Source organism: Polyodon spathula, chromosome 2, assembly GCF_017654505.1.
Source record: "Polyodon spathula isolate WHYD16114869_AA chromosome 2, ASM1765450v1, whole genome shotgun sequence".
NCBI lineage: Eukaryota > Metazoa > Chordata > Actinopteri > Acipenseriformes > Polyodontidae > Polyodon > Polyodon spathula.
The window spans coordinates 85,823,662-85,967,840 of NC_054535.1; the positions used below are offsets into that span (position 1 = coordinate 85,823,662).

Here is a 144,179-nt window from a genome sequence, read left to right on the forward strand (position 1 = left end):
TCACTTCTAAATGGGGGGAACCAAAACAAAAAAAAAAAAAAACCCTGTGTGTAATAATGTTAAGAATTCTTATCTTCCGAGCAGTAATGGAACAAGCAATGAATGTGGTTCTATAATATACAAATTCTGTAATAACAGAATATCTTTGAATGGACTGTCTCTAACAATATCTTTGCTTTCTAGTAACTATCTGTCTAGAACAGGCAGTACCATGGGGATGTGAAGCTAGCACCCTCATGCCTCTAGTGGCCTGGCGGGGCTATGCAGGAAAAAAAAAGCTTCAGATAAAGCTCAACATTCAGTAGACACATCAATTTGTGGGGATTTGGTACCAAAGTTAGAAATGAGGTATTGTACCGGTTAAATCGGCACAGTTGGAAGGTGTGAGTTAACTGATACATTCTAAAAAGGGAATCGTAAAAAGTCAATTTGTATAAGAATTAGCAAGCCTATACTTCTGGTTACGTTTTATGTTATATTATCCTTACCTTTTCATTCTGGGATTCTTCCATATATTATTGTGAATATGAATTACTGTAAACTTAATAAAGCTTTGATTAGTCAATCGTGAAAAGTCGTTTAATTGTGGTGACATTTAAACAGCTGAATATTTCAATCCAAATTGTCAATGTATTTATCTGTTTTACCTGTATCCACTTTTATCTGTTGGAGGATGATGACGCTTTCCAGCCCGCTGGCCGTCATGACAAACAGTTTTATATCCAGAACTGGAGAGAAAGAAGCACAGGCTAAGAAGGCTGAATTCATCCGGGAGACAGAAAAACTGAAAAAACAGTATGTCCATTCGTACAATGTACAGGTCCGGTGGGCAGAGCAATATAGCTGGGTCTATCAATGGCTGGTTAATAAATACATAATTCTACATAATCTTTCCTTTTATTTTTACACACTACTGTACTTCGGATGAGACGTAAAACCGAGGCAGCAGGTGTTGATGCATAGTTTGCGCCCTCATCTCTAAGTCGCTTTGGATAAAAGTGTCTTCTAAGTGACAAATTAAATACTGCAATCTGCAGCATGCTAAACATATACGACTAAGGTCCTGCTTAAGAGGCACACATACATTCCATTAAATGTTTAATGCAGAATGAACTTCTGATGCTTTCCAAACTAATTCAGTACAACGTTTTTTTAAATTGATCAATTGATTTCATTGTCATTTAACCTTTGTTTTAATTACAGGATTGCAAAACTTGAAAAAGACCAAAATGCATATATTTATGTCAAAAAGAAAGATGTCAGAAATGAGTTTGGAACACTGGAAGACTTGGAACTCAAACTGGCAAATAATAGAAACATAGAAAGTAAGTTTAATACTTTAAATGTAGGATGTTGGTGCTAAGAAACAGATTAGCCATAAATAAATCTAGCTGTGATAGCTTTTGGAACTCCAGGATGAAGTCTAGCCTTACAACATGTTCATTAACCCTGTAACCCATATGTGTGTGTGTATTTGTTTGTGTGTGTTTTCTTTAAGAGGCTAAGCTTCAACAGCAACTTGCTAAAATCCATAACAGTGTGAAGAGATTCCAAAGACAGCTGAAGGATGTAAAGCCGACCCCAGAGTGTACGTATATATTATAGTGGTGAAGTGCATGGCTTATGAAAGTGTGGTTTAAGTTTTAATAGCATTGTATGCTGGAAAAAGGATAATGTTTGTGTTAAGTATTTTAAAAGATGAGGAAGAAAAAAAATGAATAGTTTTATTTTAATAATTTGGCTATGTTTAATTGAACATAACTATTGTTTTATAGTTGTGGAAAAGCTCAAGGAAATAATGGAGGAAGTTGAAAATGCCATAAATGTTTTCAAAGAAGAGCAACGACAAAGGTAAGTTACTAAATAAATAATAATACTGTACATGATGAAGAACGACAGGTAGTAATTAATAAATAAATTAATACATATTTTACAATAACTTCTTGTGTGGGAGAACAATTCATGTTTCATTCTGTATAAAAATTGACCAGTGATTTTTTTTATTATTTTTTTTTTTTTATTATTATGAGTCATGGAATGAAAAATAATATTGATGCGTACATATTTTATTTGCATGTAATATTTATCCACTGTACCTAGACGCCACATCCTGCAGAACTTTGCTATTTTTCAGTCTGGTCATACTTTGATCAATCCAAAAGTAGTTTATTTTTAATAACTTGTATGATCAACTGTCTCTTTTCAGTTATGAGGAGCTCATGAAAGAGGAGAAGAATTCCTCTCAGGAAATCATTGCTCTAGAAAAGAAGTTTGAGACGTGGGCCTTGGCTGTATCAGCTGCTCCAAAAAACTGCCCGTCTCTCCTAGTTAAGGTCCCATTAGACAAAACCATTGAGGATGATCTACCAGCTGAAGTAGTGGAGTATGAGAAGTTTTTGCAGGAAACTGGAGGGCGACAGGGAGGCTGGGATGATTACGATCATCAGAACTTTTTAAAAGTTTGGACCAAGCTCAATGGCAAGCCTGGGTATATGAAAGAGGCCTTGCTGTATCTGCCTGGAAGAACCCAGGAAGACATTCAGCTCCATGAGAATTGGTATCAAGAGTTTCTGTTTCTTGACGAAAGCAAAAAGGAGGTGGGGACACACACTTTAATCGAGACATTCTTTTATATTTGAATCTGAATATAGATTTCAGTCTTGCATATTAGCATGCAGTGGATGTCTGTTGTTGTGAAAGAGCTATCATACTAACGTACTTGTTCTAGTTACTGTAGTGTTTGTTGAACTTTTCATATATTGTTAGTTCATAAAGCTTCATGAGCTGTACATTATTTATAAATGACTGCAGTGATTTTGATATACTGTACAGTCAGATTTATTTATTTATTTTTTTTAATGATGGGACTGATCACAGTTAACTGTTTGGAGGTTTTGGTCTATTTACAATAACCTTGATCACCATCACCACCACCATGGTCATGAAGAATCTGTCTTAAGAAAAAGATATGTCATTACTCATTCAGCAAAGGTGTGTGAGAAAAAAAAATCATCAAATAGTAAGGAGTGAAACTAATCGAAACATCTACTATTTTATTTGTCACTGTAATTGATGTCTGTTGAGGTCTTTCGTATTAATCTGTTTTTGTGAAAAGGTTCTTTTGAGGCAATACATTTACATCAAAGCTATTTAAAAATATCTTCTAGGCTATTCAGAAATGGAAAGCTAAGAAGCAACTGGAAAAAGAAGAACTCCTGAAGCAGAAAGATAAATCAGAGGAAGAGCTGAGGCAAGAGCAGCTGGCCCATGCAGAGGCACAGCGTCAGAAAATGGAGCAGGAAAGAAAAGTCAGACAGACAAGACTCCATGCTTGGAAGAAGTAGAAGGAGGAGGAGCGCACGATGGAAGAGAAGCAGCATCTCAGAGAAGAGGCAGAGAAAAGGAGGAAGGCAAAGGAGGAACAGAAGCGGCAGCTGGAGGTCAAGCTAGAGGTGGAGACTTATGCCCGGCAGAAGAAGGAGCAGGAGGAGTTTCTTCGGATTGAAAAAGAGATGCAAGAGCGGGCTGAGCAGGATGAAAAGAGGAGTCAGGCTGCTAGAGGAATCACCAAGTTTCAAGAAAGAGTAAGCCTTAGCAGTGTTGCTATTACCACAACGAATAAGGGGATGTTGCATACATATTAAAAATATTGAATCTGGTCTAACCTGTAGCCACATTTGGCACAGCTGTCAAATGTAGAAACAACAGTAAAATATACTTATTTGCAAAGCCTCCAATTTTGAAAATGTGATTATTAACGGTGTCCGTTAGTTTTAGTGATTATTTATTTATTTATTTTTTTAAAAGGGTCTTTGTGCAATATTGGAAATCTAGTAATCTTTATGTAGTGGAGTACACTGGATAGAAGTTCATTATTTCAGTTTCAAGTGAAGGCTACAATTTAAAATGTTTCCTTTTTTTTTATTTATTTTTTTCCCAGGATTTGCACAAATTAGAGTCCAAGCTGTTGGAGAAACGAGCAAAAGAGGAGGAAGCTGCTGAGCGTGAGGACAGACTGGCCAAGTTGAAGGAGAAGGTAATGACATAAAATAACAACTGTATAACAGACAGTAAAGTAATTGACAGACCTGAAGAACCAGTACCCAGCCTAAATGAAATATCCATGCAAACCAGACGCCAACAGGACTCCTAACTTCAGTTTTGAAAAGTGAATGGAGGTGGTGAGCCTGTTATATGTCTGGTTTAACTGAAATGCACATATTGTGAAACTCCACCACTATGACATTTGTATTTAAAAGCAAGTTGTTTACAAAGGATTTAAAGTTTAACTGAATCAATAGAACTTCTTGGACTTCTTGCTAATGTTGCATCTGTTGTAAATTCATGACTTGACATTTTATTTCCTGAATGAAACATGTGGGTTATATTTGTAAGTGTCTGTATTTGATATACTTTTTATTAATCAAGACACTCCAAAATACTTTTTATATCTCTAAACTATTTACTTAGGTTGAAGTTCACATAAGCAGAGACCCATCTAGACTATGGAGACCTACAAAAGGCTGGGAAGAACACACCAAACAGATTGGACCAACTGGTGGAGGACCATTGTTACATATACCACAAAGGTAAAAAAAAATAAAAAAAAATAAATAAAAAGGGAACTGATAATAGAGCAAAATATAGATTTAATGTTATTTTTTTGACTAATATATTGCCTCTTTTTTTACAGAGCTGTGCCAAGCTGGAGACAAGGCTTATAGTCAGGGTTCCTGTCACAATGAAATAAACATCCAGATCTTCAAAATAAACTGGTACCATACTATAGAAATGTATTAGTCCAAAGGATTTCAAGGCTGAGCACATCAAACGTTTTATGGAAATGGAATTCTATAGGTTTGGAATTATGTAACGTGTAAATTGTTTTATAAAGAACCTGATTCTGAAATCAAATGTGAAAATTCATAACACCATAACAAACCAGTGTACACAGATACAGAGGGTTCTCAACTCATACAAACTGCACAGTACCTGAAAGGTTAAAGATATTTGTGCAAAATCAATAGTTTATTGGATCATAAATGCAAATGCAGTCTGAAACTTCTATTCAAGGGTAAGAGTGTATGATTACATTTTGGTGAAGATTGGTGACTATCAATGAAAACTGGTCATTTTACATTCATAATCCATTACCTGCCAGGTTGAGTTTTTTAGATCTCTAACTAAATGGAGATGTAGAGGTGGGTAGACAAATTTATTCTATGTTTCTATCAGAAACATTCCAGCTCCGAAATCCACAAATACAGTTGATATTATTAAATATATGTGTGCTAGGTTGTATCTTACGGTTCGTTCAACTATTACATTTTAAAGTAGCTTTCATTTAAAACGGAAGTATTGGTGTGCAATGAGCAATATTTTACAATGGTCAAATCACATTACAAACAGATGAATGCACTTTTGAGTTGTAAATTATTTTTATTAATTTTTTTTTATTTTGCACCATGTCATATTTAATCTTGTAAATACTGAAACTGTAAAACAAACTGCTCAGTGTTGTCTTTATGTGTGTGGTTTGTTTTATTATTTACTCCTAGGGATTCGCACACTGTTGTTGATGGTTGTTTGTTTATTTATTTATTTATTTAATTTATTAGCCGGTGCCCTTATCCAGGGCGACTTAGTTGTTACAAAATATCACATAGAATGTCACATTACAGATAAGAGCAATTAAAGTACAGTAAAATCAGTAGAAAATAAGATCAATTTCAAATATGAGCAAAATAAAGAATACAGTCAGTTACATTTAAGAGCGAGTTTGACTAAGAGCAGTTAAACTTTGTACAAATATTTGCTTATATGAGTAAAGTCCATTAAGAGCACATATTAAGTACAATAGAGAACAATGATTTCAAGTAAGCAATTACAAAAACAGTGAATACAGACACCTATACGAATAAGAAAATAGTTATAATTAAGAGCAGTAGTAGAATACGGCAAGGTACGGGGTGGGCTTAACAGTCAAGTACGGCGAATGCTGAACCAGTTCATGTACGACTACGTCATGACCATGACAAGTAGGGTGCCCATATAGTCCAGTATAGTAGAGAGGTTTATAGATTATGTCTTCAAGATGTACTCTCCCAGAGTTCTACATCAGTAGGGTGGCAAACGACATCACCGTCAGAGGTACAGTCTAAGCTCATTCCCATTAAGTTGATTTCCCTCCCCCCCCCCCCCAAACAAACACCAGCATTTATATTTGTTTGTGGTCGTAAATATATGTATTTTAAAAAAAATAATACAATATGACATTTTGGGACGTTAACATTAAAAAAAAAAATCTACAAATACAAACCTTTTGCAAGCAGGTAAAATGTGTAACTAATAATTATTAAATATATTAGAAATGAGAGTGAAGTTTTGCATTTAAACCTATTAATAAAGATATTGACCCAAGATTACCATTTATGTATTGTATTATGATGATGATGGTGATGATGAGTTCAAAAATAAGTTTTGTTCTTTAAGTAATTGCTTAACTCCAGTGGAAGTGTCTGCCTTAGAATTATTGTGACAGTTCTGATTGTTCCCCCAAATACTCACTACCTTGGTTACTGTACACAAACAAAGTTCATGGAACAAGACAGACGTTCATACAGCACCTGCACATGCTGAAATCAGGACTACAGACAGTCTAATCCTGTGATATTAGTGCATTTGTAATACACCAATAATGCAATGTCAATATCAAGATTGTAGTTTGAGAAGATTCTTTGTAACACAGGGGTCCCATCAGACTGCGAACTAGAGACACCTTCATCAGCTTTTGAATCAGTATTTCATACTTGCCAACATTTGGTTACTGTTCGGGGGGGGGGGGGGGGGGGGGTCGTCATATGCATCATACACATAGGAGAATGCATAGGCAAAAAACACCCATTATCATATAATAGTATCCCCCAACTCAACACCACACGACCATCATGGTAGTAAAAATAGACATGATGAAGCGTTCTTAGCTTTGTATAAGTTAGTGATTAGCAGATGTGTCAGCCACACGAAGAGCACAGTGTGGTTTTCACTAACTGTGCTGTGCAGAATATATTATTTGTTTTTCTATAGGTAAATATCGGGACGTTCTTCCCATGCATCGGGACGCGGAACATTTTTTAGGAAATCGGGACTGTCTCGACCATATAGGGACTGTTGGCATGTATGGTATTTTGGATAGAAGACATAAACAACGGACATTTCAATATTATATAACAATCATTTTAACATATGGGGAGCCTTAAGTCTAAAACATAAACAAAATATGTTGAAATTGTTTTACCATGTTCCAGCTCCTAGACTGGTCTATGACACTGCACTATTGTTGTACATAAAACAAACAGTCAATATAATATTTTAGCTCTCCGGAAGTGACGTTTTCGGAAGTTGAAAGGAGATTGATTTTTGACAAAAAGATGGCTGAAGAAGAGAATCCAGTAGAAGAATTTGAAGAAATCCACTTTCTGAAAGACCGGCATGTTGTTTTTTTTCAGAGGTGTTTGCAAATCTTACCGGAGAGATACTCTTCGCTGGAAACCAGCAGGTAGGGGAAACAGCTGTGTACCTGCACATGAATGCAATGTCAGGGCTGGCGGTACTGTGACAGTAGCTTTCTTCTGTCTCAACTCTTCAGCGGTGAATGACACGAGTGAATAGATATTTATCTGATTGTGTTAACATTTAAAATAATACTTATGTGTTTTGTTGTACGGGAAAATAAGTCGGATTAACATTTCGTAACCTTATAGAAATAGAACAAAACAGCATTTATCGGTAACGAATGTTGAGGTGAGTGTTTTGAAAAATAATAAATAGTTTTAAAAAAATGCAGTTTGTGTTAATTATTCTATAAACGGTATTAAAAACGACTTAATATTTAGTATCAAAGGTACAGTAGGTGGGCATACACTGACCAAAGAAAACTTACTGAGAACGTGCTTGCAGAGTATAAATATTTATTTTGCCTTCACTGAAATGTCGCTGGAGTATAGAGGAATTCATACAGGAAGCAGTTACAGCAGCATTACTACTTTCACAGAAGACCTGGAACTGTGGTGATCACACTGTAGAACTTTCGTTTATTTTGAACACTAATGCTGTATAAATATAACGTTGTCCTTACTTTCAACTGGATAAGTTTCACATTGCACAGGTCAGAATTCATGCAGCGAACAATGGACCAGAGACTAAATGCACAGCGAACTGATGAGGATGACTGCAGTATGGTCGTTTCAATGTTCAAACATGTACCTTGCTTAAATGTTATAATACCAGTTTAATTAGTGATTCTTCGCATCTGTTTTTAGCTGTTTAATGCCCCATTGTGTGTTGGGTTGCTGTTTCTGCATATATCATTACCAAGCTTACAAACTAACGATATTTTTCAGCTGCTAGGATGACTTCTGTGGGTGAAAAATGTGGAGAATAGAGGGTTGTTTCAGATTGTAGTGTTAAATCCATTTGTACAATAGTATGTGTACAAAGCCACTGTTGTAGCAAGTAATCTATTAATAAAGTAAGTATAGAATTTTAGATGTTTTCCAGGAGGTCCCCGGTTCAAATCCCAGCTCAGCCACTGACTCATTGTGGTACCCTGAGCAAGTCTCTTAACCTCCTTGTGCGCCGTCTTTGGGGTGAGACATTGTTGTAAGTGACTCTGCAACTGATGCATAGTTCACCCTAGTCTCGTATCTTGTATAGCACTTTGTGATGGTGGTCCACTATGAAAGGCGCTATATAAAAATAAAGATTATTATTATTATTATTATTATTATTATTATTATTATTACACTATGTAACATTTTTTTTTTTTTTTTTTGTTTTGTTCGTGGGTAGTAAGTGTAATTTCCTAATTGCTTATGCCTCAAAAGTATAGAAAATGACTATTATTCCCCACAAACTTTGCTTTTGTGACCAGGACAGTGATATTTCAAAATATCACTATTTCCAGTGGGAAAACGGGCAAATGTGTGTCTTTTCGTTCACATGAAGTCAGAAAAAAACAACATATGAATCCAAATTAACATGTATTTATACTAAAGTAATACAAAAATGATTACAAAAGATTTAGAAGTGAGTAGTTTTTCGAGATTTACATTTATACTGTATTTACTTTCTTCTATGCATTGTTTTACAGGCTAACCATTGTGTTCTTTGCACTTTCTGGCCTGGACGTGTTGAATACCTTGGATGTGGTGGATAAGCCAAGCCTAATAGAATATGTCTATTCATTACAAGTCCTTCCCACAGAAGATAGTACGTTTATTTTTACTTTATTATTATTAATTCTTTAGAAAGGATTTCTGTTTCTTAATCAAATCATGTGCATTGAGTTATCCTAGACAACACACTGCCATTCACAAAGAACATTAAAGTGAATTTTAATAATGCAGAGAATTACAATTACCTTTTAAAAAAACAGGTATAACATTGTTATGCAGAATACACTCTCAACATCAACCTTTGTATATTTGATTATGTATTTTAGGTTTTCCATAGGCACGCCCAGATTAGTTTTTGCAGTATAGTGTGGTTATAAGCCATACCATGTTTTAACATGCTAAAAACAGATTCAAACACTATAGCGTGTTGTAGTCAGTCTGTACAGTTGGTTATCTACCCTAATTTAATGTTGGTCATTAAAACATTTTAATGACCAAAAAAAAAATTGTTCACAAGAAGGCTATCCTTTGAATCAGATAATTCGTATTAAAGTGAACAATTTTATGATCTGATCTTAGTGATCCAGATTTCTTTATTACCCAACTGAGCTGTACTGGTTATGAGGTCAGAGAGCGACTTGTAAAACCCCCAGAGCCATCTATTTCACTACGTCTACATTTTCAAAGTATGTGGTACTTTTAAAGGTATTTAATTTTAATGAAGTGCCTCCAGGTCACCGTTTTGGTGAATAAGAAACAAAAGTGCTGTGTTATGGAATAACAGGGGAATCACTATGTATGAGAAATGTAACTGCTATCAAGCAGCTCATTGATATCTTTGACCTTCACTGTGAATCCCTTCTACATAAGAAGGGAGCACATCCTGCCAAAGCATCATTTTCATGAAACAGCTGCAGTTACTGCCCACTGCTGCCTTTCACCGATCGCTCCATTCTGAATTGACTGCCAGCATTTGTTGTTATTCCAGATGAATGTAATAGGAGTGTCACAGTGTTAAGATTAAGGTTGAATAGGTAGGTAGGTAGGTAGATTTTTTAAATATTTTTCTGCACAACAAAATATAAGTTAAACAGTTTTTGGAAACTCCCAGAATCATAATGTTGTATTTTTTTTATTGCGCTTTATATAACGTTGAGGCACAAAATAATCATTTATTACATGCATTTTTTAACAGTATTTTGTGGGTTTTGATTCTGTTTACTGTGTATGTATCCTCTGATTCTCACTTACAACCTATAAATATTGTGACTGTGTACATTTAGATGCTTTCCATATGACCATTTTTCAGGGTTAAAATTGACCATGATTCATGCCATAGTTCAACCAGTTTTTCAAAGAATGCATTTGTAGCTGTAAATTAAATGTATATACTACTACACTTGCTCATACACTAATTTATAACAAGGAAATACTCTATACAGGATTAAACAGGATTAAACAGATTCGTATTTAGCAACAAATGCAAAGGCATTTTTTCCAGAGGTAATAAGACAGTTTAACAGTTAAAAATACCAGTGATTGCATCGAATAATAATTAATATACCATTCAAATGTTTTTATTTTTGAGAAAATATGCCCTTGCTCATTGCTAAATAAGGCCCGTAGTGTCAGAGCATGCGCCACAAAAATGTGAGTTATATATCTGTGCCATTAGATGGCAGTAGGAGATTGCAAATTATGTTGCATTAGAAATGAGAAACTCACATTTGTATTGCAAAAGATGTATGCTCTTAAGATTATACAATCCTTTTTAAATTACCCAGGTCTGTCCAACTCGGGTAACCTATAGGGATATACCTCTGGAGTACACTGTTTAAGAAGAAAGTGGTTGATGAAAGAAAAATGGCAAAACATAAAAACAGTAAAGAGTAATACAGAAGAAAGCAGAAGACAACCAGATGCGTAATCAAAAACATGAATACATATGGAGTTCAATGCTGTGTTATACTTCATGCAGTCCTACTGACTTGCAGTGCTACCTGGTAGATACTCAGTAATCCAAAGTCTTCTGGCTGCACACACATTGATCTAATAATCAAGTGTTTTGATGGTGTATTTAATATGATTTAGTAAACTGTATAGGGTGACAGTTAATTGTATTGGATAATCGAGAGGCTGATGTTCTTGTCTGGGAGAGAAGGAGGGGATGGAGGGGTTCTACTTTGTTTGAAATGTGCTGGCATTGCTGATATGGATAATAACTTTTTGTTCTGACTGTTCCTTTAGAGTCCAATCTAGGACGCTGTGGATTCAGAGGGTCTTCACATCTGGGAATTCCATACAATCCATCTAAGGTGAGGAACACATTGCTTGTCAGCCCTGATCAGCCTATTCCTTTATTACTGTATAATCTTCGGATGAGGGCTCCCGAGTGGTGCAGCCAGTAAAGGTGCTCCGCGTGGCATGCAGGATGTGTCCTATAGCCTGGTGATTGCAGCTTCGAATCCAGGCTATGTCATTGCTGACCGTGACCGGAGGTTCCCAGGGGCAGCGCACAATTGGCAGAGCACCACCTGGGTATGGAGGGCTTAGGTTGGCAGGGCAATCCACGGTTCACTGCGCACCAGCGAACCCTGCGGCTGATAGGGCGCCTGGGGGTCTGCAGTGGAGCCATTCAGATCTGTGTTGTCCTCTGGCACTATAGGTCTGGTGGCTTCGCTGTGGATCCGCATTGCAAAAAATGACGGCTTGGCAGGAACACGTCTCGGAGGACGCGTGTTTCAGCCTTCGTTTCCCGAGTTGCAGTGGTGATTAGTAATAACACAATTGCCGATTCCAAATTGGGGAGAAAACTGGGGTGAAAATCATTGGCAACAACTAAATTTTAAAAAGACAAAAAAATAAAAAAATAAATCTTCGGATGAGACTTAAAACTTACGTCCTATTGTAAGTGATAAAAAAGTCTGTTAAATGACAAAATAATAATACAAATAATAATAATATTCTTACCGTTACGTGAGGACTACCCCCAGGGTCACAGTGTAGCCAATCCCCCACATGACAACACAGTACCCTGTACTGGGCTTCCGGGTCCTGAAAAGCAGATTTGTGGGACGGAAAAATAAATGACAATCTTGCAAAGCAGAGATTATGTATTTTGTGTAGAGAAACAACAACAACTTTCCAATTGGGTTTACACTCATCCTTCTAGATGTAAATTATAAACACAAGCCATTTTATTTAAACATGCAGCAAATGCTCATTTTATGTGGATATATTCAGATGTATAATGACAAATGCAAATTCAGTTGTAATGGAACTAGGTAACTCTTAATCTAAATCATTGTGATCTACTTTTCAGTAGAATGGTGGCTCATATTTTATATTTGCAGTTGTGGCAGGATGTGTGTTAATTTAAGATCACATTTTTATTTACATTTGCTGTTTTTATGCTAAAATGAAATCCCTTTTTTCATTTCAAATCTCAAAATGAATTGGGCTACACATTTCCTGTTGGAATTAATTGCCCTTTATGGAAATTGTTAGACACCCTTCCACTGAAGTCATACATGTTCTTTATTAATGTTGTCTCTGTTTCAGAGTCCTGGAGTGAATCACCCCTATGACAGCGGCCATATTGCAATGACCTATACAGGTCTTGCTTGCCTAATTATCTTGGGAGATGATCTGAGTCGAGTGAATAAAGAAGCATGTTTGGCAGGACTAAAAGCACTCCAGCTGGAGGATGGCAGGTAGAGTGTACAGAACCTTGTGGGTTTCAGCCTGCTAATGCACAGGGGGGTGTGGGGGGTACAGGTCGATTTGTTATTGTTCTTAATCAGGCTTCCAATTGTTGAACAACAGCTGCTTCACAATAAAGCATAACCTTTCTCCGATACGTCCTCTGAAAACGCACCAAGCCTACACACTAACGTAAAGCTCTGTAGCCTCTTACATAAATAGTCAAATGCAGTTCATTGTTCGAGGTTGATATACACAGATGAATACACTCCTAAAAATGTGTCCAAGCAATGCATTTATTAAACATGCAGCCAATTACACAACTAACAGAGCTTATTATAGGAACACGAGTGGGTATACTTAATCTCTGTTTGTAGAAAGTCAATGTATCTGATTCGTAGAGCAGCGTTTGTTCTCCTTCGCGATGTCAGGGCTAACCAGCAAGAAAAGTTTTCTTGAGGCTTCGATTCCTTATTTCAGCATAATCTGTTTTATAGGTATTTACGTACTGGAGCTTATTTACGTACTGGAGCGCTAGGTTAAAGCCATTCTGCCTTTTTATTCTCTTTGTACAAAGGCAGAATTCAAACTTCCCGCTGGTTGTTCTCATTGGCTAGGTGTGGGATCAAGGTCTCCACCCCGTTTCTGCCTTAAAATGGTAATTTCTACAATGTGGACATTTAAAGGTCTGTGACCCTTGCTAAAGTTTCCTAGTTTGATCAAAAACTATTTTTTATTTCCCCTGGAAGAAATTACCGTTCTTTTGGTGCTAAACACTTCAAGATATTTTTGGTTATACAGAAGTTCCTGTTTTTATTCTGGGGCCAGTTGGTTAATCTAGTATTAGTTTAAAAAAATAAGCGTGAGAACCATTGATGCTTCTAATGATTTTAAACTGAGGTGAAGCGAAGGGTGAACATTAAAAATAAATTCTTTATACTCTTCATTATGTGTACTGTACAACTGTACCATGCCCTCTCCACAATATGTACCCCTCCTTTGTAGCCTGGTTCAACTCATCTTCCAGTCAGTCGGGAGCCTGACTGTCTGGCCTCCCGCTCTGAAGCAAATGCCCCCCTTTGATCATTTGGCAATCAGACAGCATTGTTTTCAGTCAGGGTGTTGTAAGATATTGATCAACAGTGCTTTACTTTAATCAATAGATAAAGGTGGTTCTGTCTGTGCCTGTTAAAGCAATTGGATATTTAAGTTAATTCTTTAAATAAAACCTATATGATCTACAGGGGTCTTGTAAAGCTTGTCTCTAAAGCTTTATATGTTTGGTAGAAAATCTCTGGTTATCTGCCTCCACATTCATACTATATGTGTTTCGGTGCCACATCATTTTAACTTCTGGCCATATCCGTGATACAGACAGATGCTTTGGGTTTCTACAGCAGTTATAGAACTGTATTCTTTGATTCTTTCAATAACGTTTCCTTACCGTTGATTAAAATTAACCACTGTACTTGCCACATAATTTTAGCCTCAGGACATGAGACAGATATTTTACTTCATGTTTACCAGCCATTTGATCCGATATGCCCTTCCCTTTACATTGTGTCCTGTGTGGTGTTTTGTTTTTGTTCACAGAAACTCTCATGTCTTTTTTTTAATTTATTTTTTTTTATCCTAGTACGAGGTTAAGAAAACTTTCAACCAGACCAAACAGGCATACGGAAGTGTTTTTCAGTACATTTTAATCAGTGTAATAATGACTTTGCTTGTCTTTTAGTTTCTACGCTGTCCCAGAAGGAAGTGAGAATGACATGCGGTTTGTCTACTGTGCTGCCTGTATATGCTACATGCTCAATGACTGGTCAGGCATGGATATCAAGAAAGCAGTAGATTACATCAGGAGAAGTATGGTAATGATGTGGTATTCTTATTTTTGCTTGTTTAAAAATACAGACCCTGGCACCTTTTATACGGATAGTTATTTTGGGTAAACTATAGAGGCTCAATTTTGGTTAATGTAACGGTTTGAATGACGATGTTTACTTTGTGTGTTTGATAGTTGATTATATTTTTCCCATTTGCATCAGTTTATACACAAAGTACAACAAATTTGAAACCAAAAAGTCATGCTTTGTGTGAGGCGAAGGCTGTTGTACATTCATTATAAAATTGTCTTCCTATTTTATAATGTTGAATTGGGAATACTATAAAGAAACCTATACTTTTAATGATTTATATTTTCTAGCCACTGAATGGTGACAGTAGATATTAGAAAGAACTAACAAACAGCAAAAAGGCCATTAGGCCCAATAAGCCTGCCCGTTTAGTTTTTTTCTTATCTCCTCTTTCCTGCTTTCTCTTCAACCCTCTATCCATTCTGTCGCTGTTCTGGATTGTAAATATAATACCTACAGTGTTGCAAAACATACATGGATGAATGGAGTTGGGCCATAGGAAATGGAGTATTATCATTAACACTTGGTACCCATAGTAAATATAAAAATAAATCACGTTGTCTCGTGTGCAGTCTTACATGGGTTAAAGAACAAAGCAAAGATAACAGCAGATTGAGATGTTTTCATTTGTTAAATTTGACGTATCCCCTCATCTTTCATGAAATCATATAGTATCTGCGCAAAAGGGACCATAAACAGCAGATCCTTATTTTTTATTGGTGACATATAGGCCCCTAGTTCTGATTGTAAAAAACTTAACTGCAATGAACATACATGTACATGCTTTTTCATTCTGTGCATGTTCTGTTTTCCATGTTTTAGCTGCATTTATTTTTTAACTTGTGGCACTCTGTTTAAAAAAAAAAAAAACAGCCAATTGATAACCATCGTAATTTATTTAAAGTCCTGCAATTTGAACAGCTTCAAAAAGAAGAATGGATTTCCTTCAAATTATGTTCAATGTGGTAGTCTTAACATCAATGTTTGTGTCAAATGCAAAATGCGTCTCTATTTGCTGTGCTTTGGTGCAGGGGTCAGTAAGTTGGGGCATATGCTTTCAATATGGGGGATACTTTTGTTTTTGTTCTTAAAAAAACACATTGACTGTATCTTAAGTATGTATTTTGTGTTCATGAAAACCTTAGCTTTGCTTATAAACAAACACAAGCAGCTGCAGAGGAGTGGCTGTGGTAATTTGTAGGGCAGCGACAGATCTCCTGTGGGGGTTGTCCTATTTCAGTTGTATTTCTTCACTGTTTCACCTTTCAAGGATATGTCTAGAATTAAATGTGTCCCTTTTGCAGTAACACTTACTTGCTCCTCATTTTGTTCAAGCACCAGTAAAACAAAGCATATAGGTGTCATTTTAAATGGCTAGTTGTATATATTTTTTCTTTTTACTTTTATTTTGTCTGTATTCTTCATTTATTCTTGGTTACAGTGGTCCTTTAAAAATCCAATACTGAAAATTGGTGTTGGTAGTGATATTTAAAATGCATTATTTAATATAAACCATACTAAATTAAGTAAGCACTTGACTTTCTGTTGCTACAAAATGGTCTATTAAGATCTGATATTGGGTCGGGGGAGGGGGAGATAACTTTTTAAAAATTGTTTTACATTGTAGGTCTAGAAAGGATCTATAGGTAAATTACAAGTAAACAATGCGTGTGTGTAAGTAGATAGTAAAATCATTTATGAATGGATGTTTCATGTTTAATATACAGGCTAAGAAACCTTTATAGTGACCTTCAATTCTTAATCTCAGATGTAAGAAGTTTCATTGTTTAAAAAGGATTGTGGAATTCATTCAGTAGAGTTTACATGTTTTGTTCTGATACTTTTTGGGAAGGGGGAATGTGTGATTGTGTGGAAAGAGTAACAAGGTTATAATCTCTCAATTTATTCTTGGCTGTCTATAAATAGGCTTCACTGATTTAATTGGCAGTGGAGTAAGGTCTCGTAGTGTTAATGCTGTTACGTGTTCATTTTTAGACTTGTCCCTGCTGCAGAGTTGATCAAAGCCAGATTCGTCCTGCCCATGCTATTTTACACACACACACGTGTATAAGTGATTTGTGAAAATGGTTTAGTTTTAGGGGTCCTATTTAACTTTTTTTTTTTCTTTTTTTCTGGATTCTCATTAATTAGTAGTACTTCATGTAGCCTACAGTAAAGGTACATTGTTTTAATATGTAATTGTTTTTCTTGTGCTCATTTAAATTTACTTTTTTCTTTCAAAGTTCTTGCCCAATATCTGCATCTGTTTAATTAATTCAAACTAGTGTGTGTTTTAAGTTAGTTTGTTTAAATGCTGTTTTCTTTTTTCACCTTTCTTACTATTTTATGTTCACAATCATTCTGACCAGTTCTGAGGTGCTCCAATATTTATTCCTTTTCAGTTATTCCTGATTACAAATGAAATCGCATGACACAGTTCAACTGTGATGAATGATTATCATCATGCATCATATTTAGTATTAATATTTATAGAAACAAAAAGCTCTGTGTGTGTGTGTATATAAAATTTCTTTTTTAAATCATAATTGCTATAGACAGGCAAGGCCAAGTATGCCGGCTAATGTAGTTTGTAATTCAATTGTGCTCCTCAGTAGGGGGAGGGAGTACATTGTCTGCACCAGAATTGCTGTTATTGTGAGAGGTAATTTGAAGGATTGTCTAGATAAAGAGTACTTTTGTACAAAGCCCAAAACAGGTTGTTCTGTGCAGTAAGACTCCCAGCTGTTTCTGTTGAAAACTTCTTAACAAAGATTATCTGGCCATCAGAAAATAGAAAATTGTCCTTAGAAGTCAGGGACACTAGGTTTTTAAAATGGACAAGAATATATTTTAAAACGTATTCTTAGCTTTTCACTTACTGTATAATCCCCATCATATTCAAAATTGTCGAGCTGATTATCAGGTAAAATCTGAGTTCATTATCAGTTTCAATGTCTTTACTTCCAGTAGCAATATTCAATTTTGAATTAGTGGAATGTAATTTTTAGTAGGTTAGGTAACGATGAATAACATTCTCTAAACGTGTGCAATACCTTTATTTGCAGCATTACTTTCAAATGATGTTTCGGAATTGCAGAGAATGGATTGCTTTTAATGTGTATGATTTTGTAATAAGTTAATTTACACACATCCTGAGAACTGTTTGCACTGTAGTGACTAACAGGCTAACTACGGATAAGAGAAAACAGCAAGCTTAAAATAAATACTTTTATTTGTTTAATCAGGCTCCACATCATAGTATATCTGCTTTTTGGTGGTTCCTCAAATTACAACCACCAAGCATTCTGCTGTCGAGCTATGGTCCCATGCAGTAAATTGTAATCTGTTTTCAGTAATTACAAAATAACTCCAGGACTTTATTCATTCAGGTTTGTATAAGTTATGTTTTGTAAACTGCATGCAAGCTGATATCTGACAGAACAGAACACCATTCTATATGAGAGTAAACTCTCAATGGGACATCAGACTTCTTCCACTTGGAGGTAGCTTCACTGTCGTTTCAAAACCTTCTGGACCAGGTAGACCAGGGTAATCATGACCTGTAGTACCTGAATACCTTCCATGGATATTGCTTTTATAGGCATAGGGAAAATAGCTTGCTTAGTATGACCGGGCAGGGCAGGTTCATGGACACTAATAATTCTTAACACCTCGAAAATGTAATATCAAAGAATCTGAGCTCACTTTGTGGATCTGAAACCCACACACTAAAATGGGCATTGAATAAATAACATTTGAAAAATTAACTTTTTATTTTTGTGGGTGGGTGGGGATGGGTTTGCTTGTGCTATTGTTTTTGTCTGTCCTTACAAACATGCAAATCTTTTTTTCATGTATTTGTCTGTTTTAATAGATTTTCATTTATATAACAAACTGTACTATATAATTTTCACAATAGTCTAATTATAGTAATTTATTTCCTTTAAGTCCTATGACAATGGTGTTTCACAAGGAGCAGGATTGGAATCACATGGTAAGTAGCAAGCTATGAAAGCCTACTTTAATGGGATTTACTTTACAGTTGAATATACCTGATTTGTTTAAACAGTTTAAAGTTTGCTTTAGTATGGTCATGTGACTGCATTGGTTTAAGCAGCTGTTGGCTGTCTTACATGGTGCCACTTCATTTTTTAACCCTGCTTTATGTGTATAGTTGACTAGTGTGCAGCCCATAGAGTGAGAGCATTTTTCTGTAAAGGGCTTTTAGTAATTATCACTGTACTGAATTTTAAATAATGTTTGGACAGGCTTATTTCAATACACAAAATATATAATTTAACAGTTTCTCTCTACTTTTAATATGCTGTTCCGCACAAGTGTTAAAAAAGCATGTAAGATTATGCTTGGGACAGATTAAGTGCATCATTGCTTAAAATAATCTGTCTGGACATGTCGCAAGATTTGTAATTAGTTATGTGCTCACTTAAAAATCTGGGTAAGCCTTTTTAAGGGCTTATCTTGTTATACCAGGTAATTACTACTGTTAGAGTAAGAACCAATGTGTTAAATTGCTGTTTTCTGGTGTCCTGCAGACCTATATACAGGTCTGGGAAAGATGACTCCACTCAACACTGCACACCCCTCAAGTAGACTAGGAAAGATGACTCCATTTTTAAAACCATAGTCTCACTCCTCAAATCCTGGACCACCAGTTATGTCTCGATCACCTCATTTTGAATTCTAGCTCGTAAGACACTCAAAATTCCTTGCTGACTTAGATACATACAGAATGTATACATATTTTTACATGTTAGGATTGATTCAGATCTGCCTATTTGAAGTACTCGTTAAATTATACACTTGCATATACAGTATGAATCCTAACAGGTTTTGTATAATGTTACACTTTATTTGTCTATATCCTCTTGCAACAGATCAGTAAACTAATCTTATTTACTAATACATACAGTACCAGTCAAAAGTTTGAGTACACCTGCTTGAAACCAGGTTTTTCATGATTATCTATGCTTTTAACTGTATAAACTTGTCTATAAACACTTAGTATTTAATTATAAGATACGTGTACTTACATAAGCTGATAATCATAAGTGAATTGCATTCAAAAATTTAATTGTTAAATGAAAATGTAAATCTTGTCAATTTCAATGAAGTGGTCACCCAAAGCAAAGGGGATTTCAGTCTGAAGCCCAAGTCAGTTAAAAGTCTGAAATGTGTATAACACGGTGTTAGAACACTGGCCTAAGTATAAAAGTGTCTTTGTTAGATGTTCTCTGAGTTAACTAGCATGTTACCTAATTAACCTTTTGTCATGATTACTATAAATATAGGTAGCATAGGCACAAGTTTGTCATTCCTGAATGTAAGGGAGCAGAAAATGATAAAATACGCTCAGTTAAGCAAAGAAATGAAGGTCAATCTTTAAGACTAATCATAAGAACAAAGCAAGTGTCTGTAACTGCTGTGGCCAAGACCATCAAACGATTTGAAGAAACTGGCACTCATGAGGACCGAACAAGGTCAGGCAGGCCAAGGGTGACCTCAGAATCAGAGAACAAGTTCATTCGAGTCACAAGTCTGCGAAACCGGCAATTAACTGTCCCTGAAATACAAGCTCAGCTAAATGCTACTAGAAGTACAGATGTTACAACAACAACTGTTCAGAGGAGATTGCGTGAAGTTGGCCTAACTGGAAGAATTGCTGCAAAGAAATCATTGTTAAGAGTGCAGAATAAGAGGAAGAGACTTGCCTGGGCCAAAACACAGAAGCTGGACGTTTGAGGAGTGGAAGTCGGTCTTATGGACCGATGACTCAAAAGTTGAAATATTTGGGTCCAACCGCCGAGTATTTGTAAGACGCAGAGAGGGTGAGTGCATGAGTTCTGCATGTGTGGTTCCCACTGTCAAGCATGGAGGAGGCATTGTCAAGGCATGGTCTGGGGTTGCTTTGCTGGTGACAGAGGTGGTGATCTTTACCAAGTCCATGGCAAGCTCAACAAGCATGGCTATCATAGCACACTTCAGAGGCATGCCATTCCATCAGGATTACGGCTAGTTGGGCAATCCTTCATTCTTCAGCAAGATAACGACCCGAAACACACCTCAAAGTTGTGCAAGAACTATCTGGCGAAGAAGTGAAGGACAACTCAATCTAATGATCTGGCCTGCCCAGTCTCCAGACTTCAATCCCATAGAACTTGTATGGGACGAACTGGACAGAAGAGTCAAAGCAAAGCTACCCACAAGTGCCCTACATCTCTGGGAATTGCTGCAGAAGAGCTGGGAAGACATGTCGGGTGATTTCCTGCTGAAACTTGTTTACTGAATGCCTTGTGTTTGTGAGGCTATTATTAAGGCAAAGGGTGGCTATTTAGAGGAATCCAAGATTTAGAGACAATTTTCTTGAACATTGCTTTGATATTCCTAATGTTTTGTATATTGTAACATGTGTTTTCATTTTCAAGTATTTACAGAAACGTATACAACGTAAAACATTGTCAATTATGGAAAAAAAAAAAAAAAAAAAAAGTTTCCAGCAAGTGTACTCAAACTTTTGACTGGTACTGTATATTATATGTTCAAGTGTATTACGTTTTCTGTATAAGAAACTGCAAAGTCTTTCTGCAAAGTTTTATTCGGAGTTTAGTTCTTCCACTTTACACCCAGTCAGTTTTACAGTTTTTATAGAGAATTTATATAGAGTTACCATCCCAATTCCACGAAGACCACTCCCATTTCACAAGAAGATTTAAAACAATATTGATAATAACATGATACTCTTTGGACTTGCCAACTCTTTATGTTGACTGTGTGTGTTTGGCTTTGGGCGATGGTCTGCATTAGGGAACTATTGGCTGCTTCAACAGCATTTGACCAAATCTTGGTAGTCTCTGTGATCTAAAGCTTTGAAATGTACAGTTGTTCATTAAACTTGTTTAATACAATTTAAGTTCAAGTACCTAGCCTGTTCTTGATGTACATAAAACTACCAGTCTGTTTAATTTATTTAGGTGGATCTACATTCTGTGCCATTGCTACCATCTGTCTCATGGGTAAACTTGAGGAGATCTTCACAGAGAAAGAACTGAACAGGATAAGAAGGTGGTGCATTATGAGGCAGCAAAATGGTTTTCATGGGCGGCCCAACAAACCTGTGGATACATGTTACTCCTTCTGGGTTGGAGCTACCCTTGAGGTAAATCACCAAGAAAGCCTCCACCTTCATATCAAAGCTATAAAAACTGTGATCTTTTAAGGTGTAGCTAATTATTGCTCAGTGTTGTGTCTGGTAAAGTGGCACAAACTTGCCTTTCATTATTAGGTTATTATTATTATAAAGGAGTACTAATCAATGCACTAAAATAAATTACCATGCTTCTAGTTCGCTTCAATAACATGGTTACTGGTACCCTTTTATTGTGCTGAGAATATTTTGATTCTGTTTTTTTTGCCTGGTATCTTTGCTGTATACATGGTCAAATAGCAGCTGTATCATTGGTGTCAATTTGAACGACAACAAACACAGTGATTCGTATTTCTGTATATCCTAACCTGAAGGCAACACCATGGATTTTAAAACTGTAGTTTTCATTCTTTAAATCCTGGATCACCTAATTTAGAATTTTGACTCTAAATTTCTTTCTACCTTTAAATGCCCAATGTATACTAGATTTTACATGATAGAATCCATTCTGTTCTGCCTATGTCAAATACTAATTTTACATTTTGATTATACAGTACACAGGTAGAGCCTGACAGATTTGGCGTGCTGATACACATTTGTTTATCTTAGTCATTTGTACATATCCTCTTACACATTTTCTTACCAGTTACTTTACTAAATGTACATACAGTGAAAGCTGAATTAACTGATCACAAAAGGAAAGGTAACATTCACAAAAGGTAACATTTTCACATCCAGTAAATTACAAAACCACTTGTTTACCACTACTGATAATGAGATGTAGTGTAATCAATACTGTAGAAAGACCAAGAGGATAAATATTTCAGGGACTTGACAGACTAGCATGACAAGAGTTGCTTATTGTGTGGGTTAATTTGATCCTTTTTATGATAACGCTTTATTTTGAAGAGAACTGACTAGCAATAATTATTTCTCTAATAAAGTGATTTTATAAAAATGGCAGTTTCAAAGATAAAAAGGTAACATTTTTAAAACTGGTAGAACAAAAAGTACTGTGATATATTCAGGGATTACTTACTCCATTCGTTAACTGACTGTAAATTTAGCTTTTGTAACTAGTCAAAGTTATAGTTTAAAAGCCAGTCATACCTAACTTTTGTGACAATTTGTATTGTACCGTATGGATATTTAACAACAGAAAATGTTGTAACAAATTCTGAACTACTTGTTTTTCAGCTCTTAGAAGTTTTCCAGTACACTAATTTTCAAAAGAACCGGAACTACATCTTGTCAACTCAGGATCGGCTTGTTGGTGGATTTGCAAAATGGCCTGACAGCCATCCAGGTAAAATAATATTATGGTGCAGACAACAACAAAAACTAATTGAGGAAGTTTTCCATTTTCAAAGTGTCAACTGAAGCCACAGAGTAATGAATACTTTGCTGGAGTCAAATAGTTTGCCATTATAAAGTGAGAGGAACTGGTTCTTATTGCATTAACTGTATACTATTAGGGTAGTAGTAAATTAGCTTGAAACTAAGTTCAGTCTTAAGAATCGAACAAACATTTTGACAAATCAACCCGCACCAGAGTACTGCTTTCCTTTTAATTTATTCATATTGTTAGTAAAGTATAGGTGTTCGCCAGAATTAATTTTAAACCTCTGAAAACATTTACCAATGTTCTACCATAATATATAAATGGATTTTTATGTGACCTTTGTACAATATATTATACATGTATATTGGCCTTTTCAGTGGAACTCCAAGGAATTTTGAGGTTCCAAAAGTAATATGAAATTAAAAATGAAGTTCTCCATTCATGTTATGTTTGATTCATGGTGTAGGTCAGAATTCACTCAAAATGTAAAATGTCTTTTCTATTTCTATTTTATGGACACCATACTGGCAAAGTATGTCTCGGTGCACAAGATCTGCACAGTATAATATATCTGCATGCATATATATATATATATATATATATATATATATATATATATATATAATATGTATGTGTACAGCTATGGTCACAAGTTTTGTATCGCCTAGAATATTAGGATTTAGACATCATTTCGAGCTCAAATACTAGGTGTCCAGTTCTGGTTGCCTGTTTATGATTGTCTGGTAACTTTTAGCTGTGCATTAATTACAAAGATTGTGCACCTAAGTGAATGCTTTCTAATTTGAGCTCCTGTCTCTTTCAGATGCGCTGCATGCATATTTTGGGATCTGTGCTCTGTCTCTGATTGGCGAGTACAACCTGCGTAAAGTGCACCCTGCTTTGAATGTAAGCAGAAGGGCTTTTGAACATCTTCAGCACCTGCATCAGACATGGAGAGCACAGAACAGTAACCCCCATACAGAATCCTTGCCCATCTGCACATGACACTTCGATGGACTAATGAGAATGAAAAAATGAAAATAAGAAATGTATTAGAGCAACAGTTTAAAAAGCCATGTGTAACCAAGTGTGCAGTTCACTAGCATTTGACTTTATGTACCAAATCAATTATTGTGAATAATATCAGTGTTACAAGGGTTAGTGGGTGTTATGTTCATAATTGCTTGTGATTGAAATTAAGGAGTGAACATTACAAATAACATGTGTGCAACGTCTTTTATAGATTTAATGAAAGTGTACTGTAGGTAAAAGTGGCCTTTTGGTGACCTGGCAAACTTATACGATTCATGGTATGGGTCTTTCATGATTTAAAGTTTTTATGACCCAGGAAGATATATTTTTTCAGGGTTCTTGACCTACATATTTTTTTTGTAAATGTTTCTGGCAGTTTAATTTTGAGTTAGTTTTCAGACTTTCTGCCTTCACACATTTCTTAAAGCTTTTTAGTTGTTTAAACGTTTATGTCAGAAATACTTTGCCAAACATTTTTCTTTTTTGCAAACCAAAATAGGCTTAAAAACCTGATCGTGTGATCTGAAAAAAAAGAAAAACAATCTCAGTCTTGGAAGTTTGTCCCAGAGTCATACCTTATTTATTTTTGTAAGCAAGTTGAGGTCACACAGCATAATAAGCTGATTATGACTTCAATCACTGATACAATATTTCACTGAGGCACTTATACTGGCTGTTTTTGATTCCAGCTCTTCCTAAAATAACCTATGATAACAATATAAATGATATATTTAATGTTGTATGTGCCTCAGCCAAAAATAATGACATGCATCTATCCAAAGTAAATCATAAAGGGTCAGTCTGTATTGCTGCTGTTAGGCATTTAAACTTTAAACTCAGGCTTTATCAGCTTTGACATCTTTTATAGTCAGTACAGAGTTCTATTGTATTATTCTCACAATAAAGTTTCATTACAGGCAGTGTCCAGTGAACTATCAGTACCACTGAAAGAATATCAATGATATGATTGTTTTCACATTTCTATTTTACTTAATGGTTATCAACTATTTGATCTAATATGACATATCCCCTTGTCCACAAAAAACTCCCAATTGAATTTGTGAATTTCAGGAACTTTTTAATATATTTAAATATTACAACCAAGATCCCATGTCTCATGGGAAAAAAAGGAAAAAAGTCAAAATGGGCTACAAAAAAGGAAATGTGAGGTCAGATGGTGTTCCCATAGCAGCAGGCATAATCTTAATGGAATACAAGATTCAAGGCACGGGTCAGAAGTAAATGAACCAATCCATGCACAAGAATGTGTGTACCACGTGAGGCTTAAAGTGGTTCAAATGTGTTTAAAGTGCAAAATATGCTCTAAATCCCACCTTTTGTACTTCAATTTAAATCCTAGCCCAATGGACTTTGAGAATTCCTTCATGTTGGATCTTGTTATTTCAATAAGCTGCAGGACCTGTACATACTCTGCTTTTATAAATTTTATCGCTTCCATGTTTCTAATAAAGCTTGTGTGGCCTTACATTTCTGACTGCCTTGTTGGAATGACCTGAAGATGTGTCTATGGCTTCATAATGGTGGGGGAGCGAGAATCATCATTTATGAGTGCACATTGGTGTGATTTGTCATGTTCGACAAGCCTCATTCTAGTTGTTATACTTCACAAATGTAACTACTAAGAAATTCTGCTATATCTCCATATTGCACTATTTGTTTTGGGAACAAACAATTGGTTCACCCATATTTGAACTGTTGTATTTGTTCTATTTTTAATACAATTAATTACACTACACAAATTAAAATAAATAAAAATATAAGCTAACTGAATTTTAGATAATTGATTCATATACCCCTTTAAGGCTAATATTAGGACGTTGCTGTATTCTTGGGTTAGCATATACTGTAGATTCTACATCTTTTATAGGCTATTGACAGAACCTCTGTCTAATCTATGTCTTCTTAGTCAGTAGGAAGAAAAAAAATCACTTAGCTAAGCTATGAGGGAGTATGTAATTAATAATCAATATGTTTCCAGTTAACAGAAATTAGAAAGCTAGTCAGCCCTCACAGAAGCTTTAGTTAAGAGAGTATGTAAATTGTTGGTAATGCAGAAATGTATACGACTTAATTCACAAATCTGAAACTATGTAGAATAATATCTACTGCCAATAGTGTTTAGAAGCACCACATTTTAAAAACTAAAAAAAATTTATTTCACATGTTGCTCACAAAAGCACTCCAAAGGGGCACGAATAATTCAGTGTTCCTGTAGTATTGCTGGAAACTTCTGAGAGGCTGGGAAGTAAGTTGACAATAGAAAATTAAAAAACAGCACACTCGAAGGCTTAATGAGGGTTAAGTTGAAACAATAGCCTGCCACATGTTCACTGATTGTACAGATTAACATACACACCGCACAGTAAAACAAACAGACAATGAAGAAATTATTTTCTTAAAATCACGGCATGCTAAATATAAACTGTCAGGGCTTTTTGCCTGTTCTAGCTGTGCTATCTAAAATAATTCTGTTTAATTTTATAGCAGCATTTCATTACAATTGTGTGTGAGTCATATGTAAAATATGGCAACTTCTGCCAAGTTATTTGCAAAATTGCTGGAAATGTGAAACTTAAATTTTGCATTGACATGCATGATACAAACTACTTTTAGCAAATACTTTAAACATGGCATAACTAAGCTGAGTTTCTGGTGTAAATATTTAGGGGTATTGATGAATTAAGCAAAATATTGATTTCAGTCAGTTTGCCTCTGCAACTCTATATAACAGCCCTCTCGCCTACATTGATCCAGGTCTAGTCCCCCATGCTGGACAGAGAGCCTTGCCAGGTAGTTCCCTTTCCAGTTAGAACACCACTAAAAATACATGCTAGCCTGTTTTTTTTTTAAACTGGAAGGAGACGGTCCTGCACAAAGATCACTGGGTGACTCTTAGAATCTGTAGACAAACTTGTACATGTTTACATGCACAACAAACCAGTCATCTTCTAACTTTTGTGAATCTGATAAGAAATGCAGACCAGTTTACATGCCAAACAATTTGGGAATCAATTCCTCCAACAGGCAGCTTGAATCTGATAAGATAAATATAATCACACAGAAAAGTGAATTAAGGAGAGAGTTACTCTATAGCTGCAGAGAGATGTTTCCATGTTCATTAATCATATTGGAAAGCAAACTAAGAGTAGAGAAATCGATTTAAAAATCGATTTAAGAGTCATATTTGAAAAAGCTTTGAGGAAAACTAACTTGGTTTATCCCTTTTATGAAAATGTTTGTCTCAATTTTTAATGATTTTACACCATATATATATATATATATATATATATATATATATATATATATAGTGCCTATAGCAAGTCTACACCCCCTTGAACTAAATGCCACTCAAGGACATTTACCTTTTTGTTCCTTAGCCACTCCAGTGTAGCTTTGGTTGTGTGCTTTGGGTCGTTGTCATGCTGAAATGTGAACTTCCGTCCCAGTTTCAGCTTTCTTGCAGAAGGCAGCAGGTTTTCCTCAAGGACTTCTCTGTAATTTGCTCCATTAATTTTCCCTTCTATCCCGACAAGTGCCCCAGTCCCTGTCGTTGAGAAACATCCCCATAACATGACGCTGTCAACACCATGCTTCACAGTAGGGATGGTGTTCTTTGGGTGATGCGCTGTGATGGGTTTGCGCCAAACATAACGGTTTGCATTTAGGTCAAAAAGTTCAATTTTAGTTTTGTCAGACCACAAAACTTTTTGCCACATGGCTACACAATCTCCTGAGTGTTTTTTTGCATACTTCAAACGGGATTCAAGGTGGGCTTACTTGAGTAATGGTTTCCTTCTTGCCACCCTACCATACAGGCCAGATTTGTGGAGTGCTTGGGATATTGTTGTAAAACCCTGTAGCTCTTGCAAAGTTGCCATTGGCCTCTTGGTAGCCTCTCTGATCAGTCTCCTTCTTGCTCGGTCATCCAGTTTGGAGGGATGGCCTGATCTTAGCAGGGTCTTGGAGATGCCATACACCTTCCACTTCTTAATAATCGTCTTGACCGTTCTCCAAGGGATATTCAAGGCCTTTGATATTTTTTTATACCCATCCCCTGATATGTGCCTTTCAACAACTTTGTCCCAGAGTTCTTTTGAAAGCTCCTTGGTGCTCATGGTTGAGTCTTTGCTTTGAAATGCACTACCCAGCAGAGGGAACCTACAGGAACTGCTAAATTTAGCAATTTAACACAGGTGGAGGCCACTTAACTTGGTGTGATTTTGAAGGTGATTGGTTACACCTGAGTGAATTTAGTATTGCTATTACAAGAGAGGTGGACACGTATCCAACCAAGCTATTTCAGTTTTTATTTTTAATTCATTTTCTACAAATTTCTAGACTATTTTTTTCATTTGGAAGTTGGCTGTTAGGATGTGTAGATAAATGAAAAAAAAAAACTATTTTAATGCATTTTAATTCCAGACTAAAGGCAACAAAGGTTGAAAAAAGGGGTGTAAACTTTCTACAGGCATATATATATATATATATATATATATATATATATATTAAACTGGAGTTCCCTCCTAAAAAAGAAAAGAAACATCAATAAAGAAAAATAGATCTGATGATGCTGCAGGAGTCTGGTGTAAATATTTTATAGCACCGACTTGCAGTTAAATAGTAATGTTATACCACTGGTGTGTTGTGCCTTATTATGTTACAGTACATCAAGGCACACAATTCTGAAAAGACAAAAGGGTATATGCATACTGGTTAAAATGTGAGTTACAAAATCTTTTTAAAAAGCTGTCTACTTGTTAAATACTTTTACTTGTACGGATCTATTTTACTTCTGTATGCAAGAAGTGTAACTGAGTTTTAATGAGCAAACTGCAAACATGCTGAGCAGTGTTTATTAACATAGCCACTGTGAGATCTTTAAACCCATTATCCAGAAATAAAGGTAAATTATTTTAAATCATGGACATATGCGTGTGTTTCCAACAGTGCTCTTCCCTTCCACTTTACAACCTGTTGGAGAACATCTTACACCCCTTAATTAAAATGTACCATCTGCTGTCCTGGTGTATATATAGTCCAGAGCCTTGAGTCAAGTCTGTGTAGGTGCTAAACCCTTGGGTTCACTCTACCATCAGGGTAAGATATTCTGATTTCGAAATAAATAATTTAAAATGACATTGTGAAAAACTGGAAATTAAAAAAAAAAAAAAAACTAGAAACTTAAAATGATTCACAACACAAATTGCTTAGTATGTAATATTAAGCATGAGCTTCTTAAACATTCTTAATAATGTTGCAATAGATGCAAAGTTCACTGGGTCGTGTTAAAACATTGCGCAGTAATGTTTTTATTGCTCAATGTGGATTTGACGCATGTTACAAGAATGCACAAGTTTACTATTCCCAACAGAACATTTTATTGAAACGTGTTCTAGGGTAGAATTGGTTGTATGTATTCTTGTAATATAAATTCATCCATCGTTCCCGGTTTAGCACGAGATAATGCGTCCCGTATAGTAAGTGCACCTCCTATACGATTTTTTTTTTTTTTTTTTTTTTTTGGGGGGGGGGGGGGGGTCGACGACCCAGCAACGTCCGTGTAAACCGATTGTCAAACTGACCAATACATCTTACATTTGACCAAATGTCTTCCTTCAATTAGGTGTGTAAGGATGATTATCAATTTAATAGTTTTAATAGTTCAAATTGCTAGTCTATAGGTTTAGTAGCATCATCTTTAAATTACGTAACATAGCGTCACTTGAGGTGAGACAAAGCGTTATTTTTGTATATTAATACGTTTCCATGTTTTTAATGTCAGTTGCTGAGTTTGGTTTAATTTACCTTGAAAGGTAATCCACACAATTACCACGGGCTCCTCCATGTTGCTGCTTTCTTGGATCCCACTTGATTAGATTGGACAGCCTGAAATCCACGCCCCTTTTGGTTGTAGAGGTTCTTGAGCAAAATGATTCCTTTTCTAACAAAATGCTCGCGTCATGACAGCATAGCACAGTTTACCGTTATTTCATCTTATCATGCATAGCGGGAGGAGAATAATGGACTTTCATGCTCTTTAAGCGCATGAGTCCCTCGCTGCCAGTAGCACATAGGCGGACAGAGATAGTTAGTGCTGAATATAGACAACACAGCAGACAGTATTTATACATTTTTACATTGCCTATTGTATAACCTTTTTTTATTCTTCAAAATGTCCGAGTCAGATGAAATGAGTGAGCTTGGGTCTATTATTGAAAGGATAACAAAAGACGGGGTAAGTGGAACTGTAAGAATTGTGTAGCTACAGATAAATCAGCAATTACTTAATCAGAACGCAGTATCTAATTCAATTGTCTTCTGATTCATAGTCATAGGTTGACTACAAGTGTGTTTTTCTTGCTCAGGTTTGTAACAGTAAATGCAGCTGGTTTTACATGTAAAGCTCGTAATTCTGCATCCCTCACCATCGCTATGAAATATATTTTACACCAGATCAACGTTTTCATTAGACAAACATGGTAGCAATCAAAATTCTCGAGGTAAGGCATATTCTACCTGTTGGATAATGTAATAGCCAGCTAAGCTACCACACGTGCATTTTTGGAGCAATTTATAGTTTCATGGTTCATTACAACAGGCAGTTAAATTCTGAAACACCAGAAGATGTGCCGCCCATGCACTGCATGCTGCAGTAGGGTAGTTCACATGATAATTAATTAACCCTTTCATGCACAAATTATCTTTATATGGAAAAAAAAAAAAAACCTCTTGTATTATACTTCCAATGGGGTTGATATATTAAAATAAATAAATAAAATAAAAATTATATAGCGTGGTTAATTAATTATTCATGTCCTCATTTGAGGACACTGCGCAATTAAGGTTATACAAATACTTACATTCTATGCACAAAACACATACACAATCAGTATTTTAGTAACATCTAATTACATAAACTATTTACATAAATGACAGTGTGGCTGAGTAATTAAAAACTGAACTACAGACCACAGGGTTATGGGGTCAGATGCCAGGTACGGATACTACTGCCGCTATAGCCATGAGCAAGGAGGTACTTTACCCTAAAAATCGCTCTAATAAAATATAGCCAACTGTATTAACAGGAACCAGAATCTATGCATAAAAGATAATTAATTCACTGCTGCTGCTGCTGTACTCTTGAAAAAGGTACTTGACCCACAATTGCTCTCGTTTATTTCTGAAAATGCCCCATACATGTTGGGCAGAAGGGAACTGCATTTCCCACATCAGAAACTGATCTCTTTTTCTGCATGCAGAGTCATAACATTTGATCTTTGTCGTTTCTGGCCAGTGAGTGCCAACTTCATAGCAACTGTCCTGGCTGGTGCTCTTCTCTTTTTTGGGGGTGGTGTTGTTTTCAGAGAGGCGACCTCTTGTTCGCTTCTCTACATTGCCCATGTTGATCAAAGAATGCAGAATTGAAGCCTTGAAGTGAAGCAGGTCAAGTGGTTTGGTTGCAGCATTCGACTTGTGGATGACCCACAGGGGAGGGAAAGGCGTGCTCCGATAGGGCATAAAACACGACCTGGATTTCACTAAACCAGGGGTGTCAAACTTGTTTCGTTTGGCTGGCCTGATCCGATACCCTGGCGCTTGGTGCGGGCCGGGTGACAAATACAAACACGAACCCAAAAAATGTGCTTGAGCAACACAAACTGCCATGTTGCTCTGATTGCTGTCAATCGCCGACCACGTGGGTGAGACAGCAGTGCGTCAGCTGGTTTGAGTAGACGAAACCAGTGATACCAGAACAAGGTTCTGTGGTGACAAGTATCATTGTGTCTTTATCCGTGATGAAGATAAAGGTGGAACAAGAGTGCTGTGTGTTTCAAGGGAAATGGGGAATTTCGTAATTCTTTGAGGGCATGAATGGAAAACCAATGTGCTTTATTCGTAAGCAACATGTGTCTGTTGTGAAATAATACAACATTAAAAGAGACTATGAAGCAAACCGTGGCAAGAAATATGATATATATATATATATATATATATATATATATATATATATATATATATATATATATATATATATATACAGGAACGGTATGTGAAGATAAATACTCTGAATTAGCACAGTCATTGAAAAAGCAGCAACTGATGTTTACTAATGCTTGTAGCATAAGTGATGCTGCTGTTAAGGCAAGCCTGATTGCTCACAAAATAGCTGTTTCTTCAAAACCATTTTCTGATGGAGAGTATTTGAAGAAATGCTGCTGAAATAGTGTCTTGAGAAGCAGTAATATTTCTCTGTCATGAATATCAACAAATCAAAATGTCATTTGATCCAGATGTTGATGCGTTGGTTCAAGCAAAGGTTCGGTATCAGGAGCAGCAGCAGTCACTAATGTTCTTTGCCTTTATCTTTTTACTGAGTGCTGAATAAAAAAATGATCACTATCTATTTATATTTATATATATATTTTTTTTTTTTGTGCTGCGACGAACATGAATTTTCATGTTTGGATATTCCTTCAAGATTTAGATATTTGTTCGGATATTCGTTTTAAAAACGTTATCAAAGCCATTATATGTAGCACTGTATTAAAGTTGAAAAATATTCCATTATTAAGACGGGCCTTACTTTGCTCTCGTGAATTAACTACAAAACAAAGAATGCAATACAGTAGTTAAATCATGTGTCTATTTCAAGTAAAAACACTATTAAATAATAATAATAATAATAATAATAATAATAATAATAATAATAATAATAATAATCACTGCCCTTGTGTCTTGGCAATAAACAAAGTGGTCATAGACGCGTTTTTATAAAGTAAAAACATTGGTTTTTAACTTGAATAAACACTTAAAATAAAACACACGTTAAAAAGACGGCATTGTAGAATATAAACTATATTTACTGGCTATTTTTAGAATTACTAGGATTGCATCGTGAAAGAAAATTAAAACGTTTATTAATATACGAGTTTTGCAAGTATGACGTGTATCATAGTATTGCAGACAGAAACGGACCCCGATTGCAGCGGCGGTAAGAATCCAAGTGTGCAATTATCTTCCAAAATAGAAAGCTATTTTATTTAGCAAATAGAGTGAACAGCAACGCTCGGGCTGATTTCAGCTGACAGAGCGCACCAGAAGAAAGCCCCCCACTGCTCCCCAAATCTCACACAGATCATTTTTTTTTGCCTTTGAATACATGTGAAAAAACGTTAGTTCTTTTATGTTTGTCCCAGCACTTTTTTTTTTTTTTTTTACCTGTATTTTAGTGAATAAAAAAATAATATTCCGGGGCCAGAAGACATCGCTCCGGGGGCCGTATGTTTGACACCTCTGCACTAAACACAATATTTCCTAATACATCTCAAGGTGATTTACAAAACGATAAATATTTAAAATATATGTCGTTACCATATTTCCCTGACATTTTAACACCTATTTACATTTTTCGTGTGTAAAATAATTACGAAGGAGACCACTGAAACAAACGCTGCCAGGCTTCATATATTTATACCCACTATGGCGCAATGTTCGCAAACCAGAACACATGAATACGTTTGTTACTCGTATTAAAATTGAACAAAAGACAAATAAAACTTTTAACACACTCTATAATACTTACTATGGTTGAGAAAACATACTCAACTTTTCTGTGTCGTATGGAAAGCTGTTTGATTTATGACACAATAACATCATCACAAGCTTACGTACAAAACAATGGCAACTGACTAGCTGATACCCGTCCTGGAAATCAATGTGGCATGTTAAACACAAGGGGCAGAAAACCGCTTTCTGAGGTTGTTGAGGAAGCATTAAGAACAAGAACAGCAGAAAAGATGCATTTGTGAACAAATTAAAACACGATTTTGTATCGGTCCTCAAATGAGGACATTGTGCACGAAAGGGTTAAATAATTATGTTATTCCACAGGCGTGTTCTCTCCTGTAGCCTACAATAAGTTGATAGCAAATACGCACAATTATACATCCATATAACAAGCAGAATGCAAATTAAAAACCATACCCATTGCAGAATGTGTCAACTTCTCAATTTGCACAGACAGGGAATGATTTTGTACAGAATCACCGATTAAGCATCGTATAACAAACTAGAAGAAATGCATTTACAAAGATAAGCCTATTAGTCCTGCAGTATTGGACAGGAACGTTCACAAATGGTTTGGGAAAAAAAGACGTGCCAATTGAAGCTGGGAGATTTATAAAGGAGAGAAGAAAGTGAAGCAATAGAGTTGTGCTGAAGCCACGTGCAGGCGAGCGTGTTGATGTAAAAAAAAAAAAAAAAAATATATATATATATATATATATATATATATATATATATATATATATATATATATATATATATATATATAATATAAGAAAAATGCACACCTGCTGTTGAATCAGGGAAGTGTTTATTTATTTTATGTGAAGAAACCAATAACTGTAGTCCTGGGTTTAGCCATAGCCAGCAGTGTGAGGATCCTCATTGTCTTGCCAATGTGCCTTCAACCTTCCACACCCTGCAGGGACTGCACTCTCATCAGATGGCCTGTCATTGTTAGGTAATACAAGTTGCTTTCCTTTAAATGAGTTGAGACCCCATGTGATCTGGTTCACATTGGCCCTTGTACACAATTGTGTTTGTTTATGAATTCTCTCCAGGATAGTTAATGACTGTGATTAAGCCTCAGAGAGGTACCAAGGTCTTTGGTGCTGTCTTACAAGGATATGGTGTTGTTTCATTTAGCTGACAGTACATTAACTATTAATCAACTTTAGGGACATTAGGGAGTGCAGCCCCTTAATTTCTTTCAAGGTTTATAATATCTTTTGAATATCCTGGAACGGAAACACATCGGTGATTTAGAGGTGAAAGGCTCCAGATCCTATTGCTGCTGCACTGCTCCTCCCTGTTGCGTTTCAGGGGGGGGGTCTACGTTAATCAGTCACCCCCAGCCTGTACTGAGGCCAAGGAAACAAACATCACTAACAGTGCTTGTCCTGAGAGCCTGCAGACTTTGGAAGGATTTTAGCATTGCACTGTAATGGGACTCAAAAGCTTGATTCTGTTTGAAGAAAACAGCTTGTGGAGTGTGACAAAAGGATGCATCTTAGTACCACATGTTTTGTGGTTTTAAGTGATGAATTGCCATTTGTAAGGTTACATTATGTCCCTTAGCTACATATCATTTGAATGTGCTCACAGGCAATTCTTGCAGTCAGTGAAGTTTGGATGAACATTTTGTTGTTTGGCCATAGATCAGCATTTGGCAACTAAAAAATAGAAACATTGATATCATTCACCTTACAGGCATTTTTAACCATGTCTATCTATCTATCTATCTATCTATCTATCTATCTATCTATCTATCTATCTATCTATCTATCTATATATCTATATATATATATATATATATATATATATATATATATATATATATGATATGCTATATAGATATATAGATATATATCTAATATATATAATATATATATATAATATATAGATTACTTATTAATTTGAATAAGGTCACACCCACTTTTGTTCTTGGCTCATAGAAGTGTTTTGTTGAAACATGTACAACATATAAGACATTGTTTGGTGCAACACTTCCAGACATGTCGCTATTTTAAAACGTTTTGCCTACTTATCTAGCAGGAACAGTGATGTATTCAGGATTAATAACATATTTAGCAAGCAGTGGGTGTGAGTGGAGGAAAACGGGCAATAAATGTTCTGCTCCCAAGTACCACAAACCAACAGGGATGGCTGAGTCCCTGTAAGTATATTATTCTACACAGTCCCTCTGCTTTGTCCAGAAGAACTTTCTAAAATAGGAAAATAGGAATGGCTCAAATAAGACACTTTGAACAGCTGAAAAACATACACATTATTACAGTTCTTCAATTACACTACTATTGGGTTCTTAAGCTAATGGCATGGAATCATTTAGTGAGTATATTTCATGGGGTTGGGCCATAGTATCAATAAGAATGTTTATGTAAGTTTGGTTTTCATCAGATGAGTGTGTCTGACATGACAGGGGCCTCCTGTAAGAGGTTGCATTTGATCTGTATCCAAGTAAAATGCGACTTCAAAGGTTTACTTAGAAGGTGACAAGATCATACTCCACCTGTGCCAGTCAGACTGAAAGCAACATCCATAAGCAAGAGGATTCTTGATGGTCAGGATATTAACTAAATAAAAGAGATTATGGCTTGAAATGAGCAAGGAGTAAAACCAGTCAAGCTTGCAAAGTGCTGGTCCTTTATAATCCGTATTGCAGCCATAATGTACAATTACGTTGTTGCATTGAGATGTCATTTTATTCCACTCAGCAACATGGTGAATTGTCTTCATTGTTAAATACAACCACAAATTGGATGAACATTCTATAGCTAAAAGTGCTGAATATGGATGGATGTGTAGACACCTCGATTTTTATATGTCTGTGTATCATTTCTCAAAATCTAACCCTGCACTGTTTTTTAACTTGTTCCAGTAAACCCTATAATCCTAAATACACACCCTTTTTATTGCTCTTATTGATATGAATGGATGGATGTTAATGAGCAGGGATTCAACCATGGTATGAATGTGTTACTTTATGTGAAGACCTCTCTATGAAAACATGTAAAAGTGTAGGATTATATATTAATCAGTGTTATACAGAGATAAAGTTCAGTCTGGAAAATACCATTTTATAAATTGTATACCTGTAAGAAAAAGAAGAAAAAAAAAAACACATTTTGGCATTGTGATAGGGTCCACATGAAGACCAAATTCACTGTCTCCATCCTCTCCCATTAGCATGCTATTAAGACTATCATCCGATAAGAAAGTAAACCCAGGGCAGAGATTTTTTAATGGGAAGATTATTTTAAAATTCTTGACCAATATAGGGAAGGTACTATTTTTGCATCACTACAATACCTCCTGTCATATGTAATTGATGCTTACAAAGGCTACTTCCTGCAATCCTATAATAAAACAAATTGTAATATCCAGCTATACTCAGGGCTGGATTCATTTTAATAGGGGGCCCGGGGCTGTTATCGTTTTGGGGGCCCCTCTGCATATTCATTTGCTTCCCTTTACTGTTTTACTACCACCACACTCGATTAACATTAATGTCAAATTATTCAGTCTGAGCTGATCCATATTTTACCTGATTCGATGTTTGCATTCGCGCCAGTTTTGAAAATGAGCATTGGCCACAGTGTTAGTCACTGGCAGTTTCAATAATATTTATGTATCTAGTTAGATTACTGTAGCCTGCCTCATTTTTTCAGTCTACCAGGCGTTAAATGCATATGGCCAGAAGTTTCGCATCACCCTATATAATTAACTCATTTTGCTTCATAAAGAATGATGTTACGTTACACATTGAATTACGCTTTGTAGTTTTCCATATACTTAAAGAAAAAATGACAAAACCGGAAAATACTGTACTAGTACTATTATGTGTGTACGAACTACAGAACACAGTTGTGTAGAACGAAGTAAACACACACATCACAATGGTGGGGTACATTTACACGTTCTACCCTGCATAGCAAACGAATTATCTCTGCTGGGGCACATTTTCTGCTATTTTTAACACCATACTTTAAATAGTAAGAGGACAAGTTCAATACTGTTGGACAGCTCCCAGGTCACATGCCATTTTGACGAAATCATGACGCAGTCAATTAAAAAATTAGAAGCACCGGTTGTCTCATGATTTTCAGAAAGCTGGAACAATCAACATGCTGGTGTGGGAACCCCCTTTCTTGATTACTTAGTGCTGGAGAGAGAGAGTGGCTGTTTCTATGGAGATTCCTAGGCGTGTCTCCACCCAGTCTCCCCGCTGTATCTGCTGCAACTGCCTGTCTCTTTAAACAGTCAGTCTTCAGTGCTGAATCACGTCTGTTCGCTTACTTCAGCCTTGGGTCTTCATCGATTATTTATTTCATTCGAGTTCTTTCTGCTGGTGGAAGGGTGAATCCAGTCCTGTATTTGTTTGCGTTGTGAAACTTTATATGGTTTCGCCTTATTATCTACAATGTCGGTTGTATCTGTACAAACTAGCCAGTCATCGGTAAGTTACGATTATTTTTATAGTCCTAAATTGACTTAGTAGGATTGTATTGTTTATTTTAAAAGCAGTATTGCAGTGAACCGCAGGAGTGGTTCAAACAGTAATATAGTATGGCAGGCTAATATGCACTGAATGTATTTGTTTTGTTTGTTTTTTTTTAACGCTGCTTTGCAAAAATAAAAATTCTAAACATTTTAAACAAAGGTATTCTTAAAAAGTTTCTGTTGACAAAAACGTTTACCTGGTTACGTATTAAAAATCAGGCAAAATAAAAATAACATGTTCATAGATCTAGTTTCATTTTGTATAGCCAAATCTGAATTTGTTCTTAATTCTGTATGGGGCGACCTTTAGTCTTCATAACGCGGTACTCCATTTCAACAAACTGTGAGTCTCAATACATACACAGACAATTATATAATGTATTTGTAGTGAAACCATTATAATGGTAAAAGCCAACTATTTGTTTTCTTTTAAAGTCGTTGTTTCTGAAGCATTGTTACTATTTGGAGAAGAGAGTTTATAAAATGATCAACAGAACCAGAAAAGAACCCCACATTGCTAAAAAGAACGTATAGTGCGAACAAGAGGATCTCTTTATTTATTTAAAGTTTATTCATTTTGTAATCCAAATAGCCAGACTTTTGCAACTTGTTATAAAGGTGTTGTGTATTAGATATTTTATATACAACAAAAATAAATAAATAATGGTTGTCCAGGATAGAATTTATGGGCAATTCAGTAAGAGAACTTGCTGTCAAACATTTATGTAAAACAACTCAAATGTATTTTCAATATTAAGTACAGTAATACTAAGTTCAAAACAACATGACAATAAAACCAATAACAATACACTTCTTCATTGACCTAAACCAAAATTTAATTTTTTAGACCTAGAGTAAAAAAAAAAAAAAAAAGAAAAAAGATAGAATTGTACATTACTGTATATAAAAGGCAAGTAGACTGTGTGCCTGTATAATCACCTGGCAATGTAACCTGTAACATTGTACACTGTGCATGCTCTCCTTCTGTTTAGGATCCCATTAAGAACATTGAGAGGGAGCTGATCTGTCCAGGCTGTAAGGAGCTCTTCACGCATCCTTTGATTTTGCCCTGTCAGCACAGTGTCTGTCACAAGTGTGTCAAAGAGGCGCTCCTTCTGACCCATGAGGACTCCTTTACAGATGCTGGCTCAGAGTGCTCCAATTCGGGCAGCCCTCGCTCGCGCCTTTCATCTTCCAGCATTGACAGACTTGACCGTCTTAGCAGATCAGGTGAGTGCCAGGTCTGTGTTCTTGTTAGAATACAGTGTTGTAAAAAAAATATAAAAAAATGTAATGCAATCAAAAATCATTATTTTGAACAGTATGTAAATGCCTACCAGCCTTTTTCCATTTGCAGTGTAGTTCTTTTAATACAGCTGCATATTTTACAAGCTACACAGTCTCTAAGCCTTTTTCATGTGGATTATGTCCACTCCAATTTTAGCCATTATTATTATTATTATTATTATTATTTAATAATAATAATAATAATAATAATAATAATAATAATAATAATAATAAACTAGTTTCCACCCATGTGTATTCTAAAATAAAATGGACATGTCTGTAGGTTGTTCGTTTACCCTTAAAACCTGTTCAATGTTAAATTAAGTTTGCTGTAACTGTATGGCCTATTGCATAATCACAAAAATGAAACTAAAACAGATTTACACTTCCCGAAAAAAAAAAAAAAGTCTTGAGCATACAGTTTATTCCATTTCATGAGATCCTGAACACATTCATATATATGTAGATTTTTCACTGTATGTGTCTTGGTACAGCTACAGAACAGTGTGGCACTGTGATACTGAGCCTTGGGTCTGCCATCACCCAGCTAACCACAGCTGCTACAGAGAAAGCCAACTACACAAGGACAACCTGAATACACTCATTCTTCACAATTCAACTGTTAATAAGCCTGCCACTTATTCACTGGGACCAAAATGTTTCTAAGTGGCAGAGACTGTGTTTGTTTTTCCCGTTTAATATATGTTATTAACAATACAGGAACATGGGTTCTACCAAGTACAGTAGATTGGATGTGAATACCTTATACCAAAAATGAATTTAAAGTGCAGAACAAAGCCTTGGAGTAACACATATCTAGATAGTACAGTTCTAAAGGTGGTCAAGGTGTGTATCAGGATGTTGAGAAGCCAGGTGCAGAAGTTACAACAGGTAATTATGCTGATATCTGTAAATCATTTATTGCTTGCAGTGAACAGCTTTCAGAGTAGGCATAAAAAGGCAGTCCAGTCACTGTGTTTATTTCCTTGATACTTTTACATTGATAAAGAAACTAGTAAACATAATATTTTACAAGACATGGAAATAGATGCAAATGTATCTGTTATATAATAAAGTCAAAACCTTTTGTCAAACAATAAAGTACGTGTGCATATGACCCGAAAGGGAAGTTGTTTAAATCCCAGTTATTTGCCAGTAAAACAACCCACGTGTTTATTTTGAGACACGGTGAAAGGCTACAAATATAATAGAATGGTTATATCTTTTCACCTATGTTTGCAAACTGTTTTGTGTTCAGTACGATATAACTTTTGTTCTGATAACAAATGTCATTGATTTGAAGTTTTAGGACCTACTGAACAACCCAACAGTCTGGCTTGCATTTTCTTTTATATTATAAACTGATCTTTATAATGACAAAGAAGACATGAACACTGTTAAGACTTTGTTTTTAAGCTTACTAAACTCTTACCATTGTAGTGTATCACAGAGACTGAGTGGAATGCAGCATGCAGTTCACCACTAACACCCTTCCTGTTTCAGATCAATGAGCACAAATGTGTCTGTTTAAAAATCACAAATGTAATCGCATGTCAGTTCATTTCAATGTGAAATGTTTGCTTTCATCTTTCTTTGCTAAGTTTTATCACAGGGGGATGGGGACTCTTGTATCAGTGTGAACTGTGCTGACAGATCTGCTTGCATCTTACTCCAACTTTCTGTCCATTGATTGCAGCCTCACTGAGAAGGTCATTTGGAAGGAGAGGTAGAATTGGGTTCCATTTATTTAGTAGCTATAGTGAGTACAGTGTTTTAAATTCCTGTAAACACCCACATGATATACTGTGTAGATCTGTCTTCACCCAACTGACACAGTAGTTTATCTCATAAAACTAACAGTGGTCAAGTATTTGAACCAAGGTGTGAACCATTAACTCCTTTTTGTGAGGAATCTGTGTTCACATTTACAGGCTTTCACTCCTTTAATGGAAGGCAAGTCTTAAATATATTATTTATTAAACCTTGTATCTACTGTAGTTTATGCTAATGTAGTACAGTATTGTTTGCCTTCCACCTGACTAATAATTTCAATGGAAATTAAGCTAATAAATCATTTTTAATAAATCTTAATTTGAATGCAGTGTTGGTCAGTGTGCTTGTCTCAGATATTATGGGAATGGTATATATTTTATAACCTGGATGTTTTCAGTGTGTCCTGGGAAATATACAGTAAATCCACTTGTGATTTCAGGAAGTCATGGGGCTAGTTCCTCATATAAAGTTGCTGGTTAATCTAAATAAATACAGGTTTCCCATGAAGTCTATTTCACAGCTAAGAATTAGATTTGAGTGGTAGTAAAGAGCACTGCATTCAAGTAAAATTAATCAGCTTTAGGTCCGTGAACATGCACATAAACCATGTGTGCTAAAATAACCAAAGCCCATTCAATTTTAGATTGGGGTGGGCATTTATAACTTTCTGGAACATAAGGCTGTCAACTTTTGCCTTTTTGTTATGTTTCTAAGAAAATTCACCAATTGTAGGATGCAAACTGCAATTTCAAGTAGAGAATGGGGTCTACCAAAGCAACTGACAAACCTGTTGTTGAATGAAGATTGCCTTGACATAATTAGATTTGTCTTAAAATAGTGTTAGTGCAAAGGCCGGCACATTTTCTGAGAGGAAATAATAATTGCAATGGTATAGAACTAAGAGGAAACAGTTTATGTGCAGGAGGAACAGTTACATTATTGTTCTGAGAGTCATTTACTAGTTTTATACAATTCAACTTATTTTATTCCTTAATTTTGTTTAAAATAGGGCCCTATGTTTCTAGCGTTATAATATTATAGAAATAATCATTCACAACTACACTGGTTTAAAGTTATCTCAGTGGTTTGATTTGTGCAAAATAAATACCTTGAGGCTTAAGATGTTCTGTAGTTCTGTAATTACTCACTGTCTAATGGCTTAATTATCACGATAGGTGTAAAGGTTTTTGCAAATGCTTTTTTACTCAGAGGCTGAAGGTAGGCAGCACCAATCCTAGAACATTGTTTCAAGGAGATTAGAAAAGGCGTTAAAAATGAATATACATACCGTATGTCTTAAAATGCCCCAACCTTCTCAAAACCTTCCTTACTGTTTTAGTACTGTTTTATGTACTGCCTTTCAGGTAAGCAGGATGCCAAATATTCATTACTTCTACTGGTCTACATAGGGACTGCTGCCATGCGTTTTCATGTTTGTGTACCTGATTTGAACTCTTTCTTTGCACTACAAAGCACCACTGAATGTAGATGCACCAGAAAGCCCTAGCACAGTGTGATGCAAGCAGTAGCAGCCAATTTCCTTCGCTGCATACCCAAGAGACTAAGTACACTCTATTGTTTGTTCTCCTGTTAATTACATATGACATTATTTCAGCTTGACCACTACAGAGTCATTATCCATGGCACACATAAGTTCACATGCGCACTTGCTTGAATTGCTGTGTTTGTGTTCACAGCATGTTTGCGTTGTGATATTGTGCAGTGCTAGTTTGCTGTTTTCTGCTTTCGTGCTTGGTTAGACCTCCATTTATGTGATTGTTTTGTGCTGCTCTGTCCTGTTTGCTCAACCTTTGTGCTTTCAATGCCATTTACCGACAACATGTATCCTGTATTTCTTTTATTTGGGATTGTTTTTACTTTTGAACTGTGTGTGGAGTCTGCATTTTCTCATTCGATATTTACAGAAACTTTGAGTTTATGTTTGTTACAGTGAACTGGACAGTTGCAATGGGAGGGTTAAGTACAGCTCAAGGCCTCTATCTTTTCGCGATGGAGAACTAGAGCTGTTGGTTGGCTGTAAAATGGCAGAATCAGTGATTTATCAGTATTTTGATAAGACGTGATATTGGGTATATGATGCATCAGATCATATTCATCTCTGATGACTACCACACCGGGAAAAATACCAGATCACTCTTGCACATCTTTAAGGAACATATTTACCGGTTATGAGAGAACCAAAAGCTTACATGCATGAATGAGAAAGCTTGATTGTGCAGAACAGTGTGAAGGGAGTTATTTTCAAGCTGGATTTTCACCAAGTATTTAGGGTGTGGCCACACCCTCTATTTAGTTATAATATTAATTTGGTTTAATACAGAGTTGAGGAGAAAGTAAATACCACAGTATAGCTCATGTGCATGGTGGTCCCTAGGAGATGAGGGCTGTCAGTGTTCTATATATAGATTAAGACTTAAGCATGTGCTGTTCGCCTAAGCATTATGTTGTTTGAGCTGTGTTTCTGCTTGCGTTTGAAATACTAAATGCAAGTTACAAGTTTTGCAAGAAGCATATAATCTGATTGTTTAGAAACAGAATGCGTTTAATGCGTGAAATATAAAGTGGTGTTATTTTATTATAAATCCTGAACTGTCACTAAATACATATTTAGATTTGCATGTTTGCTTGCTCATAGTAAAATGTGCATTTCAGTCATATTTTATTTTCTAACAGGTAGTTTGGTATGGCATGTGTTTTAGTGATAGACTTAAAAAATATCTTTTAAATACCACAGGATTAATAGTGTGGTTAAAAATACAAAAAAAACACAAACCTAAAAGTCGTAAAAATACAAAAAAAAGATGAATTTTAAACCTGAAAATAAGTATTATGGAATTAGATTTGTAATAAAAAGATGATTCCCTAGTGTTACTTAACATACAGTACATGTTAACGTCAAGTCAAACTTTACCTTGTTTTGTTTATATGGGGGTAGGTATAGTTATATCACTGGAAACAGTGCCTCTTTTAAGTCTTTACTATAGTTATAAATTTATCTATTTCCCTTTTAATTGGCATTCCAAGCAAAGTGGGAAGATGAAACTTGGAAATTCATAATGGTAGTATTCTGGGAGACTTTTGGAAATAAGCAGAATGGCAACACCTCCCATGAAGTCCAGATCACTGTGACTACCTGAAACACTATTTTTCACTCATGTGAAAGAGATTGCAAGCTGAGGTGGCTGGGAATGAGGTTTCTCTTGGTTTGTACCACACATTTTCTGTGCTTTGATTGTTCTTTTGCTGTTGTGCTAAATTAGGATCAAGTACCCCTACTGGAAAGAAGCGCAACTCCCTGATTCCCCGGGTTACCAACTTCCCCTGCCCAGGATGCCAGCATGATATTGATCTAGGGGAGCGTGGGATCAGCGGACTGTTCCGAAACTTCACTTTGGAGAACATTGTGGAGAGGTACAGGCAAGCAGCTAGGGCAGCTGTGGCGATCATGTGCAACCTTTGCAAGCCTCCTCCTGTCGAAGCCACCAAAAGCTGTATGGACTGCAAGGCCAGCTACTGCAACGAGTGTTTCAAGACGCACCATCCCTGGGGGACCCCAAAAGCCCAGCATGAGTATGTGGGACCAACCACCAACTTTAGACCAAAGGTATGGAGTTCAGCTTTGGTATTCACTGCAGAGGAATGCCGTGCATGTACTGCTCATGATTACTGTAGGTGACACATGGTTAGTGTGTGGAAGTGGATTACTTGCACATGGTCAGTGTGTGGAAGTGGGTTACTTGCACATGGTCAGTGTGTGGAAGTGGGTTACTTGCACCAGTATTGATACCAAAAGTACTGACACAAAAGAACTGCAGGTATGCAGTATGGGAAGTTGATAGGAACATTTTTTGAAGTGGAGAGACATTTGTCTCAGAAAGCCTTATCTGCAAGGACTGTGTCCAACACTAAACACAAACTATTTATGTTAAAAAGCTATTATGTAGTAGCCATAGAAACGTACTCCCCCTCCCCAGAAAGGGTCTTATTAAACAGTGAGTTGAATAGTTTTTTTTGTTTTTTTTTTAAAGAAGTTTCCTAAAAGTACTCTTAATAGAGTTGATGTGTTATGGCTTCAAAGAACTGCTAGAATAATAATATAAAAAACAGGAGTCACAGAGTGTGCTATACATGTACTGCCACAAAATACACAATATAGGACAAACAATGGTTTCAGTTTTGTTTTGAGGGTATTTATCTTTAATGGTTAAAACCTTATTCAGATACCCAAGGAGGTGTTCAGTGACAAGCTAACAAAAATCAGGACTGGGTCTGAACTTGTCCCTGTAGCACATTAAGATCCTTGGCAAACAAAGTGAATTAAACCTTTAGTCAGCGGATCAGATAAGCTGTGTACCTGCTGTTTTTACGCATTAAAAAAATAAGAAATACACACAATTTAAATTTAATGTGTAAAAATACACATACCAATTTTGCTGCACAGCTTGTCTGCCTTCGCTCCCGCCTCCCATAAAAATTCCACTAACAACTACATCTCTCAGAATACAATGTCTTCAGTTAATAGGAAACTATACACAAGAAAAAACAACCCAGAATACATTATCCAATCTCTGGCTAGCCCAATTGTATTTGCAGCCAATCACAGTAAGAATAAAAAAAATTTGAAGCATAAAAATCCCAGTCCAGCTACAAATCCAGCTGGAACCTGTCAGAGGCAACCACTAAAAAAAAGGGCCTAGAATATTAGACAGTGTTTCATAAATTATGCATTTCCTTATTTTATTTATCTGCATGGCTTTATAGTCAAAGTTTAACATGTTCGCTGACTGTAATGAATATTAAAATATAAGTAACATACTTAATTTGTAGAGTCTGTGTGATACCGTGAAAAAAATGTGTTGAGCCGATAAAAGAACCCTCTAGAACACACACGTGGTTATACAGTTGTTCAAAGTAACATTGCAGTTAAAATGGAAGGCTCTTTTTTAATGCTTACCCTATGACCATTAAAGATTGGACAGTATTTATCAAGAACACTCATGACTATAAGGTAATGTTTCATTTTACCACCTAAAATACGTTTTACCCTCTCAGTGTTAAAATTAGAGGGTCAGTTACTCACAGACCCAAAACCCAAAACCTTATCTGGACTGTCAGCACTGCCTCTAGCCCTTTAACACAAAACCATGCAAAAAAAAAATTACATTGATGCATTTATTGGCATGATAATAGAATTAGGGGAACGTTGTCAGAGGCTGTTTGCTTTTGTGGAAAAAGTTATGTGCTTTCATTAGTGACTTTTAGTGTAATAAAATACCCTTCCATTATGTAGCTATGGGATATCAGTCCCAAGATACCAGATGTCGCCATCTGTTTATTGCCCAGAGCAGACATCCGTAACAAGTTTGCATATGATTTTTCATCACATTTTTTTTTTTTTTTTTTTTTTTTTTTTTGTGCTTAGTGGCTTGCTTTCTCAAATGTCTTTTCTAAAATCTCTTGTCTACAAATGATTTATTTAAAACTAAATTTCCCAGACACGTACATACAGTATTTTTCCTAAAGAAATCGTGGTATGTATACAACAATGACGAGAGTATTTAAAATCATAGTAATTGCATTTTAAAATTCTTAATATTGAACAAATCTCTTTTTGCATTTACATATTTAAACAGTATAAACAAATAAGATATGTATCATGTTTCCATGTGTATACTTTTCAGATTGTATAATGAAGTAAAATTCAATACCTAACATGAGAAGGCATTTAAAACAAGTGATCATATTAGATTATTATATAGAAGATTATTGGGATGATGAATGGCTGTTAGGTTCTCCCCTCATCCCAATACTACATGCATTTGGTGCAACTCTATATATAGCCTGTGTGCAACTGTATATATAGCCTGTGTGCAACTGTATATATAGCCTGTGTGGAGCAGATGCAGACAGATTGTTGTGCTGCACAGAGCTTCAGATAATGGGTTTACTGCCTCTGGTAATGTCATACAAGACTCTGAAAGTCTACCCAAAGTAACACTGGGTTAATTGTATATCTACAATTGTGTGTATGAAGACATTTTTGCAGAAATAGAGAACTACTTTTTATATGGTGACTTCTTCCAAACAACAACACTTTGGGGAAATAGGAAACTGTTAAGTATACGTTTAAATAGTCAGACTAGATGAAACAAAATGAAGCCTTGCCGTCTTTCCAGTTTTCCACCAGAGAAAACTGTCCAAAAAAGGCTGAGGTTAACTTGTTTGGTCTTTCAATTTGTTTAAAAAAAAAAAAAAAAAAGAAAAAAAAGACTTTGACACTTTTCAGGAACACATGTGAGAAACTTTTGAATAAAATTTTCACAAAAAAATGAAGGTTTCGTATTCTGTTCAAGCCTTGACAACTAATTTGCAGGGTGTATCTTCACACTTTAGATTTGTACATTATTTATCGAAGGTTATTAAAGTATCAACATCTGAGAAGATGTCATTACTTACATACTATATATATATATATATATGTATGTCACTTTCACATTTACATATATACAGTTTTTTGTTTATTTTGGCCATTCAGTAATGCAGTAAAGGAAGAAAATACTAAAACATCCCTATATCAAACAATATTTTACTCTCCACTATGTTTTAATCAACTCCTCGGGAATGTCGCCTTTAAATGTTCTAACAGCTGCAGTGTTCCTGACGGGAGTCGCTCATCCGCACCATTCCACTGCAATCTCTTCTGGATACTCAGTTTGGTTCTTTACAAATGCATCAGGAAATAACCTGTTTACTTCACATTTTGAAAGAGATTGCATACCTAATGTAAATTGATTATAAACATGTGTATAAAATGACTTTATGAAATGACATGTATATGAAATGATTTTTACAAACTAAAAACGAGCTTGGACAAAACACAGTTAAGAGTGTGTGTCTAGGTTTTGAGCAGCCGTCTCCCATGAGAGTGTGTAGATGTTAATAATATCTGTTCAGGGCTGTCAGTTCTGAGGCAATGCTTGAAAATCAGAAGCTTCTGATCAGTTTTAGCTGGGGGGTTAATCTTGTCTATAGCACCTATCTATGCCTGATTTCATCGTGCCTGCTTGTAACTTGTTACTGTAACACTTTTAAGCCATGTACTCCCTTCAGACCTGGCTGAGCCAGTGGTCTGTCTCAAGAACCAAATAGAAATGAAAAAAACAGTTTGAAGAAGTAAAGCCTTGCAAAATATCTAATTTGACCAACAGGAATTTGGCACCAGGATGTGTGTGTGTGTGCAGCATAATCGTAGTAATTAAAAGGGACAGCCTGTTGTTGATGGCCGGTCTGGCTTGGCATCTAATACCCTATTCTGTTTTTATACAAGAGACCCGTTTTTGTTTAATTGTGACTGTGCAGTGTGCAGCAACGGATCTAGCCAAACCCCAAGATAATTATTTATATTGACTTGACAGTCTCCTGTGTAGGCTTGTCAGCTGCAGTAATTATTTTTATCACGTTGAGGGCCAAAATCGTTGCATTTTGTTATGCTACTTTTAAATATAAAATTGAGTGGCGTGTTGGAACAACTTGATAACCCTTCTGTTTGGATATCAGGATTGCCATGCCTCTCGTTTAAGTGTGCATCAGGTTAGACTGGAGTTAGACTGCAGGACAGGCTAGAGTACTATTGCTGATTTGTTTATACAAAAGAGCATTTAGCATATAAGTAATAAATCAGAGGTTCGAAATGTGGAACACAAAAAGGAGTGCAGATCTCTGAGGGCTGCTGCTACTGAACAGTTTAGATGCAGGACCATTTACAAGCTAGGCCCTGACAACCATAAAATGATCAGTGGACTTGTGCCAAACATAGTCCTACAGCCTGTCAGACAGGAACATTAGTTGAGCAGGTTATTAAGACCTGCAGCAGTTAATAAAAAAAGACTATTTTGTAGGTTTTTAATGGACCTGTGACTAGTGGTGGTGGGGAGGGGGGCGGTTCATTATTTATTTAAAACGTAAACATTAAAAGTGGTGACACCATGTTCTGGAGCAGAAGCTTTGTACATGTGACTCAGTGTTATGGTTATAGGATTATGAAAGATTAATAATAAAAAATTAAAAAAGCATTTGGGTGCTTAAGTTCAGTAAATCCTGTGAATTCAGCACCATTACCCAGGATTCTTGGAAACAAGATGCTTTTCAGGTTATTATTTATTATTTGAATACAGGTAAAATACATTTTTTTATAAAATAAAATATTCTGGGAGACATATATCAAGGTCTTTACACCAAAGTGCAGTGCATGGTCGTAATATTAATGACCAGGAGAAATCCGGATTGATTTGATCATTACTGAATCAGTGCCTGTGTGTTGTAAATGTTTTGAAGTAGTTAATCCATAGACACTGTGAAAGTGCAAGCTGATTTTTGCAGGTGTTGATGTGCCCGGAACATGAAATGGAGAAAGTCAACATGTACTGTGAAGTTTGCAAGAGGCCCGTTTGCCACCTTTGCAAACTTGGTGGTTCTCATGCCAACCATAAAGTGACATCTATGAGCAGCGCCTACAAACTACTAAAGGTAGGTTTCATCTTAGCGATTCCTTAACTGCTTATGTTGCAAGATAACATGTCAGATTATTTAAGCAATTAGGGGAACACAATACAATTAATCTGATATTTGTAGTCAAACCTTGAGCACATAATAGCCTTTTCCATTTGCTATGTGTTTACAGTTGCTGAAAAATGTTAACCCCTGATGGGTTCTTGGGTTTCAGAGTTCAGTAGCATATGAAATGTTCCTGTTCTGTAACTTAATCTGATCCTTTTTTTATAGACAATTAAGCTCCTGAATATTTAATAGCGTTGTGTGTTAGGAATAATAAAAAAAAAATGTATATTATAATAATAAAATGCTTAAGCTACCCAGTCTCCCCTCTCCCCTAGATGGTCATGTTTCATGTATCAGTTGCATCAAGATAGTGGGTATTTACCTCCTCAAGATATTGAGTTCTGCTTCACAATATGGATCTGCTCTCACTGTATGTCCTAATGAAGCAGTGGGTTTCCACTGTCATGTAGTCAGATGTACTTTGTTGTTGTGCCAACAGGAAAAACTATCCAGGAGTATCCATTACATCATCAGTAAGGAGGACCAAGTGAAGACTCAGATCTCTGAGCTGGATGAATTGATTACTCATACCCAGGTAAGGATGAATTGATCCTGCAGTATTCATGAAACTAGGATTACATGAACATGTTTAGCTGGTTCCACTGACCCCGATAATCAAGATTAGATATTCCAAGGCTATTGCTAATTAACATTTGGGAAACCAGCTGTAATATTTCTGGATACTGTGCTAGACATGGATAAAGGGTGCTTTATTTCCAACAGTGCAATTGCAGATAAAGATTTGGTCAACTAAAGATAAACTGGGAGGGGAATAAGTGTATTTATTCTTATGGTTTGTTTTTTTTAAGAAAGCTCCCTTTCATTTTGTAATCTGTACAGAAGTATAAATAGCGTTTCTCTTAATATTTCAAAACTTGTTTTGGCAGATCAGATAGAATGAATATTTGAATTACCATGTTGTGGAAATTTCCAGTCCTGTAAGGGAAATTCCATTTACCTCTAAAAGAGGAAATATGCTGTACAGTATAAGTAACCAAATTTATGGAAAACAAGTTACTATAAACTAGGTCTTATGAACTGGCTTGTTTGTTCATAACGGCTTGGCTGAAGATGTATGCAAATAACCTTGCAGTCAAAGTTGGTTACCGTGGATGTTGAACAGATATTTCCATGTAGTGTGAAATATTGTCAGCTACCAACAAGCATCTCTTATAGGGCTAGTTGGACAGAAATACTGTGTTATACTTACTGTGCCATGCTTTTGCTAGCTCTTTTAACTGGTGCTTTTTAACATTTTTAGTTTCAACCCTTGGTTCTGTCCTGTGGTGATGCTGCTTTATCTAATACATTCTACAGAGTGCACTTTTATGTACTTCAAACCTTGACTCTCTGGCATCTGTTGTTTGAATCAGCAATACTAAAACTTGTTTTCGAAAGACAATGAAATGGCTTGCACATCTCCCTGCTACAGTTACACATTGGCTGTAAACTGGAATATTTAGTTTTAGATGATGGTAATATCTACAACAGTAAAAACAGAGAGGCCTAGATGACAACATCAGTTTAGTGCATCAATTGACCATTTATTGGATTTCAAATGCTGTCTTCACTTTTAGATGTACACTTTTAAAAACAATAACAAAGTTGTCTATGTGCATTGTTTACATGAATGCACATTATTGTACAAGTGTTAATTGATTTAGGAATATGATCAATTATTCTACATTGTGCGGCTTATTGCCAAGCTTGGCTAAACAGTGTAAAGCCACATGAAGATTCTATATGTAAGAGGACAGTAAAGTTACACAGTGGTTCACCTCTGATGCTATCATTAATGGATGCATTCTCAGATGCTAATTCATTATTTAGTTTGTGCCACCACAAAATCTCAGAGAGTGGAACTCAGAGAGATCTAAACCATGTGAGCCTGCATTGTTTTCATTAACAATTAAGAAGCATGAATTTGGTGCCTCACTAATGTGGACACTTCAAGCAAGTTCTTGAGGGTATCCAAAACTAGGTCAGTGGTACTCAACTCTGGTCCTCCAAGTTATACATTATTTAGTTATTCCTATAAAGCTCAAGTAAATAATGTATGACCTGTCTAGAACTGAATGGCCATTGAATATTAGAACTGAGTACCACTAATCTAGGTCACATTGATAGTGGCGATTAAGAGATAACTACAAGGAACATGAAGTGTACAAAGAGAGAACAGTTGGAACCCTGGTAATTTGAAATGACATATAATCCAAACTATGATATCATAATGGATCGCATACTGATAGCAGCAGTCAAAATAAAAATTAAATATCAGAACTGAGAACCATTTGTAACATTTACAGCTGTGTCTGTATTTTAAATAGGTTATTGCTTATTTTTTAATTAAATATAAGAATTCAATAAAACCAATAATAGACAGGGTATTTTTAGTATGGTACATTTTATAGTCATTGCCCGGAAAAAAATTACTAATCTGAACACAGTCGGATAGTAACAGGTTCGAATTAGCTTGCAATAGTGTTTATAGTTTGTTCCTAAATCTGTGTGTTGTTTGGTGGCAGCATAATGGAGAAACATCTACAAGGGAAGCCAATCTTCATTTTGAAACGCTCTTCAACATTCTGGAGGAGAGGAAGACTGAGATGCTCAGGACCATTGAGGTAACCCAGGCCACCCGTCTGGAGAAGCTGAAGAGCCAGAGGGAGGAGTACCAAGGCATGCTGGAGAACAGCGGGCTGGTGGGCTACGCCCAGGAGGTGCTAAAAGAGACCGATCAGTCCTGCTTCGTCCAGACTGCAAAGCAGCTGTACACCAGGTAGGGGGAAGAAATACGATCCGTAGGTTTTCATTAGAATGCTGTAAACTTTGTGGTGCACTTGGAAGCCAAACATTCTTCCCTCTGAATGCCTGTTTTAAAAGTGTTACAGAACTTACCACAGTGTTTACAAAAAGCAGTACCCTGTGTTGTCCATCTCACAATATATTTTTAAACAAAATCCGATGTTTTACATTAGGTCCAGCACTGCCCTTAGACATCTCTTCGTGATTAACTTTTTTAGGGTTTGAAGGTAGAAAAGTACAAAAAGCTTTTGGATATAAAATTCCATTGGCATTATTGTTACTGTCTGCCCCCTAATATGACAGTCTAGCAGCTTCACCCTTGACTTGTCTTTTTTTTATGATGTATACCTGCTTCTGCTTTCATGATTGCAATATACTGGTAAATCAAATAAGGCTGCAAACAGTGCATTTATAAAAAGTGCAGACCATGGCTGCATGTAGGTGTACATATGCATTTTCTTTGTGCCCTGGTCTGGGGATTTTTATATTGTTATTAATTTGTTGCAGCAGATGCATGAGGTTGTACTGGTGGCATTTTTATAGTTTGTTAGTTCTGAAAGGATAACTGTCAAATGCTGGTGTTAAAGGGTTAATACTACTGTGTTTGTGTGCCTGTAACAAAACTGTAGGGTCTAGCTTAATGATCTAAACAGTGGCAGATTTACATACTATAAATCCCACTTGAGTTTTCTCCCTGGGTTTAATTATCAGGCCATTTTAAATATATAGACAACAAATACAATGTAATGAGGTCATTTTACACTGGGCTTATCAGCTGACAGGTGACCGTTTTTACATCCCCCACTGTTTAGATCATTAAAGAAGATCCTTCCGTTGTCTTACCTATTTGTTTTGTCCCAGCACAAATAAAACCTTCTAATAAAATGTTCATCTCCTCCTCTTCAGAATCCAGAAAGCCACAGAGACTCTAAGGTCATTCCACCCAGCTGCCGATCCTTCCTTTGGTGATTTCATCCTTGATGTTTCCAAGGAAGAAGATCTTCTAAAGGAGATGGGCTTCAGCAGTGAGTGTCTCTACAACTAATTTCTCTCTTTCTCTGTTTCCTTGGCTCTCTGCAGTGGCCTTAAATAATCTTCTTTACTCTGATCTCCTGCAGTTAGGCATTTTTTACTTAGTCACCAAATCCTTTTGAGTCTGCATGTCTGCACTGCTGGGAGCATTCTAATTAAAGTGAGGTGAGAAGCTATTTACTTGCATAAAGCCGGAATTTCAGAGGCTCTTAATGGCTGCTTTAAGGCGTGGTGCTCTTTCCTTTCATGCCCATCTTTGATAAAACTTGTTTTTATGTCAGAGATGCTAAGGCTAGTAAATGAGAATTGTACGAAAGAAAAAGTTAATGAGGTCAATGGTGAGATTGCAAATAAAATATAATGTGACTCATGCTAAGAAATAAGGCATGCACCACATTCTGTGATGTTTTATGTCTTCATTTAGTTTAATGTAATTGTCCTAAAACTATTCAACTTTTAGACTTCATGAGACTTTTGTGACTTACATTATGAGTCTGTAAAGAAAGAGTGGCTTTACAACATTTAGAAAAAATGGTAGAAGCAGACTTGTGGGACTTAAGTCGAACTCGAGTCGCAGTTTTCGTGATTTGGACTCGGACTCGAGTCACGGCTGCAAAAGACTCAGATTCGAGTCAGACTCGACCTTGTGTGACTGAGATATTAACAAACCGTACAAATTAGGAAATAGTACTAAGCACTAAGAAGCTTCAAGCTATAAAAACAATACTCTCATTAACAGGAGTTTGGATTCTGGATTAGTGCCTCCTAGCTTCCATTCCTTCTGCTAGGCAACCCTGTCTGCTATTCTGGGAATTGTACCAGTTTCCCAAAATTCATTTTAAAACAAACGAAAAAAAGGCCACTGATCAAATGGCATTTTCTTTTCAGATTACGTCTTTCCTTTTATTTAGCAAAATTAATTATTTCATAGTGATGTTGAGAACTGGCAGGCACACGGACACCCATTCTCTTGTACCTGAAAGCATTTTATTATTTTGTCCTGATCAAAGAAAGACAGAGGAAGGGGAAAATGAAGATCAGTCTCTCTTGTTACAGCATGGGAACTTTGAAGTCAACAAAAGACACAAGGGATTCAGAAAACAATGCTTGTCAGTTTGAGTACTTTTCAGCAGTTGGGTTAAATTGTACACACAGAAGTTGGTCTGAAGTTAGATACATTTACAAAGGCCCTTACAGTGTGACTTTTGAAGACTTTTTAAAATGAATGTTACCCCCTCCACCAGCCCTTTTGAAAGATCTGCAACAAAGGGTCTACCCCCATTACCATTTTAACTGCTCTGAACCACTGAAACGCTACCTGGTGGGGTTTTAAGATGATTCCAGTGTTGTCAGGAATTGTCTTAACAGTGGCTTCCTGGGAAATTCAATGGAGAATTTAGTGATTTTTGAATATAATGGAAAATTGTGACAGAGTGGAAACATGAACCAATCTTACTAATTGTAGTCTTTGTTTGTTTGTTTGGGCTAACAATCAGCTCTGTAAAACAGGTCATTCTTGTTTTGGTAAATCTCTAGGGGTTACTGACAAGATAGTGTGTTGAGAAATTGGAGTTTTACACCATTGCTAAATTGGGACACAAAAGAAAACCCCTTTTTAATTTCTGCATTTCTTTCTTTTATGTCAGTCCTAAACTAAAATAGTGCTCTCTCTGCTACTACAGTAATTCTAGGTAGCTACATACAATAAAAACTAATTTTGAGTTCACTAATTGTACTGTTTACTCAAGTATCCCTAGTTCAGATCAATACCTGAAGTTAGATTAGTGATGCTTTTAAGAGTACTACTCTTTTCATTGGGTGAGAGCCATGTGGTTCCAGGAACATTTTACTTTGACAACATTTCACAACAGGGCTACTGAAATAATGGTGCTATTAGAGTGCATTAGTGATACAGAGAAGACATAAACAGAATACAAGAGCTAAAAGCGAAGTTTAAAGGTTAGTATTGATCAAATAAACATGCATTTAGTTGTCTGCCTGTAACCGTTGACTAGACAAGTTTTTTTTTTACACACCTTTTAGTCGATGATGCATCTTAAAGCTCTTTGTGTAGGGAAGGTTAAAGGCAGCTACGGGAACATTTCCCAGTCATTTGTCACATAAATAAAGTTTAAGCTACAACATTAAATATATTTTGGTTTGAACAACTTGGTTGATAATATCACTGGTTGGTAAATTTACTTTAATAACTGAAATAAATTAATACATTTATTATATAATTATGGATGAAATAACTTGAAAGATGGTTGGTGTAATGGTTACTTGCCACACCTAAAACGGTTGTCTATCAGGTAACAGTGTATGCAGGCTATGCAAAAAGCTCTAAAAAAAATATACAGTGCCTACTGAAAGTCTACACCCCCTTTCAAAATGTCCACCTTTTGTGGCCTTATAGCCTGGAATTAAATTTTTTTTTTTTTTTTTTTTTTCCATTTATCTACACATCCTACCCCACAACTTCCAAATGAAAAAAATATTCTAGAAATTAGTAGAAAATTAATTAAAAATAAAAACTGAAATAGCTTGGTTGGATAAGTGTCCACCCCCCTTGTAATATCAATCCTAAAGTAGCTCAGGTGTAACCAATTGCCTTCAAAATCACACATCAAGTGGCCTCCACCTGTGTTAAATTGTAGTGATTCTCTTGTTTCCAGGATAAATTCAGCAGTTCCTGTAGGTTCCCTCTGCTGGGTAGTGTATTTCAAAGCAAAGACTCAACTATGAGCACAAAGGCGCTCTCAAAAGAACTCCGGGACAAATTTGTTGAAAGGCACAGATCAGGGGATGGGTATAAAAAAAATCAAAGGCCTTAAATATCCCTTGGAGCACGGTCAAGACGATTATTAAGAAGTGGAAGGTGTATGGTACCACCAAGCTGGATGACCAAGCTAGAAGGAGAGGCTGCCAAGAGGCCAGTGGCAACTTTGCAAGAGCTACAGGCTTTTATGGCCAAGATTGATCAAAGTGAAAGTGTAAATGTGACAGCAATATCCCAGGCACTCCACACATATGGTCTGTATGGTAGGGTGGCAAGAAGGAAACCATTACTCAAGAAAGCCCACCTTGAATCCCATTTTGAAGTATGCAAATAAAACAGTCAGGCATGTGGCAAAATGTTTTGTGGTCTGATGAAACTAAAATGGAACGTTTTGGCCTAAGTGCAAAGCGTTATGTTTGGCGCAAACCCAACACAGCTCATCACCCAAAGAACACCATCCCTACTGTGAAGCATGGTGGTGACAGCATCGTGATATGGGAATGTTTCTCATCGGCAAGAACTGGGGCACTTGTCAGGATAGAAGGGAAAATAAATGGAGCAAAGTACAGAGAAGTCCTTGAGGAAAACCTGCTGCCCTCTGCAAGAAAGCTGAAACTGGAACGGAAGTTCACCATTTCAGCATGACAACAACCCAACGCACACAGCCAAAGCTACACTGGAGTGGCTAAGGAACAAAAAGGTAAATGTCCTTGAGTGGCCAAGTCAGAGCCCCGACCAAAATCCAATCAAAAATTTGTGGCATGATTTGAAGATTGCTGTCCATCGAAGCTCCCCAAGGAACGTGACAGAGCTTGAACAGTTTTGAAAAGAAGAATGGTCAAATATTGCCAAATGTAGGTGTGCAAAATTGGTAGAGACCTATCTTAACAGACTCACAGCTGTAATTGCTGCCAGAGGTGCTTCCACCAAGTATTAACTCAGGAGGGTGGAGACTTATCCAATTATGATCTTTCAGTTTTGTATTTTTAATATATAATTTTTTCTTCAATAAAAAACTATTTTCCCCTTAACAGTGTGGAGTATGGTGTGTATATAAGTGGGGAAAAAAAATCCTCATTTAAATGCATGAAACTCTTGAGGCACTAACACAACAAAATGTGAAAAAAGTTCAAGGGGGTGTAGACTTTCTATAGGCACTGTATATACTCACAAGTAAAAGCCAGAAGGATCAATTGGAAAGTGTGCATGATTTCAGGCCATTTTTTGCACTTCTGAGGTATACAAAAACAAATGTACAGTACCATGAGTCCGCTGTTTTTCTGTGCTGATGCTAGAGAGTTTGTATTGCCTGCAGTGCAAACCCATTGGGACCTGATCATGCAGTCTAAACCCATTGGGACCTGATTCTCTGCTTCGCTGAGAGAAACAGGCAAACACATAAACACAGTGCTCACAACACATAATTTAATATAGGAATTAAATATCATCAGCTTTTAAATTGAAATAGCTTTATGAATCATTGACCTATTGTTGTTTGAAGTGACTTGTATTCAATTTAAAGTTTTTTTTTTTTTTTTTTAAATGATGGATTAGGCCTTTAAATGACAATCCTGTCCAAAGTGTTCTAATGAGGTTTTGTTTTAACTATGTGGCTGGCTAGCTTTTACCTGTTCAAGACTAACCATCAGCTGTGCTGTACTGACTGAACACTCACTACACCTGCAGCTTCATTCTTTTGGCTCTGAAGTTGTACTGACAGTCTAAGCTATCCAAAAAGCAAACTCTTCCTACTTCTTCAAGCAGTACTAATCTGGTTTCAATATGGTTCAAATACAATATAACTATATATATATATATATATATATATATATATATATATGTTATGTTTTCGTGAGAAGATGAAGAAATGTTTAGTTTAACATAACATTTTACAGCATGTATTCAAAGACCAATTTCAGAGCTGTTGGTTGAAAAACTGTAGCGTAAATGCCAAAAGCTCTGTCAGAATTGTATTTGGGAGTAGGTGCCTAGGACAGAATTTATGCCTCCCCAACATTAACGTGATTGATTTTTCAGTTCCAGATGTACCAGTTATTGACCAATCCCTGAGCCGTGTCTACAACGAAGGTCTGATCTGCTGGCTGCTACCTGAAGATTCCTCTCCTACTGACCATTACATCCTGGAGTACAAGAAGCTGGATGACAAAGCAGAAACCACATGGCTGGCCACTGAGAAAATATATGGCAACAGCAAAGTGGTTTGCGATCTTGACACTAACAGCTTATACAGCTTCAGGGTGAAAAGCTGCAAGAAGTCTGTCTACAGTTCGTACAGTCAAGAGGTGGCTTTCCACACACCCCCGGCACCAGGTATGGAAAGTAACAGATTCCATTCCATTTTATTTTGCAGTTTTTTATTTTTATTTTAGAACATTGCAGATAAAACTGTTTAGCACAAAGCTTACATGAATAATTGTTACCGGACTTCAAAAGTTGCTTTAGTCCCCTTGCAGTCATACTGTAGATACCTTATTAACTCTGTAGATTTGGGGGTTGAGTTAACAAAATAAATAAATAAATTTAAAAAAATAAAGCACTTAAAGCAGACCCAGTCTGTCCTTGCAGCAGCTTTATGGTTGTGAGTTTAAAACGGCCAAAACTAGCCATATATTTCTTGGTTTAAATATAATAACCTATTGTTTGCTTCTCCGTGGCATTGCTGCCAGAAAACTCTTGAAGCAATGTGCTCTCTAACAACCTTGCTTACAACCCTGAGTCCCAGGGGCACTGGGGAGGATGTTCACTTAAACCACTGGAGTGAGAGGCTGGACAGAGCAGACGCCAGTTGATGCCTTTAGAGAGCTGTGTCAAAATTTGGATCCTGTGAAGAAGCAATTCCTTTCTTTTGACACACAAAGGGATAATGAAATGGCACCTTTTAAATATTTGGGCTTCCCACAAAGAACAAAAATGATTTTTTTTTATTTTTTTTTATGGTATACCTGGCAGGGTTTCTGTGAGCTTCGACTGGAGCAGAGCCCAGTCTTCATTAAGTTAGAAGCACATTCAAATTCTTTCATTCCTCTAGGCTTGTAAGAGCAATTGAGCAGTGACCTGAAATTCAAAATTGGTACAATTGGTGGTAATGGTAATCCATGACTGGTTTGATAAAATGTATTTTCAAAATTAGATTTGTATACGTTTGTATACAGGTTGCTTGGTAAAGTAAACGAAATGAGACACTAGCTTGTGGCAAGGAAGTGTTGCTTGTTTTCTGTGCATTTTTTTTTTGAACGTGCAACAAGCATCAGAGTGCATAAGACAATTTAAGGCAGAGGTGGTCAGACTCTGGCTCCTGGTGAAATGCTGAGTGACACACTCTTTGTGGCTCGAATGAACAGAAGAACAAATAATAAACAAAAATTAAAAGAAAAAGAGAGAAAAAATTAAAATAAACACAACAAGTTTATTATTTTGGTTCTCTTTATTCATTGGTGTTTATTATTCTTTCTTCTCTCCCCTTCTCTATCTTCAGTTTCTTTGAGCCTGCATGTTCACTGCAAGGACATTTTGCCACTCTGTGATCTTCGACACCATGCACTGGCGCATGCGTATTTTGATCACAAATTTTGAATTACCACTCCTCCAAACAGAGGTCTGGTTGAGAGGGACAGAGGGGACAGTTGTACCATGTGTCCCTCTCTATGCCTTTTTTTGAGATTAGGCTTTTCTCCCAGACTGTGGCAGCATTCGAATAAAATGCCATTCGCTAAGCCTTGCCACAGTTTCTGATCTTTCAGTCTTTGGTACTCATTGTGTATCGCACAAAAGGCTGGAGATCACAGATCTGAAATTCAAGAAATGTGAGCTGAAGTTCTGGTGCCATACTTGGGTACACTACGTAGGCATGTACAAGGAGATCTGGACCCTGTACACGCCAAGCTTCTTATACCATGCCATGGTCTTCCTTGGAGCGTTGTACAGCTCCAGCATCTGGTCTGACCTATCCACGCCACCCATGTATTTGTTGTATTTTTATTTTTTTTTAAATGGACGAGGACAGCAAAATACAATGAAACCAACAATTACAATTAAGTATTGAAGGGAGAAAAAAGGTAATCATGAAAGGTTTAGAGGGGTGGGGGAGAGGAGAAAAAAAATCAATAATCAAATAAAATTATAAAAAATTTAAATAGTCAAATTATATTTTACATAAGCAGACCAATCAAAAATTAACTGAACTTGTTTCTCTCCAACACCAACTCAACCAGACGTTGCAAGTACAGGGGCTGTAACAAAAAAAAAAAAAAACGTGGTTCCTTTGCTGACCTCAAACATCACTGGGGAAAAAAGTAATGAAGCCACATCATCGAGTATCTTTGGCGACATGTTTCAAGTGCCAATGTCGTCATGCCAACCTCAGAAGTAGGAGGGTCTCTCTGTATCGTCAACAAAAGAGAAGCAGCAGAGTGCAGAGAAATGCAGGTGCCTCCTTTCAAAGCTAATTCCACGAAACACAATGTGGTAACACAGCTCCTAATCAAAGGAGAATGTTTTTTATTATCATTCGTCATTGCAGAGAAACAAATGCATAACAACTGTGTCGCGTTGAAGGTGTTTTATCACTGTAACATAATGAAATTAGAGCCCCCAACCACATATCTGCAAAAACTTATAGGTGATCGATCCTGAGTGGGTAAAAAAAACAGCAATTCTTTTTGTGTGAGCGTTTTTGAGGATGTAACAGATATGTTAGGCAGCGTAGAAGTGGTTAAAATAATAGCTTTGTTTACACACACACACACATATATAATATACCTGAATACTGGTTTGAATATGATGGAAGATGTGTCTCTTTATGGAAAATTTAAATTGGGTTACTAGGTGCTTAATAAGTGTGCTACATCCAGGGCCCCTTATGCCCAATCATGTTACCATGACAGTGGATTTGCCAATCATGCATAGAAGCTTTCCTACAGACCCCAAGTTTTCATTGACAATGCAGAAGTGATGGTTGCATTTCTGCTATGGTTTCAACAAGTCTCTCTCATCCACTGTATTCTGACTGTTGACATAAAAGATTTCCATGTTAAGTGAAGGATTCATTCACTGCAATTCATATGTTCCATTTGGCTATATAATAAAGGACAGTGATTCATTAGTTTTATAGTAGTTTGATTTGTCAAATAGTGGTTAAAATAGAGGCCTAGATTCACTGACTAGGCTGTTTGTATATTTTAAGTCAGTTCTGTCCCATGGTGTAAATTGACTACCAGTCCTGGAGAAGATACTAGAGCAAAAATTACTGAATATCCAGAGATGTAACTGCAGTAAACCAAAGTAAAAGCATAGCAGTGTAGTAAAGCACAGGCAAGCGAACATTGTAAATGTAATGGAAGTATGGCAAATCATAGTATAAAACTCTATGTAAATGAAAAAGCATGGTGAACTGCAAATTTAACATGTAAAACTTTCATAAGGACAAGCCTATTAAAAACATAAACTGCGCCATACCAACTTGAAACATAGGTCTTCTATGAACTGCATTTTATTTAGATACATACATGACCGGCATTATATCACAAGCTTGTGTCTAATTTTAGCAATGGTAACTGCCTCTTAGATCAAATGTATGTTTTTCTTTGTTCTCAAAGTATTGGATGTAAAACATTCTACAGTTGTAGACAAGAGAGCCCCCTGCTGGTGACATTGTGTATTGGTTAAATCACACAATTTTGTTGAATTGCATTTTTTATAACCCCAGGATTGATGTTAACCTTTAGTTTGCAAAGCCGTTACAGTGATACAATTAACAAGGTTTGCATTATACATGCTCAAAACCAGCATGCTTGTATAATTCAGCACTTCAGGGCACAATACCAACAAAATGATCTTGAATCATTAGTGACAACTAGGCTTAAGATGGGGGGGGGGGGGCTCTTAAATGAGTTAAACAGTAGCACTAAAAAGAAACTCGGTCAAAGTTATAAGTTATAACAAATGACTGGTTTCACAGAATCTCATTAGCAATAATCGTGCACTACTTTATATAAAATAACATTAGATGGTAGATAACCAAACATTTCTTCTCTAATATTATGGATGATTAATCCCCTTAATGAGCAACTTGGTGTGGGTATGAAATATCAGCTGTCTTAACTAATGTATTCTGCTTGTTTAGACTGAGTTTGTATATCATTTTCTGTTTCAATCATCACTGCCTCTTAGCTTTTTTTGCCATCTTAACCAGTGTATATCCTTTTCTATTTTAGTCACCAAATCCTTGTGACTTTTTAAAACACAGCAGTCTGAAGCATCCCTGTGGACTCAGTGGATCTCTCGAATATGCATCCTGGTGTTGCAGATTAGTGGATAGTCTCTGGTGCTTTAAATTTAAGAGGGTTAAAAAGTTACCAGGATTTGATGATTGAAACAGAAAAGGAAATACATTAGTTAAGAAAACTGTGCTATCCCTGTACTACTTTTACGAAAAGCCTTTTCCTTATTCTTTCTTAAGTTTTCAGTTTTCTCTTTGATGATAAGTGTGGCTTCAACACGGAGCGCCTCATCTTGAACAGACGGCAGTCTGTGGAGAGCGTGGCTGGCCTCTCCCTGCTGTTGGGCTCAGAGAGAATCCAGATGGGGAGTTACATGTGTCTGGATTACATTATCGGGGACACCGGCATCAACAGAGGGAGTCACTTCTGGGTTTTCCGTGTGGAGCCCCACTCTTACTTGGTTAAAGTAGGCGTTGCTTCAGATACTAAGTTACAGGAGTGGTTCCACAACCCTAGAGACACCAGCAGTCCCAGGTAAGTATTTTGATTCCAGGCCAGAGAAACTGTAAAGGATACAAATGCATTTTAATGTACCAACTATGACCTGTCTTGAAGATGCAGTTTACTTTATGATGGCACACGAAAAAAAAAAATTAGATGTGTTCAAAACATATGACCCAGAATTGCTGACTGAAACATGTCTGATTGTATAATAAATAAAAGGAACAGAATTCATAGACGTTAGACACAAGAAAAAGGCAGGCTGAGTCAACAGCAGGGGGTAGAATTAAGGCTGGCACTGGTTCGTGTGACCGTTGCAGACGGCAGTTTCTAGTCTCTAGCTGGGTGTCTGTCTGGCGATCGCAAAGTAGACTGGGACGCCAGATGCTTTTCTCATGGCCATCTAACAGAGGTTGAAAAAAACTGAAATATAAACCAGCCTTTAGTCATTAAGCAGGTTTAATTTCAGTAATGCTGGTAAAAGGGTTACAGTAGTTCCTGGCATTTTTTATTTTATTTCAGTAAGTAATACATTTGATTTATTTTGGTTAATACACTGTAATTTAACATATCAGGTCTGTGTTTTATCTTCAAAACTTTACATTTCCATTTAGTAACCTGTACAAAGAAATATTTACACATGCAATCTGAACTTCACTCTTCTTTACTTAATATCCCTTTTAAAAATAGAGTTCACTGACAGTCCTTTTATATTTGTTGAAAATAAATGTTTTAAAAGGATTTCATCCTGTACTGATGTGACTTGTTGAAATGCAGAATCTTAAAGATGAAATTGTACTGGTTTCACTGATCCATGACCCAAAAGAAAAATCTATATTCACTTACATTTTGAATAATGTACTAATAAAGGTTTTAAAGTGTAATCAGGTTACCTGCTCATCTATGTTTTAGTAGACGTTAAGTGAGACGTGGGCAACGCATGCTTTGTTCATCAATATTTTATTCATAGAGGATACAAACCATGAAAAACCATGGTATACAAAATATCTGCCGTGAGCAAGACGCGACGATAACAAAGCCCTTCTGCCTTGTTAATTTACAGCAGAATTTGTTTTTAGATTAATTGAAAACATCTGATTTGCTGAGCATCTTGAGCTTGCATTGCTGTTGGATGCACATTTCTTGTGTACTGTTTTAAAATACGTCAAACAATAAATAAAAAAATACACCAGCTATTTAAATGATGGGATCATTTGTGTCTTCCAGGTATGATCATGACAGTGGTCATGACAGCGGCAGTGAAGATACCAACTATGACAGCTCCCAGCCTTTCACTCTGGTCACCATAGGAATGGGCAAGTTCATCATCCCCAAGGGCTCGGCTGCCACCGCCACCGACTATAGCAACCGTGTCCTGCCTGTGCCACAACGTATTGGTATCTGTCTTGACTACGAGAAAGGGAGGGTTTACTTTTATGATGCAGACAACATGAAATGCCTTTGGGAGCGTCAGGTGGATTGCACTGGCACTATGTATCCAGCTTTTGGCCTTATGGGTAGTGGAGGAGTACATCTTGAGGAAGTCATCTTAAGCAAGCGTTTAGGATATACAGGAGATGCTCAGTAGCAACTTTAATCACTACCACTCACCTTACTGGGCAACATTAGTAGTAAAAGCGTACAACTCCAGTTCCCAAGCCATTTATTATTACTTTGTTTTTAATAGTGCAAAAACATTATTACTTTAATCTTTCTGTAGGAGAAAAGCATGTTTTAGATCTATTTGGTGCTACAACTTCTGCTGCTATGACATATGTTAGCTATATATGAGAACTATGTCTATTTCTTTTATAACACTACAGTTTTAAGTGACACAGAATCTAAAATGCAGCTCATTAAGTGTGAGGTCAGAACCACGTGCCTTTGGTTACATTTTTGCAATGTTATAAAGGGAACATTCCTCCTTCATATTTCTCAAAAATGGAGAGCAACAAGATTGATGCCTTTTAAAAAATGCTTGCAAATGAGCAAATGGCAGCAAATCAAACCTTGAGTGAGGAAAGTACATTGGTATTTGTCCTATATGTAACATCAGCATTGAAGACAATACCAGCACACTGATTATAATGTATTTACTAACACTACATTCATGTCAAGTCCTTGTTTATACAACATTTTATAACATGGATTGTCTCATCCAAACAATTAAAAGATAAGCGGGAAGCTTTACTTGAATCAACACGCACTTAAGAGATGTAAAATAAAAATCTTTTGGCTTTAAAGTATAGGGACAACTATAGTGGTTTCATTAGTAGCCTGGTCAAGTCTGTGGCAGTTAAGTGTACTTCTTGAGACATAAGGAATACTGCAGAACACAATGGAGTATCCACTATAGTGTTTTTCACAGTTATAGCAAGAGCATTTATTTATATATTGGTCTATGGTCTTCCAAAATCTAAAAGAATGGCACATCCACCGCAGGGTATTTTTCCATTTGTTGTCCATTTCCAATCTAAATATACTATTAATCTGTATGGTACCGGTACACATCAAGCATAGGAATAGTAAACCATTTATTTCTTCGGAAAGTATTCAGTGTGTTTTGGTGTGAGTGGGTAAAAAAGGCGATCATTTTAAGACTGAACATTGGTACAACGTATCTTGTTTTGTTTTAATAGCGGTGCTCACAATGTGGCCTAGAGGGCCACTCACTGCCTACCTCTTCTTTGTTTTTTAACCGCTGTTAGAAACAATGTTCTTTTTAAATTGCTATTTATTAAAGCTATTCGCTCTTTCAATGCCGAAGGCTTGTGATTAACTGATTTTTAGCCTTTCTTTTAAGTATAGTTTTATACTTTGCAGTTCCCTGATATCTTTGAAGAAACATACGCTCATGAAGGCACTAGCCAAAATGTATGTCATCTTCACTTATATCTGTTACCTTAACATGCTGGATCAGTTGATATTTTAACCATATGTGGGGCTGTCAGAGGGACTAAGCATGCACACCTTTAAAAAGGGAAAATGTTATCCTTTGGTTACCTTGTCACTTGACAAGCTGGGCATGATTTTAAAATCTGATGGTTTAAGGTGGATGGACTTACTATTCAAGTTACTAAACGCTTGTATTTCATATCTGGTTAAAGCAGTTACCATGTGGTTTAAAGTTGAACTATATATACACACATACTCTGAAGTCTACAATTGCTTTTATTGTTTTTTTTTTATGGTTTGCTGTGTTTTTGTGGCAGTTTAGAACAGAAAAGATGGCCAGTTTGAAACTTGTGTTACTATTTTTTTCAGAACACTAACAGAAATAATACGCATCTGGGACAACAAGAGAACCAGAACATAGCTGATATATCTTTTTTGTATTTTTTTTTTTTTTTTTTTTTGTTTAAGTGTAGTTGGAGATTTCTGTATTGCCACTGTTTTAGCTGTGGCAATTTTATACCAAATCAGGGTTTCTTTAGTTTTTTTCTTTCATATTTTAGTTTCACACTGTACTAGATCGGGGGAACAAACTGGATATATAATTCCTTAGACAAAACAATTAACCTTATAAACATAGTGTGCTTAGTGCATGGCGTTTTCTTAAGGTTATTTGAGAACTATATTTTGAATCAACTTGTACTGAACACAGAGTTGAAAAGAAGTATATGTTTTGTGTGTGTGCGCGTGCTTGTTTTTTTTACCAGCTACTCAGCTTAAGGGTGTTGTCTTTAGGGCCACCAGTTAGGTAATACTCACTGAAATATTCAAAGGATGTCAACATAGTATGTTTATAACTTGTAAAGCTAGCACTTTATAGCATGTACATCACTAACCGCTGAGCAGGTCTTTGTGAATTCTTGTGCAATGTGGCTGATAGACTGATATACTCTGTTAGTGTCTGTTATACTGAACTATGTAACGGGGAAAACAGTTGTGTAAAAGCTTTAACAAAAATGAGCCTTGTCTGTAAAACTGTTATAGTTTGGATTTCTTAATGTAAAAAAAAACACCAAAAAAACTGTTACTCATTTTTGCATAATTTATGGTTTGGGGTTTTTATTAAAAAAAACAAACAAAACAAAAGCAAACTATGTGCTGTATTTGTGAATGGCTGTTTTTTGGAATGAATACTGCATGTAGATACAGCAGCAAAGGCCATTCAAAATGATCTAGACAAGATTCAGAACTGGGCAGACACATGGCAAATGACATTTAATAGAGAAAAGTGTAAGGTACTGCACGCAGGAAATATAAATATACATTATAAATATCATGTGGGAGATACTGAAATTGGAGAAGGAATCTATGAAAAAGACCTAGGAGTTTTTGTTGACTCAGAAATGTCTTCATCTAGACAATGTGGGGAAGCTATAAAAAAAAGCCAACAAGATGCTCGGATACATTGTGAAAAGTGTTGAATTTAAATCAAGGGAAGTAATGTTAAAACTGTACAATGCACTAGTAAGACCTCATCTTGAATATTGTGTTCAGTTATGGTCACCTTGCTATAAAAAAAAGATATTGCTGCTCTAGAAATAGTGCAAAGAAGAGCGACCAGAATTATTCCGGGCTTAAAAGGCATGTCATATGCAGACAGGCTAAAAGAATTGAATCTGTTCAGTCTTGAACAAAGAAGACTACGTGGCGACCTAATTCAAGCATTCAAAATTCTAAAAGGTATTGACAGTGTCGACCCAAGGGACTTTTTTGACCTGAAAAAAGAAACAAGGATCAGGGGTCACAAATGGAGATTAGACAAAGGGAGATTCAGAACAGAGAATTGTAAGGGTCTAGAATCAACTCCTCAGTAATGTTGTTGAAGCTGACACCCTGGGATCCTTCAAGAAGCTGCTTGTTGAGATTCTGGGATCAATAAGCTACTAACAACCAAACGAGCAAGATGGGCCGAATGGCTTCCTCTCGTTTGTAAACTTTCTTATGTTCTTATGTATATAGATATCTGTGCAATTCTGTATTGAATAAACCAAAGTACTGGATGCTAAACATATTCTTGAGTGGCATCACTTAAAATACTGACACACTGTAGCAAAGTGGTTGATTGTGTGCAGATACAGGTGAATAGACGGACAATTGTAATCCAGGTGAAAAGGTTATTTTTATTTATTTTTAAGTCCAGTGTCTGACGGCAAAGCAAACAGTAAATAATAATGGAGGTAAGTAATACAGGGGTGTGTATTACTTAATTTATAATCCCTATGTTGCCCCGCAAATAATAATCCTGTTATTATTATACACCCACACAAAACTCAAAACACATACACAAGTCAGTTAAGTGTGTGAATTAGTGCTAGTGGTGCAAATACAGTTTGGTATTTGTGACAAAGGTACAGTGTTGTCTGGTTTCGTGCTGGGCAAGACGAGACAATTACAAACAAGCAAAAACACAACACTGATGGTTTTCAATAACAACACGCTTTTACTGTCCTTCTAGCTTAACAATTCTCTGCCTTATATGCTCTCACGCATGACCCCTTGGTAAACAAATGCAGCTGCCTTTACAATTTGCGGCTGCTACATTGTTTCACTTCCAGTCAATACGTTTTAGCAACAGTCTCCTCTTTTTCCAGACTGACCCCTCTTCTTGGCAGTGGGGAAACATTCCATTTGTCGGGCAAGTGCCCGTGCTGAGACCAGGTGCGTCCATCATATGAGTATGTCCAGCACCGTCGGACAAGAGATTTACAACCAAGGTTCATTGTATTTCACATGCCAACAGAAGGTAGGATGGGCATAATAAAAGAAAGATTAATATATATATATATATATATATATATATATATATATATATATATATATATATATATATATTTTTTTATTGTGTTACGACATGGAATCAAAATGGATTTAATTAGAAGTTTTTGCCACTGAACAACACAAAAGAGTCCATAATGTCAAAATGAAAAATTAAATCTACAAATTGTTCTAAGTTAATTACAAATATAAAACAGAAAATAATTGATTGCATAAATATTCACCCCCTTTGCTATGACACACCTAAATATGCACTGGTGCAACCAATTGTCTTTAGAAGTCACATAACACCGTGTAACAATTTTTTTTTTTTTTTTGTGCCTGGGTAGTAAGTGTTATTTCCTAATTGCTTATGCCTCAAAAGTATAGAAAATGGTTATTATTCCCCACAAACTTTGCTTTTGTGACCAGGACAGTGATATTTCAAAATATCACTATTTCCAATGGGAAAACGGGCAAATGTGTGTCTTTGCATTCACAAAAAGTCAGAAAAAAACAACATATGAATCCAAATTAACATGTATTTATACTAAAGTAATACAAAAATGATTACAAAAGATTTAGAAGTGAGTAGTTTTTCGAGATTTACGATTATACTGTAAATACAGTATAACAAAACTAACTAATATGAATGTATGATTCATATACCAAATAGGTGGTATAGAATATGTTCATCCATAGCTGTTAATAAACTATAAAACTAATTTATACAAAATAAACTTTAATTCATTTTTTTCGACTAGAAGTCTTCGAAGACACTGAAAAGTCGAAACTTGGTATAAAACATGAACAGGCCCACCAAGAGAAATACGAAAAATATGCAATTAAGAAGGCAAACAGATTGCTTGGGTATGTAGTCAAAGGTCTAGAGTGCAAATCAAAGAAGGTTATGATGAGGCTACACAATGCACTGGTGACAAGGCCCTTACAAAGTTGTGTTAAATTCTGGTCACAACAGTAACAAATGAACGTGGCACTGGAGAGTCCAGCAAAGAGCAACCATACTAATCTGAGGGCTTAAAGGAATGAGCTCCGAAGATAGGATGAAGAACAGGGGGACTTGATTAAAGGGGTAGGAGAACCTTATTTACACAGAGTAGTGAGGATATTGAATGGGTTGTCTAACCATGTTGTTGCAGCTGAATCATTGAGGTCCTTTAAGACCCAACTTGGATCTGAGCAAACACTGATGAGCTGAATGGCCTCTGCACAATCATAATTAAAATCTATTCTTAAAAACTTTCTTTCATGTTGTAGGCTCTGCATCACACATCAATAGTTATTTTATGGGCTCCTTTCATATTTTTATCTTTCATTGTGAATCTGAAACTACTTGGCAAGTTAATTACAAAAGGTTTCCATAAGAAAGTTCCATCAAACAAATCTATTGTAACAAGATAAACATTTCATATCAAGCATGTAGTTTCAGAGCAATTTACAATTAGCCAACAAAGTCAATACATTTATCAGCAGCAAAGAAGAATGGAATTTGGTGGGCAACTGAACAAGACATCAGTCTGTTCATGCTTAGCATTTAGCTGTGTGCTTTAGGGAAATTGGCACCGACACACTAAATACTTTAATGGCATGAAAATAAAAACAAAAAAGAAACCATATCACAGAACCTGACAGGTATTTCTGAACCACTAAATCATTTATGCATACTAACAGAAAAAGGCTGTCGACAAGCTGGTATGAATCTACATTTACGTACAAATTCATCTGCTCCTAAAGCCCGAATTATTTAAATATAGATTTTTTAAAATTTTGATGGTTTAAAAACAATTTGGATTTCTGTTAAAAAACAAGAACAATTCGGTAAACTTTAATGTAAGTCAAAGTGCTCCATAGTTGCCTTGCCTCAAATCCCACAGCCTAAATAAACTAATTACCAGCATTTTGATTAGCCACTTTTTCATCCAGCAATTTTTGTTTGTTGGTAGTGTACCTTTTCTGCTGTTAGTTATATACAGTACAACAGCATTTTCTTGATCTTTCAATACCTTTTATCATAGTTTAGTAAGTTCTTTATTTAGTTCTATGTATGTGTTGCTTTCTTGTTAAATAATGTTTTTAATTGGGATACAGTGCACTCCTTCACACACTCAGAATCCAGGAAATACGTTTTCTTTTTAGCTAGTACCCACATTACCGCATAGAAGCAGCTCTTGCTTTATCTTGTACATTCACTAATGTTGTGAGAATCAAATTTGACGTGTGATATGAAGACTTCAGACTTACAATTTTGTCACGTCTTACGACAATGTCAGGAGAATAGGCCACACTGAAGTTACTGGCGCATCAAGTTGCTGACTGCTACAGTGGTTTGGCATATTAAACACAAAGGTTTTGCATTTAAATGAGATGGCATAATAAAAAGAAAATCTGCCGTCCAGTTTGGATTAAATGCATGGTTTTCACTGTCCAGTTTGCTACATTTACTATTTATTATCATAACAAAGTTTTTTTTTTTTAGGTGAGCCAGCAAGCCACACTGGAAGCTTTGGAGGGCTGTATTTGGGAATCACTGCTGTATACAATACCTGAACATATGTATTTTGGGTCAAATAAAAAGGCTCAAACATAAAATAATACATAATCCTGCTAAGCAATTACTTCTGTTTTATTTTTTTTTTCTGATCTTGGAGTTGAAAGTGTCTCTAGTGATTTTAGTTATTTATTTAATTCTTATTTTTTTTATAATATACAACAAGATTTTTAAAAAATGTTATGGATTTAATTTCATTTTCTTGGAACAATGCTTTGACAGCTGTAAAGATGTGCCCTGCCTACTGTTTACTTTGGAAAAGGCCTTTTACTTGTGTGGGGAGCTTTGTAGATTCTTGTTTTTAAATAATTATCTTTATTTTTGCTGACTTGGATGACATGCAATGATTTTCATACCAATTGAACCTGAGCCACGTCCTGAATGGAATTGCCTTCAGGAGCAATGGTTGACATTAATATATTACAAGTAATAGACTGTTACCAGTATCTAAAGTCTTAATTGATATTTACATTTTCATTTTTTTATTTTTTATCTGGCAGATAATGTATTAATATTTCAGCATGTTTACATAACGTTTTAGAGTCAGGATAAAATCACTGATAAAAATGACTAGGGAATAGCAAATGTTCCGATGCACAAGATTTTACAGTTGTAAATGATATATGCCTGCCTATTGGTAGGTGTCACTGAGCTCTTTCTAGCAAAGCTGCCGATAGGCCATCTCCCCTCGGTGACCCCCTTGGTCCCACCTACCGAGGGTACATAACCATCAAGCAGGGGAGCCTCACCCTCTTTTTGCGACGAAACCGTGATGTCGACCGACGTGACCTTGCAGTTGGTGGCCATCTTCTCTTTCAGGGAACCAGGTTTACGGTAGGTAAACGTTCCCTTTGATTTCGAAGATGGCCACCAAAACATTGTTATGGGAAAACGAGTACCAGAGCCGTCGCGAGGGAGAAAAGAATTGCAGCATATGAGGGACGCCTAGTCCTGCCTGACGAAAGTCAGTGGTGCGAGCGTGCAACCTTAAGGACCCTAGTGCCCACAGAGGGCAATGAGGGATCTATCATATTTTTTCACGATAGAATCTGGAAAAAGTATGCCGGGTAGCCCAGCTAGCCGCATCACAAATTCAGCCATGGAGGCACCTCGAAAGAGGGCCCATGACGTAGCCACACCTCTCGTGGAATGTGCGGCTACCCGTCCAGGCGGTGGTAAGCCAGAACCATCATACGCGTTGACACTGCTTCGAAAGGGGCTGTCCCAGGGTTTGTGTTCCATGGCAGACGAAGAGCTGGTCAGACTGATGCAGCACTCTCGTCCTATCCACATAACCTCTCAATGCCTGAACCGAGCAGAGAAGGTTCAACTTCCTATCCTCCTCCGAAACAAACGATGGAGGATGAAAGGACTCCAGTTCCACAGACTGATTCATGTGTAACCACCTTGGGGAGAAAAGCAGGGTTTGTACAGAGTGACACTCTGCTACCATCATCCCAAATACGCATGCAGGAACTATGCACAAACACCGCCTGGAGCTCACTAACCGGCTTTGTGGAGGTGATAGCCAAGAGGAAGGCTGTCTTCATGGACAGATGCTTCAACTCAATGGAGTATATATGCTCAAACAGAGCCTGTGTGAGAGCCTCCAGTACAACCTCAAGGCTCCATTCGGGGAGAGTAGCCCTCCTAGGAGGGCACAATCACCTAGCGCCTCGGAGAAACCGGGTAGCCAGAAAATGCGTGCCCGGGGACACTAAGGCAATGGGGGCATGGCAAGCAGAAATAGCCACTAGGTATACCTTCAGTGTGGAAGATGATCTATCAGCCTCAAGCAAATCTTGCAGAAAAATCTGCAGCATACCCACAACCACGTCCAACAGGAATAAGGCTGACCAGTGGTCCCTTTCAAGGACAGCCTCCCTGGCTCCAGGTGCCAAAATGTGCCTCTCGCCATTGAGGAGATCTTGGTGAAGTGGAATCTCCCAGGGTGGGCCATTCAATAGCTGGCACAGGGTTGACAACCAAATTCTCCTGGGCCACCTGGGGGCCACTAGGAGAACTGACACCTTCTCTGACAGGACCTTTTTGAGAAAGGCTGGGAGTAATGGCAGAGATGAATGCGTAAAGGAGCACTCTGGGCCATACGTGGGCTAGGGTGTCGATGCCAAGTGGACCTCCGCAGCGGTGGAGGGAGTACCGCAGGGGACAGTGTGTCGTCTCCGACGAGGCGAAGAGATCGACCTGCGCCTTCCCGAACCGGTCCCAAATGCGCTCCACCATCAGGGTGGAGCCACCACTCCGACAGAGTTAGCAGAGCCGGGTCAAAACAACAAGGCCCCCGACTGGCGGCACTGAAGACGGGACAACGTGGATAAGGCAAGCCGGTGGAGTAACAGCGCTCTCCCTAGTAAAAAGGGTGAAAGATATACACTCACTCCTTTAAAACCAATACTGCACAGGCAGTTGACTCACAGACGACAGACAGTAAAGGAAAGGCAGCCTGAAACGCAAGCAAGCAGGTATGGAAAGGTACAGTAATTAGAAGAAGAAAAAAGGGCTACAGCTTAGGAACTACTGATTCCGTGAAAGTGGAAAGCCAGCTTTCGTCACGAATTGCAAGGGAACTTGCAGCAAGCTCAGAGCAGCGATTTTTAAGTAATAAAAAGGGCTCAATGCAACACAGATGGTCTTACCGTACCAATTTGAGAAGCAAAAAGAGGTCGATCCTTCCCTGCATGACGGTTTTATCCCCTCAGTAGGCGGGACCGAGGAGGTCATCGGGGGAAGGGGGCCTATCGGCAGCTTTGATAGTAAGAACTCAGTGACATCTACCAATAGGCAGGCATATATCCCATAAATTATATTTGGCGGCCACCTTCGAATTGAAAGGGAACTATGTATTCACCGCCAGCACGGGAGCACCGCGAAAGGTGCCTGGACATCGCTGTTGTTTATTATTGTTTCAGGACTGAAACCCAGTGTTATTTGACTGTGTAAAAAAACCATTGCTGTGCAATTGCTAGCGCTATTATTGAACGGTGCCAACCCGCTTTCAGGAAAATAAAATAACTGCACCGCGAACTCTGTCTGTGTGTTGTTGTTTAAGCACTATTACCACTACACCTGTGCACTACAAACTGCTTTGCCACAGATGCTGACAAGTCCAAAGAAAAGAATAATGCGTATGTGTGCCAGTTTAAAGGGCATCAACCTTAACTATAAGAAACCTAATTTTAAAACAGTGTGGGCCACTACACCTTTAACCAACACCTAACAGGAACTACGCTTATGTATACCACAAAACAAATACCAATATTACATTGCAAAGCAAACAAGTGAACACCCTGTTAATAAACATACTGCCATGCTTATAATTAAACAAGTGGCAATTCTATGAAAGGTCTTATTTTATTAAATGAACTAGAACAGTATTTATTCAGCCTAGTGTGTTTGATAATAACAGATAGTTAAGTAAATACAGAACAGCTGTGGAAGCTCAGGGTATTTTGTTTCTAGTAGTCTGTCAGCACACATGGTAAAAACATAGCTCAATTATAAAACACACAATTTACTACAAAATATAATTACTTTCTGGTGGTGGGTTTTTAATACGTCTTTCAACTTCATAATTCCCTGCATAGTGGTATCAAAAATACTTAGTAATTATAAGTACTTATTTTACTTTCTTAATACATAGTGGGCTAATGCAACCTTTAATTATGTACAGTTGAACATTTAGAAGTTGTGTTTTCCTCAAGTATTTTTACATCTGAATTAGAGCAACCTGTTATATGTGATGAAAGGAGTGCAGATCAAAGAAGAATAAAGTGGGTTAAAAAGACTTTGAAATTATTCTTGTCCAAAAATAACATAGGGCAACTCTCTGTGATTGATTTATTCATTAAGTTGTTTGTATAATTCCAGGTTTTCTTTGAGATACGCATTCTATGGCAGGGATGGGGATCAAAACCTTATCACACATGAAAGGGGAACTGTATAAAGAAATATATTATTTTCTTTACTTTTCTGCATACAGTCAATATTTATGGATTGTCATGGTTAATTTGTTTCCATTTACAATGTATATATAGTCAAAAGTCTACATACTTAATGGAAAACTGACAATTAGAAAATGTGACATTTTGAAATTCAACATGAAATACAGTACTGTACTACTAGTATGGTTTCCGGTAGACTTTTGCGATATCGTTCTGTAGTTTATTTGATTACATGATGTTAAGTAAAACATAAAATGTTTTATAGCTGTTCATCTATTTTTTTTTTTTTTTGTCTCAATCCAAAAAAAAAAAAAAATATGTAGGTGACACAAAAGTTTTTTTTTTTTTCCATAGCTGTACCTGCAGGGCTCTGCCATGTTTCACCTTGTTGAACTGCTCCTGTGTTTTCATTGACAGTCTGCCAATATTATCTTGCTACGGTTTCTTTTTCTAATTCCAGTAAGCTAGATGGCGCCTGGATGGCGCCGGTCATTGTTGAGAGTTTGTTGGCACACTAACCATTCATTGGAATGTTTTCATCAAACGAGGCATCTTCGTGTGTGATATACTGTATATGTTTTAATTAACCTGCCACTGAAATAAAAGGTTGGACAGTTTAGAATATATTTTGCTGTATCTCCAACATGCATCAGTGAAACTTGATCAAATGATCAGACCCGAAGGTCTCCTGTTAGTTTTTTGTTTTAATAAACTGTATCTTCTTGACCTTTAATGGGTGAGTTAAGACATACGTGTCACTAAATTAAAATTTCTACATTTACTTTACTTTTTGGAGGCAGGATATCCTTTTAAATGGATAAGCTGGCCTTACTTCATTATTTCCAACAGTTAATAAAAACCCTGTTTAACACAAATAAACACCAGAATGCATTCACAGCATTTCAACATAACAATACTTCTGAAACATAAGTATATAACACAGGGCTTCCAGAGTTAAAATAATTCATTTCATATTTAAACCAAAAATTCTCTCTTTTTCAAATAATGTACAACAGAATATCAAAGCTGTTTTCAAACACTGTACAAGAGAATCCCGCTGCTATTTTCTTTGTTTTTAAATTGTAAATCAAAATTGAAAACTAATAAAGTGACATCTCCTCAAGTGAACCCTTTATTGAGTGGAATGCAGACAGATTTATATGAGTTACATCCATCCATCTATCAGTATGTAGATTCGCAGTGCCTACAAAGGCACCAAGAAGTGTTCCTGTTAGGACAATTGAGGAAGTCAGCACCTGTTACAAAAATGCTTATTCACTGCCAAACATTAACTACTTTAGATGTGTAATGGCTGCAGTATAGGATACTGACCTTAGGTTTAGGGTTTCGGTGTTGGGAGAGGATTATTCATTATTTTATTAACAATAATATGATAACCTATGAGAGTGCAATGTCCTGACAGGAACATTTGGTGGTACCTTTGTAAGAACAACTGTAGATTCAGTTCACAGGAAGCTGAGTCACAGCTCTACTGAACTTTGGTCAAAACACTCGATCCACATTACCACCACCTACTTGTGAAATTCTTTGTAGTAATTTCTGTCTGCTGTCAGGCAAAGCAAAACATTACATGTAGTGCAACAGACCTTTGTTTTTTTTTCTTGCAACCAAGAGTTTGACAGCATGCAGAGTTCTTTATTTCTACTATTTCAGGCATGTGGCTTGCGTCCTTCAGACGAAACCCCTTTGCAAGGAATGGTGTTGTCCAATGTATCTCATTGGAATCATCACTGGACTGGCTTGCAGTCTGACTTTCAATCTTTCTGCAAGCAATCAGAGCATGGGCCAGCTCCACCTTAAAGTTTAGATACTCCAGAACCTCTCTCTATCTCCTGAGCTACAGCGATCCTGTTGGTATTGTAAACCAAGGGCTCCCGAATCTTTGTAGAAGTGGGGGGGCCAAGACGAAATGTGCGTCTGGGGTGGGGGGGGTGGGGGGGGGGGGGGGGCGTCCGTTCAAGGTCGGACAGTTCTCAGAAATATATTAATATGCTACTCAAAAATGCAGAGTACAACTATAGCATACCGGAATACAAAATGTAGCCAAGTTTATAATATTTAACGTATAATTATAGTAAGAACAATGAAAACGAGAAAAAAAAAACACTAGTTCTATACATCAGACTGCATTTTATTTCTGCATGTCATGTACTGTACTTCACTGGCATTGTATCATTTTTCTGTGTATACCCCACTACTATATTATTATTGAACTGTAACTTCCAAACTGGATGACCGAGCAAGAAGGAGATTGATCAGAGAGGCTACCAAGAGACCAATGGCAACTTTGCAAGAGCTAGAGGCTTTTATGCTAAGACTGGTCAAAGTGTGCATGTGACAACAATGTCCCAAGCACTCCACAAATCTGGCCTGTATTGTAGGGTGGCATTACTCAAGAAAGCCCACATTGAATCCCGTTTGAAGCATGCAAAAAACACTCAGGAGATTCTGTAGCCATATGGCAAAAAAGTTTTGTGGTCTGACGCAACTAAAATTGAACTTTTTGGCCTAAATGCAAAGTGTTATGTTTGGTGCAAACCCAACACAGAACATCACCCAAAGAACACCATCCCTACTGTGAAGCATGGTGGTGGCAGCATCATGTTATGGGCATGTTTCTTATCGTCAGAGACTGGGACACTTGTCAGAGTAGAAGGGAAAATGAATGGAGCAAAGTACAGAGAAGTTCTTGAGGATACCCTGCTGCTCTCTGCAAGAAAGCTGAAAATGGGACAGATGTTCACCTTTCAGCATGACAACGACCCAAAGCACATAGCCAAAGCTACACTGGAGTGGTTAAGGAACAAAAAGGTAAATGTCCTTGAGTGGCCTAGTCAGAGCCCCGACCTAAATCCAATCGAAAATTTGTGGCATTACTTGAGGATTGCTCTCCATCAACACTCCCCAAGGAACTTGACAGCGCTTGAACAGTTTTGTAAAGAAGAATGGTCAAATATTTCCAAATCTAGGTGTGCAGAGTTGGTAGAGACCTAACCCAACAGACTCACAGCTGTAATTGCTGCCAAAGGTGCTTCCACCAAGTATTAGCTTCCACCAAGTATTAACTTATCCAATTATGATCTTTCAGTTTTGTATTTTTAACATATAATTTGTTTCTCAATAAAAACTTTTTTCCCCTTAACAATGTGGAGTATGGTGTGTAGATCAGTGGAAAAAAAATCTTCATTTAAATGTATAAAACTCTGAGGCATTGACACAAGAAAATGTGAAAAAAAGTTCAAGGGGTGTAGTCTTTCTATAGGCACTGTACATATAAATTTAAGAAAACCTAACAAACACCAACAACTGGCTATAGCAGATAGCAGCAAAATGTTATATATTCAACAACAAATGTAAACTTAATAGAATTTAATTTTTTAAACCATTTTTTATAACCATTCATTGGCTGCTGACAAATCCAGCATGTGAATGATCACCTTCACTGTCTATTTCTTGGTCACAGCTTTTGCTAAAGCGGGATGTGACGCGGTCAACCATGCACCTCCTCCCATTTTGTTTTTTTGTATTGCATTACAATCTCTGAATGCTTTACTCCACTCACAAATAAAGCCAGGTAGAAGGCGTTGTTATCCAGCCATTTGACAATTCATAGCTTGCTGTCAGAGTCTACCCAGATGCTGCAAGGTCTTATTATCAGTCAGCTGTACAGCTCTAGGTATTCTGTTCTGCAGAACAGTACCCATCCCGCCTGCTCCTAATGTGTGAAGATATTCTAACACAGGAATCCTGGTAAAGTATCTGTCAAAATACCTTTTTAAGCCTGTGTCAGTTTAAGTTTCTATTCTGTTTTCCTTATTCATGTTGCTTTTCATTTAAACATCCTTAGAAAAACATGATGTCTAGTAAACTAAACAAAAAAAGCCTTCTACTAATCCTGTTTTATTAATTTATGACAAGTGCACTGTAAATAATCTATAAGAGAATTTTGAATAATATTCCTTGTGTGTCCAAACATTGCTTCTGTGATAGAGGTTAAATTACTGTTAAATTACTATGTACTTTTTCTTTTCAATAGAGGGAGCTGTAGACCATTGTTTCTGGAATGATTAAGAACATGTTGCATTTGTAGTTAAATCTGTCTTTCAAACCCTTGCTTAGTCTGAATCACTTAACATTTGTGAATTAGTAACATTCTTTGGCAAACATTGTGAATAGAAGACACTGACACACAAGACACCGAGTCAAAATGTCAGAGAAATGTATGTCACAAATGACCAAAAATAATAAAGTTTTACTACACTGTTTTTAATGGTTATAATTATTACACATTGTTATAATAATTGTTGACAGTTTTATTGTATTTTATGACACTATTTATTGTTATTTATGTTGTACATGTGTGTATTTTAACTGTTATATTAATTGCCCAAAGGGAGTCCCAGATGGCTAGGTTAAATATGTGTGCTGTCATTTTGTTTTAATTGTTTTATCACAGGCACGGTTGCAAGGCTTTCAGCCTGAAACGATGGCCAGGTGCATGTCATCAGACACAACTGATTATTTCCACCATAAAAGAGGAACTGAGAATTCAGGAAGGAGGAGGAGGTGTGGGAAGCACCGGAAGGGACCAGGTGGCCATTTTGTTTGTGGAGAAGCAAGTATAGGATCCTGGACCAAGGAAACAGAGGGGACCACTTGTTCAAGAAGGAGAGAACTATAAATATGGCTGGAAAGAAGAAAAGTCTTCTACACAGTAATAAATAAAGTTAAGTATTCACTACATTAAGGAAAGTTAGTAAAAGAGAACAATTCAACAATTAATTTTGCCTGGTGTTCAATAAGGGTGGATCTCCCTGTTTGTCATTTTCAGGAGTTGACATGTTTGGAGTGGCGGGAGGGAGCGTGGGCCCAGCAGGATCGAGCTGGTAACTGGAATTTAATTGTAATTAAACCCCAGGATTGAGGGGTTTTAGTATTATGTTCAGAACGAGTGAAGGAGAGTTAACTTTGACTGCAGGAATCGGGACACTCCGAGGCTGTGGAAGGCCAGGTGACTTTACAACGTTATTGTGGATATATACTTTTGCCTTTCAAGTATATGGTTTGGAACATTGGAGGACTTAATAGTCTGGTTCACTTAATAACTGTAATACTTTGCTGCTGAAAATCTGTGCACTTTAGTTTAGTATTGTGCTGTTTAGGGGTTTAATATTTTTAGGATATTTAATTTTAGATGCTGTATAGTGGTGATATATTTGATCCTTTATTATTAACTGCATTTATCATTGTAATAAAAAAAAAAAAAACATTTATTGGTCTGTGTGGTTCCTGTGCACTCTGTGGTCAGTCTGAGATTCAAATAACCTGTGAGGTGAAGAGAGAATTGTTAAAATCTGTAATACAATACACACCTGTGGCATGTCAAACATACCCTGTACTTGTTTTTTTAAATATTTCTATCAGTCTCTGTGGCAGGCTGGGGAGTGGATAGAGGCCCAGAAAGTCTGCAGTTCAAAAAAAAAATACTAATTTTATTATAAATAACACAAAAGTGCACAATGGCAAAATAAAGGGATTTAAACACAAAAAAAAACCCCAATACAAAAACAAACTTACAAAAACAAGGTTTCCAGACTGGGCAATGCCTTCACTGGATTCAAATTTACCAAACCACCAACCTGCTTCCTCAGCTCCCTCCTCCCAAATGAGAAGCAGAGGCCTCCTTTTACGTCAGGTGGCTGGGCGCTGATTGATCGTTAATTAACCTAATCAGCCCCAGCCACCTGAACATAATAAACCCAGGCAGGTAGGGGAAATTAACCCCATCCTTGCCAATTTAAAAAGGGCAGAACTTTGCTCTGCCACACACCTCCCCCCATGTACAACGTACACCGGCCGCAATCGGCCAAATCCCCCCACCCTTTTTTTTCAAAAAAAATACTAATTTTATTATAAATAACACAAAACAAAAGTGCACAATGGCAAAATAAAGGGATTTAAACACAAAAAAACCCCAACCCCAACCCCAACCTGCTTCCTCAGCTCCCTCCTCCCAAATGAGAAGCAGAGGCCTCCTTTTATGTCAGGTGGCTGGGCGCTGATTGATCGTTAATTAACCTAATCAGCCCCAGCCATCTGAACATAATAAACCCAGGCAGGTAGGGGAAATTAACCCCATCCTTGCCAATTTAAAAAGGGCAGAGCTTTGCTCTGCCACAGTCTCCTTATTGTTTTGTAAAGTTTCATGAATCCTTAACACTCTGATTTAATAAAAATGTATCACACAAGTTTTAACTCAGAAAACATGCCATTTACATTGAAACCGAAATGGAAAGTTCATTGTTAGGATATTCACATGAACAAACAAAAAGTTTAACCGAAACAATTAACACTTTAAATTGATTGCTTACAAACCAAAGCACACTCAACTTGATTATAACAATAAAAATCAAATAAGCTGGTTGAAAATAAGACAACAATATTTACAGAGTGACAGTCACTTTCAAAACAACCAGGTATTATGGGGTTAAACAAAGTTTAATGCCATGCCATACATCTTTATTGGATATAAACCTGAAGTAGGCAATAGAAACAGAGAAACTGACGCATGCCTTGGCATTCTCCTGTGAATTGACATATTGTAGAACTATACTTGTCCTTGGTGCTCTCCTTACTTTTTATTATATCGTTGGGTCAAAGAAGGTTTCCATGGAAACAAGGTTAGAGAAATAGGGACTAGTGAACATGGTTCTTTCTCTGGTGTACTAATTTGTGTGCCGTGCTTAAGAGCATCATACAATGGAAGCAGTTCTGAAAAGAATCATTGAGTAGATTTGTCAATGTACTTTACTGATTTTTTGTGGACCCCCATTTCACTATAATTTTTATTGTTTGTAGTAACACTACTCTGTAATGCCCACATTCTTTTGTAACGCCAGCAAGAGTAAAGGCAGTTAAACGAGGCAGTCTTCCCAGCGACAACAGAGCAGTTTAGAAGCAGTTTGAAAGCAGATTGACGGCTGCAGAAGAAACTGAACTTAAAAAAAATCCTCAACATGGTCTTTAAGCCAGTAATCTGTGACACCTGCTTGATGTGGGAAATCCGAGAAAACACAGCGGAGCTAAACCAAGTGTGCGTAAAGTGCTGCGCGATCCAGGATTTGCATAAACTAGTAAGTATGCTAGAAATGGAGCTGGAAGAAGTGAGACAGCAACAGTATCTTGAGGAACTGGCACACCCACAATTCATGGAAGTCTGCATCACCCCTAACTGACTGAAAGCCACCAGGGAGAGAGAAGGTCAGAACAGCTGGGTTCAGGTAGTCAGAAGCAGGGAAAAAAAGAAACTTCGTCAAACACAACCACCAGAAATCAAAACAACCAACAGATTTGAGTCACTTCAGAATTTTGATGAGCAGAACCAACAGCAAGAGAATGAAAGGAACAACATCCAGGACCCTATTGACAGTGGTGACCAGACAGCAAAAAGAAGGGAGGTCATGATTGTTGGGGACTCCATATTGAGAAACACAGCAAGTTCAATTCACAGTTTGGACCCCCTTACTACAACAGTGTGCTGCCTTCCGGAAGCCTCAGTCAAGCACATCACTGAGAACGTGGACAGGCTCCTAGAACAAACAGGAGAGGACCCGCTAGTAGTCGTCCACATCGGTACAAACAAGATTGGAAGGGACAGACCAAAATTCCAGCAAAACAAATTCAGAGAGATAGGAAGGAAATTAAAAGAGAAAACCAAAACTGTGGTATTTTCTGGTATACTACCGGCACCTTGCAAAGGACCATATGGACAGCTGGAAATAATTAATCAAAACGCATGGCTGAGGATGTGGTGCACAGGGGAAGGCTTCACCTATCTTGATCATTGGACCACATTCTACAACGAGGATTATCTGTATAGACGGGACGGACTGCACTTAAATAACAAGGGAACCAGTCTACTTGGAGAAAAAGTCCTCGAGCAGGTTCAGAAGCATTTAAACTAGAAAGGAAGGGGGGAGAAATCAACAAAAAAACAGAAGGGAGACCGCATCAAAACAAGAACAACAACTCAGGTAAGACAACCATTAAATGTATTTATCTAAATGCTAGAAGTATCACAAACAAAATTCTAGAACTTGAAGCTACTGCACTAACAAGTAACTATGATGTGATAGGTGTTACTGAAACTTGGTTGACTGAGAGTGATGGGGACGAATATAATATTTGTGGGTATACACTGTATAGGAAAGACAGGCAGGACAGAAGAGGAGGAGGGGTAGCGCTATACATAAGAAACAGTCTTAAAGCCCAGGTGTTAAACCTGGACAAAGAAAATAAAACCGAATCAATATGGGTCAGAACAACAGACAAAAATTCAAAGGGCATAATAATAGGAGCATGCTATAGACTGCCAGATTCAGACGGTGAGCAAAATAATCTGTTATACAATGACATTAGAAATGCGTGTAGCAAAGGAGAAGCCATACTAATAGGGGATTTCAACTTCCCCCATATAAAATGGGAAAACCCGGTGGGTAGCACGAAGGATGAAATTGAAATGGTGGAAATGACAAATGACTGCTTCCTAACACAATTTGTCAAGGCACTGACTAGAGGGGAGGCATGCCTTGATTTAGTCTTTTCAAATAACGAAGACAGAATAACTAAAACAGAGGTCAGAGAACCACTAGCAAACTCAGACCACAACATGGTCTCATTTGAAGTGTTTTTTAAAACCCCAAAAGTAATGACTAAAGCTAAGGTTTACAATTTTAGAAAAGCAAACTATGAAGGTATGAAACAGAGACTAACAGAAGTAGATTGGAGTAAAATAGAGAAAACACCCACAGAAGAAGGATGGTTGTTCTTCAAAAATGTAGTACTAGAGGCGCAAAACAATTATATCCCTAAAGTAGACAAATCTAAATGTAAAACTAAATTGCCAAAAAGGTTTAATAGAGCAATTAAAAAAAAATATTCAGCGAAAAAAGGCACTTTATAGAGCATTAAAAAAGGACCAAAAAGAAAGTATGCAGAAAGAGTACACGGAACTGCAAACGCAAGTCAAAAAGGAAGTTAGAAAGGCCAAGAGAGAAATAGAAATGAACATTGCTAAGGGAGCTAAAACCAATTCCAAAATGTTTTTCCAATATTACAACAGCAAGAGAACATTCAAAGAGGAGATTAAATGTTTAAGAGATACAAATGGCAAAATGGTAGATGAAGAAAAAAAAAATAGCAAATATATTAAATGATTACTTTTCACAAGTTTTTACAAAGGAAGATACTGACAACATGCCCCACATGTCATCCAGTTCCTATCCAGTTTTAAATAACTTTAGCATAACTGAGGCAGAAGTGTTAAAGGGACTAGGAGCTCTTAAAATAAACAAATCCCCTGGGCCGGATGAGATCCTCCCAGTAGTACTCAAAGAAATGAAAGAAGTAATTTACAAACCGCTAACCAAGATCATGCAGCAGTCTCTTGACACAGGGGTGGTACTGACAGACTGGAAAATTGCAAACGTAATACCGATCCACAAAAAGGGAAACAAAACTGAACCAGGTAACTACAGACCAGTAAGCCTGACTTCTATTATATGCAAACTTATGGAAACTATAATAAGATCCAAAATGGAAAATTACCTATATGGTAACAGGGTCCTGGGAGACAGTCAACATGGTTTTAGGAAAGGGAGATCGTGTCTAACTAACTTGCTTGATTTTTTTGAGGATGCAACATCGATAATGGATAATTGCAAAGCATATGACATGGTTTATTTAGATTTCCAGAAAGCTTTTGACAAAGTCCCGCACAAAAGATTAATTCTCAAACTGAACGCAGTTGGGATTCAAGGAAACACATGTACATGGATTAGGGAGTGGTTAACATGTAGAAAACAGAAAGTACTGATTAGAGGAAAAACCTCAGAATGGAGTGTGGTAACCAGTGGTGTACCACAGGGATCAGTATTAGGTCCTCTGCTATTCCTAATCTACATTAATGATTTAGATTCTGGTATAGTAAGCAAACTTGTTAAATTTGCAGACGACACAAAAGTAGGAGGAGTGGCAAACACTGTTGTAGCAGCAAAGGTCATTCAAAATGATCTAGACAAGATTCAGAACTGGGCAGACACATGGCAAATGACATTTAATAGAGAAAAGTGTAAGGTACTGCACGCAGGCAATAAAAATGTACATTATAAATATCATATGGGAGATACTGATATCGGAGAAGGAATCTATGAAAAAGACCTAGGAGTTTTTGTTGACTCAGAAATGTCTTCATCTAGACAATGTGGGGAAGCTATAAAAAAGGCTAACAAGATGCTTGGATACATTGTGAAAAGTGTTGAATTTAAATCAAGGAAAGTAATGTTAAAACTGTACAATGCACTAGTAAGACCTCATCTTTAATATTGTGTGCAGTTCTGGTCACCTCGCTATAAAAAAGATATTGCTGCTCTAGAAAGAGTGCAAAGAAGAGCTACCAGAATTATTCTGGGCTTAAAAGGCATGTCATATGCAGACAGGCTAAAATAATTGAATCTGTTCAGTCTTGAACAAAGAAGACTATGTGGCGACCTAATTCAAGCATTCAAAATTCTGAAAGGTATTGACAGTGTCGACCCAAGGGACTTTTTCAGCCTGAAGAAAGAAACAAGGACCAGGGGTCACAAAAGGAGATTAGACAAAGGGGCATTCAGAACAGAAAATAGGAGGCACTTTTTAACACAGAGAATTGTGAGGGTCTGGAATCAACTCCCCAGTAATGTTGTTGAAGCTGACACCTTGGGATCCTTCAAGAAGCTGCCTGATGAGATTCTGGGATCAATAAGCTACTAACAACCAAACGAGCAAGATGGGCCGAATGGCCTCCTCTCGTTTATAAACTTTCTTATGTTCTTATGTTCTAATACAGAGTAAAAACAGTTAGTATTTGGATTTAGTCTACATTTTGAATCTCTACACCACACAATAGGCAGACTCATATCCCTTTACTATCTTACCCTGTGTCTGAGACTTTATTTTTCGCTGAGATGAGACTGAGCCAATCTGCTTCCAAGACAAGGAAGCAACCATTACTTCCCTAAGGGGAACCTAGAGTGATAGAGAACGAGAAAACAAGAGTTATGATACTCTCCCCTGGCTTGCGGAGAACCTTCCTGGTGGAGGATGAGCCCAGCGCCTCATAAGTTTGGGAAGTGAGCTTCACTTGCCCCCAGCCAAGGTTTCCAAACCTGTATCTGTAAACTTACAGACAGTCAGTTAAATAAAACCTGTAAATACCCAAAAATGTCAGTGATTTTGGATCGAAATAAAGGATAGCATATTTAGAATTGCGTTGTGTCTTTCCCAATCAGGTCGATTGACATATTCCTACATGTAATGGCAGTGAAAAGTATCAAAAGAAGAATGCTAATTAGCAATACTTTGCTGAAACTGGTGCACATTCTTCCACCAAGTAGCCAAAGCACGTGAGCTGGGGAAGCATCACCCAGATTACAATGCTTTTCTCACAGATTGTTCTTGGAAATATGCTGGATGGCCTAGAATGGAATTAATACAGTATCAAGTGCTGACTTGACAGATCTTAGATGGGGTCTGGCAGCTGATAAATACTGGCACAAAACAGAGCTCTTGTCTACACCTAGCGTTTCCCTACGCCTACCAAGTTTGCCATAAATATGTTGGCTTTGCCACACAGTCCTACAGAATTAGAAAAAACATTCTCAGATGACCCTTGTACAGTAAAAACAGAAGAAATCAACTGTCTACAGACATTCTGACTGTCAAGACTGCTGTTAAAAAGAGCACATGCTTCAGACTAACAAAGCAAATGATCCAGTCTTCATGCATGACCATAAGAAGTAAAGAAGACCAAAAGAAATGTAAGTACATAAAAATAACCTATTTTACAATGCACTTTATTGTCTCATATTTAGTTTTTATTATGTCAGTAAAGGCACTATAAGTCTGTATGTCAGTAAAAAGTAAATTGCAAATTTGGCATCCCTGCCCCTGACTCCCTGCAACTGCAGAACCAATGCAAAAAAGAAGGGTTAATAAAAAACAAGGCTAATTAGGAACAATTACTAATACAATAATCAGTATAATATATATATATATATATATATATATATATATATATATAAGGGATAATCTTGTGGAGAGGACAAACCCCCCCCCCCCTGGCCTGGTGCTATGAGATTGCATACTAGCAATATTCTGTTGGGCCAGATGTGAAGGTCCTGCCTAGAGGAATAATGCAAATGGCAAAATTGAAGTGCCCCAGGAGCGAAGAGGTTCTTACTTTGAAATTATTCATTGGTCTGGAAGGATTGAGTAAGTAAGTGTTTATCTTGGCGAGAGCCGAGTTCAAATCAGCATGAAGTTCAACATCTACTCTCATGTAATGGAAATCATGAAGATCTGGATACATCCAGTGACTGCTATGAAAAGGGAAAGACCTTGTGACAGCATTGAGAGACAGCTGACAGGAGGAAAGAGACCCCATTGGGGCTGGCAAGGGTTAGCTACCCTGGTCTGCAATATCCAGCGCTATGTTTTCAAAGGTAAACAGGATGCTGGAGACACCCGCCCAAGGCTTCTAAGAAATTAAAGAGAAAAATACCCCTAGAGTCTGGGAGAGTGGGGGCGGAAGATGACTCAACGTTGGATAACACGGTTAACGACTTAGGAACGGAAACGGATGTGAGAATGGAGAGTACTTCACAAAAGACTAGTTCAAGATCTCCAGTTAGCAAAGACATGGAACTCCAGGTTTGTGTCTGCGGCTGGAGCAAGGCGACAATGGTCAGGGGTTTGAAGATTCATCAAGGGAGAATGAAATGCTTGAGGGAGAAGGGACAAAGGCCTCGCATTGCTCAGTACTTCTTATGAAGTCAGTCAAGTCAGTCGAATGAAATCCAGCAACAGGAAGCAAACCACAGTTCGCAGGATATCAGCACCCCTGTCATAGACGTGAGGAGGACTTGCATGGATACAACATTGCGCAGAGCTGAGCGCCTACGGAAACGCTACAAAAAAAAAGAGTGTGCGAGAACTAACTTTTGTAAAGATCCATTCAAATTTGTAATGAAGATATTCACCAGCGAGAAAAATGGCACACTAAAACCATTTAAGTTTGAGCTGGAGAGATATTTGGAGGAAACACATACAGATTCAAAAAGGCAGGAGCCTATGTCAATTCCTTCGGATATACCACCTATCAATCCACCCAAACACCAAGTGGAGGACTGTGCACCTAAGTGGAAAGAAGTAGAGCAAGCTGTAAAAAAAGCAAGGGTATCATCATCTCCAGGGCCTAATGGAGTTCCATACAGAGTATGCAAAAGTGCTTCTGGAGTTCTACAAATCCTATGGAAATTGATGAAAGTGGCATGGGAAAAACAGGTTGTACCAAGAGTATGGCACCTAGCAGGTGGAGACTTCATACCAAAAGAAAAGGATTCTACATGCATCAGTCAGTTTCCTCCAATTTCCCTACTAATTGTACAAGGCAAGATTTTCTTCAGCATTATTGCTCAGAGATGGTCAACCTAACTATTAAAGAACTGCTCCATTTACACTTCAGTACAAAAAGCAGGCATTCCAGGTTTCCCAGGGTGCTTAGAACACATCAGCGTAATCTGGCAACAAATTCAGTCAGCAAAAAAGGAGATGAAGGAGCTCCATGTGACATTCCTGGATTTGGCTAATGCATATGGTTCAGTGCTACATGAACTTCTTTGGGCAGCATTTGATTTTGTCAGCATACGGAAGATATATAATAACACATTTAGTGAAAGCCTACTTTGGAGATTTGCAATTTAGTTTTTCAACTTCAGAATTCAGCACTACATGGCAATGCCTAGAAGTTGGAATAATGGCAGGATGTATCAAAATGGGTAGTGGGAGGAGAGCGCTTGTCTTCTGGAATGTGACTACCACCAATTCGAGCATACTTGGATGACATAACAACAATGACTACAACAGTAGCCTGCACTAATTGGTTATTGGGCAAATTATTGACCAACATTGAATGAACACCAATGCAATTCAAGCCCATTAAATCAAGGAGCATCTCTATAATTAAAGGTAAAGTAGTAGAAAAAAGGTTCTACATTAATGGTGAGGCAATACCAACAGTGTCCGAGAAGCCAGTGAAAAGTCTAGGGAGTCAACGGGGGATCTAAAGGACGCAGTTTGTGTGGGAGAAGTTAGACAACAAGCAGTGGAGGGGTTGAAGAGCATAGACAGCAGTGCTTTACCAGGCAAACTGAAACTCTGCTGCTTTCAGTTTGATCTACCTCCAAGACTGCTGTGGCCACTGACTGTACGAGGTTTCCTTGACAACAGTTGAGAAGCTTTAATCAGTTCATATGTCAGGAAATGGTTGGGAGTTCCAAATGCATAAGGGAGGCAGCACCTGTGTTGAAAACTGGAAGAAAATGGATGGCAAAGCTGTGGAAGATGCTAAGGCTGCCCTTCGAATCTGAGATATTATGGGGCAAGTTCAGCATGGAAAAGGAAATTTTGTTCTCAGTTCATGCCAAGCAAGGAGAATGGATGAGATGGGAGAGTGTGGAACAACGTAAGATTGGCTGGCAAGACCTATGGACAATGGAACAGAGCAGGATCAGTTTCCTCATCAGATCAGTATATGATGTTCTCCCTTCACCACAGACGGCTTATTGTTCCACCTGAGATTGCCACCACTAATCTTAGACCAGACCTTGTCTTGTAGTCTGGATCAGCACACCTTGTTCATCTGGTAGAGTTAACAGTGCCATGGGAAGATGCTGTGGATGAGGCGTATGAGAGGAAGAAACTTCGGTATGCTCAACTAGCTGCTGAAGCGGAACAGCAGGGATGGAGAGTCCAAGTTTACCCAGTGGATGTGGGTTGTCGAAGATTTGTGGCACACTCTACAACCCAGTTTCTCAGAGACGTTGGGTTCAATGGCCAAGTGTTGTGTCGCACAGTGAAGAATTTATCTGAAGCAGAAGTAAGGAGCAGCAACTGTCTGTGGTTGAGACGGAAAGATTCTGGATGGGGATCTCAAGCACAATAGAAAGAAAGCAACGCTGATGTACAGGTAAGTAAGCTGGACTGAGCTGAGTGGGGGATGGAGGGGGGTGATTCTGGGATGCCAGAATCACTGTTGAGCCCTCTTGAGGTGTCGTGGGCTAGTCAACGAAACACCGAGGATGGAAGGTGCCCACTTGAAGACCCCAGAGATATACCCTTGTGGCAAAGTGGTGAATACGTGCAGGTGTGTGCAGTGCAGAGCGGATTAATGACACACACGAATGATGCAAGGGTGTTTATTAAATTATTTTAAAGTCCAGAGCCTTATAGCGAACCTGCAAACAATAATAGTGTTGGAAGTGGTACAGCGGCGTGTATCACTTCTGATTATAATCCCATGGGTTTGACCCATAACCCAAAATCCGGTTCTTTCACCCACACAAAACACAAAACACAGACACAATTCATGATTTTAGTGCTCATAGTGCAAAAAGACAGTTCCTCTAGTGGAAAAGTGAGGGGTGATATCCAGGTTTTACGCTGGCCTGTGGCTGCAGCTCCGGATCATGCTCAGTATTCTTGGTGAGAAACAACACACAAGACAAACAGTGTTAATACACAGACAAGCAAAACACTCACAGATTTTAGTACACACAAGACGGGCTCCTTCTAGGTTATTTGGTTTAACCATATGCAAAGGAACAGATCGCTGAAGCCACGCCCCCCTATTTATACCCTCACCCGTGACCCCTAGGTTAACAAGGGCATCTGCTCCTCCAATCCTCTGATGCCACGCTGTCTACTGTCCGGGTCAGTGAGCTTGGGTGCCCTAGTTCTGCCCCATTCCTAAATGGCTGACTTCCACCTACGCTATGGAATAAATTGTCTCGCCATTTGCTTAAGGGTACTCTGCTCCTTCTTTCTAGTGCCCTCACAGGTCGGGGAGGAGATCTAAAACCAAGCATCATTCGATCTCTGTCACAACCCTACTTAGCTCAATCCAGACGGTTGTCATGCTGATGCACTGGGGAGACTGCACTGGGTTGATCCCTGGAGCCAGCATCGCAGCTGTTGTGTGTGCCGATGCTCTGGGGAGGCAAAATGAGCTGATCCCTGGAGCCAGCATTACACTTCAGCAATCAACACCAGACAAAAGGATATCTACATCATCAGATGGAAAACAACGCAAATGGATGGAGATGCAGAAGGATCACGTTAGTTTACTACAAAGTTACTTCTTAGTTGGTACTTATCTTGGCGAGAGCTGAGTTCAAATCAGCATGAAGTTCGACATCTACTCTCATCTAATGGAAATCAAATCAGGGGGTAGAAGTTTCCCACAGTAAAAGTGAAAGCTTGGTAAAGCACAGGGAAGCACATACAGCAGAAAATGGAAACGCAAAGGAGGGGTCTGGAGCGCTGCGTGACAATATGCAAACGAACAAGCAAGACACCATAGATCATGGCATTCTTCTTGACAGCCTTCAGAAGTATGCTGGAATCTCTGGAACCTCCTGGATGTCCTCTTACCCTTCCACATGCATGCAGTCTGTTTTTTATGCTGGACGTAGTGGCGTTGCAAACCCAGTCACTTGTGGTGTCCCCCAAGGATCTGTTCTTGGGCACCTTCTCTTCAATATCTACATAATTCCCTTGGGTCACCTCATCCGCCAACACAGAATCATGTTTCACTCCTATTCAGATGACACCCAGCTCTACTTAAAAATCGACCCTGATAGCCCCTCTGCCAAGGTCCGGCTCTTGGTTTGCTTTCATGACATCGAGGCCTGGGTGTCTGCCAATTTTCTTCAGCTGAACACTAACAAAACTCAACTTAAGAATTTAAGCCTAATTAATCATTTCATTATTTACTCAACTGAGGGCTCCATCCAACCCCCCACCCTCCCCCTTCATCCTGTCACGCTGCCACAGACCCCTAGAAAGAACTTCAAAGGCTTAAAACAGATCATATCCTGTTATCAGTTGGTTGTTGAGGTAGAGAAATGAAACATGTTGACACAAAAATTGAAGTAATTCAGTAGTTGTTCAATATTTCAGTTGTTTGAAAAACCTAAAAATACATATTGCAGGCTACCATGAACACAGCAGACTTAAGAAAATATTTTAGGGCTAATCCATGTTTTTATATTAAACATTTAAATGCTTGTATTTAGTTATGATGCCCTCGCTCTCATCCAGCCATGTGATCTTTCATGTCTGCACAGAAAGACTCTCCAAGTCCAGTCAGTGCTGTTCCTGGCCTTACTCATAATGGAGACTCACCCATGCTTAAGAACAAACAGCCACAATAGTATTGCTCAGTCATACACCTTGCAGGGCTTTAAAACAATTACTTCAGCTTCTGAACAGCTATGAATAGCTCATATCAAACTGAAGCCTGTGCCAGCACTGAGTAATGAACTATAACATGAAGAAATTATATAAAACCAAGACTAAGCAAATAAATGGATCAATCAATGTCATGTTTATGAATTAATTTTAAAAAGTGATACTCTATATTATAGCACAGTGCTCCATATGTACTGTACCATGCTGCAATAGGCGCCACATGATTCTCTTTTGTTCAATCCATTCATTTTTTAAACGCTGGTCTCCTAGGGTTGGCTCTGGATGAGAACAGATTCTCTTAATCAAGACACACAAACAGTAAAGTCTGGCTTTAATACTGGTTCAGACTAATGGTATTCTTTGATATGGGTTTAGCTATCAGAGCATCTTGCTGGTTCTTCCCTTTGAACTGTGCCAATTTTCAACTGAAAGGGTTTGAACATATAAAATAAAGCCAACGCTGAAACCAAATGTACAGCAAACAACCTGTATATTTTAAGATATTGTAGCAAGTGTTAAATGAAAAAGTAATAATGTAGCCTGACTACGCCAGAGTGGAGACCCACTCACTAAGTACAGGGGCAAGTACCCACCTGCACAGGTTCTTTAATTTGGCACTGGAAGGGATGCGTGACAACAAAAGACAGTGAGAACAAGCAAGCAGAAAAAACAAAGTTTTAAAACGTTTATTTTGGCAGTTCAATAAATACACAAAGCAACTAACATAATACTAATACAATAAAGTTATGTAGTCTAAAATCGGGAGCTTTGCATATTAAAATAAAATACAATAAAACAAAATCAAAACACAGTAGATAAAATACACAAAGCAGTATCATAAAACCCACACAATAAAAAAGTCTGGAGCTTTGTATATAAAAATAAAGAAAACACAAAAGATTAAAGCCACCACTAAAATACAGGAACGATTACTCAAGAATACACCGATAAAAAGGGATTTAAAATCATGTGGTCTTTCTACCATGTGGAGGATTATTGCAGTGCGACGACGTTTAAAACAAAGTCAAACCTCGGATACAAGCGGTTTCCACAGGAAGGAGATGTAAGGGAGGACCAGAACTCCTAGAAATCCTGGTAGTTTTGTTTGTTTCCTTAAAATCAAGAGACCAACAGCAGCAGAATCAGTATCAGTGTATCGCGCTTCACATTAAACAGCACAAAAACAACACAAACCTTAAAACCCAGAGACCAACAGAAGATATTTCAAGCAGTTTTAACATTTAATCCTCAATTGCTGATATCAAGAAGGGCATTATTGATATCACAAATGGCATTTCTGATATCAAGAGTTGCATTTTTGATATCAAGAATTGCATTTTTGATATCAAGAATGGCATTTTTGATATCAGTATTGTAATCCCATTTTTGATATCAAAAATACAATTCTTGATATCAAAAATGCCATTCTTGATATCAAAAATGCTATTCTTGATATCATAAATGCCATTCTTGATATCAAAAATGCATACTAAGGAGCATCTGGTTTGAATTCTTGATATCAGAAATGCATACTAATTAGGTGATGAATTACACCCAGTCTGTATGTCTGTTTTGTGTTTGGCAAAATGTTTGGGAATACTTGTGACATGGACAATAGTTTACGAGCAATTCATAGAAAATGCACTTCCAGGCAGGATTGGAACTCGCAAGGCTTATATAGTTTCAAATAATTAAGACAGAAGTAGTAATGTTCAACTAAAGCATTCTGAATGCAGAACGTTTTTTTTTTTAATATATATGTTATACAATGTGTTATGACCATACAATAAATTGTTAAATCTCTTTTTCATCTTTGAAAAGACCTGCGTGTTAAAGTCACTAACTCTGATGCTTCGTTATTGTTAGACACGTCCATTCTGGCCTGCTCTGTAGATGAAAAAACCTGCTTAATACAGCAAAAACATTATCAACACTATCGGCCATGGCATTCGTGGCATACCCAGGATAATGTGCTTACAACTATGTCTACAGGAAGTCTCCTTCTTATTAGTATGTGTTTTTGAAGTTCAAAATTAAATCCGGATGTTCATTAGCATGCATTTTTGATACTGGAAATAGAATTGTTGATATGAAAAATGCCATTCTTGATATCAAAAACACCATTCTCGATATCAGAAATTCCATTCTTGATATCAAAAACGTCATTCTTGATATCAGAAATTCAATTATTGATATCAAAAACGTCATTCTTGATATCAGAAATGCCATTCTTGATATCACAAATGCCATTCTTGATATCAAAAATAGAATTGTTGGTATCGGAAATACAATTGTTGATATCGAAATAAAAGGTAGCCTACTATTTTTGATATCAACAATTGTATTTTTGATATCAGAAAATAACATTGAGAATTGTTGATATCGGCAATAGAATTGTTGATGTCAGCAATACATTACAGATATCAGTATTAAAATTGCTGATATCAGCTTGCCTCAAGCAGCAGCATCAGTATCAGTGTATCGCTCCCGCTGTATTCACAAGTCTGATTTTTAAAACCGTCCAGATAATCAACAGGTGTACATCATTAGCAAGCAGCTGGTTAATAATCAGGGGATGCTTAGCGGTGGCAAAAAGTGTAACTACTCAAAATACTACAAGTGAATATTTCAAAAGCAAAAACAAAACACTGCAACAAGGCAAACGTGAATAAAATACATAAACTTGTCCTCTACATAATAGGATAAATCAAAAAATGCAAGTGCTCAAAAGAAAACATGATTAAATAAATGTGCAATTAATAATAAGAAAAACTATTTCTAATAAAGTGCAGCTTTACAATGGATTTGAAGCTTCAAGCATTAATGTATTTTACTAAAACTGAAAAAAATACATGTGCTTTGATGGTAATGCAAGGACTGTGTTGTTTTTCTGCACTTTCTTTCGGACAAACCAGGATACAATCTTACTGCTTTTAAAAACCTTTCAAAATCCTCCTCACTCCTGTTGAAGTTGACTAATAATACTCTTTAATGTACTGTACACTGCAAATAGCCCTGTGATTCACTATGTGCTGGATGTTAAAAGCTTCTTGATAACATGAAAGCAGCTGACAGTGAAAACATTCTGGGAAAATACATATTTAGCAAAGTTGCAAATGCTGTTGCTATGGAGCTGCAGCTAATTGGCAGGTTCAGTCAAGGGTGTCATTCAGCAATTCAGTTGGAGTTTCAATTACAAATAAAATTTATTTAATTTAGGGGAGACTAAAAAAAAGAAATACTGAATATTTGACGAATGAGAACTGTGCAATACCCAGCAATAATTCATATCAAATGAGGATACAACTAATTACAACTAACACAGTAATTCTAGGGAGAGAGAAATAGAATTTTACAATTTCACAATTTACAATTAAAAAAATATATAATAATTCGAAATTCAACATGAGTAAGCCTAATAAATACATAGCATATCACTAACTATCAAAAGAAAAGATATAGAAGAACGACTATAAAGCAAAAGTAAGTCTTGTTCTCCTGCTTTAACTTGTGACCAGTTTCAGATTCTCTTCAGGTTTCCTAAAGTATTCTATGTTTTTACCTGAGGTTTAATAAGATTTGTATATGTGAATTGCATTGTGTACATGTGCCAGAAGTCAACTAAGCAGAGCAGCTGCTTTGTCAAGACTTTGTCAACACCAGCTGCCAGTGCTACTCAGACTGAAGAAGACATTTATGTTGACTCTATTTTTAAGAAAATGACAGCTTTAAAAAAACAAAAACAAAGCTTTCTGCAGAGGACCTGAGAGATGATGAGGAATGCAAAACATTCTTATAAACAGAGAGATCAGCAACATTAAATATACTGTTAATGAACCTGATTGGTGTGAAAATCACTACAAAGGGTCAGCAGAAAGTTGCTTGGCTTGTGGTGTACCCACACATGCTGTTGCTTCTCTAGTCGACATACAGTGATGAATTCAATATTGAAAAATATCAAATATCAAACAGCTGTGTGTTTGAAGTCTTAGATCGTTGACACTAACTAACCAAGTAATGTGTTCTTCTGTGCCAGCACCAAAATACAACACTGTATGTCTGATATAGAAGCCACAGCATGTCTGGGTGTACCACACGTGATAGTCCTGCACGTTGTTATGTTTTATTCATGTGATTTTTTTACAAAGGGGGGTGCAGTAGCATGTGTACTACCAGTAGGTAGTGTAGGTGTACTACCATGCACTCTCCCATCTGCTATGCCTGACCTGCTTTACTCCGATGGGGATTAACCACAAGCCTTCCTTTATGAATGAATGTGTTGTCCTTAGCACCAGAATGCTTATTATATAGAAAATGATGGGTAACAAATTCTGATTTTTCTCTCTCTCTCACCTGAGGGCAACCAGCTAACAACATCACAGGGCAGTGTGACACATTTCTGTGATAAATGATCAGATTCAAAAACATGTTGGAATACGTCACCTTTTCACGTTATGGTCAAAATTAAAGTAGTACCCCTTGCTACAGCTTAATGGTTTAAATATTTGGAGATTCCATTACGGACCCCCCCCCCCCCCCCCCCCCCACCCCCCCACACACACACACACACACACACACAAAAAAAGAATGGAGGATTCAGTATAATTATAATGATGTTGTGAGGCGAGAGTGTATTAAATGGAATGTCCAGACAGTAATTTATGTGTACAGAAATAAAATAATTTATTTTTATTTTCTATACACAACAAAAAGGATTAAATAACAAACAAAAAAACAAAATGGTGTGAGGGAAGGAGTGCAGGGGTGAAATCCAAAACAAACTGATGACACGTCTTTAATTTGTCTTCGTCGTGACCATAAACAAAAAAAAGACAAAAGAAATGTTAGTATTTCAAAAAAAACCCGCTGCACAAAATCAGTATCTCCCTTCACCGTGACTCCTCCTACTTTTACTTTCGGACCAACCCCGAACACAGTAGTACGTTCCCTTTAGTATGTAATGTCCCGCCTCTGTAGTCAGTGGAACACCAATCCCCAACCGACACGTGTCCTTATCCTTCACTTGACTCCAGTGGCTGGAAGTTACATACTCGTACTTCCGCCCCTCACCAAGGTGCCGCCCCTCAAAAGATGACTTTTGCCATGGTCACGAGATCTTGGTAAGGGAAGTCCCGAGTTGGTTTGATGCCACCTACTGTCGGGAGGCTGAATCACAGACCGAAACCCCTTTGACTCATCACAGATGTATATTCCCTACACTGTACGACCTGACTCAAAAGGTAAAAAGTTCAAAAGAGCAAAGAAAAATAACAGCAATTCAACTTGAGTCCAGATTCATTAGTACCGTAGATGCAACAGAGATTAAAAAATGGTCTCTACATGAGCGACTGGTTGGAAAAGCTGTTCTCGGTCTGCTTTCATTTTTATATATAAAGCAGGTGATTTAGTTGTTTGGCTTTTGTTGCTGTTTTGTGAATAGAAACCCTTCAAGAAATCCATATTTTTCACATTAGTCAAGTACAGAATTCAGAATTCTACAGGGCATGAACACAAGTCTGCATGTATAAGTGGGCGGAAGAAAGCTTTAATTCAGCTGTATGTGGAATTCAATGATGATGTGCACCATGGTTACCAAGAAGTATACAGAATATGCACAGAAAGCACAAACAACTGCTTCAAAGGCAGCACCATGCAGGCCTTAACCCACTGATGGCTGTGTGTAAGGAGACACAACCAAATCTAAAATGACAAGGAAAATAATTTAAAAGAAAATGCACTCCATTAGCAGTTTATAATTAAACTTTAATTTGTTGGTAAATTGTTACAATCTACTGTTCTGCAAAGCAGTTTTCCAAAAATATTTTTAATGAGAGATTTATTTGAAGAATCTGATGAAAAATCATCAAAATCCTTAACAAAACACAAACATAAATGTATAAAAGACACAATAATGTTCTACTTTGGAAGTCTCTAATATTACTAATTTGTTTTACTGCTTGACAGCCTTGCAATAGATAATATTGTATAATACTGAGTGGTCAATTTCAGGAAAATGTATTGATGTGAGATGAATGTTTATTATATCATAAGGCAGTGTATGGTAGAAAGAAGGAAAGGGTCTTTGACACAACAATTCCCTTTTACATTTCAAGGAAGGATGACAGAAAAAACAACAACAACCTGTTCCCTGGTAATTCTGCCTCAAATTTAAATTCAATTTCCACATTAAACAAGAACAGTTTGTCTCCTTCTTAACATGACAGTTCCCTTCTTGTTCTAAAATGCTAAATGCATATCCTGCTGTTGCAGAATCCATTTGAGTGCATTCATTGTTAAATGTAAACTGCAAAACCCCAGTGGGTTTGTTAAGGACTAACAGCTGGTGGAATAACAATCTGTGCTTTATCCAAAACCAACAGTCTTCTGTGTTGCGATACATAATAATAATAATAATAATAATAATAATAATAATAATAATAATAATAATAATAATAATAATAATACCAACAGAGCAAGTTTGTGTATTGTATTGTTAATAGAAAAGAACAAAATCAGGTAGCCTATTTTTTTATTTAATGTAATACTTTTTGTAAGGGATTTGAATGCAAAGTTCCCTTTGGATAATTTGCTGTTACAACAGTAACTTTACTGTATCTTGCACCCCTTTGGTGGCAGGCAGACAATGGGTCGGGAGCATTTCACATACTGACTTTCATTGAACTTAAGCTGCTGGTGGCACATGTCTTCTCTCCAGCAGGAACTAAAACAGTAGGTGGCGTCCTCTGAAACCCATTGGGGTTTTCAACAAAGCCATATTTACCACCTGCGGACAGAGGGCTATTTTCAAAATTACAGTTAAACTGCCTAACCAGGAACCCATAGCATCTACACATGCTTCTGTTAAAGACTAGTCTATTTTTTTTTTTTTTTTTCTTTTAGAGCCCCGAACAGCTATCAAGAAGCAGTCAGTCTGGGCCTGAGTTTAGATTCACCTAGGCACTCCCTGTGTAAGGCTTGACTTAAGTTATAGATGTTCTGAGATTTAATAGTTTTTTGGGTTTTTTTATGCTAATGATGATTACAGTGTAATACATTGTAATACATAAATCTGAGGTACCTCACAGGGGCTCTCTTTATAATCACAGGGAATGTGCTTGGCTTAGAACTTCCTGTACATACTGTAATTTGTGAGCAAACGTACTATATTATTCTTTAAAGAATATGAGTGGTGCCTAATCCTCGAGGGAGAGGAGTGTGTCTGAAGGTTAATGAAGCCTTCCCAGGGAGGCTCTTTATCTGTGTGGGTGCATTAGTGCTCTCTCCAAAGAAACCCTTTGCCATTTCTTCAAACCTCCCATTAGTTCACAGTCGGAACTATTGAACGACTGCCACCGGGCCTTGGCAGAAAAATAATGAACCTTATCATTAACACAAGCTGCCTCAAATTAACTGAACAACCAACTGCTCTCGGCAAGAAGAGGAGCTCAGCTGTTGCAGGCACTCAAGCCTGCAATTTGTTTGTCACAGTAGCAGCAATGGGAATCGGTGCCTGCTCTGGAGAGGATACCAGTGATCAGGGACAGAGTGGGACACAGAGCAAGGGTAAAAGAGTAAATGGGGGCTGAACAAAAGTCCCGGCTGAATCCTGTCATTAGATTTCTGTTACACTTGATTACTAGCGTTTTCCATCCCACTTACAAAGCTCTGTCTGGGAAGGCAGATGTTCCCTGTTCTGCTCTTGATATCTGTTATTAAGAAGTGTGTATGAAGGAGCTTCTACTCAATCACTGCATGCCAACCCATTTAGGAAAGCACTTCCTAGCACTCTAACAGCACATAGGCAAAATACATTAGCAATACCACTTACCATCCCATTGTATGGCATTGGCTTGTTTGTGTCTTACAAGCTCTCTGTACATAAGATTAAAAGAAGGGGCCTTGGGACTTTTAAAAAAACATTTTTATTTATTTATTTATTTGCCATGGAGCCTGTTAAAGAAATATTTGGTTCAGTTCTTGATTTTCTTGTAACCTTATGTATTCCAAAAACTGACCTAAACAGTTTTGTCAATGTCATTCTCAATGAAAGCATGTATAATGTAACTTGTATTATGGGATTTGTACCTTTCAAGGTTTTACACATGTAGGGATATTTTCAATTGAGCTAAACTGAACTAAATCATTTTAAGGAGGGAACTCAAACAGTGCATGACTCTCTTAACAGTGTGTGGGTCTCTTAACATTGTGTGTGTGTTTCTTAATAGTGTGTGTGTGTCTTTTAACAGAGTGTGGGTCTCTTACCAGAGTATGTTTTTGTTTTCAAAGTAATCAAAATGGCAGATTTGGCCCTAACTTTAGATTTGCCAAAGATTAGATAAAGTGCATAGACCCCATACAATACTTAAACAAAAGTATTTTGAAAACAGTAGTATACTTTCACATATATATATATATATATATATATATATATATATATATATATATATATATATATATATATATATATATATATATATATACACACTAACAATAAGTGTCCTCTAGGGGCCGGTAGCTTGTTGAGGTGACATCTGTTGTTGAGCTCCTGGGTGTAGAAGCAGTTAGCTTGGTCATGGGAACACAGGAGGCCCATTGACCTGCAGTTCTACTGAGCTGCAGTGGAGATTGCTGGGGTGAGCGAACATAATTGAATTGAACATAACTCAGAACACGTAGGCTTGGGTTGGAGATACAGTGGCTTATACTTTATTTATAGTAATTCATAAAAAAAAGAAAGAGAGCTTTTCAATTTTGGAATGTTGTTGTAGCCTGAAATATGCTGAGTCCAAAAAACAGGAAAAAGCAATGTGAAGAGAGTGACTCATGTCCTGCCATCAATGGAAACAGTGACACAGGCTCAGTTTTTGATTCTGTGTGATTGGTGAAGTTCTTTGTACAATAGTTTTCAGTTTTCATTAGTTGTAGACTAATTTGCCTCTTGTTCATGTGAAAAAAAATTAATGTTTTTTTTTTTTTTTTTTTTTTTTGCTTTTACAGAATTGACAAATAAGTCTTTTGTGTTTTTAAAAAATGGTACTTTGTTCATTTTAGTGCCATCTAGATTTCTCAAGATAAAAGTAACCAAACCCAGCCATTCACTGAAGTGAGGTTAGTTACCTAAAGATAATATGAAGTGAGTAGTTTTTCTAGATTTACGATTATACTGTAAATACAGTATAATCGTAAATCTCGAAAAACTACTCACTTCTAAATCTTTTGTAGTCATTTTTGTATTACTTTAGTATAAATACATGTTCATTTGGATTCATATTTTGTTTTTTTCTGACTTTATGTGAACGAAAAGACACACATTTGCCCGTTTTCCCATTGGAAATAGTGATATTTTGAATTATCACTGTCCTGGTCACAAAAGCAAAGTTTGTGGGGAATAATAGCCATTTTCTATACTTTTGAGGCATAAGAAATTAGGAAATAACACTTACTACCCAGGAACAAAAAAATAATAATAATTGTTACACGGTGTTATCCATTGAACCATAACAAAACAGTATGTGGGGATAGTTGGTGCAGGGGGCTAACTCACAAACCATTCATGCCTTTTACCTCTGGAGGTCCTGGAGGCCTGGTTTCAGATTTAGTGTGTAAGCTTTGTCAATTCACTGTTAATTAAAATGGTATTAGTATAATATTGTAGCGATCTCAGGTCCTGCAGGCAGGTGCATCATACAGGGCGAGGCAATCTACACACGGGCGAAGGGTGGGCATGAACCTGGGACCTCTTGCACTAAAGCATAGTGCTAATACCGCTGTACAAAGGAGCTGGCTCCATTTCAAGGAGCGTATATCTTGCTTATGTCTTTATATGTAATTACGTTACCTACCAGCCCTGCTGCTGCCTACCCCCGTGCACACTACATTCTCCCCTGCCAGCCTCAAGTCCGCCCCGGACTTGCTCACCAGGCTACGGTCCGACGAGAGTGTGCCGGGATACCTGTCTCCACTTCTGACACCAATGTAGCAATCTCGGTTCCCGCAGGCAGGCATCTCGCACAGGACAAGGCAATCCATACACAGATGGAGGGCAGGCGCAAACCCGGGACTTCTCGCACTGAAGCATAGCGCCGATACTGCTGTACAAAAGAGCTGGCTCTTTTGCAAGGAGAGTATATTGGGCTTATGTCTTTGTATGTGATTACTTCACCTACCAGCCCTGCTGCTGCCTTCCCCCGTGCACACTACAATATGTTCCATTGATAAGTTCAGTTGCTCCATGTAGCCGCCTTCTGCATGAGTGTCAGGGGAGCGCAAATATGATTCTTTGATTTAAAATGCATTCTTCTTTTTTTAACAGCAACACAGTGGGCTGAATATCCAGATTGTTAATGTTGACAGTCAATGACTGAATGCGTAATCTGGGGTTTAATGCAAGACATGACGTCAAATCACAGCCCAGTGGCTTTTACTTCAGGCACAAGGACATGTCTAGCTTCGGAGAATGGCTAAGTGCAATTGGAATCATAATTCCCTTTCAGACATTGGTGTTAAAAATGCTCTGACAAACGAAAAAAAACAAAACAAAACACAATTTTCTTTGAAAACTTTTTAATGGAAGTGAAGGACTAAGAACAATTTTAGAATAAAAATAATTAGCACAAAAAAATCATACTGACATCATTGTCACTCTGTATGCATTTTTGCAGGGAAGAACATCAAAAGCTGCGTTCTACTGGGAGAATGTCTCACAATCAAACAGACAGAAAGCTCTGACTTAGCTGTCAGGAAAAAAAAAAGATAAACTCATTAATTTCAGAAAAGCACAAAGGGAAAATAATTTTAAAAAATTGTCACACTGGACTATGGATGAAAATCTGCTGATAAGAATTTACCAGCCATTGAATACAGTGAATCTAAAATAAGTGAACATTATATAAATCTGTATCAGGTTTGGAAGATGGAAACATAAATAAACTGACATTTATCACTGCTTCATGATGACTTGAATGAAAGGGATTCACTTTTTAAATAATAGAGAGCTATACATTTGTTAGATGTACTATATTAATAACTTTTGCATAAAATGGTACCAAATTTGATAACATCAAGATATGCGAAAAAATCAATGCGATTTTTTTTTGTGGTTTATATTTGAAAACCACACCCTGTACTGCTCTTACTCCAACAGGAAAACAAACAATTCCACAGGTTCTTAATGAATTTCCAGCTACACAGAGTATAATTATTGTGTTTATCAAGCTCTGGTATTGTGTGCATTAGAACAGTATATTCATTTATAGTTGTTTGTAATAAAATCTATGATGTATTTAAACTTGCATTTTCTTTCAGTAGACCGTATTTTAGGACTGGAACAATAATTGATAATAAGGATAGTCACGATCATTTTCTTACAGCGATCATTTTGTGAGTTTTAATTATCATCCGTGATCCAGTGAATCAGCAAGCGGCTCTGCATTGAGCAGTAAGCGACGTTGAACTGTTTGCATGAGGTATAAAACATGAGCTGTGTGGCACTGCGTACATTAGGCAGTTAAGTATTGATTTTAAACAATATGCTTAGGGTTTAACTTTACGTCACGGTTTCATTTTGATAATAAGTTCTACACTGGCAAAGCATGACTTGTTTTCTAACATAAAAACACAAATATTGTTGTTTGTAAAATAAAACAAAAAAATGCTAGCTCACTGTAAAACTACTGTAGAAAAGTGGAACTTTAACTATTAAACATGTTGACACAGTTTTCTTTTTGTAAATTGAATGTAATTGCAAAAAGAAAATAACAAAACAAACAAACAAAAAAAAAACACAACCATATCGCTATGAAACCAAAGGACTTAATCTACTCTCTTAAAATTACATTCATTTTACCTTACTTTCTCAATTCTCCCCAATCATAATTTTAAGGGAAAAGTAATGTATTTTTTCCCCTTAATTTACTTTGAATTTCCCCTTAATTTTACATGCATACTATAAAGGATATTACCCCCTAAACACACCCATTAATAATGAATTTAAGAGGTTTATTAAGGCTTATCAGTCCCTTATATATTCCTGACTTGTAAAGGGATTATTTAAAGTGTTAAAACCATTAATTCTGCATTCCAGATCTCAATTAAGAAATATAAGCCCCTTAAATATTCACCTTAAGACACAAGTCAGGGATATATAAGGGACTGATAACCCTTAATAACCCTCTGAAACTCACTATTAAGCCATGTATTTGAGGGATAAATACTCCTTAAAGAATGTACATAATGGGGATTAAAGGAACCCCATAATTCAGTCCTTTCATTGTGGGTTAAAGTTCATAGCTGCCTACATACGAACAAAGAACAGTTACTAGGATAAAGCTGCTATGAGTGCTATACTGCAGCCTATGCACAGCATGAGGAAACAAGCTGGCGCTCAGCACCCTCCAATATCTGTTCCCATGGTGATGCTATTGTAAAAAGGGTAGTTGCATAAATAGAAGAGAGTTAACTTTTAATGGAAGGACAGGTGGTTTATTTTATTAATGCAAACAAGCAGCCATGTGCAAAACTCAGTACTTTCTAACAGTATGCAACTCTATATACAGACACACACACACAAATTATTATTTTTTATTGTTTTATATATATATATATATATATATATATATATATATATATATATATATATATATATATATATATATATATATATATCATTTATTATTTATATATATACAAATTACAATAGGTGTATTGTTATACTCACATTTGTTCAGGGCACCCACCAGAAATTGAAGAACTCTGCACATATACTGTCTAGTTTTTTTTTCTTCTAAAGTCAGTGACTTAGGCTAGTTGTAATGCTGCTCAAGTATACATGACAAGAATTTTTAATATTTTATTTATTCAGCCGATAATTCTGATAATCGTGATAATTTACAGATAACCAATAGCTGAAAATGTTATGATCGTCCAACCCTGCCCTATTTGTATTTTATCCCCCACTTAAAACAAAAAATACAAGAATGTAATTGTTGAAGACTTACTGAAACAGAAAACGTTAACTCCTTTTATATCCTCTATTCAACATAAGTGTTATTTTTAGTAATAATTGAGCTACCAGTGGCTGACTTGTCATGTCTTTGCATCACAGTATGGTTGCAGGTCTTGCAATATCTTGGAGGCACAGGCACTAGTCCCATCCTCATGGACATTTTCATGGGTATAAAGGGGAGGAGGCACGTCATTTACTGTACGGCATTAAAATATATATACTCGGCCCTAATCTAGATAAATGCTACAAAAAAAAAAGGAAAGCAATGTGCAAACTCAAGAGTTTTTGCATTGCATTGTGTTATATCTATATATACACATATTTTGTATAGCTGAGCTAAACTGACATAAGCATGCTAAAAACAGAGTATTGGCTAGGGCCCCCATAGCTCAACTGCCAGAAGCATGACCACATGATATGCTGGTTGAATTATATACTCAGAGGAGCACAGACCTAGCTGTGTAATTGCAGGTCTTCGTTGGGGATTCCAGAGGGAAGAGTTGCATTGGCTCTGGTGCTCCAGTGGGTTTAGGAGGCAAAACCAGCACCGATTTATTGTCTTGATTGGGCTACAGGCGCCCCTAGTGGCCAAGTGCCTGGTGAGTCCATGTGGCCACCTGCAGGGCTAGCCTTTGCCCAGACAGAAGCCAGCAGCTTTTCAAGTTTCTTGTTTTAAAGAGGCAATTGGCCCACCACTGACCTTCAGTTATAGCAGCAAGGTAACGTAAATGGGCATTCTAAATTTGGGAGAAAATCAGGGGTAACATAATTAGGCACTTTAAATAACAAAAATTAAATAGGACAAAATATTAACATTAAAATACATTTTAAAAAATCGAGCAAGCTTAATCAGATTGTCATTGAATCAGCTTCCAGCATATGATGGATTAGACAGCTCTACTATAAAAAATGATACTGCGCTGCTTATTGTTAGTAAGCAGTATTATGTATTTATACAGCAGGCTCATGGGGACTGATACCGAAAACTGCTAGAAGGATTAAAAGAGCAGACTAAGTTCACAGTATACATTCATGGTTTAATAATGGAGCAGCTGAGTAAACACCTGTTTGATTTAGTTTAGTTATTTTTTATTTGACTAAATATTTAATGAATTATTAGCCTTTTCCTGCCTTGAATACCTTCCAACTTTGGTTGAAACTTTATGAAAGGATCATTTTTATTCCAAAATATAGTGTAAGAATAATCATGGACAATCTTTGAGATGTATATGATGTGTTACATATTTCTTTGGATGCTGGTCCCACATCTCATGTGAAGAAGGAAACCATTGTCTTTTGAAAGAGGATTTGACCTGATGATGTCATGACAGACCCTTGCATTTCCTTCCATGAAGTGCACAGCCTGCTAATAAAGTGGAGGAGATGGAGGATAAGATCAGCACATTGGTGTAGCATCAGCAACAAGATGGTGAGTTTACCTGCTGTTTAATTTGGTTTTGGGGAAGAATTATAATAAGGGAAGTAACCATTATCCTTATACTATGCTTTTAATATGTATTCTACTAATAATTGTGCAAAACTGTATCCTGATCATTATTCTTAGGGGGCTCATTTTACAGGTGTCCTGATCCAGTTCTAAAGCCAAGCCGCTCGTGGTAAAAGGAATAAAGGCATCACTAAGCTCACTAGTTTATAAAGGGTAATCACTCACTGCGATCTATGGAGATCCATTAAATCGTGGTATAGTGAAAATAAACAAAATTGCCACTAGATAAAAGGCAAAAATCACCCACAAATTCCCAATGGAACAGCCTCCACAAATAGCCCCAAGATACATCAATCAAGACAGACTGCTTTGGACTGCTCTTACGGAAAGCTTTTTTTGTTGTAAACCTGTCTTGCATTGATTGTTGCTAAAAGTGTTTTTTTTTTGTTTTGTTTTAAATCTGCGTTTCTGTTTTCTTTGCTCCTATGCTTCTGAATGTCCTCCAAGCAACTGCATTCTCTTTGGAATGCTGCAGATAAGGGCCATGGTACAACTATACAGGGATGTACCACTCCCAGTGTGAACTGGTGACAAACCCAGAACAGGCTGTAAAGGTCAGGTGAAATGTACAAAAAACATGTGCGAAAGTCTGGTTCACCCATGTTTTCCCAACGGGTTCTTACTGCAATCCTGACCTGAACTATGTGGTAATACTTCACACAAGCACTGCACTAAATGCCCTAAATCACCAGTTATCATTATTACAGCTGTTTGTTTAGGGGTTTTTTTGTACTTTTTACAAGTTTCAGGCTTTGGTGGTATAACACTGTTCTCTCACTCACACCTTAGGTAACAGAATCACCCATTGCTCATGAAAAGACGTCATACAGACATAAGACTTCATAATGCAATGCATCTATTGGGAGCTGTACACACTTATATTGCATGAGGGTTTGCACAAATCAATGCAATCAAAGCTGCAGGTATTCCTGTGAGAATCTATTTTTACATGTTTCATAAAACAACACATTATATACTGTACTACAGAACACTGTTCCTTATATGGGATTGCCAATGAGAATTCAAGAACTTTGTAACCTCAAAGCTTGAAAATGTAACTGTAGAGCTCTCTTTATGCCCTGTTTGTGAACATGTACAAATGTACATAATTAATCTACGCAATGACTAGAGGTGAGTATTTATCAATGTTGAAAGACAGATCATGTTGGTACTGTATGAACTTTTCACTGCTAGCTTTGGCGCTCCAGAAATAAAACAAAGCATCAAAGTGTGTAGAGCTTACACTCAAACACATGACTTTTGAAATAGAGTAAAGAGTTTACAGATCTCACATTACAGTACTTTCCAGCTTGGTTGCCAATTATAAGAACAGGATCTCTCAGGCATCTTTTTGGAATGTACTGTGTTGTGCTGCTGAGTAACAAGTAGATATAATTGTCAATGACCAACAGTGAGACATACAAGTGGTTTCTTACTAAATATTATGATTTGCATAAAATTACATACGTATAGCAAGTTGTGTCAGAAGTAGAAAACAGAAGATGTTTTTATTTAGATAGTTTGTAATTATGATGAATGTTAAGCTTTAAGTTTATAGTCTTTCCAGTAAAAAAAAAAAAAAAAAAATTAAAAAAATTAAAATAACTTTCACTTTAACACTTTGAGGTATAATTAGTATCAAGTATTTATGTTTTTTTTTGGCATCTTATTTTTGTATATACATTTTTTAAACATTGCAAACAGCAAGGCTAGTGTACACATTTACCAGGTTAAACTGCCTGTGAAACATGATTTACTGTAGCATCATTCAACAGCAGTTTAAACAACATTCTGCATGGCCTTACCATTTTCAATTTACGATCTGGATTGCCTTAGTTTGTACCACAAAATGATGTTTGCATTATTAATGATATCTCTTTCCAAGGTGCACAGTTGGTCTTCGTGTCTCAACAGGGGTGGAAACATTTCACCTTAACCAACAAAGGCATACATAATATATATATATATATATATATATATATATATATATATAATATATATATATATATATATATATATATATATATATATATTTTATTTATTTTGCATATTTCCTGAGATTAACAGCAAGAAATATGTATTTAGTTGATTAAACCCCAATAATAGATCATTAAAAAAATAGTGACATTTTAAGAGCTGCATGAATCAGACACAATATGTGGACTACAGGAATTGTCATTTTTGTCAGAGGAAATAAAACTTAGGCTAATTGTAGGTTCCCATTATTCCTGAAACGTCCATGTAATTGTTAGCATACAGTATAGTTAGAGCTTGATTTTGGTATTATTTTCCACATTAAATATATACTGTAGCAAGCCACAATCATCATGTATAACCTTTAAAGAGATAGGGCGTAATTATATTGCTCTAAATATTTGTTCTCATCCTGTGGTGTTCTAAAACGACATGCTGTTTTCAGTTACTGTACATTTGGAAAATCGTAGTCATTTTTAGTTTTCTCTTATTTGCAATATTCTTGTCTTGAAGAACTTATGCTTCTTAGCTAGTTTTTTATACTGTACTTTAATGCGTGGTGTACAGACTTTCATTAGTGTACAGAGAAAAGGTATTGTTCCTTTCTGGTTTTCGGTCCTATAGGTCACATGGCGTTATTGCAGCAAGACCACTGGAGCAAAAGCACAGAAATCAGCCACTTTTAATTTTGTACTGTTTCTCTAGGGATACCTGCAAATCAAATGCAAGCAAAGAACAAAATGATTTTCAGCAGTGATAATGTTGCTGGTGCTTATAAGAGGTAAAAAAAAAACATTTTAAAATGTTAGTTAGCACTCCTTTTGGATGAACACTCAAATATATATAAATATATATATATATATATATATATATATATATATATATATATATATATATATATATATATATATATATATAAGGTGCATTTTCTTCTAATTCTTAAATCATGAAAACAGAGCAAAACTTTGAACAAACTTGCAATACAGTAAATTAGGACAACTTAAAAAAAGTGCCTAAATACACTTAAACAAACCTGCAGTCAGAGTCTGCTTTAATTCTAAGTGTTGGAATCAACACAAGGAAAATAAAACAGAAGAGCACTTAGGTGGCAATGTGACACCAAGAAGTCATCTAGATGTTCCAAACAGATTACAGGAGGAGGTACTGCAGTCCTGACAGACAATTACGGATACTGTACACGAGGTCTCCATTTCAGTAAAAGCTAGCTTTCCGTTGCATCCTTATCATCCACCAGTCTACTGATTTCAGGTTAAGATGAGCTTGCCAATCAACTTCCTCAATTACTTATTCATGGCTACTGACAGATTTACCAGCAAATAAATCTTTGTGTCCAAGTCAACGGCTCTTCATGTTTCTGAAAATAATACCTCTGTCGGACTTCCATTGCTTATTCACCCCATTATGTACTATATATTTAAAGATCATTACCACCCTACAAAGTGCTATGTTATTACAGAATAAAATGAACCATTGAAAGGGGAATCACATGTACTTTACCAGACTACAATTGGAGCTTTCAGTAGTACTGGGTTACAGGGCTAAGAGAAAGTGATGTAGCATTTGAAAGTAGGCTACAGAATAATTATGCTCAATTAACTAAGGACTCCTCGGGCATTGAGCCCAGCAGAGAACTATGCATGGCACAGAAACAGAAACGTTTTCCAAGTTCAAATATTCCCATGTAAACTTTCTGTGGTATTGCATAGATGCTCAGGTAAAAACAATCTATATCGCAATGTCAATACATTACCCCAGCTGGATTATTAGAGCATTAAAGACTGGTGGCATTTAGAGCTGACATGGTTTAGATGAAAAAAGACCCTGTGTGTGAGCAGGCTCAAGCAGTGCCATTGTACCCAATTCACAAGGCTACATCGAGCTCAAAATGGGCTGTGCTTGTTTCTCTTGATGTATACGACTGCTGTCGTTTTCTTTAGGTCCCTTTTCTAGGCCTCTTGTGAAAGAGTGGATTTCTGTCTATCTTGCAGTCTCATTCAAATGGAGAACAGCAGAGGTCAAAGCAAAACAATGCTAAATACAACAGCAGCATAGAATAGCACGATACTCTTGAGAGGCACAGCTGCGCCATGTTTTATTCTCAACAGAAAACAGAGAAACCTTGGAATCTCTGGCTACAGTGATGGATGATATTCACTTCACTTGTATGAAAGACATTCTGTACTGTAGCTACTAGGTGAACATAAAACTTTATGTCTCCCACTCAGTATTTTATATTCACAGATCACTGAAGTACATTTAAAATTGATGGACTCTCTATGAAAACATATGCTGTATGGGTACAGTTGTCTCTTTCCCTGGTATATTTATTTTTTTAGGTGTTATTGGTACTGGATATGTATGTTCATCTCTGAAAGTAATCTCTAAATCAGAAAATAATTACATTATGCAACAGTGCTCTGGGTGATTATAAAAAGGTAAGTATTTCTGTCAGTCTGTGCAATCTGTTTTATGGAGTGATATTTGCCATTAATGTTAATCTCTTTTTTTGTTCAGGTGATGCTTCAGGTTTTAATACTATTTAAAAAAAGAACACATTTTCTATGTATCACTGTACCTACAAGTCAAAATGAAAAGGGGACATTCAAATTCCAACAGGCAGATGGAAAACCTAGTGTGACAGACTGGGGGGAGGAAGAGAAAAAAAATGTAGTCCAGGAGGGGCCTAAAGACTACATCCCCCAGAATACTACAGGAGGGAGCCAGGGTGAGAATCACCTGGCTCTAATCTGTAATGATTATCACCTGCCTGTGGTTAGCAGGCAGGTATATAGGATATCAAAAGAGTTTGAAGCCCGACCCCCACCCCAGCGATCCAGTTCGGCGCTGCTGTGTATGGTCCTTGCCCCTTGCTCGTTGACACCCTGCTAGTATGCCTGGACCTCTCTGGGCTAGACCTGGAGCCCAGGCATCTCCACCATGGGCCACAGTTCTTCCACTGCTTCCCTACTCTGCTATCCCCAAATACCAAGACGTCGCTGGGCTGCTGCAAGACGTCGCTGGGCTGCTGCTCCTCTGTTTGTTGCTTCCATCCTCCTGCGTGATCGGACATCGCTGCGCCGGTCCCCAGTTGCAAACCTCTGCCTGCTGCTGCATCCTCCTGTTCCCGGGCTGTCACTCCAGTCATGGTAGGGCCTGTGTGCTATGCACAAGGGGGAGGATGTGTGACAGACTGGAGGGAGGAAGGGAAAAAACTATTCCAGGAGGAGTCAAAAGACTACATGCCACAGATTGCCACAGGAGGGAGCCAGGATGAGAATCACCTAGCTCCAGTCTGTAATGAGAATAACCTGGCTCCAATCTGTAATGATTATCACCTGTCTGCAGGTAGTGTGAAAAACTTTTTGTGTGTTTAAAACAGTGTTGTGTGTGCGTTTAAAAAAGTGTTTTGGACTGGTAAATGGCTTAGCCATCTAATGTTCAGTTAGGGACTGAAAAAAACAACAAATGTTTAGTAAGTACTTTGAGTGGTAGTTTGTTTGGTTTTAGCTTGTTTATTTTATTTGTTGTGGATAATAAAAGTGCACACAGGTGCTAAACCTGCAATTCTGGTGTCTGGGTCTGTGATTTTAAAGGGCAAAACAAACCTTAAGCTGCAAGGCTGTGTTACACTTATGTAACAATAAACAAAACATCTTCCTGCTACCTTTAGTGAACTCCAAAGAGGTTGTTTCAAATGACTGCTAGTCAGATACTAACCTCCATCTGATGCTCTTTTGTATGGGCACCTTTATGAGATCATTTGTAAAAACTAAACGAAAAACAAATTAGCAATCTTTTGTTCCATTCCATAAGAGGTACATTTAGAAAAGTCATGTATTATTCAGTTGGCTTTTAAATTCCATTAAAAACATTCTGAATGTAATTTAATTCACAAAGCAGTTTGACAGCTCCTTTTCTTTTAATTCACAAGTGTTTTTGTGGAAGTTTCTGAAAGGAAAAAAGATTAATCTAATACCCCTTTCACACAGACAAGTTTTGACGGCTCAGAACCGACACTGAAGGGGCATTTTGGTCTGTGTGAATTAGCTATACCGACACTAAACTGTCTTAACTGCCTCTGTGAAATACTGTGCCAGAAGCAGGGTAGGCATGGATTGAAAGTCAACATCCCATGTGGTTGTAGACCGGACGCAGTTGTTCAGCCAGTTGCTCAAATGTTTCTCTTCCCATGCGGAAATGTTTTTTCACTATCCAAAAATCTTGTGAGTGCTTGGTTCCAAAATACATCACCATGTTGGCATTCCATTACCGTCGAGCATTCACACGAGCATCTTTACACATAGCAAATACCAGCATCCACCGTATTTTCGCTCTCTGCTTTGCAAATAAATCCTGCAATTTGATAGATTGTTCCATTGTATAATAGAACTGACAATTAAAAGCAAACAAAATGCAACCAAATTTACTTGATTTGTTTTGCATTTTGTTTTGTGATTTTGTTTGGTTTCTATTGCCATGAAAAGATCTGTTGACTGACAGGTTTGTAAGTTGTACTCGCATGATCCCAATGGCTGTGTGAAAGTTTCCTTTTTCCTGCCAAACCAAAAATGAAATTTCACAAATTGTACAGCAGACATTTAAATGTTGAGGACATATATCGCTCATTTTAAAAACGTGTAAAGAAAAAATAAATTTGTTCACCTCCTACTACCTCTGATGAGGGGAAGGGATCTGATGATCAACCAGTTGGTTGCGTCGATGCTATGGCATCGACTGACTGCACTGAGCCCACCCTTTGAGTTTGTCGCCAGGGTCCAGAGGAAGTTGATGGACTTTTTCTGGGCCGGAAAACACTGGGTCTCTGTCAGGGTTCTGTGTACAACATGGGCTTTGGTTGGACCTGCTGAAGACCTGGAACATGCTATCCAAGACTAATCCGACTGATCGGGAAGCATTCCTTATGGATCCCCTGCTGCAGAACCCCCATCTTCGTGCGCAGGTGTTGGGATCCCCTCCGGTGCAGAAGCAGGTGGTCTCGGCCAGAGTGACCAGAGGCCGAGATCTCCAGGAATGTAAAGCAGCCCTACACCCAGACTGTCAGGTATTTTGAGGTGGTCCTTAGGACCGGAGAGCCAACCCCCCTCCCCAGCTCTCCGGTCCTGTTTATTCCACCAAAGGCGCGGGACCCTCCTCAGCCTCCCCTCAAAAATAACCTGAGCAGGATATCAGACTTCTCCTCGACCCTTCCACTCTATGTCACGGAGATCCCTGTATGCGGGATGGGATGGAGAGTGTTGCATGGAGCGATCACATCCGGAGAGTTCCTGCATCACTTTACCGACTCGGATGCCGAATGCACTTTTTGCCGAGTCGGTGTTCGATATTTAGTTTTTCTGCACCAGACTGCAGCTGTTCTTCCTCCTCCTAAAACTGCTGCAGTTCTGGCTGCATTTTTTTCCCACAGGCCTTACTTTTGGCCGCCCTGTTCATGACTCCACCAAGGTGAGAGACAACCTGGTGAATCTGCTCCTGGGTCTTGGTAAACTGGCCAGTTACAAGACACTCTCGGACTGCAGAGCCACGTTCAGGGGCCTGGTCCTGTCCTGGGTTACTTTGGAGCAGGTTAATGCAGCATCCGCTGGTAACATGATGGCATTTGTCGACCAGTGTGCTCTAAATAACATGCTCTGTACCTTCCTTTTTGGTGCACTTTTGCAATTAAATATTTACAGTCTTTTTTCAACAGTTTTTTTCTTTAAAATCGCTTACATGTCCATATTTGTTAGCATCCTGTTGTTGAGGATGCTAAATTACATTTTTTCTACAAAGTCATTTAAACAGGACTAACTCCGATACCCACTGAAGAACAAAATGCACAGAAAATAGCAAGCTATGTAATTTGTTTTAATTGGCTATGGAAACCATCATGGATAAATCAAGAAAAGAGCTACCAGAAACACAGGACACAGTAAATAATCAAACTGGACTTAAAAAACAGGTTTTAACAAATTCATGTAAAAACAACGTGAAAAAATACAACAAATACCCCCAAGCAAAGACCATATTTTGTATTTCATTCTTGTATTTCATTCTGGCAAAGAGCTGATTACAAATGTCATAGCATTGGACACTCGTTGTTACCTGTTTATGTTATGTGTAGAACAAGTGAGATGCTTAAAGCTGTAGGAAAGGTAAATGTGTATTTTTTCAGTTTACAAAAAAAAAAAAGATCAGTCATCAAGTTTACTGGTTGTATGGTTAAAGAGTTGTGTTGAAACAGAGCCTGTTAATACCAAAATATTTAGCAAAAATACAAATAGACCCATATTATCCTAAACTAGGGGGAAATCAGTGTTAGTTTCAGGTCTCTGTTATGTTTTTTGTATGGTGGTAACAATAAGTCCATTAACATAATTAGACCAATTACTGCCGTAACACAACACAATAATGAAATCAGTGGTGCCAAAAATGAATTAAAATAGATATAGATCTATATAATGATGAACCCAGCAATTTTAAATTTCACTTTTATTGAATGTACCTTTTGTAGTGCTTATCTTTGACTTTAGAGCAGCAGTGGCCAACATATCAAGTGCTGTGATCCATTTTGGTTGATCTCAATGGGCTCCGCGATCCACTGAAAAGCTATACCAACAATTACCCGGATTTAACCCTGTAATGCCCAAGCATTTGTTTTAAATGAGGGAAGCTACTTTATATGTTATGAGTTTAAAAAAAAAAAACAATAATAATATACAGTTGTAATAATTGCATAATAGATTCCAATCCGTAAAGATAGCAATCCGTAAATACAACAAAATAACCGCAACAAAAAAAGTAACAATTGAGCAATTTAAAAAGATAAATTAGATAAATTAGAAATGTACCATAGTTTTGATGAGTCTTGAAACCTGGCAAATGGCTTGTCCTTTAAAACTCCAGAACAGTAAGTTACCGTAACACAGTACCGATGAACGTTCGTTTTCTTAAAAATAAATAGTCAAGTAAACAAGTGTCTTTAAAAAAACAAAATAAAGAAGTTAAAGAACCTCAGGGATTTTTTTCACATTTAGTGCAAACTTTTACGTGCTTTTCCTTTGACCATTTGTTCCAGCTTGGGCACAAAACAAGTTCAGCCTCCAGATTCTGATCAGAAAGTTTTCCGCTGTTTTTTGACTAGAGCTCGGTCATTGCTGAAATTGTGGTCTAGCACACATACATAGAACCAAAAATTGACATTATTTTGGCATACACAATCTTTATTTCTGGTTAAGCCAAAGCTTTCCAATCTACACAACTGGATGCAGTTCCTACAGGTGACTGAAACTCCAGTAGACTACTCTCCATCAAAGCCACGTGAACACATTGAACAGTGTAGCCAAGGGTGCTACAGAATGAATGGGGAAAGTGTGCAGTGAATTGATGAATGCAATGGCAACACTAATCCTATCAAAATCATTGAGTCTCTTTTCAAAATTGCTCTTCAGAGCAATTATCCATGTCTGATAACGCTGGAAATTGGCTTCAGTTTGTGGCTCATTAGACAGGGCCTGGGAGAGCTGTATAAAGTGAGTCAGATCCTGTTGGCTCAGCTTCCGCACATACAAGTCAAGTTTACAGATGAAGGCTTTAATTAGGGCAACCAGGTTGCTTACACACTTGTCCTTTCCCTGTAATTGAGTATTCAGGTCACTCAGTGCTTGCTCACATTGGTCAAAAAGGCCAGACCACGTACTCATTCAATATCTGTGAGAAATTCATCAAATTTTGAGATGTTTTTGCTATCCAGGAATTCCGTGATCTGGGGAAGCAATGCATTGAAGTGCTCAGGAACCTTTCCCCTACTCAACCACCGAACTTCAGAGTGCAGAATCAGATCAGATCAGAACCTGTGTCAACTTCCTCCAGAAATTATATGAACTGTCTGTGAAACAGCACTTCAGCTCGAATAGTATTAGCAATACTGACAACAGTATTCATAATGAACAAAAGTCGCTGATCTGAAGCCTTGCCTTGGTGGATTATGCAATGAAAATTAAGCTAATTTGACAATTTTTTTTGCATTCATGCTACAAAACCGCTTGAACTGCCAATCATTGTAGGAGCTCTGTCTGTGGTGGTAAATACAATTTTTTCAAAAGGGAGTCCGTTTTCCAATAACACGCTTCTGACAGCTTCAAAAATATCCTGACCGGTCGTTCAAGCCTTGCAGAGCCAACAGGTCCTCAAATACCTCAAGCTTTCTGAGTCCACACCTCGAACCCAGACACATGTATCACGAGTGTCTGTACTTTCATCAAGCACAGTGCTGATGGAAACAGAACAAGACAGACAAACTTTAAATAAGCCCATCATGTTTTCTGAGATTTCATTGATCCTGCGCATCATTGTGTTGTGACTGAGCTGCATGACTGCATTGTGCCTATGCTCATCAGCGGTAAGAATACGCATAGACTGAAAAATGCATTCCTTGACCAAATCAGAAAATTGTTGTTTTTTCTATGCTAATAGCCAAGCGACCTTAAAGCTAGCCAAAGTGACCATTTCTGTCTCAGTCATTGCTTTACTGTAATTATTAAAACGTCAATTACAAACACAACTGCAGGGCACACTATAAACCTTTGGCGGAACTTTCTCTGGTGACATCATGGTAGGTGAGACCAGACATATATGAGATAAAGTATAGACATAAAGTAATAGGGCCATCTATGGGCAGAAGTTATTATTTTTTTAATGTATGAACTCTTAGTTGTGGATATTTATTTGCCATTCTCCATAACGAAAATGGTTGTGTGCTTATGTTAGTGTTCAGATTTGTCTTGAGATCCACAAAAAATCTTTTGCGATCCACGTATTGTGCTTCAGAGAGACTCTAATAATGTATTACCCTACTTCTGAATGAATTATTTATTTAGTTTTGTATATGTTCAAATATATTTACGTAGTTATTTATTTTTCTATTGCGGCTTGAATCTGAAGAAAAAAATAAATACACACATTGATATTTTCCCACAACATTCAGCTAAGCCAGGTTGTTTCCACACTCACATACATGAAGACACTTTTTAGCCTGCCCGTCCTGTACATCTACCCAACTGAAGTCAAGTGAATGACACACAAAGCCTGCACACAGCGCAAAGTGTACTATAGTATAGCAAACTGAAAAGCAGCAAAATCAACTGTAGCATTTCAATTAAGTATTGTCAATTAACATTTTTCAAATGTAAATTTTTTTGCCTCCAGTAAGGTGAACATCCCTGCATTATACTGTATATCTCTCCTCCCCTTTTGTGGTGCCTTACATATCAGGAAGTGTTGCAAACTGAAACAATTTCTCAGAGCGCACGTCTGCCAAGGAATTACATTTAATCTATGCCTTAGTTTACAATACCAAAGAGGTAGCAAAAGCAGCAAACTAATACAACAATAGAGTGCCATGAAGTATGTGATTGTGATGACCTTTTTAAAACAGAATTGTGTGCACAGAGTTCAACACTGGATGGCAGCACCCTGTTTTGATACGTCCCATACAAAGGGAACTCCACCTAGACTGTAAAATACATGTCCAGTGATGCAGATGACCAATGTTCTTAAGTTTGATTGAGTGTGGCTGGGTTGCTGCTGCCAAGCATCCAGAACACGAGTGTCTGTTCCGCCCAAGTGGGCTGAAGGTAGTGTAGGCTTGGCTAGCCAAGCCTTAGTGTTTTGTTTTCTATTAATTGACAGTGTTTTGTTTCTGTTATTAGAGGGGCTGCGTGCATTAGGTACACAGACACAACAGAACACAATACAGTTAAACTATCCTTGAATGAGTCTTAAAATGCCCTACTGTTGCAGTGTCCCCCACATTCACCATGACCTTTTACAGTGCCATCCTGGAGAACAGGCTTTTACCCTCAAGCTCATGAAAGGAATTAAATAATCACATATTCCTCCAGAACAATTCAAATACAGTACCCTTGCAAACTTGTCATCTTGAATTGTTGCTTCCCCTGGTATACTCTATTGACCTGTTTTTTTGTTGTTTTTTTTTTGTGTGAATAACAATTTACCCAAACACTGTATTTTTTTCATGCCTGCAGATGGATTCCGTCCCAAAGGAAAAACATAAGGAAAATGAAAGAACCAGGCAACATCTAGTGTCTGCATCAATTTCTTGTTAATTCACATTATAGCAATTGTTTATACTTAAGATAAAAGTATTAATCATTAATTCAAACTATACCAGAGGAAAAAAATAAAAAACTAGTTTCACATACTGACCCACTAGTAGTAAATTCTGAAAAAACAATTTAGTGTTACACGGCCCCACGTGTTGCTACAACTGTTTTAATAACGTACCTGTATTTTTTCTTTTCATTGTTAACATCTTGACAAATTTTTACACTTTTAACTTTAAAGTCTATTTCAAAGCTCTTTTGAAAATTTCCGCTCTAGTGCACCGATAGTAAGGTTTATCGTCGACATTGTCAAACAGGTAACACAGCAATAACGATCCATGATGTGGTACAGAACAGAAAAGCCAGAGCATTTGTTGTTATGTTTTTTTTTTTTTTTAATCTCTCTTCCTGTAGTGATTTAGATGACAGATCTCAAACCCTAGTGCACTAGGGCAGCCATTTTGAAGAGAGCTTTGAAACAGAAATAAATAGCAGTGTAAAAAGTTGCCATGATTGTAACTATTCAGGTACGTTATTTAAACAGTTGTAGCAACACGTGGGGATATATAACGGCATATTTTTTCAGAACCCTGTCACTTACTCTTTAAGGCTAAGTAATGATAAGTAGGTCAATAAATGAAAGCATCTAGAATACATAGTTTTAAGCTTTCAGTTGTAATTTATATTTTAATTGGCTTGGTTTACATGCAAAACTTAAAATAAGTCTCACCTTTTTGGCAAGCTATGGGAGGATATATTTCAATGTTTCTGTCAGTGTTCATTTTGTGCAGCCTGCCTTATTTGGCCACCAAAACAAATCTATAGAAAAGTGAGGGAACAAAACAAAAACTGAATGAAGAGGGCTCTAAACCCCTGTGATACCTTTTTTTCAACTTGATCAAAGCTTGCCAGTCTAATTTCATCAGCTCTCATCTGTTTTCATTAAATGGGATCTTTACTGTTGGAGTCTCATGAACATTTGTTGTCATGCAAAAAAAAAAAAAAAAAAAAAAAAAAAAAAAAACCATCAGCTTGCTTGACTTTTTAGCACGACAAAATGATTTACCCACTTTTTTAAGCTGTACCTTTTTTTGACCACACACTTATACTCCAAAAAAAAAAAAAAAAAAAAAAAAAAATCTGTACTGTATTTTCATAAATTTGTATTAGCTAGGAATTGAGATAACTATCGTCTCATCTTCATCAGATATTAAAAACATCAGCACTAGTTATAGAGAAGTAAAATACTCAGTCTAATTAAATGTAAACCTCCTTCATAACACCTTGTCTAGGACTGTTTCCTCTCAACAGGAGTTCTATTTAGCACCTAGATGAGCCTCCAGTATCTAAAATTGCATCTGAACCTAATAAGACTAAACAATCACCTTACATCTGCTTCACACATTCCCTGCTCTGGAAGCAGACTTCAATAACATTGAAAGTGTCAAAACTGTATACTAATCATAATTAACCCATAAAAAAAACAATAAGATGCATTGTTTTGTAACCTGCTGACCTATTAAATGAAGGATAAAATACAACTCGCTGTGCAAAATTTTACTGAGGCATTCTTCTGATAAAGTCAACCCAAAAGAGCAAAGCAGATCACACTGATACAATTCCAGCCTTACATGTAAAGTAGGGTGTGCGTTGTTATTTTTAGCTGTCAATAATTTGTTTAGTTTCTCTGAGTTACAGTGGGGCCTGTTTTTCACTGTGCTGAAATAGTAATGCAAGACTATTTAATTATTCACACATTATGTATTTTGTTTTAGTTCCCTTTTACTTAAATGAAGGGACATTGTCAGCATAACTTAATAAGGGAAGTGGAAAATCCAACCCACGTAAAGTACATTTATATTTTAAAAAATTAAGTATTTATTTAGAATACAGATGTCATTCTGATATGTTTATATTGTCGTTGGTTTGTACAACTGTTCTGCGGCAATGTCAGTGATAACGTGTTTGTTAACCACAGGAGGCACATGTAGTCGTACTATCTTACAGTTCTGGAGTAGTTATGAACGATTAGTATTAATTCTAATACAAATTCACATACTTGTGGGGATTGGTATGAACCACTGAATGCAATTGATTTCAACATTGTAGATTTTCTGTTATTATGTGACACTGCATTTTTAAAATGAAATCATTCTTAAAGTTAATATTTCAACATGAAATAAAATATAAAACTCAGGAGATTTCCTTTATGTGAAATGATCCGTTTCATTTCAGCTTGTGACCTCTTCGGTTGAGGGTACATGTACCAGTCTGCCAACAAAGCAGTGAATCAATAAATCATTCACACATCCACCTATGCAGAAGATTCATCTTTGAAGCTTCAGTGTTCAGCTTCACAGTGAAATATAGTACTTCACTCAAGTCTGATAGTCATTCAAAAACAGCCGTGCCTTATGTTCACAATATTTCAGCAGTGAAGATCATGATTTGAGGCATAAACGAAAGGCTGTACCATGCAATTTTGTATTGCCATTAGATCTGCTGGAAGTGGCCCTGGCAAGTTTCTTTGACCAAAGTTGGTTTAGGGACCTCTTTATTCAGTGTGTTTTTTTTTGGTTTTTTTGTAAATTATTATTATTATTATTATTATTATTATTATTATTATTATTATTATTAATGTCACATTCAATGTTTCAAGTTATTGACATTTCATAGTGCTTTATAGCTTAGTTGTTTTATAAACAAGGTTATAAATAATACTGAGGTTATAACAAATAAAAAATGCAGCCCTTTACAATAAAGAAATACATTTATAACAAAGAGCTTTTTTATCCTTTACAGTTTTGCTATCTTCATATTTGGGCATAAATCTTATCTTCCCAATATGATCCCAATTTTCCAGGTCCACCGCATTCATTAAGATTTTTCACAAGCACTCGATCTCCTGGCATAAGAACAGTATTCTGCACTTTTAAATCATAGTGGTTCCTACTACGGGGGCCTGATTTCTTAGCACACTCCACAGCATGATCGTGAGCTTCTCTCATTTGTTCTTTCCACCTCTGGACGTAATCTGTATAGTCCACCTGTGTGGATACAGACGCTCAGGGACAACCTAAAAACAACATCAATAGTCTACAGGTACCCAGAGTCAGAGGCAGATAGGTAAGTAAGTGATCCTGCTTCAAATAATTAACACTAGCTGTATTTAAGTACCATTATAAAGGTGGTGTTGTTTTAATTAGGTGATCTACTGTTTGTGATTAGTACCTGCTGTGACTGTCTCTCACATCCCTGTTATTCTGTCCTCTCACTCCTGTCCTCTCTCCACCGCTGCTCTCCTAACCCCTCCCCCCTCCGCACTCTCTCTGGTGACCTCTGCAACTGTTATTCTCCTGCTAACAAAGCTGACTTCATCTCTGCCTTTGCCTCCCACCTATCTCTTGATGTCCTTGCTCTCGCTGAACATGGCTCTCTCCTGATAACACTGTAACTTCTGCTGCCCTGTCCTCTCTCTATGTCCTGTCCCATACTCTGCGTCTCACTGGACAGGGAGGTGGGACTGGTCTTCTCTCTCCCTCCTTACTCTTTTCTATCCCCACTGACCTCTCCTCACTCTCTATTAAAGCCTTTGAATTTCATGATGTCCAACTAACCTCTCCCTGTCAACTCCTGCTAATTGTATTGTACCGTCCCCCTGGACCTCACTCACTTTCTCAATGAACTAGATTATCTCCTCTCCTTCCTCAGGTATCTGAAGGCATCTTAAAATAACACATGCACAAGAAAGCGTTTAAAGCATTGATGCAATATTCCTCATCCTCAAAACTGACTTTGCTGGTGAGGACCAAGAAAAGATGTTATCAGTCCTGTGAGAACTCATTTGTTTATTATTTACTATTTACCTGTGTGGCAGGGTGGTAGCACTGTACAGGCAATTAAAGTTTAGTTTGTGTTTTGTTTATATTTTGTATCAATAGTTGTCACTTCCTACCATGAAGCTTGGGTGTTCAGTGAGGACGCACTGACAGCCAAATGATTAATGGGTCTCAGTCAGGGTTTGGTTGACCAGAAGTCCCTGATTGGTTGGAGGGGCGTATCCTGAGGTGCTCCCGGTAAAGGAAGGTTGCACTGAACACTCGCTCGCTACCTCCACTTGTGGTGTTGGTAGCAGGGCGAGTTTATGGGATCCAGTTACCCATACCCCAATAGTATAGTTAGGGTTCAGTTCAGCCTTTAAACAGCAGGACCCTTCTTATAGTGGAGCTAGAGAGCTGAACAAACATGGCTAACTTTTACTTATTAGCTGTGTTTTAATGTGGTTTTTTTTGGGACATTTTTTAAACTGTCTCAACACTGAATGTTTCCTTTCACACTAGGGATACCATTGTTGTCAACCTAGTGGCAGCCACGTACCACTGCACTACATTGTGTGATTGTCAATACATTTGCGCACCTGTGCGGCATGGCAACACCAAACAACTGTCTCTGTTCCCAGTGAATTCCCACAACTGTAGAAAGAACCTTTTAACAATCTGTTATTAAAGTTTTCCAAAAGGATGATTAAAGTACAGCTGTTCTTATTCTTAAAGCTGCAGTGTTCCAAATACTGTATGTTATATTTTACACAGTTTTTCTGATTATCTGTTACTTCTAATATTAAATCTATATAATATTCTAGTGTGATCCTATTTTCCACTAAGCTGAAATAATAAGCCATGATAGCTTCTCGGATGCTATAATCACACTTTATGTAACTACATCTTATTCATATTTTCTTTTTGCTCTTACTCTATACACCTCCCAACTAGAAAGGCGAGCACTTGATCTCAGTATCTTTGTTAACATGTTATGGGATATCTTTCTGCAACTGGCTTTAAGAAGTATGTTACCTCATCAGTATTGTATTGTGCAGCATGGTAAGCAAGATGGGCAGAGTTGAGTTGGGGACGGATGTAGGTGATGCCGGGACGCCAGAATCACTGTCAAACCCTCTTGAGGTGTTGTTGGCTAGTCAACAAAACACCAAGGATGGAAGGTGCCCACTTGAAGACCCCAGAGTCTTCATTTCCCTTGTTACTATGTATGGAATGTGTTTTGGGGCCTTTCTTAAATGACGCAGAATGGCAATGATAAGTAATGTACAACATTTGTCCAGTCATAGAAGTCCACAAGAGGTTCAGAGGTAAAGTTGAGAAATATGAAAAAGGTAAAAAGGTAAATAAAATAAGGAAACAACCATTTCAAAATTATAAGCTTCAAAGCTGCTAGTATTCCATTCAAGGGCAACTGCAAAGTGAGAAAAAGCCTTCAATGATTGGCACACTCCAGGGGAAAGCACAGACAGTCGTGTTGTTCATTCTGTCTCAAAAGTGATGGTATTACCACCAGGAATCGGTCACCACTGCCAAATTGTGTTTTCTGCCTTTTCCTTTTCATTTCTAATCAGCAGGAAAAGCCCACTCAGCAGAACTAGGCTAAATGAGGACAGAGCAAAGTCACATTTATGCAAGGCCCATTGAGCAGCATATCAAGTTCAACATTTTTTGTTCAATTTTTATACATGAAAGTAGTTAATGAATCGACTTAAATGATACCGTCAAAATAACAGAGAATCTGAGGGACACCCAGTAAGTTCCAAATGCACACACTAATTATCAGTTTAATCAAAACAAGCTACAGTGACATGCCTATTGCCCAAGTGAAATCTGTACAATGCTAACTACGAGTGCTCCTGGTAAACAGCCTTTATCTGTAACAAGTGTTATACCTTCATTAGCATAAGTTGATTTCATTATGGATATAAAGTCTGGGGACTACAATTGACCCATGAATATTGTCTACTGTGTTAATGGATCAGTTTGAAATTCTAAGTGCTTCTCTGCAGTTTATGAAAACAAATAGTTTCATTTCCATTTTCTCCACAGCCGAGTTTTTCAGTGTGCTCATTTTACTGTAATGTATTAGCTCGTAAGCTTAAAGGACTCTTATGAAATCAATACAATTATGCAGATAGGTGACAAAGCAGAATGTTCTGAATGGCAACATCCTGTTCAGATTTTGTAAAACAAAATTGTTCCAATACTGCGCAGGCTGTAGAACAGGGTTTTTGTTTGTCTGTTTGTTTGTTTGTTTGTTTGTTTTTACAATCAAATGAAACAAACAAATTAACAATGTTTTTAGTTGGAGAGGTATTTTCAAGTTGCAAGATTATGGCTTTTCATTTGGGTTGGGCCCCTGTTAAGTTAAATCCCCTCTCTGATTGTTGTTGTCTAGTTCACCCCTACTATCAACCTAAATCAACGTTCCGTTTTACTCTGTGTGTGTCACTGTGAAGATGCTGACTTCAACTGACATGGTCTGTGGGTCAAATTATGCCAGTGGCTGTTTTAACACTGTAACAGGGGTGTTCTGTTACAGTTTGGATATCTCCTGAGAGAAGTGAGAGACACAGGGGTTTGAAGTTGAATCGCCACTCAGGCATCCAGGTTTTATTTATAAACAAGGGGTTCCGGGCAGTTGCAATGATTGGTGGCCACCACTAGGGTACCGGCAATAGCTTTCCCATTCCTGTTACTTGATTAGATTACAATAACAATAAAAGATAAAGTAAGGTACACTTATCTATAATGTAAAGTGGGGTTGAAGAATCTGTATATTTTAAAACAAACTAATTAATGGAGGTTGGCAGTGTGAATGGATTGCATATGAGATTAAGTAATAAGTTGGTAATAAGTTCTGCATTTATTTTAATGAATTGCAATGCATTCCTTATTCTATAACCTGTTGCACGCTTTATTCTTCTTCTAGCGCATAGGCTTTTTTAATTCACTGTGTGTTCCGCTTTACTTCAATTTGTAGGTACATGTAAAGAATAGCTATATGTTCTCTCTGCTGCATTAATCTTAGATTTTGTGGAATCACAAATCCAAGTAAGGAACCAAGCAGTACAGGTTAGTGCTGCCTTGGGGAAGACATTCATAACGGCCAGGTACCCATGACAATTCCAAGCTAGCTTGAGAGTGAGAGACAGAATGAGCTTGAGTAAATTGATGATAAACTGCGTGATAAAAGAAACAAGAACACATGAAGATCAATAAGAACTGTGCAAACGAGAAGAAGAAAGCACTAGAGGAAAGAAGTCATCGGTAAAATCAACATGTTCTCTTTCTTCAAATAATACTGCACAGAATAAATGTATCCCATCTGTTTCATGCCCATAATGTGTAATTGATCAGGCAGGAGTGATGTTTATTTCACTGATATTTTTCAACATGTTTGTAATGCCATGATTGATCAATTTAAATAAGTATTAGAAATGAATGATTTAATAAAGCATGATTTTTTTTTTTCAATAATAATACACTCAGTTTTACAATTTGAATAATTTCTACTTATGTATTAGTGTTTGTTGACCTGCAGATACAACAGTGCTTTACAAGTGATGTTAAAAAAAGGATACTTTAAAAAGCTTCAAATAAATAACAAAGAAGGTAAATACAAGAGAGCTCTTACAAATTTTTTTGTTTCAGCACTGTCAAGAATAGTGGTAAATGCTTTGTAATTCGGAGTGTTGTAGAACTAGATTAAAAAACACTATTATTATTATTATTATTATTATTATTATTATTATTATTATTATTATTATTATACAACAACAGCTGTTATTTGTGGCATTTCAGTTCTACATGTAGTTCTACCTTAATAATTTACACAGAAGAATATGTATGCATATTTTTCCTCAGCGACTCCTTAACTATTTATGTTGGAAATCATTCTTCAGGACAGTGATTTTGGATTCATAGAAAATGGATGTATGAACTGGGGCTGCATAAAAACTCCAGGAACCATTAAAAAAAAGAAAAATAATAATTAAAAAAAAACCCTGCGAGTCTATAGACTTCATTCAGGTCTTAAAATGAATATATCTTTTCTTTATGTATATATGCAGATAAGAACAAAGAAAATAAATACTATAGTTATCTTCACATTTCACATTTACTCTAAAAATACTCTATAGCTTTGAAAAAGCACTGAGGAATATTGATTACATCTACTGGTATATTGTTGTCTTGTTTAAGCCATTACAACAGATATACTTCTATATTTTGTTATTCTCTCGGTACACAAAGGGTCGTGCTATAATGGTTTAAGTGACAGTGGTTTCCACTGGCTAGATCAGTAGAACATTTGTTCAGGGTGAATATAAAGTAGACAACTGTAACATGGTGTAGCAGCAAATGAATTGATCTTGTGAACGGTATAGTAGGATGGGAAACTAAATCCCATATCACCATAGGGGACACATGTTGTTAATGCTGTTGAAGCTGACAATGTTGTTAAAGCTGACACAATGTTGTTGAAGCTGACGCACTGGGATCCTTCAAGAAGCTGCTTGATGAGATTCTGGGATCAATAAGCTACTAACAACCAAACAAGCTGTTCTTATCTCGTGGTTAGGATGGAGCTGGTATTCCATCTTCTGTTAGGAATTCTGCTGCATTCAGGCACCATCTCTTGGAATGCACTCTCTTTGATGATCCATGGTATTATTCTCTGCTAACTCCTCCATGTAGATGTCAAATTGCATCCCCTATGCATAGACATGTGCTGAATCTGATGCCCCTACAACCCTGCAACAGCATTCCATGCTGCTCCCCTTATAAAACTTGTTTTAGTTTTTAAATAATATAAGCGTAGGGAACTGCAAAATGACTGCGCTAATTTACCATGTTTTTTTACAAAGGCTCATGGACAGCAAAAAGCAATTATTTTATTTTTGGATATTCTTATACATGGTTGGTTTCTGACAGAAGCAGCTTACCACTTACAGAGCAGCCCCATTTAGAAGGTGAGGACCTTAAACCTACTGGTGTTAGATGAGTGTAGGTGGCAAGGAGAGCATAGCTTAGGAGTGTATTGATATTTACACAACCAGAACTGTTCTAGCTTTCCAGCTAATATCCTATTAATATTGCCAAGTTGGGTTAAAGTATATTGAGCACCAGCTGTGACAAGGCTTGTCCAAGATGTTTGGTCACAAGTGCCAAAAGGTTCTGGAAGTTATTTAACAGAAACACATTATCAGCTCTCTATGATACTTTTCCCATTGTTTGATTGACAGATACATTTTTCATGCAGCTTACCCCATAAATGTCTTCACCAGCCCCTGAACAGATTAAGGTATTTCGGTCATATCCTTTGGAATGAGTGCAATGTTATACCATCTGTCACACTGTGTTAAAACAAGTGCTCAAGAGCTGCCTTTCTGAGTAACAGGAGGCTTATCATCATAACCAATGTGAATAAGGAACAAAGACCTCAAGATGCTGCAGTGGCCGGTATCTCTGAGCCTACAGCTCTGGCAGCTTTGTGTGTGGCTTGGCAACTTGACAGAGATGTGCAAAGTTTATCTTGCTATCTCTGCTCTTCTTGTCTCCAGGAGTAATCACATCATGGGGCTTTATACAACAGTGTAAGGCAGCTGATAGGACAAAGCCATCATAAAGTGTGCAGTGTGATTATTACCATTGATTGTAGTTCTGAAAGCCCTTATCTGTATGAAATTAATCTAAACACTGGTTTTAAGATGGTTGCAAGTGGTTATGTAGAAATTCAAATGGCAATTTTTAAGATATAATGAAGCTGGAATGTGAAAAGAAAGTGTTCTGTAATTTTTTTGGCATTCACTTGGAGCCCTACACCACCAAATTTAAAATCTGTTTCAGTTTGGCTATGAATGTCATTATCAAGTTCTATTTCAGTTTTTTTTTTTTTAAATGAGAATTCATTAATATCGGTTTTAAAATCTACTCTCATGTAATGGAAATCAGTTTCCTTGATTTCAATTTGTCAATTATCTGTGCTTCTGTTGCTTTTTTCTATGACTTATTAAAACCACAATGAAGCACTTTTGTCCAGTGTTGCTTGTTGGTGTGAAAAGCAAACTTATTGCAGAACAGATGACTATTTATTTACACGTGTAACTCAACAAGTTCAGATGCACAAAACACACTGAACTACTTCCAAGTGAACTTGCTCTTTATGGCCTGTCATAGTTTGAGCAGGTCGTATATTATTATGTTCATTGATGTTTGAATCACCCAATAAGAAACAGTGATATTAAAATGATAATGTATTCTCTCCTTGCTAGCAGCAGAAAACACATTTGGCATTATTATTATTATTATTATTATTATTATTATTATTATTATTATTATTATTATTATTATTATTTCTCTTTTGCTTTTGTTCTGTTCATTTCTATTTAAATTTAGTTTAGTTTTTTTTTTTTCTAGATTCCGTTTACAACATGGGGACAGACATGTGGTCAGACCTTGAAAGGTATTTAATACTTATGTGTATAAGTGTTGGTGTTTGGTTTCTGGTAAACGGCTTAGTCATCGAGTTTATTAGCTAGAACTTGAAAATATTTAGCTAAGCACTCCATACTGGAGTTAGGCTTATGTTTTATTTATTTTGTGTTTGTAAATGAATCTTCATTTTACACTAGAAGCCAGTGTGAAAGGTCCTGAATGTGACAAAGAATATCCCACTTTGCAACCTCATATACAGTTAGTTTTCCACGTCTCCATATGAGGTATCCATGCATGAAAGGGTTAAAGAGCTTGAAATACTAATTTGACACCAAAAAAAAAAGATATTCAGACATTTCCTTTCTTTTTTTTTATAATTTAGTCGTTGCCAATGGTTTTTACCCTGCTGTTCTCTCCAATTTGGAATGCCCAATTATTATTGTTATCCCGGTTCACTGTGGCAACTGGGGAATGGAGGCTGAAATACGCGACCTCTGAAACGTGTTCCTGCCAAGCCGTCATTTCTTGCACTGCAGATCCACAGCGAAGCCACCAGACCTATAGTGCTGAAGGACAACACAGATCTGAATGGCTGCACTTCTGATCACTGGGTCTCTGGTGCGCGGTGAACCGTGGCTTGCCCTGTTGACCTAAATGCTCCCTACCCAGGCGGCACTCAGCCAACTGTGTGCCGCCCCCCTAGGAACCGCTGGTCATGGTTGGAAATAACATAGCCTGAATTTGAACCTGCGATCTCCAGACTACAGGATGCATCCTACACTCCACGTGGAGTGCCTTTACTGGATGCACCACTCGGGAGCCCCCTAGATGCTTTGTTATATGTAGGCATTATAAATTCACTCTTACTAAAGACCAGAAAGCAATCCTTTTCAAATCAGTAATTATATTTGAAGTAAAAAATAACATGTTGAATACTCAGAGATAGCTTATAGTGTTTCATTATTGCGTTTTAACTCTTATTTAAAGAGAAAGCGTCAGGGTTCAAGAAATATAGCGTTACATGTCACTGCAACTGTTTAAATAACGTACCTGTAATTTTTCTTTTCATTGTTAACATCCTGACAACATTTTTACACTTATAACTTTAAAGTCTGTTTCAAAGCTCTTTTCAAAATGTCCGCTCTAGCGCACTGAGGGGTAAATGTACTAAAGTATTGCGGCTGTCGCAATATTTGCAAACGAGTTGGAAGTCTAGGGTGAAATAAAAATGTAACTAAATAAATAAATAAATAAATAAATAAATGGACTAAACATGTGCAATGCTGTTAGCGACTTTAATTTAGGGAATGCTTTGTGGCAACACTTTTTTTTTGTGGTTCAGCCTTCGATGAATATGTAATTATGGGCGTTCCTGCATACATTCGCAAAAAGGGGTTGGAGATGAGTGCAAATGAGGGTTCTCAGATATTATAATGAGATGTACTAATGCTGCCGGTAATTGCGACACCATTGCATCAATTCGTTAAGAGCTTTTGTAAGCATGCTTTAAACAGTCGCAATTATTGCTGGCATTTCCCAGCACTTTTTCTTGTCTGTTGCCATTTGTGCTCACTGCATTTTCAAGGCGAATACCCAAATTTTTCCCTAAAAGCAAGGTGTACTTACAAGCCTTGAAAACACATTTCTATGATATTTTTAGTTTCCCCAACGTGTTGGTAGCAGTAGAGTGCACACATGTGCCACTAATCCCTCCAGCTTATTTTGAACATCTTTATAAGAACAGGAAACACACCTATTCTATTAACAGTAGAACCGCCGCGGTTATACTCATACCTAAAACCACCGCCGGCAGTCATTATGACGGTTACATTTTAAACAACATCAATATTAAAATCAAACACAAACTATTGGATAAAAATCAAAATTTTTATTCAAGCATATCAAACATCTGCACAGCCGAAACATTGTATTTAAATGAACAATTAAACATAAAAGGGTTAATTTTCTAACTTACCTCATATATAAAGCGCTACTTCAAAAAACTATAATAAAATAAACATTTCAAAAGAAACTAGTGGATAAACAGACTGCTTTGGCGGTTCTAGGTGTTGCATGGGAACGTATAACAGTATATTTTTCGGGACCTTTTAAGATCCATAAATTCAAAGTAATATAACAGGAAATTGACAGGTGCAACAGCCATGGTACAGTACTTCTTTATTACCTTTTTTTAAACAGAAATATGCTGATATATTAAATGGGCAAGGGCGCCCAACAGAAAATCTCATTTTTTAATATATCCTGTTTGGGAATGTAATTTGTTTTTTGATTAAGGGAAGACATTCTACTATTCATCTGGCTTCTTCAGTTTTATAAAAGGCAACACTACACTAGTTGATGGTTTAGTTAGGGATGTTAATGAATCTCTTTTTGTTTCAACCTGATTTTGTTGAGTCAATAATGTCACTCGCAATAAAGTTAAACTAAAACCTTTTTCATTGAAGCTGTGATGGCTCATAGCAGAAGGTAACTTTTTTTTTTAGATTTGAACTTTGCACTTACCCTTATTAGATTTATTAGCATCTAAAATTATACTGGAACATTAATACAAATATCAAATGACCACAGCATAGTGACAATTTATTAACAATTACATTGTCTAAATTATTAAAATACAGTACTACACTGCTTGAAAGATTTTTTGCCTTTATATATACTATATTCATGGTACAGGAGCAAGGGCTGCGTGAAGGAAGAAATTGAGAGTTGAAATGTGAGAAAAGTGCTAGTGACTTAGAAAAGAGAGCCGTCCTCGGGGAGATGAGGCCAGAATGACCAGCCTCCAAGGCTGGGAGGCGAGCTTCGCTTTCCCATAGGAGAACAAAAAAAAAAGGGCAGCCGAAGAATCGAAAAAGATGAAGAGAAGTCCAGAGATCTCCCCAGCTTGCAAGGGTCACCTTTGCTGAGTGAGGTTGACATGGCCGGGGGAGACTGGGACAGTGGAAAAAGAAAAACAAAGAGATAATCAGACAGCCACCTCAGAGGAGTCGAGTGTGTGGCTTGGCTCCAAGGCTGGGTACAAGCTTTGCTCTCCAGAGAGGTCGTTTGACACGGATGAAGAAGGTTAGAATGAGCAGGGGAAAAATAAAAAGAAAGAGGATAGTTTTGGCTGGGGGGTCCCCTCTGGCTTGTGGAGAATCTTCCTGAAGGAGGACAAGTCCAGTGCAGCAGGACCTCTAAGGTTGGGAAGTGAGCTTCACTTGTCCCCAAAAGAGGACCCCCGGCTCCCCACAACTGTGCCACCAATGCATAGGAAAATAAATAGAAAAGGAATAGATTTATTTTATTATTATTGATGGATAATTAAAGACAAATCTCAGTGGAAAGGAAAACCCCCATATGGGAGGAAGTCACTGGTGGTCCTGGTGGAGAGAAGCCCCACTCCGGGCATACTAGCAATACTCTGTTAGGCAAAAGATATATCATGGAGAGAGAAATGAACATGACCCATTTTTCTGATGAGGAGCTGGTTGGCATTGACTTTGGTTGTTGGGGTTACTGCACCAAAACATAAGGAATATATTGTTTTTTGCATGGGTATTCTTGGTTGAAGGGGAAAACCAGATAAATGTGGTAAACAAGGATCAGCTGATCATGTAGGAGAGGGTGGAAGGAGAGAGGGCAGCAGTCATGTAGTCCTGAATGAAGGTGTGGAGATTGAGCAGGGATGAATCAATAATGTTGCACTGTAGCAGTGCTGAAAGAGTCTGCCAGCGGAGGAGAGGAGGCAGATTGGAAGCAGTAGCAGAGAAGATTGACAACTTGCCAGCAGGGCGGGTGCAATGGGAACAACTGAAGTAATGGCCATGGCTTGAGTGGCTGATGCACCTGAAGCAGAACCAGGCGATCGGTGACTGAAGAAACTGTGGTCTTGAGTGGTAGAATGAGTTGCTTGATGTCATAATGATTTGAAGGTGCATGGCGCAGAAAGAATCAGTAGAAGACCAGGTAAAAGAGCATATTTTGTGTACCAACAATTCACTTTACCCGAAGCAGATCTGAAGAAGTTTTGATACCAGAAAAAGATCCTCCCTTCATGTCAAATAGGACTAGTTTGAATTATTCTCCAGGGTAGTCCCAAATGTGTCAAACTAGTCTACATTGGAAATTAAAAAATGTATAAATACAAAAATAAACATCAATTCAGTAATGAATATATTACATCTGATGTATGTATGTATTTATGTATTTATTTATTTATTTATTTATTTATTATAAAAGCCAACATGAGTTTGTGTGATTCTTGTAATATTGATTCAGAATTAAACATTACTTTGCCCACTTTTGTACTTTTGAAATAGAAATAAATAAATCAGATAGTTTGATCATTTTATTTGAAAGCATAGGTCTGCAATGTATTTGTTAAACCACTTCCACAAAATGAGTGACGTTCCATCCATTTTTGTTAATATCTTTGAAGATGAAACTCCAGAGAACTGGTCCAGCTCCAACATTCCCAGTGATGACAGTAGTCCACCTAAAGAAAAGAAAAAAGACATTCAAAACAATTTTGTGGAGGGGAGAAACCAGAGTACAGTAATCCCTGCAGCAGGACCCTGATTGGTATGTATTAGAACCATTGTGTAATTAGAATGAACTTGCAAAGTCTCTCTACATGTTATTTCTTAAGAGATCGATGCCTGACCTCAGAACTGGAAAATGTAATCCTTTAACAATCTTTCCTTTAAATGTCAGTTGGTAAAATGTGTTCAGATTAATCAATTATAATTCAAAGCTGACATTAAGCAGAGAAACCACCTGCCCCAAACCAGGGAAACTACTGAACAAATGGACCATATGGCAACTATGAATTATTCTGACTGATGTCCTTTTGTGAGATGATAGTCTCCTGCTGTCAGCATGAAAACATTACAGGGTAACTCTTAATTGCCTAAATACATTTGGATACTATACAAATACCTCTTTTTTTCTTATTCCTAATGGAATAAAATGTATTTATTATTTAATTGTAAGATAGTACACGGTTACTACAGTCACAGGAACAAGCAGGAACACTTTCATTTTATTTATAAAATAAACATTGATTTTCATGGAATTCTCCTAGTCTCTTAAGAAAGCTAAAGGCAGTATGCATTACAGACTTTAAATAACTTATACGTTAAAGCTTTGTGACTATGGCCCCTTGTTAGTTTATTTTTTAATATAAATGCCATTCTGTGTACCTGTTTCCATTTAAAATACAATGTAAATATATTGTTTGAAAATATTTTAGATTGATTTACAAAATATATTTTATATCAAATGTGTGGAATTTCTGTGAACAATATACTGTACCTCATTTGAAATATGACCTAGTTTGAAAATGCTCTGTGGAATAAGGGAGCAAATTACTAATTCATTTTAAAAGCATGTGCTGTAAGTTTTGTTGTCATTTTTAAAGCAATATGTTCCTGCATTGATGTCAAACAAATTGTGATTGAAGTGCCTGCAAATAAAATTGATATAAAATGGAAGGTTCAGTAAAAATATTTGATCAGCTCATTTATTGTTATCTCCCCCCCCAGCTAAAAATAAAATGTATTTTTGATTGTTGTAATCATATCATGAGGCTTTTGCAGCTGCCACGGCACTGTTTAAAAAGCATTAGTTTCGTTATGCTCAGTGTACAGACCCAAGCTTAAACTGTAATACAACTATGAACATTAATTAAAGAAATCCACTGGCCTGTGAGTATTTTTTACTTTGTTTACATTACTGACTTCTACTTCCTTCTATTCCCGTTCTTGAGCTCCATGGTCTTTCAGATCTGCAAGTATTTCCTTACATGAACTGCTTACCTCCTCGACCATTTCAGTGCAGCAATTCATCTCATCCCCCTTGAAGGAAATTCTTCTCACCCTCTTTCAAGCCCACTATGGTACAGCCTCCTCCCTGACACAGCGAGCTATACCTTTCAGTGGAAGACTGTCCCTCGCAGGGCAAGCTTGATCTTTCCTGCACATAGACACCACCTCAATAAGCATTAGCGGCTAACTGTGCAACCAGTAGGTTCCTCCAAGAGCGCATCTACCATGGACACACTCTGCCTCAAAAACAACCCCACCCCCAACCCCCAACCCCCAACCCCAAACCCCAACCCTTCGAGCTGGACTGCATCTGCTCCCTTATCTCTTTATTCTTGTTTTCCCTTATCCATCTGCTACTACTGATTTTTTCTCCAACATGAGTCTCCAAATCACCATGACATCAAGCAACTCATTCTAGCACTCAGCAATACAGTTTCTTCAGTCACTGATTGTCTGGTAGTGCATTGATTCATGGCCACCACTAGGGTACCAGCAATGAAAACACTCAGGCCCAGATTTATAAAAGGATTGCACATGTTTTACAACCATAAAACTGGCAAACAGGGTTCTGAATTCTTGGATGGGATTTATAAAACACACACAATTAGGGTTAATTTGTTCATCCACTCAATATTCACAGACAAACTATTATGTATGAATGTCTTGTATGTAATAAATGGTACCGAACGCCTCCCTCCTTTACTACCCCGAGTCTCATCCGAGAATATGAGTGGTCTACCGTACGAGGACGACAATTTCATAGCTTGTACCAAAATCTCCACTTCCATACTGGAAAATTTCAGTTTTTGCTTCCGAGCATCCTCATCACCATGGCTATTACCAGGCTGAGGTCTTTTCGTGTGCCATTCATTTTCCTTTTGAATGTGTAGCTTCCACACGCAGGGTTGGCCTAAACCCGTTATTTATTGTGAGAGGTGTGTAATTCTCCACTGCTAACTGCAGTGAGGGGTATTTAAATTGTTTGATTGCAGAATCGCCTGCTTTACCTAATTAGTCTTATAAAATAGGTTGTTATTTTGATGTTGAGTGCGGCCATACTGAACATGCATATTACATTACCTTTATAAATTTGGGCCTCAGTGTTTACACAGTGTAAAATGTCCACAAAACAAAACACATTTCAAAACACAGCTAATAAATAAAATATAGCTATGTGGCAGGAAACGACGTTGCGGGGGACCCAGACCAGAAGAAAGTGCAACCAGAACAGAGGTACGGTGCAGTGGCAGTGGCACGTGTGCCGTTTTATAAATGAGAACAAAAAATATAAATCAAATATTTGAACAAAGCAGAGCAGAAATAAAACAATTAAACAAAATAAATCACGAACACAAAAATAAACGCTAAGGTCTGGCTGGGCAGTAGCCTTCACGGATCCTTATTTTCTTTTTTGAATATCTTTCTCGCCTCTCGTTCTCCTGTTCTCCACTTCTGAACACCCACCTTAACATGGAGAGAGCTGCAGGTATTTAAACAGGTGACCATCTCCCAATTAACAATGCATTAATCACTTAATTTGGGAGATGGCCGACTAATCTGTACGTCGTTATTGTCGTCGAATAACAAACACTTTGGGGTAGAAGGCTTTTTTCCCCTCTCTTTTCCGTTCACAGCAGCAATGTACACAAATAACTACAAATGAAAGCTTAGTCTCGATGGGGATTAACACAATCAGTATTTGCCACAGCGGAAAGTGTCGGCTGCATTATTTATATAACTTTGTACTCCTGAATCTTTGATATCGTCTTAGTTTTTTTTTTTCCCCTTTGATTTTATTTTGTGCATAATGTCCTTTATTGAAGTAGGTCACTGATTACATTTGCACTAAAACATGTGAAACGCATTTCCGCCGGGATAAGGTCTACCTCCTCGTTCGTGACTCGTGTAGTCGGGTTGTGTTCAACAACACACACACCACACACACACCCGCCCCCACACACACACACACACACACCCCTGCAGCGCAAAGTCAATACTCATTACTTTATTATACAGTGATTAAATGCTAGTCAATAAAAAGGAGGAAAGGGTACATAAAATATTCATTCAAATATAAAATACACCAGAAACAAAGGCTCTTTGATTTGTCCAGGTCAGAGCCCTGTGGATTATTCTGCTTTGAATGTGTTATCTGTTTAATCTTGATGTCATGGAAACCCGCTGTTTTAAAGAATGAACCGCTGGTTTTAAGAACAATGGAAGTGCCATTTTTGGGTAACTAAACTACTTCTCTGCTCTCTCTCGCTCTCCTCTCCTCTCTCTCTCTCTCCGCTCTCTCTCCACGTACATCTTTAAATGTGTACTGCAGCTTGGGCCTCTCTTTACTCTCTCTGCAGTGTCTTCTCTTCAAACAGGAGCAGCGTTTGGGATATTGGTGCCCTGGGCAAAATCTCCTCTGGGTGCCGCAGCCCCGCCGCACCCCCCCCACGCCCAAGCACAAAGCCTACCACGGGCCACCACAACAACAAGACACCCCACCCCCCCCGCCGCCCCCAAACCCCCCCCCCCCTACACCCCCACACACCCCCACTGCTTCAAGGTCAGCCTTCCTTCTCTAACGTAGAGTTTGCTCCTTGTTCTTCAAATGAATTTCTGTCATTGCTGGGCACACAGTCCCTACTGAAGGCTGCTCATGAGGACACTCCAGTATCACAACAGCAAAGATTGCATCAGGACAGACATGTGTATGTTCTTACTTTATTGAACTTATTTTCTTCTCTGGTCCCCGTTGCAGTTGTCTAGTTGAAAGTGTGTAGCCCTGAAGACACTATATAAGCCCTGCTCTTCACAGTGGACAGTCTCACCAGCACTGACCAGTTATACTCAAGGAAGCAGCACAACTCCTTAAGCCAGGGCGGAAAGTGTAAATAGTCCCAATTAGAAGACAACCAAGGGCTCTTTACTCTTCCAAGTGCCTGTATAAGCAGAACTACCCTTCCAGATGCTCCTCCAGTGTCTTTGTGGAGTTGAGTCTAATTGTATTGTGAATTAGGCTTTGATTAATGAAGGGAGTCTGATGATCTCATCCACTCGTAGTTGAAACAGAACTTGAAAGTCATCCAGGCTGGCTCCCTTGAAAACTGCAACCAGACATAGCCTGCAGCAGGATAATCCACGTATTACATTACCAGAGGGATGTATACATGTATACATTGCACCGGGTAGCCAGACACAGTTTAACAAGTTGCTCTCCTCCCACAAACTGTGCTGACCTTTAACCTCTGATTGCAGAAGCCAATCGAAAAGCAGTTCCAAGGTACCTGGGCCTGCAGGAAGGCCTGTGGTAAGCATATTATTAACATCATTATTAAGAAACCTTCTGCTGAATCCTTCCAGTTCAATAAGTCAGGTCCATCTGACATTTCCCGGGGATACAATGCAGTCAGTTATATTTTGATCACTTTAACTTCAAGCACAAGATGATAACATGGTGAGGTCAAGCTGAAAAAATATATTGGCCGGTAATACTTTCCTGAAGGTATTATTCCATTTAAATTCAGTCAAGCCCTTAAAATATCACATCAAAGGGACTACAAGCAGAGACTGGGATTACAAATAGGGTTGGCTTTCTAACCAATGATCTGGCAAAACATGCATTAAAACAAAAAAGTGTTGACACAAAAATATGTTTAGCTGTGGAGCTTATATCATACTAGAAATTGCATTGCCACAGTTTACATAATAACATCAATAACATCAAAAGGGAGGTCTTCTAAGATTTGTATTCTGTTAATGGCTGTTAAACCTTCAACATGGCTATTAACTATTTAGCCAATTAGGGTTTGTTGCAATTCATGATAACTTTTGTCCCGACCCCGTGACTGGGAAAGGAATCGCTGGACTCATAATAAGGTAATCAGCCTCAAACACAGTGTCTTCATCAAGACTATTAGAGTGTAAGACTTGAGTTAGGTGATCTCAGAGTGTCCTTGTGACACTGAAATGACCTGTGTGATAACGAGTTGTAATATAATGAACTGATTGTGTTCGTCTGAACAATGCAATTATAAGCACTTGATAGAAGGGCTTAATGAGTATTTACACAAGAGTTACATGCTACGTGTTGGCTAATGTGTTTTTTTCTCCCTTTGTAAATGGATAGTATAGGTTTGCTTCCACAGAATCCAGCCTGGGGTGTTTTTGTGTGCAGGTGTAAATCCTGTCAATGAAGTATACTATAAATAGAAGGAGGTTTTGCTTCATGAATGCAGCAGACATTGCTTGCATTATCTTCCATGCACTGTGTTGATTTCTATATATACTGTTAAAAGCAAGAAGACATCATGTTATCCACAGGCAGAGTGGCAGGCTCTAATTAAAAAGGAGGAAGAGAAGCCACACATAAAAAACCCTGCTAAAGAAAATAGAGACAATAGACACATGATTTACTATTCACATACTTGCATTTTCAGTCAACATTAAAAGTCAAATATAATCTAATACAAATGGCATCATCAGCATGGTTTACAGTATCAGACGACAACTCAGAAAGCTAACATCACCACTAAAGGACCCCTAGGCTTCGTTCCTGAGCTGGAATCTATTTTACTAACCTGCTAATTAACAGGAAGATATCCACTGAAGTGTGTTTTACCTCCCGAAAGGTTTTAAATGTCATTCACTGGGTGAGATATGTCTTTAATGAAAACTCACAGAGAGAGAGAGCTGAGGGGAATCTATTGTGTTGCGTAGAAACAATTACTGACTGAGAGGAGGCAGCCAAGCTCTTAGGCTTGGAATATTGGTGTGACATTTAGAACAAGCTACAACACAAACCCAGAAATCCTCCTTGCGTTCTGTCTGACCCAAGGAGTTCCACGGCAGTCTATATATTTTAACTTTCTCTGGAGCCATTATTTTGTTATGGGGTATTCAAGGATGATTGGTAAACAACTCTCTACCAGGCTCTACCATTCTCCTGGCACATGCATTATTTTGTATTCCAGTTACTGTCCGGAAAGAAGCCGTGTGTGGTGTTTGCACATTTTGTCCTTATTGTATCCTGACAATCCAGCATAATCCTGTATAAAGAGCCTTTAGTAGCAGCTTAGATTACAAGGCATGAATTGCCATGGTTACCTTGTAATAACTGGGTAATCACCTGGTACATATCATTTCCAGGTAACTACACATCTATTAAATCAGTAATCATGCAAGAACAGCAACCATTGGTCTTTATCCAGTAATTACCATGTTATTACAAGCTGCAGAATCATTCTTTGATATTTCATTTAAATAGAGTTGTACTCAATGGGCTCAGTATAGAATGTTTTGTTGATTTTTGTCTGTTTGTTTGTTTGTTTTTCTATGTGGAATTGTTCTTAAGGCTGACATTTTATTATTTGTTTTAGATTAAATATAACATGAAACCCAATATTAATTTAGATTCTAATGGGATTTATAGTTTATAGCTATGCAGTTTGTAATAATGCAAATGGCTTTATTTATTATTTAACTGTGCATTTAAGATATTGAATGGCGACCGATTCCCATTCAGTATAGTAAATGCACAGTAGGAGTAATGAATAGTTGCACATCAAATCTCTCTGAATCTGATAAGAGTGCTGCCTTCTCTTTGGTAATTCAATTTCCTTTCACTGCTGTGTGTGGATAATCCGCAGCGTTGCACCTCTAAGTGTAAGATTTAAATCGTGCTCATGAAAGAGAAGAAGCGGGTACATTACTCCTGATTCCGTGTATGGAATGGAACGTAAAGGAGCAGAGCAAGCGAAACCTCCTTGTACGCGGAATCAGTTTATGAAACCTTTTCCTTAGCTGTTTGAGAGAGGGTTGGAAACTCCTTTTTCACTTTTCAAAGCCCTGTTTTATCTGAGAGGATGTCTATAACCAGTCCCTTAAAACAAACATTTCTTAAAAGACAGCTCTCCGGTTTTAAAATCCGTGCCCAACATTTGTGTTTATTGCTTTGAGATCAGTTAGCAAGCAGGAGGGTGGAATTGGACCGTCTCACTCCAGGTTGGCTTTCTTCATTTCTAATGTTTCATTAAACAATGCGTTTTAAGGTGAGTTCAAATTGGTTAAAGGAAGGCTTCATTGCCCAGGTTTTGGTCCAATGCATGCAATATTTAGTGAAGATGATTTAGTTGTTTATTTTAAAAAGGCTCTTAGCTCAACAGCATTTAAACTATCAATTGTTCACGTGTGTTATCTGCCGCATTTAATTAGAAATTAAAATTAATCCAGTTTGCGAAATTCACAGTACAATCAAACAACGTGCTCTACAGCATCGTAAAAATAACGTGCTAAAATTGCAAGTTACAGGTTCACAGCAACTGACTGGCGCGGCACTGTAAAACCACACTGTAAACATAAATTAATAGGCTTTAGCTCATCGTGTTTATTTTAAAGTAGGCCTATTTGATAATAAACTTCATTAAAAAAATTCATTCATTAAAATTAGCATCGCATGCATGTTAAAATCTGTTAGAGATCTGTTGCATGGAATTGCGTTTTATTATATAATAGTTTTTGGCTTACAGTGTGTGTGTGTGGTGTGTGTGTGTGGTTAGTCAAAGCGTTGTATTTTCTGTGCCCTGGACTCGCAATTGTACCAGTACTGGAGGCTACAGACTCTAATGTTTACTCCTACACGCTTTCCACATATGAAAACAGTAAGTGTCTTGTTCTCATTGAACAGAAGAGACTGTTGACTAAGCGCATTGCCGTGCCCTGCACACAGCACACTGACTCGCTATTCACTACTACCACCGTGTAACCCAGTGCCTGCTCCCGGCGCACCATCCAAATGCATACCAGCATAAACCAATACAAGGGTAAATCAGCTCTAGCCATGTCTTTCTTATTGTCTGACAATTTAAAGAAAGACGACAGTGCTCCCCAGATGTCTAGGACTGTTTCCTCTCAACAGGAGTTCTATTTAGCACCTAGATGAGCCTCCAGTATCTAAAATTGCATCTGAACCTAATAAGACTAAACAATCACCTTACATCTGCTTCACATATTCCCTGCTCTGGAAGCAGACTTCAATAACATTGAAAGTGTCAAAACTGTATACTAATCATAATTAACCCATAAAAAAAACAATAAGATGCATTGTTTTGTAACCTGCTGACCTATTAAATGAAGGATAAAATACAACTCGCTGTGCAAAATTTTACTGAGGCATTCTTCTGATAAAGTCAACCCAAAAGAGCAAAGCAGATCACACTGATACAATTCCAGCCTTACATGTAAAGTAGGGTGTGCGTTGTTATTTTTAGCTGTCAATAATTTGTTTAGTTTCTCTGAGTTACAGTGGGGCCTGTTTTTCACTGTGCTGAAATAGTAATGCAAGACTATTTAATTATTCACACATTATGTATTTTGTTTTAGTTCCCTTTTACTTAAATGAAGGGACATTGTCAGCATAACTTAATAAGGGAAGTGGAAAATCCAACCCACGTAAAGTACATTTATATTTTAAAAAATTAAGTATTTATTTAGAATACAGATGTCATTCTGATATGTTTATATTGTCGTTGGTTTGTACAACTGTTCTGCGGCAATGTCAGTGATAACGTGTTTGTTAACCACAGGAGGCACATGTAGTCGTACTATCTTACAGTTCTGGAGTAGTTATGAACGATTAGTATTAATTCTAATACAAATTCACATACTTGTGGGGATTGGTATGAACCACTGAATGCAATTGATTTCAACATTGTAGATTTTCTGTTATTATGTGACACTGCATTTTTAAAATGAAATCATTCTTAAAGTTAATATTTCAACATGAAATAAAATATAAAACTCAGGAGATTTCCTTTATGTGAAATGATCCGTTTCATTTCAGCTTGTGACCTCTTCGGTTGAGGGTACATGTACCAGTCTGCCAACAAAGCAGTGAATCAATAAATCATTCACACATCCACCTATGCAGAAGATTCATCTTTGAAGCTTCAGTGTTCAGCTTCACAGTGAAATATAGTACTTCACTCAAGTCTGATAGTCATTCAAAAACAGCCGTGCCTTATGTTCACAATATTTCAGCAGTGAAGATCATGATTTGAGGCATAAACGAAAGGCTGTACCATGCAATTTTGTATTGCCATTAGATCTGCTGGAAGTGGCCCTGGCAAGTTTCTTTGACCAAAGTAGGAAAAGGGACCTCTTTATTCAGTCAGTTGTGTGTTTTTTTTTGGTTTTTTTAGTTTGGTTTAGGGACCTCTTTATTCATGTGGTTTTTTTGTTTTTTTTGTCAATTATTATTATTATTATTATTATTATTATTATTATTATTTTATTATTAATGATATTCAATGTTTCAAGTTATTGACATTTCATAGTGCTTTATAGCTTAGTTGTTTTATAAACAAG

General features: G+C 37.2%; 3 protein-coding genes and 1 long non-coding RNA gene across 7 annotated transcripts; 3 read left to right on the forward strand and 1 right to left on the reverse strand.

The window, feature by feature from the left end:
• Positions 1-489: 489 nt before the first annotated feature.
• LOC121328499 (coiled-coil domain-containing protein 112-like) lies at positions 490-5,437 on the forward strand. The gene is given in 9 exon segments (XM_041273187.1): positions 490-795; positions 1,204-1,325; positions 1,499-1,588; positions 1,776-1,851; positions 2,207-2,597; positions 3,168-3,584; positions 3,941-4,036; positions 4,471-4,589; positions 4,694-5,437. Coding segments are annotated over 9 exon segments (1,509 nt in total). The 5' UTR covers positions 490-628; the 3' UTR covers positions 4,725-5,437.
• Positions 5,438-7,392: 1,955 nt separating this feature from the next.
• LOC121302802 (geranylgeranyl transferase type-1 subunit beta-like) lies at positions 7,393-25,814 on the forward strand. Its single transcript, XM_041233040.1, has 9 exons — positions 7,393-7,558; positions 9,152-9,270; positions 11,424-11,491; positions 12,738-12,889; positions 14,614-14,746; positions 18,740-18,785; positions 21,781-21,965; positions 23,151-23,259; positions 24,119-25,814. Exons 1-9 carry the CDS (start codon positions 7,431-7,433, stop codon positions 24,298-24,300), a joined length of 1,122 nt encoding a protein of 373 aa, XP_041088974.1. The 5' UTR covers positions 7,393-7,430; the 3' UTR covers positions 24,301-25,814.
• On the reverse strand, positions 11,849-30,264 carry LOC121302814. The gene is made up of 3 exons (XR_005947726.1): positions 30,154-30,264; positions 12,147-12,230; positions 11,849-12,014 (listed from the first exon to the last, which is right to left on the reverse strand). It is a non-coding gene; the product is annotated as an uncharacterized LOC121302814 (long non-coding RNA).
• Positions 30,265-30,343: 79 nt separating this feature from the next.
• On the forward strand, positions 30,344-67,648 carry LOC121302787 (E3 ubiquitin-protein ligase TRIM36-like). Of its 4 annotated transcripts, none has more exons than XM_041233000.1 (11): positions 30,344-30,583; positions 39,426-39,663; positions 41,417-41,479; positions 44,775-45,118; positions 49,894-50,040; positions 50,570-50,665; positions 52,656-52,909; positions 53,842-53,960; positions 58,784-59,077; positions 63,225-63,519; positions 64,714-67,648. In XM_041233000.1, the coding sequence occupies exons 1-11, from the start codon at positions 30,521-30,523 to the stop codon at positions 65,072-65,074; spliced, it is 2,274 nt and encodes a 757-aa protein (XP_041088934.1). In that variant the 5' UTR covers positions 30,344-30,520; the 3' UTR covers positions 65,075-67,648. The 4 variants fall into 4 exon arrangements, with proteins under 4 accessions (XP_041088934.1, XP_041088953.1, XP_041088962.1 ...); XM_041233019.1 differs by having other exon boundaries at positions 41,417-41,446; XM_041233009.1 differs by lacking the exon at positions 30,344-30,583 and adding an exon at positions 37,890-38,389.
• The last annotated feature ends 76,531 nt before the right edge of the window (positions 67,649-144,179 follow it).

What these genes read in the sequence shown, in the direction of transcription:
- LOC121302802 (XM_041233040.1), top strand. Translation starts at nt 7,431, where the DNA reads ATGGCTGAAGAAGAGAATCCAGTAGAAGAATTTGAAGAAATCCACTTT. An exon ending in AGTCCTTCCCACAGAAGATA is followed by an intron (nt 9,271 to 11,423) that starts GTACGTTTATTT and finishes CTGTTCCTTTAG; the next exon opens with AGTCCAATCTAGGACGCTGT. An exon ending in ATTACATCAGGAGAAGTATG is followed by an intron (nt 14,747 to 18,739) that starts GTAATGATGTGG and finishes ATTTCCTTTAAG; the next exon opens with TCCTATGACAATGGTGTTTC.
- LOC121302787 (XM_041233000.1), top strand. Translation starts at nt 30,521, where the DNA reads ATGTCCGAGTCAGATGAAATGAGTGAGCTTGGGTCTATTATTGAAAGG. An exon ending in CCATTTATTTAGTAGCTATA is followed by an intron (nt 41,480 to 44,774) that starts GTGAGTACAGTG and finishes GTGCTAAATTAG; the next exon opens with GATCAAGTACCCCTACTGGA. An exon ending in GCGCCTACAAACTACTAAAG is followed by an intron (nt 50,041 to 50,569) that starts GTAGGTTTCATC and finishes TTGTGCCAACAG; the next exon opens with GAAAAACTATCCAGGAGTAT.